Genomic DNA, 121896 nt, shown 5'->3' with positions numbered 1-121896 from the left:
TCTCCACTTATCTTTCACTTCCTGCTGATGCTAGATTACATAAGCAGAGGGAGAGAGCAGGGGGTTAGGTGAGTTCTGCTCATTGTAACAGCCTGTGAATCCGTAGCACTGCTGGCTGGGAGCCAGGTAATGTGAACTATATAATATATACTTTTATAAAGTGTTTAAATTATTCAGAATTCTTAGAGGAATTTTTAAAATCTGTATAGCATAGGATATTGGAACTTTTCACTAGCTAAGAATCACATTCCTGGTCTCTCAAGACACACTGCTGTTTATGGAAGCTTTAAATTACAGCTCTCCTGTCAATGAAATGAGGCAGATGAGGGTATAGAGAGAAAATGTGTTCTCTTGTCTGAGTCTGTTTTTTACATTCTCTGGGTTGTCACTGGATTCACCCCAATAATGGGTTTCATTATTTCTCTGTAATGTCTTCTTATGGTGATACTTCTGTGCCACTCGCTGGTAAATCTACAGCTGTACTGCAGTAACAGATTTATGATCTGCAGCATTGCACGTTACCAAATTCTTTCTTTACAATGCAAAGGTTCAAATCCACCCCAAAGAAGCAGAAACTGGCAGATCACGCCTGCAACTCGCCCATTTAAAGGAAATCTACCATTTGATTTAAAGCAATATGAACCAAATCTACCTTGGGAATGCTTTAGCTACACTGTTGCAGAAACATATGTTGTTTAATCCCTGAGTTGGACCTTGGGAAAGTTGGGTTGGATTCAGCATGCCCTTCATTAACACATTACACAGAGCTTCCTGAGCTGGATTACACAGCAGCTATTGATTACTTCTGCCTGTCAGGAAGAACACAGTGATTACATCATTCTTTGAGCAGTCAGACAATGTAAGAGCAGCGCTGAGCCAGGCAAAGGAGCAACAGAGCCTCATTATCATAGTTTTATAATTTATAACTCGGCTCAGTGATTAAACAAGATATGATCCTGCATTCTACAGCATTCTCAAGGTATGTTTGGTTCATAATGCATCAAATCAAATGGTAGGTTTCCTATAAGGCAGTGGTGGCGAACCTATGGCACGGGTGCCAGGTGTGGCACTCAGAGCCCTCTCTATGGGCACCCTAGCCATCACCTCAGTGCAGAGTTTGCCAGAATGGACTCAAGCCCTATTTCAGTCCCAGGCAGCCCAGGACCCTAGAAGGAAGATACAATGATAATCCAAAATTCTTCTCCTCCTTTCTACTGTATTGGTGTCCTTAGGTGCCAATACAATTTAACCCTGTGACTTAGCAGGTAGTGATAATCTACTGCTTAAATGATCACATTGGCACTTTGCAAAAAATATGCAGGTTTTGGTTGTAATTTGGGCACTCAGTGTCTAAAAAGTTTACTGCTATAAGGCAATAAATACGTGATGTCATCCTGGTGTGGTCAGTTTTTCATGCATGTATTGCTAGGAGATGTCTAAAAAAAGATATTGGGTCAGATGAAATCACTTTGATGACACTAGGATTACAACAAGTCCAATAGCATTGGGAACAAAATTCGATGACTTTCCTGATTAAAACATACAATGTGACACTGTTCATGGGCTTGGCATTTAATCTGCTTTTCCTTTTTTATGGCCATTTTATTGCAGGTTTTCTTTAGGTCCATGGGATAAAACAGGACACTATAAAAATAATGTTGAAATGAAAGGCTTTACCTTTCATGTCCAACTAACAGTAATGACAGTGTGTAATTACATTTATACTTTTAGGCTGACTGTAAAATAACTTTTTCTTAGAACAAAAATAAAACTAAATGAAGGCCTGCAGTATTTACATAAATATTTAATTTAAATTGCATGTCTACCAAGAGTGGCTGGAATAGATGATAAAACCTACCTGGACAGTATGTTCCTGTCTAAGGGACCAGGACGGCAATTCAATTCCTTATGGAGAGTGCCTTGGTTTGTCAAAGGATTTTGGGAAAGGAATATGCAATAAGGCTGCTAGCAAAGGAATGTACTGAATCTCACAGCTGATTTGCATCAGTCTGACGTCCACTTTATATGTGAAAAACTGGTTCTAAAACTTGCTCTACTTTTAGTGTATCAGTATTGTGGTTTCTTAAATTTACTTTTGTGTACTCTGAACCATTAAAAAGTATTGTTTTTATTCCAGACGTGTGCCATCATTTTGTTTTCGAACTGTCTCATCATTTTCCAGGATGGGAAAAAGAAAAGCACTGCCCCTAGTGCTACCTAAACCCTTCCTTTTTCAGTTTTTGGATTTCAGCTTTTTCACTCCCCTCCACTCCAAAAGCCATGTCTTTATTTTTGCAGAGCCATATGATGGCTTGTTATCTGTGGGATAAATTATACTTCCTAGCGGCAACATTTAATATTGTTTTGCAGTATACTGGGGAAAATTCCAAATGCATTGAAATTGACAAAAAAAAGGCTTTCGCTGGTTGAAAAGACCATTATGCTTTATGTGAGTAAGCTCACAGATTTAGCAAATGTATGTAGACATTACAGAGAAATAACGAAACCCATTTTTGTAGTAAAAAAATCTAATACCTGTACATTTTTTATTCTTACACCTTGTCCAGCTCCATATGGTGCATTTTTTTGAGTGACATTCATGAATACCATTTTACATTTAATCTTATCTTTACCTGGCAACAATGGTGGGTGTTAACCATTTTAATGCTGGTGGTGTATTGGCATCCATCGCCATTTTGGTTAGGCTTCATTAGACTCCAGGTCCTGTCGTTAGCCAGGTTCTATAACAGTGACACCCATATGTCAAAAACATATGCCATTTGCCAGCACATACAAATCTGAATAAAAAAATAATCAACAGGTTGAACGGTCCCCTAAATGGTTGCAATATAAGCTCAGCTTGTCAGGCATCAAATGACAACTTACACAGCTCTGAATGCCAGTGTATGAAAAACGAATTGGTTTCAGAATATGTCGAAACAAAGACATTTTTCAAAAGGCTTACATTTTTAAAAATGTATTAAAACGAAATAGAACCGATATAAATTTTGTATCCATGTCCTCATACCGAACCAAAGATAATGAAGACATGTCTTTTGGAGCGCACAGTAAAAGCAGCCCCACAGGAAAATAGTGCAAATACGTTTTTATTCCCAATTTCCCTGCAATTGGAATTATTTTCTGCTTCCTAGTACATGATATGATATCAATATTAAATACCGTCACTAGGAAGTACAATATGTTATGCAGAAAACAAGCCCTTCTACAGCTCTGTACATGGAAAAAATAAAGTAATGGTTGTTTGAAGGTGGGGAGTAAAAAATGTGAAAATCAAAAAGAAGTTATATAAATTTTTTTTCTGATATATGGTTGCTACCTTTGTACAGTAAAGATCCGTAGAAAGTTCCTAATTTTTCAATGTGGATCTTCTGTTCATATTCCTTTTTTCATGCCCACACAGGAGCACAAAACCGTCCCAGCTGAAACCCACAGGCTAAGTATAGAAGAGGACAATTAGATAGTACTGGTATATTCTACGGTGGCCCAAGGATATATTTACAATATTTCCAAAGAAACAACTTCTCAATGTGCAGCCAAAAAAACTTTAATTTTGGTAAAGCAGTAAAAAAAGGAAACCATACAGAACATTGCCTTAAATAGTTTATTTTGTATATCATTTACATAAATTTATATATTTGGCTTTCTCTTATACTCTGAGGTTTACAATTTCTAAAAAATAAAATAGTCAGTTTTCCCTGAAATAAATCAGAAAACTATTTTACTTTGGTTCTTGTATGACAAGAAAGCACCACCTGCATGTGGTTGTATAAGTGCTGGTAGAACTCTGACTACAGAAGGTCCAGCATCACCTTACAGTAGCAAAAGGGTTAGTAGCAAAACATGACAGCATTTCCAAAATATACAAAACCATCAATATATCAGACAAAACCTTCATTACTGTGTGGTAAACAAATGAGTAAGAGGCAAATGTAGATGGGAGGCAGCTGAGAGAGCAGAGATTATATTCAGTCTGCGTGTTACAAAATAATACACATTGATAAAAATACAGATATACCAAAATGTAACACAATGAACAATATATCAAAAATAGCTAATACACAGTGATTAAAACATTGATGGAAATTAATATAGGGATGGATGATAACATTCCACATTATCATTGAGATTAGTGCTGCACTGTGACCTTTGTTAAACTTATATCCAGTTGTCCCCCAGAAATATTCCCGTATTTCCCATCCCTCCATTTTAAGCCCGGTTCAGCTGCTATGAATAATAATGGGCTGACCTGGTGGACATGCTCCCCCTACAAGTATCAATGTACAATTCTGGGTTTATGGGGTGTTCATTATTAGCTCTGAATACATGCAGGATATGGAAATGAATATAAAATACTGGAAGATGAGCGGATTCTAAGCATGATTGTTCCTGCGGGAATGAGCCACTGGGAGTAGGTTCACTGGAAATTATCATAGATGTGAGTTTATTAGATATGAATTTCTACAGCATGTAGATAAAATAAATATAATAATCATGAAATTGGGTAGAGGGGTTTATTGTTCGGTTTATGATAAAAGATTGGCCCAGCAATGTAATGTTAGAATGAAAGAACAGCAGCCTTTGAAAACTGTACCACTTTGTGTATTATGTGCTATTTACGATGCAAAATTGCTAGATCTGCAGCACAATACCTACCACAATAGAATTGTATTGAATGCGATTTATGAAAATCCTATAAAACACCTTGCAGAACATCCACAACTTTCTGATTTCCGATCCGCAACAAATAATGTCACCTACAGCTGTACATCATGGTAGGAAATAAATGAAGACCAGTATAGCGAGATCAGGGGGGGACGAGGAAGGATAGGAATTGCTCATGTGAGTATTATTTCTAAATTCTACTATAACACGTAAAACATTTGAGGTGACTGAATTATTACTTTTATAAATCAGGTGCAAATTGGCTTTTGATAACTTAAGCAAGTTTCTATGGAAATGCAAGCGATCGGTAACCAGAAGCCATTGTCTTGCTTTGTTTAATGCACAACACCGGGTTCTGGTTACCCATTACATGCGTTTCCATAGAAACACATATGTTATCCGGTCAGGGCCTCCCATGTACGATAGTGCTGCGTGTGACCGCACCTTAGGCTACCTGCACAAGTTTTGATGATTTGCTCCAAAATGTGAGGCAAGGGCTGCCGGCTCACACACTCGACTGTGAAAACCATGGCTGCTGTCTTGGAACCCATAGAAATACATTTAGATGAATGCTCCCAAAACAATGTTTGTGAGCAAGTAGCCTTAGTCCCACTGCATTCAAATCAAGATTTTCTTTTTACAAACTGTGTCCACATATAAGAAATCCCCCATATGGCCATGCCTACTTTACCAGTCTGTCCTACCCTTTTACAACAAGGAAACAAATGTTTGTGTAAATTTAGTACAATTTTGCATGCAATATGTGCAATTTCTGGCCAAGCTAAAGATAAATAATAAATGTAGACTATTTAAAGAAAAAAACATTTGCTCAGTAGTTTATTACACTGACTTCAATTAGTTTTATAACACATAATGGGACATGTATGGATGGGTCATTCTTGTGAATTGTTTTGCCAGATAACTGGGACAGCTACCACATTGTATATTAAGGTCCCCTAAGAAATGAAATGCAATCTGATTGCATATCAATTTGCATATCCATTTTCCTCTTTTGAATTTAAGAAAGTGCCATTTTTTGGGGATTTGAAGAGAAACTTTTTGAATTCTATAACTATATTGGGCATGGCAGTACCTGTATATATACATGTCTAATTCATTGTATATTGGGTATACATTCCTAAGTACAGCAGGAATATATTTCATACATCTACCATACTGTATATCATAGTAATACATATTGCGGCTGTATATATGGTGGAATAGAGTTCATCACAACCCTACTAAGCCACTGGACAAATGAATGAATAAACAGCAGTCATACACTATTATCATTTCCTTCCAATGGCCTAAGTGATTTTCCAGGAAAGTCTTTACACGTAGACACACAGGCTATGGGCAGCGCCTTAGAGTCCCCAGCTTGACATGAAGTACTGTTTAATGTGTGATTTCATACAGCTCAGCAAGCTAAGGTATTTCCATGCCAGGTGCTGACTCTAAGAGACTGCAACATCAACAATTTCTGCAGCTCATGCACTGGCCAAAGCATAGAAGATGATAGTGGCTTCCTATCTGCATGAGCATAGCTCTGGCCTCATAACTGCAATATAGGCAGATCTTAAACTATTCTATTATCTTCCATAATGCACTCTTACGCTGAGACAAATGGAAATGTAACAGTCAGTGCATGATCATTCACTATGTTATGAAAAGCATGAGGGCATCAGGGTTTGATATTACTCAGGCTACATTCACACGAACGTATGGTGGACATATATACGTCCCCATACACTTCTATGGGCCGCCCTGTACGGGAGCGGTACGGTGCAGCACAGGTGCGGACATGTCCTATTTTTCTACATGATACGGCGCTGCGCGCTGTATATGCCTATGGAGAGGGGCGGGGTGAGCTGCGCTCATCCCCTGCTCCTCTCCGCAGCACCGATGTATGCCTGCCGTACTACGGTACGGCGGGCATACATCGTGTGAATGTAGCCTAAAAATGCTCTGCCCGTGTATAATGCTGGGTGACAGAACATGCATCAAAAATTATTAATTTGTCACATCCCTGCACTGGCCCAACAGAGTTCCCCAATTTTTTGAGGGTGATCAACAGACTTTGCATGTTAAGTCCGATGCACGGTCCCACTGAGCGCCGGAACGCCCCCTTATTTGTGTCGCATGGTGGCTAGCGCAGCTGCACCACAAAACAGTCATGTGCAAAACAATAGTGGCGCGGACACTTCATAAATACCTGTACAAGCAGTTTACACCTGAAAGAACATGCAAAGTATGTGAGAAAACAGGCGCAAAGCCATTAGTAACTGTGCCCCGCTTTGCAGCTCCATCTATTCCCCATTCAGCAACCTAGATTTATCAATTTATGTTCAATGTTACAAGGTTGAAATGTGTAGCATGTGATATTAAACACAGGAAACTGGGACAATTAGGGAGGGAGATTAGTAAAATAGAGAATATTCAATTTGGCAAAATGAAAGGCAGAAAATATATATTTATATTGTGCCATTTTACTTATACACTACAGCCTGTCCATCATCACCCCGAGGGGAAAGATTGCAAGTTATTGAGCTGAATGCTGGGGCTTATTCACTCAAACCTGCCCAGTCCATGAAACACGGACTGTTTGGTGACCACATTTCTTGGTCTGAAAACTGCTCCAGGGCCATGATGAAGTATTTATGCAGGACTACCACGCCATGTGGTAATCACATTCTCAGTAGATGTAAGAAATCTTTCCATCATGTGTAACTCTGATGCTTGGACTCCCATGCCACAAAGCAGTGCTCGATCCATGAAATGTAACCACCATACAAACCATGTTTCACATTAGTAAATAAGCCCTAAAATTGGGTTTCTGTCATCTACATATACAATATATAGATATCCTATACATAGAAACACTTTAAGTTTGCTAAATGGCTCATCTGAAAGCGTTAACTTTTTCATTAATTATAAAGCAGCTACAAAGTTCAGAAGTCAACGACAAGTCAGTGGACAACTGTTTACATGAATAGATTTAGTCCAGCATCTGTAAATGAAGGCAATGCCTCCTTCATTACATAGGAGGAGCAATCCATGGGGGTTAATCTATGAGCTGCAGTCTTGGTGATCACTTTCTGTCTTTGGGATCTGCAATTTGCAGATTTCCAGGGGTCAAGAACAACAACCTCCAGAATGCAGCGGCACCGAACAACCACCAATGGGAGTTGGATTTCTACAACTGATGGAGGCCACAAGTTGGAGACCACTAAATTAAACATGTTTGCAAGCCAACTTATCCATAAATGGCTGGATATGGGTGTTATGTATACAGTTATCCACACCGAGTGGTCCCAGAAATATGGGCTCAAGATCCACATGGATACAGAAAGGGAAAGAAAAATGGATATATCCAATATTCTCACCTGATAATACATACATTTCTCTTTCAATATTCATCAATATACTTTAACAATAAATAAGCAATACATTGCTTTACTGAGCAGCTTACTTAATAAGGTATTCCTTGTAGCACCAATATGTTGTAACACTGGACAAGTACAACTCTTTACAGTCAATGTTTTTAAAATTTGACTTCAAGACACAAGTCAGTATATGTTGGTTGCAGCAGATATTGTAAATGCTGTGTGCACACATTATTAAGTAAGCTCTTACAGATGCTTCATATAGATTGTAATACTGATATCCTTTTCAGGTAACATAACAAAGTGCAAACCACAAAATCCACTCAATTTCTTAATTCTAGACAGAAATGTCACTGCTAATTTATGTCTGCACCTTTAAAGAGGAGCTTCCATATTAAAGCTATGGAAAAAGAAAGCTTAAAGAATAAATATCCATTATCTGTAGAAAGCGGCTTTTATGGTGCCTGGAGTTTAAATAAAGAATATCTGTAAAATATATACATTTCATATATCTCTATATATTTATATACAATTTAGAAAATGTATGTACACTAATTTACACATAATAATTTGTGAAAAAAACATATCCTAAAAGTAACTTAACGTCTACCTTGCTTGTTTTATAAACTTTTCTTGGCCTATGTTTTCTGCCCCATAGAGGCAGTCACTTCACATACGCGGAGTCACAATCTCCTTCATAAATTAGAAAAATGTCCACATTCAGTGCATTCTCTTGTCCTTTGGAAAATGTTCTTGGTGATCATTGATAAAGTAAAGTGAATGTGATCCTCTGTGTTTGGTTGTTGGGATGAGACAAAATTATGCCCAGGAGCTGTTGTCTTCAATCCTTGGTACTGACCTGGCAAGAAGAAAAGAAATATTGGACTGAAAATACCAAATAAAGAATACTATCCATGGCCAGTAGTCACAGCAGCATTAACCAATGAACGACATAGCATCTGTGTCTAAAGCTGACCCCACACATTGCAAAGGGTCATTTAAACCTACATTAATTGTTAGCACAATGGTGCAGATTCTTTAATAATGTCCCATATAAAGCATGGAGGTGTCAGGTAGATGTGCCAAATTTGTCACAATATCTTGTTAAACAAGTGAGACCAATCTCTACTCTGTGTCATCTTTTGGATGGCTTAATTTACACCAGACAAAGAATGTCCAAGTGTAGAACTGTAGTAAAACAGGAGCGGCAGCGATGCCAGTTTGGGGAAGGGGTGGGATATTAAATTTGCCCAATGTTTATTTGGGCACTTAGACATCTGCCTCAGGGCTGTCCAACAAAAGAAGAATGCTACTAATTAACTTGTTTTAGATACTTTTTAGCCATTCTTTTTTCTACATATGGTAACTCTGGTAGACCAGATTATGTATGAAGGTATTGTGTATAGACAACCTTCCAATTGGAAAATATAATGAACAATTTAGAGGTAGCAATCATTACAACATACATTCACAAGGGTTCCAACAAGGTCTACATCCCATCCAAGCAAGGCATTTGCTAGCTATAGTTATTACAACATACATTCACAAAGGTTCCAACAAGGTCTATATCCCATCCAAGCAAGGCATTGGCTAGCTACAGTTATTACCACAAACACAACAGGCAATCAGGCAACAGATGGAGTTATATTATGTACATTATGTACATTCATCCTAATATATAGTATGTATTTTAGTCTCCCTCTAAGATTTAGTCTCCTTGCTTAGATTATATGTTCTTCCTTTGTGAGAAGCAGCAGTCATTTGTTTTTTTTTATTGTATTCATTACATGGGCACTAGCCATTTCTCTATTTATCAGGCATTATTCTGTGTATATAGGCTTTAACATAATTAGATGTATTTGAGCTTTTACGTTAATTTCCTATAAAACTTAAATAACATAACTCTACACAAAGGCAGAATAAAGTCCAGTTCATGCAGAAACACAATCCAGGGACCTAAAGTAGCCGAAATCTTTGTAAACCACAGCATGGGATCTGCTCAATTCGTATGCAATGAGTGGATCAAAGTGAATGCAAACACATCTTCACAATTACAGACTTTTAGGGTTCTTTGAGAAGTAATGAGGCAGACACAGTAGGGGGCACTATTGATTGCATTAGAGCATAGGCTATGAAAAGCGCCCAGGTGAGAGAAAATGTGCACCCTAGGGCATTAAATCCAGGATAACAACCGAGTGCCAGCAGCAGAGTTAAATAGGACATGACAAGCTGGTAGACGATCATCTCTGCACACATCAATGAAATATCCAGCTTTGCTCTGCTGCAGTATCATATATATATATATAAAATCATCTGAATCCATAGTAATATGCCATCCAAGACTGGACAAAATCTATGTCTGATAAAATGCCAACCACCAAATATCATCACTAACTAAACTAGTTAAAGCAAAACATGTTGAGTTTCTGTGGCTACGTCTTAGACTTTGAAGGCCTGGTTTCCCTCTGTTATAGTCACATCTTATAGATATATGTAATATAGCAGGCATAGGACAGACCAGATATATAACAGGACACTGCCCGGTTTATTTTCAGCTATCTCTATAATAATTTCCCATATGCCGGGAATGACTGTACCTTATCAGACTTTCACAGAGGCTGGTGGCATCATGGGCTGAATCACCCTAAATAAAGGACAAACAGCAAATGTCACTTTAAAGAATAGCCAAAGGACAAGACGTGAAATGTCAGGGATTTCAGTATCTACAAAGCGCTGTGCCACCTTGAGAGCAGAAACTGCCAACTAGGCTATACTTACTCAATGTGCAATTTTCTATGAATTAGTAGAAATACAATTATTCAAGTACAAGCAGTGTCCATATATTTACAAAATGAACAGTAAGATCATCTATATCACTTTGTTTTCCCAAAGAAACACACTGCTGTGAGTTAACAAGAATTATCAAAAGATTTGGAGATTTAAAGAAAACACCACAAAACATGAGTGTTTCATTTAGAATTATATAAAATGCTTACTGGTTTAGATATTGCTATTGTAGACATAGCGCCCCCAACTGTTCAGATTTGTATTAGCTGCGCAGTGGCATCCACTCCCTACTATTATTAGGTAGCTGGTATCAGCAGCTAGGCATCAATGTCCAGAACTATTGTACACATGAGGAGGACATTTGCAGAGGAACCATAGTATGTAACAGCAATGTCTAGTAGTGTACATTTGTACCGTGTTAGCCAAGGAGAGCAGAAGAAGAGGAAAGAGGAAAGTATCAACTGATTTTTTTACTCTTCAACAGCAATGTCTAAACAAGGAAGCATTTATTTAGTGATTACAGTTAAAAATAGAATATCTCAACAAAGAAGATCTATGAGAAAACACCCCGAAAGAATATGGAAAAGATATGCCAAAGAATAGATACTGTAATGCTCTCCTATTAATAAGTGGCTATTTAAGTGGCTATAAAATTTCCTCCCTGTAGGCTAATATTTAGTCATTACCTTCACTATGTGGCAATGGTATAACTTAAAATATTACACTGCTGTGACTGGAAGGCATCCGTCTGAATGTAGAAAGACTAAATTAATAATGCAGAGCTGTCAAATTACATTTTAATCACCGTAACCAAATGCAACATTAATGTCATGAACCTGAGATGATACAATTCACTTGTGAATCATGGTGTACTATTTGTTGTGGTGGGTTGCTATACAGTCACAAAGTTCTACTTCTATGTATCATTGCATCCCATGTTTTATGCAAAGTGTATAGACTATAAATACTATCATTATCATTGTCAAATTTCACATGAGATTTAGTACTATATAAAGCTATGACTAAAGCAGCAACTGTGATTGGTCAAGGCAACATGGATAAGCCAACCTTATAATATTTCACAGTCAATGAGTTTACAAGCATATAAGGCCTAATGTAGCAGCCTTTGATCTGTGTGTCTATTCTTGTCATGTCTGACCAGTCTAGGCTTATCAATCAGAGGAGGAAGCCAGAGGCTCCAGTAATTATTCACCACCAAACATTATCCACTAATAACCCATGTCACCATGTGTCCACGACCGGACAGTAGCCATGCCCTGCACACAGAGAGGGGTGTTACATGACATTACCGGAATCTCACATTTCTGTGGGAATAACACAAAATGCGAGAGGAAGGAACAGTGCACTACCCCCTTCATCCTGACAGAGGAAAACACTATTTCCAAACCTATGCTTGGCAAATAAATTGTAAGGAATTGTCTTATTCTATTTTAGGAATTCCTAATGTTCGCTGGGATTTTGTGACGGTGAGAGTAGTTTATTTTAACTTCTCATCCGCCTATTCAATGCTTTTTATTAAAAGGAAGAACTTATTTTTATGTGAAGGGTTCCCTTACAATAAAGTCATTACATCTGCCAGTCAGCGTTCTGAAAATTATAGGATATTAGTAGTAAAACCCTCTACTTAGCTATTTAATTCTATACCTTTATGATAGGCTTCCTGCCTGAATCGTGACAGTGTGGGCAAATGAAGGGCCTAAAGGACCAAACAGACCAGGAGTATGGAGTAGAAATAAAGAGGATATCTTATATTAAATATTTCACCTATTGGGAATTTTCTAGTCAATGTAAAGAGCATGTGTAAAGACACCTAGTTTGTCCTCCATAGACTGTATTACACTACACAGCTGGACATGTTGGATATATCTTGTTTCCTACTTTTATTCCTATTGAAAACTTTGTCTATGCCTCCTTCTCTTTTTTCTTGGTTCTGATATTCATATTGGATTTACATATGTAGTTTTTGTTGCAGTGATGTAGAAAGAAAAATATTCTCGTCTCTTTTCCATCAACTTGGTCCCAAAAAAAACTACATAAAATTGCATGTGCAAATCTAGGCTAAAGTTTACTTGCTCCAGAAATTATAATAGTCTATGATGGGTAAAACATATACATGTTAGAAGTAATGTATAATTTGTCTAAAGCAAAATACAATAACCTGCTGCACCAATGTCATTTTCTCAGGTCTCTTAGAAACGACCTTGCAAAAAAAAAAAAATTGTTTGAGCTGTATTTCTGTCTGATCCTGCCTTACAAAAAGATTGCCAATTGTGGCATGTGATGAATTACCGTAGATCATTCTAAATGATAAAATATAGTACTAAACGTGCCCACTAAAAGCATATGTTGGGGGAAAGAAGTTTGGATTTTAACATAGCCAATCATTTATCTGCTCTAGTAAACTGTTTGAGGAATTCAGAAGTTTTCCCCTGTTCTCATAGAGAACATATGCACACTTGGTCAGGTCAAGCATGCATGTGTGTAAAAGTGTTATGAGGAATAGCTGTTATTTTTCTTGCAGCTATCTTAGGTGTATTGAAAGCGTTAGTATGCTCCTAAGAATGGTATTTAAAGGGTATTTTCACCATATACACTTATCATCCATCCACAGGACCCCCATTTAACCATACACATGCTGAACTAGAACTCTTAAAGGAAACCTACCACACTATGACCCACACTAACCTGCACATAAGGCGAGATGAGCTGGTGCAGGCACATATCTTGGTTAATCAAATAACAAAATGGATAGATTATAACTATAGATTATGAACTTTTCTAATAACCCACCCGGCGATTGACTCTACGTCACAGCGCTTGGGCATGAGCATACTAGGGGAGGCATGCAGAGTGCCTTCCCTGCCTCCCCCCACCCTCCCTTCTTCGCTCCTGAGAGCCGGCCACCAAGCCCTCAGGATCATTAGAGCATGCGCATCGCCGGCTCACATGGCTGCGTGTGCTATAGCGAAACTTTGGCAAGGAGACCGCCGAAGTCTCACCGTCGTCGTCATGAGACCTCGGCGATAGTAGGCGCAGCCGCCATGTGAGCCGGCGATGCGCATCCTTTGATGCTCCTGAGGGCTCGGTGACCGGCTCTCAGGAGTGAATAAGGGAGGGTGGGGGGAGGCAGGGACGGCACTCTGCATGCCTCCCCTAGTATGCTCATGCGCAGAGTCAAGCGCCGAGTGGGTTATTAGCAAAGTTCATAATCTATAGTTATAATCCATCCATTTTGTTATTTGATTAACCAAAACATGTGCCTGCATCACCTCATCTCGCCTTATGTGCAGGTTAGTGTGGGTCATAATGACCATTTCAAAGTTGTAGGTTCCTTTAAGTTAGGGGGTTAGTGTAAAAACCCATGACAAATGACAATGTGGAACAATTAACAAGGTATGCAATTATAAATGATTCATAAATATATAAATTCTTCTCAATATTACTATTATTACCGTAATTAAAGAAAATATATGTTTTACATTTTAAATGGTCCATGCCTCTCTAGGCAGCTATTCAGACCTTGTCTTCTGTATGTAATGTATCCTGTTTTAAAGCACTAAAAAATAGATTTTGCACAATTTGATATAATTGATGCAAGTGGCTTGGATCAAAACAATTACTAGAAAAATAATGTAAGTATGTAAAAAAAAGTTATTTAGAAACTAAAGGAATAGTGTCAAATAAACCTCAAATTAGATCAAACAAAACAGAAAACAAGGAGGTCAAAACAATAAGAACAAAAACAAAATAAGACCAACCTAAAATCTACAAGATGGAAGCTTCTTCTGAATCACTACAGCTGCCAACAGTGAAAGGATCAGAACACGGCTCTCTATTGGGAAGAAAATGCACTCTTACTAATTGAGAAAACAAACTATTTTAAGCAGAGTCACCAGGCAAACGATCACCAAACAAAATAACATTGAATTCTTTGTCAGGGCTTTTGTTTGTAATGTCATCCAGGCAGAAGCCTCAGGATACAGCTGCCACTGCTCAAAGCAAAGTACACCTGGTCTTGTACAATACAGAGCCACCCAACCCAGCAACCAGCCCTTCACAAGCTTCACAGATAGAAAGCTAGCCTTATGGAAGAGGTCATTATACTGGTTATGCAGAGACAGACGTGTGCGCAGGTTACTGTACAGAGAAGACATATAATGAATAAAATGACTTAACATGTATTCAGGTTAATGGTATACTATCCGAACAGTACATGCAAATCTCTGTAGCTGCTCTTTATTACCTGGATTTACACTTTATAATCTTCACTAAGTAAGGATCTATGGAGGTAGATGTATAAAGTACAGAACATGCAACAAACTATCATTTGACCAAAGCATGGTGTTTTATTTTAACAAATGTAATATTTGAGTAAACTGATTATCTGTAATATGAAGACTGACAATGATTTAAGGAAGTGACCAGTTCTGTGTTTGCATCCCTGTGATATAAAGAAGTAAATCTACTATAAAGAACTTAGAACTATCTGCTGTCTAGGACCATACAGTAGTAGGCTAAACAATTATTATGGAAAATACTCATGCACACTCAGTTTGAGCTGAACTTACATGGAATCCACTTCCAGGCAGCCTTGGCATTGTCTTTTCTGCCCTTAATAAAAAGGATTGGGCAGCTAACAGTAAATATGCCTGATGTCCTTTCTCCAAGTGACATGTAACACTTGGTATTCTAGAAATTTGGCTGAATCGGACAAATTGTCATGTTGTGAATCTTTTATACATTCTGTATTCTCCTATACATATGACTCCAGTAATATTGACTGTAAGGTTAGTACAAGGTCTTCATACTATATGGGTGCATATACAGTAGGTTACTATGCAAAGAAACTTGTTACAATCGCACATCCATGCAGTCAGTGGACATCAGAGGAAAGCACTGTTCCAATAAAGGTATGCATCTACTATAATAAGAGCCAAGGTACTTTAAAGAGAGTTCTCTTCCAGACTTTTAGCTAACTTTATTTTATAAGTAATTCCTATCACTGTGCGTGATACTGGCTGAAAGTGGGCATGGAAAATCTACCTACACACCTACAGAGGATTTGCTGGTGACGTAATGGAACTGTACTAAGGCCGAATGACTATTTGCCACACCGTTTGATTGCCATCTGATCCTGGAGGTTCATGTAGCCTTCCCGACATTGTGTTTCCTTCTGATCCTGAATCAGGTTTGGTTCATTACATCTAACAGTGTGACCTTGGCAGTTTTTACTAGTAAATGCATCCCGTATATATACTTTTGTGAGGTAAATTCTGTTATGTGAAGATTAATTGTTAGGAAAGGAATTAATGGGGTTACCACAGAAAATACATTTGGCTTTCACTGGCCTTATCAGAAACATAATGAAGCCAACATATCTTCTTTGTGGACTCTATACACAACCCATACTGATTGTAAGTAAGCTATTACTTACTGTTGCTCCGCTTTGGCACGATCTTCCAAAAAGTAAAGTGCTGTTGCCAGGAAAAACATTCCACCCAAAACAACCACGAATGGGCAGAGCATTAGTGCATAACCTAGACTTAGGAATTCCCACAAGGGAGACTTGTTGGTGTTCTCCTGGATGAGGTCCGATATCTATGAAGTTAAAACAAAGGACATGTAAACAGCCGCCTCTAACATGGTAGAAAAGAACAATTTGCTTTTACAACAGAGGAAATCAACTTCAGCCTGGCGGCCTTATAACCTGGGCACTGGGGAATGGAGAGGAAGACTGGCTTTAGCTATAGTGCACTTATGTCTATAAATGAGGAGTGCCAGTTTTCAACACAGCAGGGTCATTTGTGAGGTGCGGACTTGTTTCCAGTAAGCTGCTAAACTATATTTCTACAGTAATATAAAAATAAATCAGATGACCTCTCAACACCAACATTGTGTAGCTAATTTCATAAAAGGGGTAGAAGAACGTTATCATCATTTCAGAATACAAGGTCAATCTAGGTAATTTGTTATGCTATTACTTTTGAAATATTTAAATTATTAACTATTGTATCTGGAACTTAATGACCCTTTTTCCTAAGCATCATTATAAAGAATTATCCAAATTTAATATTGCAGCAACAGTACAAGAATAACTCTACAGAAACTAGAAAAAATATTTGTAAAAGGGATTCAGAATCCGAGAAAGCTTGGGTTTAAAGAAGTTCCATGTGCATAATACAGTAGCAGTGAAGTGTATGGGATTTATCCACACACAGCAGGATCTGCAGCAGGAACAGAATTACACCACTGATTTATGATCCGCATCATGTAATTTATTTGCTGTGGTCCCAATGCGGAAAACAAGATAGATATTTGTAAAGAGTTTTATCAATTCAATTTTGTTTTAAGTTAGTTCAGAAATTGCTGCTACTTTAAGCCTCATATTGTCATAAAACCTCTACACACAGAGCTAGAAGTAGAGGAATTAGAATAATGTATGAAACTGCAACTGTGAAATGGCTCTGTAGTCCTGAAACGTGATGTATAAGCTGAGCCAGAGAGGCTCTTTGGGAATAGTTCAGCCTTGGCACAGAAGACTAAATCTGCTCAGTTAAGGCTCATCTGCTCTGTACATTTTATGAAGTATGTGCACAGCATTTGAAGTATTTAAACAAGAACACAGAACTGTATAGCTGTTCCCATAGCTGTTACCACACTTTTCCCATCAGTAAACACTACTGTCTACCTGCCACCTGAAAAACCCGACCGCACACACTGACTGTGGCTTTGTATAATTGCTGCCGATCTCTGCATTTACTGTCATGTAACTACATACATGACATGCTACGTGACATACAGTAGTTATTCATTTGATCATCAATTATTTTTGGGAGGTTATATTTTTTGGTATTGTGTAACAATGTGTCAGACTATTACAAAATGGAAATATCTCTCAGAATATGAACGTTTTTGTAATCATGATACATCTACAAAGTGTGTGGTTTTAATCTATGGAAAATTAAAATCTCTTCTTCAAAAATCAGACTTAAGCCTGTTGCCCAAAGGTTTAGTTTAACAAACTCGCACTATGCGCTTGTGGGATTTACCGGACCAAACCTAGAATCAGTGAACTGAACTCAGCATGAACTGAAATCCCGCTATGTTCAACCCCACTTGCTCCACAAAAGTAAGTACAAAACCTGACCAACCTCACTGTTGCTCAGTAGAGATATACCACTGTAAATATGGGAGCTCTTTAAACTACTAGAGCACTGCTACATTACAATGATGACTTATGTACTTACAAATCCAATAAGGTATGGGCTCCCAGCATCACCAAGAAGATGTGATGTGAAGCTCTGCAAGGCCACGGCTGTTGCTCGGCGAGTTGGAATAACCACATACTGTACAAAAAAAGGAGAAACAAGAGTAGAAACCAGTATGAATGATAAGAACACATGTAAAGAATAGACATAGCAGGAAGAGGTTTTAAGTAATGAGAATGTAATTTGCAGAATATAACTAGGTTATACTCTTCACAACTAAATTAAACTTTATATTAGGCATTTATATTTAGCATACATGGTACCCTATTTTCTCTACCTGCGGTAGCCCTATAGTTCAATTTGGTCAATTGATTGGGTGGGAACATTAACTAGCAATGTGTAGGAGTGAGGAAAAGTCTAAAACCATTATTAACCTTTGTTGATCCTTTATAAAATAAAATTTTAACATTTCTCGAAAAGGGATGTTTTTTGCTCCTACAACAATGACTGAACTAGAACAACTCATCTTCAAAATTTTTTTGTTGACAGAGGTCCGCGTTCCTTTCCTTCATGTTGTTGAAGGAAACAATAGTGTTTTGCTGGAAAATCAAAAGTATACTGACGCATAAATAAGAACACGGTATTCAAGAAATTTCCTGTTTAAAATAAACCAACTATTGCCATAGAAATCTGTTTACTCAAATAGGTTCAATAGGAAACTCCTACAGTAGATGATGGTCAAGATTGTTTAATTCCTTTTTCAAGGACATAAACATGGTAAAGGACATTCCAGTCGGAGAGCTGGTAATTGGAACAATAGCCCAGAATTCATGGAGATGATGAGAGATATGTCTGAACTACTTGAGAACGAGGAAAACAGATTATTCATCGACAAATTAGAGAGCTTTTATAAGTAAGGGATTTATGTGTATGACCGCACATTACAAGATGATGATGCCTTTATCTGCCAGGAAATGATGTGGTGTGGAGTATGGGTGCCACCATATGAGCTACAATGAGGTTTCATTCAGTAAATGTCAAATTACAAGCACCCACACTGTGTGATTACAGATATGTGGGAGTGTATGGCTTGTGTACAATGTCAATGGCAGCTGCCTAATAGTACTTATAGCATTAACATAATGTGGATCATTACTTTATTAGATGATGTCAACATAATTTGCCAAACAAGAAGGGATTGATCTGCCATTACAGAGTATTACTCTGAATATCAGCACTTTTCTTCTTGCTTGTGACTTAAACTATCAAGAAACTGCCTACCCTCCCAAATCTGTAAAAATAGATAAGCTATCAACATGCACCAGAACCAGGGCTTGATGTCATCTTGCCATGTTCACATCCTGATCTTCCCTTTCCAATGCTAGAAATGCTTTTAGCATTGGTTAACTAGAGGTATGTTACCAACTCTATTAAACCCCTACATATTTCAGAATATTACATTTGAATAAAATGCATGTTGCAAATAAATAAGCATAGTTTTTGATTTAGTACTAAAGAAAAATATTATAATGGATAGATATTTAAAGTATGAACATACTGAAAGCTTTTAAGGTCAAAGAACTGTTCTTTCAAACTATTACATTATATTTGCTGCAGAGAGTATGTCAAGGAGCGTATAGCTAATGGGTCCAATAAACAGAACATTAGCAAAAAGCAACAAAATGAATAAGAAGTCATAAAAAGTTAGAACATATCCAGCAAACACTATTAAACAGTTTCCAACAATATGATGCAGTTTGAATCTTGAAGATTAACAAGATATACATTACTACAATCATATAAAATCCTTAGATTATAATCAAATTGACTGAATAATGTAACCCAAAAATTACTTCCATCAACTTGTAAATCTGTCTACCACACCTAGATCCACATGATAAAATCTAGAGTAAATGAAAAGTCAAATGAGTTGGCAAAAAGTAGCAAATATATTGCAAATAAACAGATGTGTCACTTTTGAGACATTTTGGAGAAAACTAATATAACTGCATTGATACATAACCCAATTAGGCTTGTGACTCCTTGTTTTCTACTTATGTTCCTGTTTTCTACTTAAGATTCTTGTGACAGGTTTCAAGTGGCATTTGTCACCCGTAGGTTCCTTTGATAAAAATATATATGAAGTGATAAGCTTTTATTGTGGTGTACAGCAAAGATTGCCTGCTGCTCTAACCTACATAATTGAAAAAAAAGGATATGCCAATGTGTAACAAACCAAAGTAGACTAAATGTACGTTGGTGAATGGGGCATATTTAGCATGTGCAAGGGGGGTTCTTCTCAGAGTATGCATTAGACCTAAAGAATGTTCTACATATCCTCCATAATAGTTGACAATGGTTAGAACAGTGGTTCTTAACCTTGTTTGAGCTACCGAACCCACCAGTTTCATATGCACATTCACCTAACCCTTCTTTAGTGATAAATCAAATATGTGTGTGTCTTGACCTCGATGGTGGAGGCTCAGCCGAACCCCTGAGACCGACTCAGCGAACCCCTAGGCTCGATAGAACCCCGGTTAAGAACCACTGGGTTAGAACATCCTCTGGTACAAATTTCTGTTCTGACAAGTCATATCATTCTGCTAGTGGCAAAATCTAAGGGTTTGAGGCTTACCTGGGAGGGTTTAAAGAAATTTTCAAATCTGTAATTAAAATATTACAAAAAATACCTCTGCCTCCAATAACATGCACTAATCTGGCGCCTTTCTATAGCTAGTCCCTATATAACTGTCAGAGACAAAGAGATAGTTATCACAAAGGCATTTTGGAATGCCAGTGGATCAAAGAGCAGTATATTTCTTTCACCTTAAATATTGGCCATCAATATATTAATAGCTGTCAAGTGGATAATCCTGTTATATAAAATATGCAGCAATTCTTACTCACCATTAACATATCAGCAGTGATGGCCCAGTTAGAGAACAGCAAAGTCTCCCCAGCGAATATACAAATCTGTGGAAATGACATATTTTTCATTAACTAAAGAAAAAGACACACAAGTCTGACAATTTATCATGATGACACTTAATAATGTTTCTTTTATTAAAATGACGAGAGAGTGTCCACAATGCCTTTCCTAGACCTGTAAATCTCCATGTAAATCTCCATGTCCAGGCACAATTATGTGTTAAAAGTAGGTACAACCTTGTCTATTTGACGAATAGATATTTTTTTCTGAAATATAGTACAGGAAGCTCCAGCGTGGTAGTTATGCCTTTGATATGGTGATAGGGGAGATCCAGATAAATATGACTAAATTCTCATCAAAGAGATGTCTCTAACTCATCTGTTAATGTTCATGTTTGGTGTATTTGGTATTAAAATTTCAAGAAGAGGTAATATTATAAAAAATAGAGCAAGCTAAGTGCAAAAGGATTGATATAAAAATTATGAAATTTCCTTTAAATGTGTGATCCAAGGATTTAGGCCAGGAGTGAGCAACATTTATTGGTCCAAGGGCCATATTGTTATACTGCTTAACCGGGGCCGTACCAGTATAAACAACCACAGTTTAACCCCCTCCCCAAAAAAAAAAATTCTGCAGTGCAGCAATAAATACCACCCAATCGACCAAATACTGCATTCAGAGCAGACAGTGATAGTGGAGACTTCAGAGGAGATAATAATAGTACTGGAGACCCCAGAGCAGACAAATAATTCTGTAGACCACATAGCAGATAAAAAATACTGGAGACCCCATTGCACACATAAAATACTGGAGCCCCCCAGAGCATAAAACTACAAATGCTGGAGACACCAAATAAATTCTCTCCTTTTCTGGCTCCTCTTCTCTTCCCTACACAACACTGCAGCTTCTGCTCTCCTCCAATGTGCCTCTCTGCTCAGTGTCCCATGCTGCTTGTATGCGACAGCATCAGGACCTGGAGCAGAACTGAGCCAGAAGCAGTAGAGAACCTGGGAGCAGTACATTACAACTGACAAGTATTTACCACTCCTGGGTCCTCTTCTGATCCTGGGCGGCACTCTGCTCTGGGTCCTCACCTCGACGCATTCAACCAGTGTCAGGACACAGAGCAATGTGGCAGGAGAGGACCCAAAAGCAGTGTGGACTTCTTAGTTGCACTCATTGATACCTAGATTCCTGAACCAATGAGTGCTTCCATCAGTTAAGTTACATCAGTTATGGAAATGCTCATTGCACTTATGAGAGTGTGAACTCATGGCTAGGCCGCATTTGGCCTGTCGGCATGGGTTAAGCACCCCTTTAGTTGAGATGAATGTGTGCTGCACTTTATCTACATGTTTAAGAGTGAAGCTCCTCAGCTATAGATTAGAGGAATAAGGCACTGGGAGGGAATGTCTACATTTATCTCAATCCCTGCTACAGTAACCAGGAAAACAGGACTGTGGAGTCTGAGTTGGGGCGTTGGACACAGCCCTGATTGCTACTATCAAGATGATAGAAAACACAATTAAAAGATGTAACTAATAGCTGTAGTGTATTAAATACAGAGAGCATATTTAGACTAAAAGCTATAAGACCACCATAGTAAATATATCAGCTAGAGTGATCTTCTCTCGTTAAAGTTTTACACCTTTACATTACAATCATCAATGAATATTGGATTTTGATATCTACAGCAAGAAACAGGTTTTATAAATGGAATGTAACTTACTTTTGTGGAATATATATACAATCGTATATATGTTATTCCAGTAATTGCTTTAATATACAATGTATATGAGAGTAGTTTTCTGAGAATGTAAGCTAGCAACCCAGACCTAATGTAAACTCAGGCCTTTAGATTTGCTATTGGTTCATTGTGACATGATTCTCTGTATATTATCTGGATACAAGGAAAGTGCCCTACTAATGCACTATTCCCCAGGGTTATGTGTCTAATACAAAGCCACCCATCCCTCCGCTTGTGTATTTAGAAAGACTATTTCCAGTTATTGTTTGTTCCACTTATTATTTGTTTTTATTCACTGCTGCTATTGTGCGTGTAGTCTTTCAAGAATAATATCCTCACATGCTGCATCACCCTTATCTGCACTGTCTGTCTAATAGTAATAATTATAGTCTACAGATACACTTTAAAGGGGGTCTGTCAATATATATATATATATATATATATATATACAGAGAGAGAGAAAGAGAGAGAGAGTGAGAGACAGGGCTAATTTTAATGAGGATAAAGCAAAGCACCTTACTGCCCAAAATGAAGCTTGACATTTTCTAACAACTATTTCACAGGATCCACTACGCAGTATGCCATTGTAATGGCACATGCATCTTTTTCAAATAGATTGTACAATTGTACATGTGTTCTAAATAAAAAATAGGAAAAGAAAATACCAAATCCTTCTAGGGGAAAATGATCTTGATTGTGATCAACAGATCAAGCATGTTAATAGGTAACATGCTCAATCGTTTTTCTTCTCAACATAGAACGTAGAAATGTTGGTTCTATATATATATATATATATATATATATATATATATATTTCACAGCAGGGGCGTAACTACAGCGATAGCAGCCATAGCATCTGCTATGGGGCCCACAGTGTCACGGGGCCCCGTCATCTGACCTGACACAGTAAAGAATGGAGGATGCGCACCATTATATCTATATTGTACTGCACATGTCCAGCATAATATGTATATAACATATACTGTGATGTATATATGCATTATCTGTGATGTGTATAAGGTGTCTGTCTACACTGTATGTGAGTATGTTGCATATGGCACTGTATGTATGTGTATATGGACTTGAGTGTATTTATATGTGTGAGTATGCTAATATGTATATTTTTTAAATGGGAAGGGAGGGCCCCATACAGTAGCCTGCTAGGGGGCCCTGTCACTCCTAGTTACGCCACTGTTTCACAGCAAGTCTATTCAAACTAATGCAATTCCTATTTCTATAAAAAGAAGTGAAGACTCACCAGAAAAGATAAAGGGGAAATGGATGCAGAAGTAAACTATGGGAATGATGTCAATGCTGTTTGCGATCAGAAGTAAATCCCCCCCATATTGATGAACCCTCTTTCTGAGCCTATAAACTGCTTAACTGATAAATAGGAAAGTGATTTTATGTACAGAGTTAATGATGGAAAGAATAAGCAGGTTTATATTTTACAACTGGCTGGATGCTTACACTTTTGTCTTAATATCTAATTTTTGTTTCACTGTGTAATTCCACAGTTATAGTGACTGGACGCGTTGTCGCAAATCAAAGCGAATGCAGTACAGTACCCCATACAAATCTTTTCTTTATAGACCTTTCAAAAGGGACCAGATATATTGCTGCCATAAAATCATTGCTGCCAAAATGTCCTCTTGTTTTCCTAGAATAACAGCAACATAAAAGCCTTGTGTACCTGTACAATGCATTTACTGTTCCAATTTTGAAGTATTACGTTTTCTGATGAAAATAAACCTGCATTGGCAAGTATGTGCTGGTGTTAAATTCCTTGTGAATTTGCGCTATATTTTTAGAATACACTAGGCTTTCAATGGGCTTGGAAGTCACTGATACAGGAAGTATTTGATTCATCTTAGATTAGACAATTCTTTCAGGAGAAGGGTGCAATAAGTTAACTATACTGACCCAAGAAATGTAGATTTCTATACAACCTATACCATAGATGCCTGTAAAGATGGGCATATGTACCGTAATATATTCTGCTGTAATAAATTGCTGCACTGAACAAATGTAATTTCCCTTTCACTAGTATAGCATGGTGTACACTGAAGTAAAACCACTTCCAATGCATTTACTGTATTCACTCAATATTCTGTACAGTTTACAGTCACATTTACAACCTATAAACCAACTTGCAAACTTAATACATAACAAATACTTTGTTATCACATAGCACCTGAAACAAGATGCCATGTACAGTACTACTACAGTTTTGCATCAGGAAAGAGGACTAAGGCAGAAGCAATGGTGACTGAGTGGGTGGCATTGATTCTCTAACAGGAGTATAACAATTGCAGATCATGTGCAATCTGGATACCAGCTGAGCTGCACAGAAGGTTTGTTTCAGCTTCACTGGGTAGGAATTATTTAGGCACAAGAGAAAAGATTTCCCTAGTAGAGTGACTTACATATGCAGCTTCGATACTGCTCTTGGCAGCAACAAAGACCAAGCAAATGAAGATTGCAGATCCCAGCATGCCTACGGCACAGACAAGTGGGTCAGCACGTTGAGTTTTCAAGCGACACCACTTAGTAGCTCCTGCCCCGGTTATCACTCCAAGAAAACCAGTGATGCAGGTGATGACTCCAAAAATCAAACTGTTGAGAGAAACAGAAAGTTGTCAGGGAAATGGATTAGTATAGAGCAGTCAAGATACTTTTACACTGTTACCACTATGTACGTGAGAAATTGTTTATAGAACATCTCTGATTTTAATATATGCCCCCTTCTCAGGAGAGATTCCAATGTAAACACATTTATGTTTAGCCTAAGTAATTGAATTGAATTACCTGTCTTTGGTGCTACAGGGTCCAGAGTTACATGGCTCCACTGCTTTCTGTACAACTTGCGCTCTATTCAAATAGAGAGGAATCCACATACCAAGGGCCCCAGTTGCAAATGACACTGTAGACGTTGCCAGTGAAGAGAACACATAACTGCGACTGGTAAAAAAAAATAGGAAAAATATTAATGAAGTTTGGGAATACTGGCTGCCATGCTGGCCTGGTACTAATCAATAACTCAATTTCCTTTTCACTCTCTACTTTCTAGGGATTCCTTATTATGATTCCTTATTGTATATTTACCACCTATTTAGTCAAACTGTGTGTCACATGACATCATCGCCTAAAATATACAATGTGGTTGTCATGTTAATGGTCTGTAAACAAGTGAAGCTTCCTGCTTGTTCTGTGCCAATGTTATAGAGAAACTGTCAACAGAAACTGAACTAATAAACCACCACCAGTGATGTCAAGCATTCCATATCATGTTTCATTCCTGGCCCAGTGTGGTGGCTTCATCCAGAAAAGCTAATTTAACCCCTTCTTGTTGCAGGGATTTTTTCGTACATTTTGTGCTCCCCACTTTCAAAACCTTTTTGAACTTTTTCGTTTTCCGTATACAGAGCTTTTGTGAGTACTTATTTTCTGTGTAACCAATATTACTTCTCTGTGACATTATTTATTAGTCTATACCTTGTACTGGGAAGCTGGAAAAAAATTCCAAATGTGGTGAAACACATTTGCGTCACTTTCTTGTGGGCTCACTTTTTACGACTTTCTCTGTGCACTCCAAATTATATGTCTACTTTAGTCTTTGGTTCGGTACGATCACGGTGATATTAAATTTATATAGGTTTTATTGTGTTTTAATAGATTTTCAAAAATAAAAAAGTGTACGAAAAAAAAATTGTGTTTTGCCACCTTCTGATGCTAATAACTTTTTCATACTGAGATGTACGGAGCTGTGCAAGAAGTAATTTTTTGGCGGGATGAGCTGACGGTTTCAGTGCTACTATCTTTTTTTGTGATGTGATGTAAAATTTTATGTGATGTAAAATGGCATAAAGTCGTGTTTCAGACATTTGGGTGCTATTTTCCGTTATGGGGTTCACCGGCGAGAATATTTTATATTTTGATACATCAGGAATTTTGGGATAAGGCAATACCTAACATGTTTGTGATTTTTACTGTTTATTTAGTTTTATATCAGTTCTAAGGAAAGTGGGTGATTTAAATTTTTTATTTTTTACATTTAATTTTTTTAAATTTTTTTTTACTATTTTATAGACCTGCCAGGATACTTTACCCCTAGACAGTCTGATCATTGCTACCATATACTGCAATACTACTGTATTGCAGTATATGGCGTTTTTACACATAATTCATTGCAATGTGCCACTAGCGCGAATGTGCAAAAACCATATTGCCTCAGGTCTTACAAAGACCAGAGGCTGTCATGGAAACTGATCACCGCTTCCTGATGACATCACAGAGAGAGATGATCGCAAACAAGATGTTGGTTCCCACAATCAAAAAGTTAACAACTGAGATTGGTGCTGGCCCTGATCGCAGATATTAGCAGTGGGTGTTTGCTGCAATATGCAGCAGACCCCATGTCTGCATAATAAAGTCTCTCTTCATATTCCATGAGCCCTCTTCATACAGCATTAGCAGCTCCAGACCATATTATTACAGCATAGAGAGCTAAGAGGTTAAAGTAAGATGTAAATTGGTTTTCTAAAGGATGAGTCAAATGAGTCAAGGTTTTTAATGGAAAGTATATACTGTAGTTGAGATATACAATATATATAAAGGAAGGTGACAATACACATTAATTTTTCTGTCTAGGTGACCATTTAATGTGTATGGTATGGTCAATCAATGTGTGTTTATAATATTCCACTGGAAACAATGATTAATACTCTCAATGCCAACAAGTTTTGTTCCTAAAGGGAACTTAACATATGTAAAATGCAGTCTGCTCTGGAGGCAGCATGTCTTTTGGTTCCTGTTTTTACACCTTTCACTGTGCACTCCAAATGACTCCTCCCCTTTATTCTTATGGTCCATATGATCACAGAGATAACACATTTATTATATATGTATTATTATGCTTCAGTAGATGAGATGGGGGATGAGATGACATTTACATTGCTACCAATATGAAAATGTACGACCTTTTGATCACGTTTTAATAAAATGTTTATCTATTGCAATATGGCTATATAGACATTTCTTACCCAGGAGGCTGTAGTTTACATTTGAAGAACGTGGTGAATAAATTTTAATACATGTATATTGGAAAAATACCTGATATTCTGCCCCCACATTACTGAAAACTGAGAACTAAAGTGGGCAACCCATTTAAGAAGCCTAAAACAGATATAGCATTAAGTATACATTTATACATATTCTGCCTAAGCCATGGTAGTGCTGTACAGACCAGGTATGTCACTTAAGATGATATTCATTAAGATCCCCTTCTTGTTATTAAGAATCTTGCTTTCCCCTCTATGTCAACCACTTACTTCCTGATCAGTGCCTTCATGTCTCGAAACCAAGAGCTCCGTGCCTTCAGTTGTTCTGCGTGCCCTCTCTTTGCAACTGGTACAAATATTAGTATTAGAGTTCCTGTTATCATACCCAGAACTGGGGAGACCTGAAAGACACATTTTTCAAACATGTCATTGTGTGCAACAGAATAAAGTCCATCATAACAGAGACCACAAGAGACTTCAAGAAAGCACAGCTCACACTGGAAATGTGTTTTCATAAAATTAAAAGATGTTATATTAACTTGGGCTAAGGATACACCTGGCAAATTTCTGTTATTAATAATAGAAAGATTGCACAGCAGCCTGCATCTTTTTTCAGCTATTAATAATGGATGAAAAATAGGAGGTAATGGAAGGTCCATTAAAATCTATGGGGAAAGTGAACCAAAAACATTGAATTCACCTTCTGTTTTTAGTTTCCGCAAGGCTCTCCTTAAAAGAAATCTACCACTAGCTGGTAGACATATTAAACTACAAATACTTACCCGCTTAGAGCAGTTCAGAGCGTGGAGATGAGATGTCCGGTGCTCCAGGCTGCTAATTATGCACGACACTTGCGTGGCATCACCTTCCTCTCCAAGCATGGGAGGGGGAGGTGCAGGGGCGTGCATAATTAGCAACCTGGAGCACCGGACATCTAATCCCTGTGCTCCGACCTGCTAATTATACGTTTCTTTTCTAGATGATCCCGGCGTGTTAATCTTACGACCAGTAGGATCAACATCAAGAGGAATGTGGGTAAGTATTTGTAGTTTAATATGTCTAACAGCTAGTGGTAGCTGCAGAGTGACTAAACTGACCTTCAGTTCTCCTCCCATTTTTACCTTCCATTTTGCTATCCTTAACTGTAAAAAGTGTAATGGAAAACCAAGATGCCAGTGTGGACTGGGCCTTATAATTGTATTGTGCAATTTCTAATCTGCCAACTGGATATTACTAGTAAAAGGCTTGTCCCGCTACAATCTAACCTGGACAGATCATTGCTAAAAGTATTTAATTGTGTAGGGACATAACTTTTTGAAAAAAGCTATGGTAAAACCCAGTTATCAACATATTAATATGTTTAAATAATTTGTGTAAACTGTAAATAGTTGATAAATAGGAGACCACTTACAATGGAGACCACTACATCCACACTCCTTCCTTAACGATATACAGTATAACTAGGAAAAGCTCAGCAGACAACTACAATATTAAACAATAAGAATGTGAAAATAAACATTCCCTATTATCAGCCAATGGGACAGAAATATAACTATACTATAACGAGAACTCCCTAGTCACTCACTGGATCTGCCAAATAAGTTTTACAGAAAGAAAGTCAAAGGTGAAGAAGCAATGCTTCCTGTTTGAAGCCTTAAAATCAGATTTATGATCAAGCAAGCTATGCTTGCCTTAGATGTAGAAAAAAAAGGAAATGTAAAGTATAAGGGGTCAGCACTAAAGCTTTGGAAACAAGCTTTGTTGTTTTTTGTTCCCCTAAAAACAGGAAAGTGTCTTTGTTATAATCTCAAACAGCTCTAAGTGGCGTAAAGTCAGAAATTAGAAGCATTCAATGGGCGCCACTGATCAGGGTCAGATAATTACTAATGAGATTGCTTGGCATTGTTGTTCTGTCCGTATTTCACATCAGCTGAAGGACCTGGCCTAATATTACGTGATTATAATCCTTTTAGGCAATTTTATTATGAATATTCAATTGCACGTATATATATATATATATATATATATATATATATATATATATATATATCTGTTTGGCCAAATATTTTATGGCAGAACAGTGAAAGCTATGATAGATCCATTATATTCCAATAAATACAGATGGGTCACTTTCAATGCTGTTCATCAGATTTCCAATGGGTTCTAGTGTTTTAACAGTATGAATACTATTGCTATCTTATTTGTAACAATACTGGGACTTCTGCCAGGGTGACCTGAGCCTTGTGTTAGAGAATGTGATATTTACTATTCATCATGCAATGCGATAATAAATCCTTTAAGCATCAAGTGGGCAGTATTGATCAGACTTGGGTTATGCTATCAGTCACAGAAAGCAACACCTTTCATGGAATATTGCAACTTAAAATCTAAATTTGATGTTCAAAATTTGAAATGATTTACATATTGTATATGTCATCAGTTATCCTTTCATAAGAAGAAGCATATTCTATTTGGTCTAAATCCACAAAGGCTTTATATGTTTTTTCCATAATAAATGTTGAAATTGCTTACTAATATGTATTACTACTGTCTGGGGAATCGCTGCATACCTACCATGTGGTATGTACATCTGTTCTACTACCGTACAGAAGCTTCCATAAAAAATAATAAATGGTGTGTACAGTATTTCATTCTACGCATTTGAAAACCTTAGAAACCATTGAAAGTCAACATATTGGAAATAAAGTCTCTCTAGTACTTTTCTCGACACATATGGTTGCATGGGTTATTTGTATTTGCAAAAAGGGATTCACATTTAAATGCCCATAAAATAGAGAGTTTTGAGAGTAACCAGAAATTTTATAGTAATTAACCGCAAATATTAAAGAAAAAGACAGAAGAATAAATAGTGAAATCAGCTTAAGTAATAGTATACTCCTATATTAGTCTTGTCACACTGCTTTAGGTGGGGGTTGCTGAATTGCTAAGCATATGTTCTTCAGGATTTGAAGCTTTCAACTGCAGCAAGAGCTGCTATGAAATGCCATGCTTGTTCTCCACTGTTTGAGATGGTAACTATATACCCATTCATCATTGATATAATATTTAATTTGAATAATTTGAAGCTAATACTTTACCCGTAATGCCCAGCGCCAGTCCCCTGCTACTTGCTTGACACTTGAACCAGTGATGTATCCTAAGCCACTGTGGGTAAAGAAAAAGGGGGAATCATGTAAAAAGCTGCGTCATTTCTATAAACAGAGTAGATGCAAGTGGAACAGTGAAAGCTCATCGCTGTATGATGTATGATATATCAGCTCTCCTAATATTGACAGAGATGCAGATCACAAATAACTACATAATAGAAGATGAACAGTTATTGACAATGAATTTGTAACAAACAAACTATATACAAACTATAAAACACGAGGCATCTACAGATTGTGATGAAATGTAGAATTTGGGACTGAAAACTTATTTGGCTGCTTTTTTGCTGATATAACTCATAGATTACTATTGCATTTCTTTTTCAGGAAATGATCTCATTGAGCCACTTTATTATAGGAAATGACCAACAGAAATGTAGCTGCCACCCAGTCTGGTGCCTTCTGGTGTAGTCAGTTTTGTAGGAGAACTCCATTTGTTTATAATGGTTGTTTGTTTAAATAGTATTCTTGTAACATATATATGTATTAAAATATAGTTTTTCTATGGGTTCCTATCAAGTGTTTTTCAGTAGGGATAGGAAAAGACTTCAGCCAAAATAAAGCTTTTCAAGCCAGATCACCATGCCAATAAAAATATGACCTAATGTCAACCAATTATAATGATACAAAGTGCTTTATTAAATGTGCAGGTTTATACCACAGTTTTATACATTCTATCGTAAAACACAGGACAGCTTTTACATAAATTTAATAGAATAAAACAGGAAATATTCTGTAAATCTGTGTGTTATACTCCTTCATATCTTTGTCATAAAATATACTGCTATGTCATTGCTTTTACTTAGCACACATACAGCTATTCATAGGAAACTAAAAAATGGTCTATGTCGCTGATAATGGCAATTATGGAATTCTGCAGTAATACACCTGATCTGTGTAGATAGGAAGAAGTAACAGCTTTGTGGAAGCCCTTATCATGCTGTGTTAATGGGGTCTCAGTTCAGCATTATATGTACACAATAATTATGTCCATAGCTTAATACTTTTATCTGTTGCTTTGAGGCAATAATAGTTGTTGCTTGTTTAGAAATGGGGGGGGGGGGGTATCAGATGTGTATGAGAGCAGAACTGTTTAGTTACCCATGGCCAATCAAGGCTCAGCTTTCATTTTCCCACAGCTGTTTAAAAAATTAAAGCTGTTCTCTGATGGGAAACTAGAACAGTTTTAAGTGTCTTCTATATTGGCTTCAGGCATTAAATGTTCATTCTTTGATCAGAATCTCATGCTTATTTAAGACTCTAGTTGGAAATAGCAAACCACTGAGTTTATATGTAAAGAACAAACCACTAGGCACTGACACATGAACACTGTATACTCCATATGGCTGTACTCTGAGTGTCATGACTATAAATAGACCCATTGCTTGTGCTGACTAAGTATGATCCCTGGTGAATACACTTACGCAGTACAGAATACTCCATGTTACAGCAATTACCTTCCAAGAGGGATAGCAAAGTAGAAGACTGACAGCATCAGTGTACGGGTGTTCTTGGTAAACAGATCTCCTATGATGGTGGGAGCAATGGTTGAATAACTAGCCTCCCCAATGCCCACAAGACCTCTGGAGAGCACAAGCAGCCAGAAATACTAAAAAAAATAAGACATTTAAAATGCATTATTATTAAACTTAAAATAACGTGTGTGCAAATGTTCAGTTTTATTCCTTCTAGACTTGAAAGAGTTAACATATAAGCAATTTTCTTTTGTTGCCACGGTAACTGGTAAGGGGCATGTAATGAGAGTAAGTATAAAAAAGAAGAAGTCGGGTGTATCACTCCTGGCAGGGGTCCTATTATCAGCCAGACATTTCCAATAAACATGGCAAAATCATTACACGGCTTTGTTTTGTCTCTGCTTTTCCACTGCTCTGCATGGTTAATCTTACAGTAAATTTGCCTTTGCTTGTAAACAAATACGTATCATTATCACTTGCTAATAAAGCACCAACATATCATGTATCATGTTAGGAAACGCAAAAGAAATGTTGACAAATGGATACTTTCAATAGAAAGTAATATAATAAAACTTTTTAAAATAATAAAAGTTTTAATCTTCAGTATCACTAAGTACTCTACATAAACATGGACGACTAATTAGTGTGGGGGTATTACACAAAAAGGGGAATAACAAAAAAAAAGGGTTAAGTAGGTAAAACAATTTCTATTGGATATATAGTTGCTATGAGTTGGCAATCTGATATGGCGCTGCTTGAGCTATCACCTGTACTAACCCATGTCTCTTCCTATGAAAGTATGCTATGCTGCATGAATCTGAGAGAAATACAGCTATGGTATGCTCCATCGCACTCCACACATGGAGGTATTTTCACCTAATATCATAAGACAGTGGTGGCGAACCTATGGCACTGGTGCCAGAGGCGGCACTCTGAGCCCTCTGTGTGGGCACTCGGGCCATTACCCCAGAATGAAGTTCACCAGACAGAACTCAAAGAATCTGCCTGCAGAATCTTCCTACAATGATGGCGAATTTGCCCTCCTCCTTTCACTTGTGTTGGTGTCCTTAGGAGGCTGAACGATTGAAAGTTGTCAAAGAACAAGGAGAAATAAATTACTGCTTAAATTGCTGCGCTGGCACTTTGCAATAAATAAGTGGCTTTTGGTTGAAGATTGGGCACTCAGGCTCTAAAAGGTTTGCCATCACTGTCATAAGAGCTTCTAATATCTAAAGGGATACCCCAGTTATTGCTATTTAAATATTATTTTGTGAAATGGAAAGTTTCATTGCAGTTTTCCAGAGTTTCTACAGAACAACAGATAGAAAATATATTCTGGTCATAAATGATCTTAGAAATGATATTGGAAATGTGAAAGACTGCTACAGAATTTATATAACACTGTATAACTTTCGTTATGCAAAAAATAACCATTCTTTGCTGACATTGTATCCAACATCCCTTTAAGCAGTAATATCAGTCTGTCTAGCAAGGAATTCTCTAAATCTAGTAAATTGGACGCATACAGCTTGTCAGCCTTTGTGGTGAACCCAGGTCATTACACAATGATAAAACATTTCCGCATTGCTTTGTAGCAGGTCTGTGTCCTTCAGGCTAGGCACTTTGTGTATATTATTTACGCAGTCTGCATGAGAATAGGAAACTCCTCCATGGGATTATGGCCAATATTTGTCTTTATGCCTAAAGAGCAAACTGAAGGTGTCTGTGAATATAAGATGAAGATGCTTTATAACCAGGGGAAGGTGAAAAGGAATGTCTTCTACTGCTGTACATTCTTATTCCAGTTATTGAGAGTCGAAGCAAAGTGGAGATCATGATAAACTAAGGGAGATGTAACAATGTGGAGCAGGCTTTGCCATTGCAAAGACAGACAACACAATTTTTCTGCTGTGCCATATTTACTTTATATCTATTACTGTAATGTTAAATTCTAGTACCATTTAAAACTATAGTGTTCTACTATCTGCCTTCATAGAGTTATTCAAAACTGGGTGCAAAGTCTAAAAGTGTTTGGCACACAGGCTATTTTTCGCGCGATCAGGCCCCTTTTCTGAAGATCACACCCCCACCCGACTTACAATGGAGGACTACAATGTAATGTGAGCTGTACCAGAATATACAGTGGGATACATCCTTGCCCTACTTTGGGAATCCACCTGACTTACGGAACCCTACAATGTGAATGTAGCCTTAACTGTCCAAACCAATTTCAGTAGTACCAGATACTATGTATAAGGATCACTGCAGCCCTTTAAAATAGCTTCTCCTATGTTTTATACATATTCAGCATGTGTAAATGATAAAGGTATATCTACTAAATTATAAAATTAGGAATTTCATGAAAACTAAAATCACAGGTTAATTAAATTGCTGCATACTTAGGCTATGTCAGGATTATAAAGTAAAACAATAATCAAAAATACATTTCAGAATTGGACTAATGAATCGTAGAGCTCATCTTATCACAGGCAATAAGCACGTTTGTTTTCATTCTGTTGCTACAGTCCCTGTATTTATGTCATCCTCACACAGTAAATTCTGTAAATTAACACAGTGAGAAAATGTGCTTATTTCAGATAATGTAATTCACAAAATTAAAAAATACCCCGGCTCATTGAGGATATTAAATTGGGACATTTAGACAAATAAAACCCGAGAACATTCACAATGAATGAAGAATGAGATGACGAGATGCCATCCATGCGTTCAGAGCTGCCTCTTAATGTAGGAGTGTTAAAAGATTTCCATCCAAAATAAAAACAGTACTGTGTACACTGGTGACTGGCGCTGCTGGGTTTATGGATGATTGAAGAACATTAAGTGATATCCTCTATCTTTCAGCATTGCATGAAGACCTATCCCTTGCATTGTATAAATAGTGGGATTCTGATGCTTCCACCCTATATGCTTTACTTATGTTATAACAATGTGTGCTTGTTTTTATTAACTAAGCATTTGCCGATTTTAAGCATACTGAGAAAGATGTATCAATTTGTTGACAAAAATTATCTGTCACCAGGAATGTCATTTTCAGCTAGTGACAGGTTCCAATAGCCTTTGCTCTAAATTATTTCAGTTCTTTATAAAACTTTATTTAACATTACCTTGCTCCATCCCAGCAGCGTGTAGTAAGTCCCAGAAGTCGAGGAGCATCTGCAGCAGCCTGTGTGCCTGTGTCTCAGCCTGCTGGATGAGGGGAGGGGGATGTTGTGGAGTAGAAGAATGTAAGAGGAAACAAAGGCACACACAAGCTGCAGCTCCCCCCTACCTAGACTCACCACATGCTGCTGGCAACGAGCCAGGTAATATGAAATAAAGTTTTATAAACTACTGAAATTAATCAGAATTCTTTTTTTTTAAGCAGCATAGTATAGGCTATTGTCATCAGCTAAAAGGACATGACATCCCTGGTGACAGATTTTCTATGAATGCTGTGAATCACATTTAGCAATATTTTAAGACAGAGCTCAGACTCTTTTATAACTAGCATGAAAAAAGGAACAGGGCCTCAAAAAAAGGGCATGCCTATGCAGGAAACAGTGAGAGTGCTAAAAATTAAACAAATTCAACAGAATTTTCTGCCTTAAACTAAGAGGAGGTGCAAAGTACAACTAGTTCATCTTAAACTACAACAGATTTATCATCCTACATCAGACACTGATAAATTTGGTTCAGCACAAGGCTGTCTAGTGTTTCTTTGAAACACTTGTTATAAATATGTCCCATTGAGTTAACAGAAGAGGTCTCATCATTTTTGATACACTAAAGAACTCATGGGATTAAAAATTCCTCTTCCCTCCTTACTAGCTTTACTCCAGGCAACCTACACCTTAAGCCTAAACATATATTTTTCAATAGGCTCCTAAACATAGCCATGGTTTCCAAGGCCCTGTGTATGAGCCAAGTACCCAGGGCAGTGCAGTCTTTTCTATCGGCAAGTGAGCGGACCTCCCACACATTTGTATGCAGGTATGCCAACAAGCAATAGAGTATAGATTGATAAGACATTGCATGTGTCCCATCAAATAGCCATTGTTGGGCAGGACAAACACAGGTTAATGCTCCTTTGCATTGGCCTTCTTGTCTGTTATTCTTATAAATGTTTATGTAACAGCAATATTACATTCAGCAATAATTTGACAAATAAGTGTTCAAAGCTTTTGCAACTGGACAGATGAGCATTAAAGAGGACATATCAGGGTGATCTGGGATACCCAACCACCCACAGGTCCCAGTCCCAGCAGTCAGACCACCATTGACCGGCAAATTATCATCTATGCTGTTGATAAGTGATAACGTGTTAACTTGATCCAGATAATAATGATACAAATAATAATGGATCTTTATTTTTATAGCACCAACACATTCTGCAGTCCTTCACCTATCATGGTGTACATATACAAATAAAATAAGACCTTATAAAGTAATAAAAGTGATAAGAAATAGGAGTGAGGGCCTTGCTCACAAGAGCTTACAATCTGGTTTCGTATGGGAATCTGTCTAATAGACTGATTCATCCTAACTATACTGAATAGATTACAGCACTTACAATTAACCATTTATATGCAATATTCTCTGCTCAGAGGAAAACTACTAGCACAGGTTCTTTATAACCAATGTGATCACCTACACTGCATAGAACAAAGGACTATGGATTTATTCATGAAGGAAACATCACAGAAGGGTGTGACAAAGCATGTGCAACTGGAATGCAAATATTAAAATGAAAAAGAAAGTTGCTTGCCCTTGATGAGGGAGTTAGCATTGTATATATTGAATTAATGCTATGTATACAATCCTGCATACTGTTCGCCGGCTGATTCTTCATTCTGACTGCCCGCGATATCTTATGTTTTATGCACAATTTGACAGATGAGTGTATGCCAATACTTGTATTTGATTGTTCTTTAATTTGTATGGTTGTTTTTATTGAATTTGCACATTTCAGTGCACTCTTGTACTACTACACCATTACACACCAACTCGGTGTCTCCAATGATGACGATATTGTACTGAGAAAATTGTCTATGTATGATGACTTGTTTTTATTATTCAATAAAAGAGTTTAAAAAAAAATGAAAAAGAAAGTTTGAGGATGGCCCTGACTCTCAAATAGTTTAATCCTTGTAGGAATGTGACACCTCTCACATTTCAACCTCATGTAGCCTTCTAATTCTCTAGAGCTGTTATGTCATAATTACTACAAAAGAAAAACTGGCAGGTTGAAACAAAGTCTGAGCCTCCTCCATATAAAAGAGGATTTGGTAGAAACAAAGAAGAGTAATTACCAGGAACGTGTGCTACCATGGTGGGTCGGTCTCACCTGATCCTGGTCTGGCAGTGTCAATACCTTTCAGCTGAGCAAATATAATTTTATTAGTGTCTAAGAATGCGACTTAACTGGATGATGTTCAAATATTCTTGAAATACCCAATATTAGACATGACATGTGGGTAATACAAGAGGGGAGGTCATTCCACTACATTTTACAATTCACAGTTACATTCCCTATGTTTATCACGCACACATAGGAACTCATTCATAGGTGTTACTGGATAACTATGCATCAATGGTAAATCTGTAACACTATCACCCTTTGGAGCTTTTGACTAGCTTAGGCACCTAGCCTACCACAAAAACCAAACTAGTGAGCTGCCATACATTTAGCACACAATGGCGTGTATATGTGGTCTTAATTCTGAATACATTGCTTTATCATAAACAATTGAATTTTCTTTTGGCAACATATCATATAATTTTTGCAGGGTGTTGCAGGGACAATGCTAATTTAGATAATTTAATCTGTTTTAAGAATTTTAATGAAATGACTCAAGTAATTTGGGGTTTTTACAGTTGGTATGGAAAGTATTCAGACCCCTTAAAATTTTTCACTCTCTGCAGCCAATTGTTAAAATCAAAAAAGTTCTTTTTTTGCTCATTTCCTGCACCCCATCTAGCTAGTTTTAGCTAGTTTATTATGCAAGAAAACTGAAATATCACATGGTATTCAGACCCTTTGCTCAGTATTAGTTAGTAGCACCGTTTGAGCTAGTGCAGCCATGAATTTTCTTGGAAATTAACACGTTTGCCACACTTGGATTTGGGGATCCTCGGTCATTGTTCCTTGCAGATCCTGTCCAGTTCCCTCAGGTTGGATGGTGAACGGTGAGCATCCAGAGATGCTCAATTGGGTTTAGGATTGTAATTGACAGGTGATGAGCAGTGCCTGATTTTCTCCACACAAACACCTAAAGTTCATTCTTCATTTCATCAGACCACAGAATCATATTCCTCATAGTCTGGGAGTCCTTCATGTGTTTTTTGCACATGCTTTCATATGTCTGGCTTTCATCAGCAGACTCTTCCATAAAGCCCCAACTGGTGGAGGGCTGCGGTGGTAGATGACTTTGTGGAGAATTCTCCTTCTCCCTACTGCATCTCTGGAGCTAAGCCACAGTTATTTATGGAGGCCACTGTCCCCTTAGAAACCTGCAGAAATTCATTTGTAACTTTGCCCACATCTGCGCCGTGCCACAATTCTTTCTCAGAGCTCCTTGGGCACTTCCTTAGACTTTATCATTCTCATGTGCTCTGACATGCACTGTGAGCTGTGAGGTCTTATATAGACAGGTGTGTGTCTTTCCTTATCAAGTCATATCAGTTTAATTAAACACAAGTGGACTCCAATGGAGTAGAACCATCTTGAGGAGGATGAGAAGGAAATGGACAGCATGTGAGTTTAATATGGAAGGATCTCCGCTATACTTATGAGCACGTGATATTTCAGTTTTCCTTGATTAATAAATCAGCAAAAATATCTACATTTCAGTTTTTTTCTGTCAAGATGGGGTGCAGAGTGTAAATTAAGGAGAAAAAAAAACTTTTTTCCACTTCCCAATTGGCTGCAATAAAACATAAAATAAAAATATTTAAGGGGTCTGAATACTTTCCATACCCACTGTAAATAATAGTGATCCCATGGATTGTAATGTGATTGTAACACATGGCCTTTCAGTACAGCTAAGAGCCAAAGACAAAATCTATATATTCCTGCAAGACACTATTTCAGTTATGTAATACAAACCACATGTTAGTACAACACATGGGACTGCCTGACCAATGACTTGTTATAAAGAAGGCTATACTATATTGACTGCATTCTTGCTCAATGTGATATGACTAATACGTTGCTATCATTGCACAGTTCAGTCCATTCATACACTACCTGTTTGGAGATGAAGGAACTTGAGAAGGTGATTGCTGACCAGAAGAATATCCCACAGCTCAGGATCACTTTTCTGTTGAAGCGGTCTCCTAAGTAACCAAATATGGGAGCTGCCACCATGAAACTACAGATGAAAACTGCCAAAGAAGAGTAGAGTTAGTGATTTATGATCACTGCTTTTACTGAATACATAACCATAGTTACAAAGGGTCAACAGTAAAAACACCAGAGCATGAAACATTCAGGCTCACTACAGTCACAGATGATTGTTTTTCATCTTTACTGTACATATGTTACATGAGTCTTAGGTTTTTGTAAAGGGAAAAATAATTTTGACACAAATAGAAATACTACCAGCACTAATGTCATAAAAATATCATATATAAAGTACATTAAAAAGAGTGAATGAACTGTAAGGTAGTAGCAATACAGCAATGAGGTAAATGCAATCTGCCAGAAATCTGCATAATGCATTCATAGAATATATTTATGGTAGCGTAGGACGAAAACTTGGGTATGTATCAGATGATAATGCCACTGACGTTATCAAGCCTGCATGACAAACATTTCATTCATAAAAAGGATTGCTATTCATATCTTACAAGATAAGATTGGTTAGGAGACACACCTGTCCTATTCATGTGTGTTTTAGATATAGTACCCGTTGTAGATCCAACATAGGCACAATTTTTTAATTATATGATCAAAATAAAAAACTAGTATCACTAGTACAAGTCAGAGTATATACTGTATTAGCAACTGGTTTCCAGACAATGACTGATCTACAGTAAACAACCTGATATACAGGAAGGCCACAGGCTTCTCAATGTGTCACGTAAAAAATACTAATCTACTAGGGAACTACCAGCTTAATACAGAGAAATGTACCACATAAATGCAGTTTATATCAAGAACTATACTTGATAAAATAATTGTTAGACCTGCAATGGTTAAAAAGTGGAAAGTAGATTCCACCTCAATGTCGGCAAATTAGATGCTATAACATGCAAGACATTTAACGCACTATATCATCTCCAACAATATGTTGCTTGCCATTGTTATCACTGTGTGGCATACTTTAAGCAGTAACAAGGGAAAGAAGCCGAATTGTGAATGCCCAGCAAAAGGTAATAAGTATGGCCTGTAGTGCATAATAACCACTTTGTTACTGTCTAGACAACATGTACAGGTTCCCACAGAATAGCCAAAGCAGGTAGTTAAACATAAAATTACATATGAGGTGTTAAGACATGGAAGATAAAAGTAAACATTGAGATTTTTCATAAAATTTCATAAGATTCATATGGTTGCATCAAGGGGCCTTGCATCTTGATGAATGTGAAAAAAATTGTAATAGGGAACAACTTCTCAGGGCCAGAAGGGGTTGCCCAAATACAGGTAATTTTTAATAAATGGCTGGGGGGGTCTATAAAAATAAAAATGAATGTATACTTACCTCTAACCTCCCTTCCATTCCTGGCACTTCCAGCTTCTGATTGTATAAATGTATAGTTGATTTTGTAGAACAAGCTTGGAATATCTCAATATATACTTTGAATGGTATTTTAATCAAATGTCCATTTCACACTCCAAAACATACTGGTAGGATGATTAGATTGTGAGCCCCATTGGGGACAGGGACCAATTTGGCAAGCTCTGTGCAGCGCTGCATAATCTGTGTGCGCTATATAAATAATAATAATAATGATAATAATATTTACTTAATAATAGGTGACCCCCAACCCAAAGTATGTCTGCACCTTGATCATCACTTTTGCAGATGATTATCTAAACTTTGCATAAATAACAGGAAAAGTTAACTAAAAGCTCAAAAAGCAAGTAAAACCGCTAATAATGAGTATGTTTTACATGATCGCATGTAGCTCACAAAGGCCGTGTTATTCTATAAACAATACCCTTCTGACTTCTGACAAAGACACAACATCATGTAAAGAGAAACACTTGGCTCATAGAACGGCTTTGGTGACTAAGTATTTCAGAGCTAGTGAGATAGAAATCCACTCCAGAAGGGTGAAAAGTACAATTTTCTTTGTTTTGACAGCCCACACTGAAACCGTGATAACATTTTTACTGTCTACTGTTTACAGAAATGAATTTCCACAGCACTCCAAGTGTTTACATTGCATAAGAGCATATATAATTATGTACTTGAGTTGTGAATGCAAAGAAAATTTGTAAAGTATAATAAAAACTGAGATTGTATTTTTTGTGTACAAAGAGCAGGTCAGTCCTGGAGCTAGTGTTTGGGTAGGTAACAATGGTAATAGAAGGCATGAAACTTTATTTGTGATCAAGAGTATGTGATATATTCTCTTGAATAAATCATATTGGGGCAGATTTATCAAGCAGTCTGAAAGTCAGAATATTTCCAGTTGTCCAAGGCAACCAATCACAGCTCCCCTTTAAAATATTCATGAGCACTGGTGAAATGAAAGCTGAGCTGTGATTGGTTGCCATGGGCAACTGGAAATATTCTGACTTTCAGACTGCTTGATAAATCTGCCCCATTTTCTTGAGCACAATTGAGTCACAGTATACAGCCCTTTGGACATTTGGATCACTTTTTGGATCACTTTTATGTGGTTACTACAACAACCTGCAAAAACCATACACCAAATGCTATCTTATGACTAAATTTTTACAATGAAGTTATTACAAATAGTAAATTTAATATATATGTCCACTGAGCATGCAAAATATATAAATCTTATGATTCTAATACTTTCATTCACCTATCTTGTGCATTAGGTGACAAACACATGTCACCAAAACTTTACCATTTATAATTGTGCCCAAACATGAGAGGATTTTATTTTTAGACCAACAACAGCAATTCAATTCAAACAAGTTGACCACAAACTGTTTAAATACTGATATAGGAACCTGTCATTTTGTCTTAAGTTGTAAAGTTGATGATAGATTCCCTTTACAGCATACACTATAATGTTATAGGACTAATTACAGAAGACCTGCTTGCTTTATAGATATAGAATGCACAATATCTTGTAGATGTGTCAAAAAAGAAGATGGCCATGAACTTTAGGCCTCATGCTCATGGCCATATTCAGGATTTGTATTACAAGAAATCTTCTATTTCAGGGTTCTTACTCCAAAGCGTATTGCAAGTCAACATTCACCTTCGAAGAAGATGAATCCCACATGAAAACATTTAGATGATTGTTTCCTGAACAGGGACATTGATAACCAATAAAAGTTTAGAGTTAGGATTAGATGAAGCCTTGTCTAAACATTCGGTCAGGATGACATTATTTCAGGCTTTACAATTTCTCAAGTTCTCTCCATAAATATGTTGGGGTTTGGCCAGCTTGATTCTATCTCACTGTAACAAGTACATTTCAATGATAGACTTGTGGGATGTTCTTTAAATAAGATCAATTACAGCACCTCTCCAAGGTAATCTTGAGACGGCTATCTAATCTTGTAACCAAAGTCTGGAACACTTTTCACAAATACTTTTTACAACTGCTCGGAAAAAAGAATCATAAAGCCAAAGGCAAAATTGAGACTTCTTCCAAGGCAAACAGTCTGTGGCATACAAGCTATTGAAATATACATTAATCTATCAAATATGTTCTACGCTCATGAGCAAGAGATAGATGTGTTATCTATTCTCATTAATTCTCAATGCAATGTGTCAAAGATTAACAGAAGAGCTCATGTCTGGAATAGAAACAGACAAAAACTATTTTGTGGTCTTGTTAAACTGAGAGTAGTTAAAGGTACATAATTCATCTAAATACTTTTGCTGTGCCACTGTTATGCTATTACATTATCAAAGTTTGCAAATATGTGAATAGATTAGCATTATTAATAGAATGTCAATTATTCCTTTAGTACATTGGTCTAATATGAGGAGACAATTATTTTTATGCTGGTTCTGGACGCAGAATTGAATACAGAATTTTAACCTAAATCAGGGCTTGGATTATACAATTAGATTAGGTTGTTCTGCTCTTTTTAACAATCCACCCCTGGCTGTGGCTTCAGATACTTCTTTGAAAAACCTGAATATGTATTCCCTTCTCTCATCCTGAATTCCCACTTTGCATTCATACTGCGTTAACATTTTTATTTACAATGCTTAGAGTAAGGGTGAAACACTGGCCAAAAAGTATCAGCCCCCTGGGTCTGCACATGAACACATAATTTTAATGGATTTTTCAATAAAGAAATTGGATTTTAAGGATGCAATGGGTTGAGATTTCTTTTGATCAATTTAAAGTTATAACCATATTTTTTATACCATATTTTTATACTATACTATTTTAGCAGGAAAAACACCAGAGAAGATACAGAGGAAGCTGGGACTGGGTATGAAAAAGAGGTGTGTGTGAGACTGAATGGATGTAGCAGTTCCGAGTATGTTCATGTGAGTGAATATATGTAGCAGACCAGAGAGAGTGAATTTAGCCAAAGGTATGTGAGAGAATGGATGCAGCAGTGCTGTGTGTGAGTGCATAGATGTAGCAGAGCTGGGAATTTTTAATTGGTGTCATATATGTACTTCCTTTTTTTTTGATGATTAAACCTGGGGTGCGACTTATAGTAAAGTGTGTCTTATAGTCAAATAAATAGAGTAACTCTTGTCAATTATTGTTACATGAAGTCAAAAGGAATAAAATTGCAAGCAAAATCCCTGCAAAGAGACCAGCCCATACATATACCATTGTTTTGGGCTGTGTTTAAAAGCCCTTCCAGCCCTTTTTTAACAGAAGAGAACTGTCCCCATCCTGATGAAAATCTGTTTTGAATGAATGTACTTTTTGTGTCATACATAGTGACATAAGCTATTTTTAAGGCGCAGCTGAACAATAGGTGGTCAGTGAATGTCAGCTATAGCAAGTAGACAATATTAAAGAAGAATTCCAGCATAAACCTATTCCCATAGCTATTATGAATATTACACACTGTAACGATCCACATTTTCACCAGAAAATATAATTCATTCGTTTGGTTTCCTATCAATAACAAATACCGGTAATAATAAAAACTGATTATGTTTAATAAGATTTTAATAAGATTTATAAGACTTGACATATACATTAGATCTATCCTATGATGTGTCGAATGAGCATCCCACAGTTTATAATGTATCTGCTTTTGTTCTGGTGAATTATGACTTAATTTGCTGCATTAATGTTATACCTCCGGTAAATAGGAAAGTAACAATAATGTATGAATTGCACAGTTTTCCAGAGTTTTTAAAAACAAAGTTCCAGCACATAGTTAGAAATGACCATCTCATAGTTTCAATAGTGGTGGCTTCTGGGTGCCCTTCTGAAAAATAAATAAATAAACCCAGAAAGGGTAATAAAAATCTCTTTGCTGATCCCTACTATTTGACAGTTAAAATACCCTAACCCTCTTATAATACAGAGAGAAACCCACACATTTATTCAGTGGTATACTAAAGTATTGGAACATGGCTAACCCATAGTTGGACTGTTTTGGTCCTAGGAGCCCTGTCAGTAATCTGCTGACTGGCCTATGTCTTTAACCTATGCCCTCTTAGCTCTGTGTGCCAGGAATACATGCCCATAAAGTAGCAGCATTCAGGCATTAGAAACAAGCTGAATTGATATAGAGCTTTGAAACATAGTTGAAAAGGCCCAAGGAGGCTAGACATTAAATTATCTTAGTTATCCATTGCATCTACAGTGTTTAAAAACAAACAAGGGAGTTTGTTAGATAATCGACGCATATTATTATATTGGGGGTTGAAATGCTTTATCTGAACAACATCCTTATGACGTACTGTGAGGGATCTGCACAACCTGGGGTGCAACTGATGGATTAGTCTGTGGACCAGTCCGTGTCTGCAATTAATTGTGCTAACCCATTGAAACGGTATTCTCTTAGCCCAATTTCAGGCATTTTTCATTGCATACTATCAATGCATTGCATACTATGGAGGTGCAGGGCAATTATTCCTACGTTAGAATCCAGGTGAAACTGCTGATTCAGAGCTCGGGTGTGTCTGAGGATACATATCAGACAAAAAATACAGCCTGTGAACTTTGTGAACTTATCACTCCCTTATTCTTCCTAACACATATTCCCCAACCACACAGAGGATATCCTGAAAGGAGGCACTAGCCGAGTCAGCAGTGTATAATGGCTGCAACGGGTATTGCTGGGAGCACATATGACTCCCTGCATAAGAGAATGCAGGACACAAATATTCCTGATATAATTGGCGAAAAGGCTGGAAAAGCTGGGAAAGAAAATACCAGGGAAATGTGGTGAAATAAAACAATTCCTGGGCTATTCCTGGTGTGTTTTTCTTCTAGTTTCCAAAGTAACAACACAAAGGCCTCCAGATCAAGTAGAACTTTGTTAAAGCTGATGAGATAATGTCATGTAAAGTTAAGCAGGAAACTACTTGCTGTTACACCCTCATGTACTGCTGATGGTCACTAATCTAAACGCTGCAGATGAATGATAATCTCTCTGGGATATCACACCCATTGAACTGAATGATGGTAGCAGTGTGTATGGAAAGTATGTGCATCTGTGCAGACATGGAAGGGGTAAGACAGGGTGAGCATTGAAAATATGGTATCCAATGGAAGTTTTCATATAAATAGTTGCACAGTCAACAACATTAATGCACAAGAAGACCACTGCTATTATAAATAACTGGATTCTCCACAAAATAACAGTTCTGTAACATTGTTTTAGATAAGTAGACCAGACACTACAACAGGGCACAAGGCAAAAATCTATCTATATAAATGCCTCTTTCTAGCATTTTTAGAAATATTTTCTTATTTCATACTTATATAATTTCAGATTTGGTTTATTTTGCTGCATATCTGAACTAAAGAGTCACAAAAGGATCTAAACAAATGATCAATGTACTTCAAAGCATAAACATAAAGGTTAAGATTATAAAACAATCCATTGTGTCCAGAACTACATTGATACTGAAAACAGATCAATGTCTGATCTTTACAGAGTATTATTGATGATTTTCCAATACGCCATCAAAGGAGACCTTTTAAAGGGCTAAAAATAAAGCACAATTGTCATAACCTGTTACACTAAATAAGTATCTTTTATCCCATACAGTTCAAAGTCAGGACCACCCTACATTCAAAAGGACTTCAAGGATATGGAGACTTACAATAGAAGAGCAAAAGGGTGTTATTTTCTCTCCGATGGCAATTGTCCATAGTACATGAGAACCAGTTTCTTTCTGAACTCTTAGCTCTTTTTCTTAAATGACGGGTTTTACAAGCTCTGTCGCTTATCATTTCAGATCAGGGAATGCTTGTAGTGGTGCTGAAGCCATTCACATCTCTGCTGTCCCAGGTGCTGATTCTTTTCCCTGAACCTTGCATTCTCGCAAAAGTTTGTAAATAATAATTTCCCATTTTTGCTTTCCTGACTTAAAGAAAGTGACTAGAGAAGATTTCAATCACAGTGTCCTGGATATTCAGCTACATCATAAATTCACCATTAGACCATCACTTTCTCATTTTCCTACTATACTACCAATTAGCCATGCATCTGTGTGACAATACATAATCATGGACAGATTGCTATTCACTGGAAGCAAACCTCCATCATAAACCATCCTAATCCTCATAAAGCATCCTTCCTTCTAAAATCAACTAACTTTTAAAATTATGCTCAGGTGGATGTTTCCAGAGCTCCTCAATGATGTATTTTCACTGGTCCCCCTCCTGGGGGCTTGGAGACATGCTCACTATTACTGTGATGCCTGTGATGTGGTAGCACTGAGATACTCTGGAAACTCCCACCAGAGCCCTTCTGGCTCATTCGCATGATTTTTAAAGTTGATTTTTGAAGAAAGAAGGCCAAGGATGACACATATGAGAAGATTCCCAAAGTCACAGTGCCTGGATCTGTGAGTAAGTGCCTCTGGTGTACCATGCTTGATTTTGATGATAGATTTAATTTAAAGCTTGCTATAGAATGACATCAAGCAGAGATCTATATAGCCTACGTAACAGAACCATGGTTGTGCCTTTTCACTACTGTACCCTACACAAGGGGGTTGTGAATCCCTGTTCATATTTACAGCAGCTGGGGTCTTCAGTCATCAGATACGCATTCCCCATCCTGAAGCTTGGGTGGTTAGTGGAAGATTAGAAGATTGATTTAAACCTTTTATGCAAATACATTTTCCATTAAAACTATTCTTCACATAGCTGCCAGTGTGAACATCTCATCAGCATAGCTATAAGGTAATTCTAAGATAAAAAGTTATATTAATAATAGATACAACATTCCCACTAATAACATTCATATTACATGGAAATGTACAGCCTACAAGTCTATCATCCTGGGGGCTGCTTACTTGAAGCTACAGACCTGAACAAGTGCCGTGCTTTGATATTCACTGCAGGGAAGTGCACATAAATACAATTGTAAGGTATATTAAATGTGAAGAGGTTGACATCTTGCGTGCAAGCAAATGCTTTTAATGATGAATCATTTAGACAGCTTTTATTTAAAGCCGTAACCTTTCGCATTGCTTTTTCCATTGCTACTGATCATATTGCCAAGAACATCACAATTATTTGAAAGTGGAAGGCTCTCCACAGGGAGCTTAATGGAGGTGTCAAGAAAACATCTTAATGCAATAATCCCGCCAATTATTAGCAAAGGACTAAATCTCATCATACAATCCATGTCCTAGGCCTGGAAATATATATCTAAACACATGAGCCATAGTGGAAAACAGAGGCTGAATAATGCTGTACGTGGAAGAGTGGATGAGTGGCAGGAAAAAACACAAGAGATTTTAATAATCTTGTAAACCATATCACCTCTTGTCAGCTCCCATCATACATGAAATCCTATGGGCATTCTATGCATAGAGCTGAAACGATGCAGCCCAAATATAGTAACAAATGAAGTGGCAATAATGTAATGCACAGAAGCTAGTGAAGGCAGCAGAATATCGGGAGATGGGTAATTGTTTCTGACTGACTACAAACGTAATGCTGACCTACAATGACCCCAGCCCCTACACTAGGAGGGCGTTTACATCCTGTGAACAATGAATGGGAATATTACTGACAAGCTGTGGTGCGGCCTCACAAAGGATGTTCTATGTACAGCATACAATATTTATTCCCTGATATATTTGTATTGGAGATCAGAAGGTAAAGCTATGATTACTACTATGAAATGGAGCATTATTTAGGTTTACAGTAAGATGCATGTCATAACTGTTCTAGCATGTTGACTGACAGAAGGAAACATGTCAGAAAATGCGTTTTCTTGATAGGAACTCAAGCTGAATGGATCAAGCCAATTAGACCAGGATTCCCTAGAGTTTTTGGTATAGCAATTTGGGTAATTTTACTACATTTTAGACATGCATGTGACATACCATATAATTCTTATATATCATAACACGCATACACACAGCTTTCAGTACTGAGATCATTTCCTTTGGATACATTAGTGCTGACCGCATTCACTGCGCTTAAAAAGTACAAATTGGAGACACGATTTACAATATCTATGACAAGTCACTGCCAATCAAATGCTAAAATAAAATGTAAGCTATGTCCAGCACTAGATAACATATCACACATATCACACAATCCAATTAAAGTAATTTTACAGCCTGAAACATTTATTATATATCCACTGGAAGGGTGATATATACTAGACTGGGGGTCAGAGAGTAACTTTAATAGCCAGAAGTCCAGCCACGCCATGAAAAAGTCTCCCGACAATGATTTTAACAACTGTTTCCTTCTATTCATTCTGTAAAGTTAATTAACAAATATGTTTTCCAGGATGAGATAAGGAGAACCTTGCCTCAGTGCTACCTGGAAAGGAAGCTCCCTAAACATTAAGCATGACTTAGAAGTCAAAACTTGAGAGACTTGAGAGTTCCTTTTTGGAAATACATACATGTTTTACTAATATCCCACATCATGTTATTAGGCTTCTCGTTAGTCATGCATTGATGTAAAAGAGGGCTGCTTTTCAAGGTAGCATTGAGGCAAAGTTTTCCTTATCCCACCCTGCAAAAAGTACTTTCCCCATAGCAGACTTCTGAATGGGGCGCCCCTCCCCATTTAAAAAATGTACATTTTTGCAAAGTCACACATGCGAGTTACAATCACACATTTATAAACTCATGTGCACGTTTATGGTACATATTGGGGGTAATTTACTATGGGCACGAATCGCTATTTTTCATCTGGTTTCCCAAATATTACCGTTTTGCGACGGTTTTCCCTGAATTGCCCTGGGTTTTTGGCGCACGCAATCGGATTGTGGCGCATCGGCGCCGACATGCATGCGACGGAAATTGTGTGTGTGGGGGGGCATGTCTGTCGGAAAACCCGGCACATTCGGGAAAACCGCAGAATTTTTTAAAAAATGTGTTGCTTGACACACGCTTACCTGCACCAGGAATAGGATAGTGAACTCCGGTGAACTCCAGCGGACTTCAGCGCAGCAGCGACACCTGGTGGGCATCGGGCGCAATACCTTAGTGAATCCCGGCCGGACCCGAATCAGCGTCGGAGAACCCGACGCTGGCTCGCGACTGGACTGGGTAAGTAAATGTGCCCCATTATGCAGTATAATGTGCAGAATAATATCTATTTAAGGGGTCACATCCTCCACTCTCTAGTGTGTTAGTGTGTCGGGTCTTATGACAGGGCCCCTGACTCTGTGGGCCCCTACAAAGGCTGCTACCACTGTAGTTGCGCCCCTGACACATTCTCTATAAGCCTCTCCTGCTTTCTCTTTTGAACTATCAACAATGCCGACTCACTATTATTATAGTATCTCCAAGGACCCGAGTGTGCACTTTAAGGCTTCAGTTCAATATTCTGTAAACCATGGATTCCTTAATCATAGTTACACCTAAAATTATGTGATGGATTCAATGAAAAAATAATCACACAAGCTATGTACATGGGAACACATCTGTTTATATTCCATAGTTTTGGCCTACTAAAAGCTTTCTTACGCTTCACTTTTGTCTTACAGATATGATATATTATTCATAAAACAAACACATGGTTTATTGCTGGCCACAAGTGGCCTTCAAGGGTCTTTTTGTGGCCTTTAATAGAGCTATTATCAATATTTTCTTTACTAATGTAATATCATAAGCAGTGATTTCATAAAAAGACTCTGGTAGCAGGAAAGTGGGCGAAGATATTGATCATAGGATGAATCTAAACACATATGAGACAGTGTAATGTATTCTAGGAGAACACTGTAAACATAGACCTACATGTAATATTAAGAATGAATGTGGAATCAAATATTCAATGAATGAGCAACATTTTAGAATTTCATGATATAAACATGGAAAAATATGACCACTTAATGTTAATTTTATGTACAGTATATTATGTTTCCCGACAACACACTGGAATATAAAGTAGTTTTAATAGGTTTTTATATGGTTAAACCATCAAAAATTTTCTGAAAAGTAGTAGTATTCTTATGGGGTGGTCTTTTAAGAGATGGCCAATAGCCCACATATATGGTCAAAATTATGATAGGAAATCTGGTTTGGATAAGGGAGAGGGTCTTCTCAAAGAACTCCTTCTTTTATGGAATACAAAAGGTTTAATATCAAGTACATGCATCAGAACTGATAATAACTAGGGCTTCGATAATTAACCAAAATCATAGGGCTAACTCACTGTCCTCAATACTCTTCTTAATTTGTATATGTTATGGGCTATATCTATGTTAAGCCATATTGTATAGACTGCCAAACACTTCAGTCTATTATCTTCAAGCAAACAGAACTCAGAACCTTTTTGGGCTATCTTGGGACACTAAACCACCCACTGAGCTTTATGAACTGGTTATTTAAACTACACTGTAGTTTCTCCCTCTGTGCCTGCAATGAAAAACACCCAGTTCCCGACATTACTGTGCATGTGCTGTAGATATGGCAAATGTGCGATAAAGCCGTACTCTGGCTTCAGTGAATCACTGTGCAGGCGTGCAGGGCACCAAAGATGAGCCCGACTTGCCTTGTATATATATATATATATATATATATATATATATATATATATATACAGGCGGTCCCCTACTTAAGGACACCTGACTTACAGACGACCCATAGTTACAGACGGACCCCTCTGCCCACTGTGACCTCTGGTGAAGCTCTCTGGAAACTTAACTATAGTCCCAGGCTTCAATGATCAGCTGTAATGTGTCTGTAATGAAGCTTTATTGATAATTCTTGGTCCAATTACAGCAAAAATTTTGAAACTCCAATTGTCACTGGGGCAAAAGAAAAAATTTTGTCTAGAACTTCAATTATAAAATATACAGTTTCGACTTACATACAAATTCAACTTAAGAACAAACCTCCAGACCCTATCTTGTATGTAACCCGGGGACTGCCTGTATATATATATATATATATATATATATATATATATATATATATATTTATATTTATATATATAGGCAGTCCCTGGGTTACGTACAAGATAGGTTCTGCAGGTTTGTTCTTAAGTTGAATTTGTATGTAAGTCGGACTGTATACTTTATAATTGTAGCTCCAGGCAAAATTTTTTGGGTCTCTGTGACAATTGGATTTAAAAAATGTTGGGTTGTCATAAGAACCAGAATTAACAATCTTAAAAATCTTAATTGCAGACACCTTGTATAACTGTTACAGCTGTTTATTGTAGCCTGGGACTAAAGTACAGTAAATTACCAAAATCCAGAGGTCCGTTTGTAACTAGGAGTTGTCTGTATGTCGGGTGTTCTTAAGTAGGGGACCGCCTGTATATATCTGAGCTTGCAACAGGGTGATTTGGGACACTAAACCACAGGTCCCCAAGGACATTAGTTGACTTAGGTTCCAGCTATCTTTTATATGGGTTGTAAACACAGAAAATAATTCCTCACAATAATGTAATTAGCCACACTGAAGTCTGAGGTGATATTTTATTACTGTGTTATGTCTTCCATTACCATACTTTATAGACAGCATCTCCCAAGAGAGACAATTAAATTAGGGGTAGTAATGTTGGATATTTCAACACTGTCTAAATTGAAATTCACCAGCCTAGGAAGCCTCCTATAACACATGCTGTGAAATGGTTAAAGATATAGTCTTCATAGCAGTATATGTTTTCCCATATGTGTACAGTATAACACAATTCTCTAACAGTTGGAGACCACCAGATGTGTTCTTTCTGCAGTATGGGACTTCAGCGGCTCATTCAGATCCCTCGTGTCTACAGAAGGAGCAGCCTGTTTAGTCTTTACATTCTGTTTGGTCTAAAGTATTTCAAAATGTAGGAAATAAAGAATGATTAACCCTTCAACTTCCCCTGCAGAGGCGAACATTGGGTTACTTCTACGTAACTTCTCTGATCTTCAAGGTTCTGTAAGGTGTTTAGAACTGAGGATTATAGAACAATGGGACTTCAGTAGAAGAACTCTTTCTATGGGTTTGAATAGAATGTACATAGTGTAGGTATTGTTAAATAAACTATGTCATTATGATTATTAAAGGGAAATGACAGTTTGCATAGATGGAAGCGAAGTACTAAATAGTTTTGTGATATCACATCAAAGTGTTTACTCGGGGTCTTTTTTCACACAAGGTAAACTTGAAGCAGTCTAGGGTAAATTGTAGCGTGACATTTTATGTTCATGTTATATGTTACGTTTTAAACATATATTCTGTCACACTAATACTAAAAACACTTATGCCACCAGAGAGAATAGATGTGAGGTTGATGGAACTGAAGTTGTACTAAACGGTAGTGTACTCTGACTGCAATAAATTTTCATGCTTGGATTATGTTTTGTGGACTATGAGAGCCAGTTCAATGACTTAACATCTTCTAAACTCACTTTCTTAATATAGGCAAGAAATTTCACATTAGAAGCATGCATCACCACTCATTGATTGGCATGTACACATTACATGGGGTTTCCATAAATATAGTTATTGATGTGATTCCCCTGTCACATGTTTTTTCCCTTACATGTGACAGGGGAATAGGCAGGTGTCTGTTTACACTGATGGCAAATAATGAGCTTTATGTCTGCACAAAAGATTTTTTCATTCGACAATGAGCTAATCCTTTGACTTCTACTTTCTGCTAACCTTTACATACACAGATCAGTGTTGCTATACTTGTGAAATTATAACATCTATGTTAATGTACATACATTCCTATATTCTCTTCTTTAGCAATATGTTATTGTGCTGATGCTTACAAAAACAAAATGTACCCAATAGGAAAGTTGTTGCCAACTGTGGGTTTAGAAAGATGTAAATGTGAAATGCTGTGGTATCCTAGGTCATTTTGGGTGGACTAAAAACTGAATGAAGGTGCATTCATTTTTTCTATGGTACATCTAATAGGAAAACTATATTATACATTTAAACATCACATATATATATATATATATATATATATATATATATATATATATATATATATGGTATATATATGTATAGATATCTATTGTGGCTTCTAAAGAGTTTTAGCAGCCCCTATTCTGCATCCACCTTCCACCTTGATGTTATATGAAGGTAGGAGAAGTTTATTCATATTTAATACATAAGAAATAAGAATGTGGTCTGCATCAATACATAATGTACTCCCAAAGAGGCAACATTATGAGCTCCCGCATTGGCCACTATACAGAATAGTTACACCCAGTGTAGTTGTTGCATATATATGTATATGCCCCTAAAAGTACACACTGTGGCAGATTTAAAAGTCTGAAAAATCTTGAAACTATGCCTTTACTTGCAACAACATGTATTAAAGAGTAAGAATGTTCTTAGTTGCCCATAGCAACCAATTACAGCTCAGCTTTCATTTTACCAGTACTTGTGAATATTTTAAAGGGGAACTGTAATTGGTTGCCATGGGCAACTAAGAACATTCTTACTCTTAGACCGCTTGATAAATCTGCCCCATAGTGTTAAATATAGTACAGTATAAGACTGTCTTGTCTAACTAGTTACTGTTGACCTGTACATGAAACTCAAACCTTTAAAAGCTCTCTCTTCTTCATGGTTTTAGACTAAGAAAATGAACACTCACCAGTTTGTAGTAAACCAGCACCGCTATCCTTGACTCCAAAGTGTTGTTGAATGTCCAATAAAACCCCTGGAAAGAGACAACACACAATATGGGTGATCTGTGCTATTTTTATAGAATCATCTTTTCTTCCAATTAAATAAGTTTTTAGATTGAAGGAACAATAATAGGACAGTGGTGGCAAACCTGTGGCATGGGTGCGAGAGGTGGCCTCAGATCCCTCTGAGTGGGCACCCATGCTAGCACCCAGACAAATTTCAAGGACCCACCTGGATCTTCCATACTTAGTGCTATTTTAAAAAAACATGGCCTGGGCTTCCTAGCAATGCAGGAGGATCAAGTCATTGTGGACAGGGTTGGAGCATTATTGGAGCGCCTGCACCAGGCTCTTTGCTTATTCCTGTTTAGAGGACCCTGGTGGGAAGCTACAATGATACTCTGAATAAACCTACAATTGAAAGCTGTAGCAGAACAGTGAGCACTACGTTTCTGCTTAAATTGCAGTGCTGGCACTTTCCAATAAATAAGTTGGTTTTAGATGTAATTTGGGCAATCAGTCTTTAATAGGTTTGTCATCACTGGTTCCCTTCCTTCGCGGAGAACTAATTTAATTAATAACCAAAACTCTGACTAATATGTTATTATATTTGTGAAAGAAATGCCACTGACTTAATAGGGAAGACAATGTAAAAGTTATGAGGTAGAGGAAGCTTCTGACTACATGGTGTACATATCCGGCAGCATCCAGTGGTCCATCTCCCCAGGACATAACAACACTTGTTTTATAAATGGCTCCTAAATGGGGTCATATGAGGGCAACAAAAAGTGAGATTGAGGTTTCTCTAATTGGTTTAACTTTCCTACATTCTACTACATGTACATTACCATTACTTCTGTATTGTAGTCAGTACATTAGGCAGATGTTGTTCTATAACTACAGTGACTTTCAGAAAACTTCCATTTCTCCTGTTTTATTTATTTTGTTATCCAGAGGGGACACTTATTTCCTGATTGTCACAAAAATAAATACTAGGAAAATAACAAATAATCAAACATTATACAACAAAGATAGGTTTTCCTATGAGACTTTCTCACGAAACAGATACTTTATTGGGAACTGTGCACCTTCTTGCAATACAAGGTAGTGTTCTGTGTCTCATCACTGTGTAACTCTTTGGAGTGAGACCTTCGTGTGGCAGGTTCATCACATGCAACAGCTGAAGGGTTTGCTTATCAGTAAGTCAATTGGAAAATACGATAAGGAGATAGTAGTGCAGTTCATTGTCCATTGCGCTTTACATACATCATTTACAGTGAACTTGGGCAAGAACCCTTTAGCTTTGAGCACTGGTAACTGTTCATTAGGTAAATCTTGACTTTTATAGACAAATCTAAAACACCTATTTTAATAATAACATTGAAATTACTATTCATAAATAATTGCAAAAATAATCAAATAGAAGGAGCCTAGCAATCCTATCATGGGCCATCATTTCTAAACACTATGGAAATAATTGATTTACATATATCCACTATGCTTTCCTAGGATGCTAATCTTTAAAACTTGATAGCTACACAACACAATAAAAGTTGGTTAGTATATCAATGCATTTTGCCATTTAGACCATTTCTCTGGGAGGTATACCGTAATAGTGACCATAATGGTTGATTTCTGGGAGCAAACAAAATAGGCAAAATGATGGAAATGCCATGGAAATAAGAGTGAAACTTAGAGCCAACTAACATGACCTCTGAAGTGCTGCCATGCTACAGTATACTTTATACAGTGTACAGTATCATTTATACCAAAAATAGATACACGAGTGGTGCTGTCCATGAAACTTCTCATTGAAAATCTTCTGGGGATATATGACACACAGTCCACAGGTGTAACAGAGGGTAATAAATCAATTCGGTTGTGCTCTATTCTTAAAGGGTATCTACCACCAGGATGAAAGACTATGCAAATTAGCCTGAGGGGCTCCAGGTTTATTAACACCTAAGGAGTCTGGAGCTCCTCAGGATCATTTGCATATGGTTCTTCATCCTGGTTGTAGATGCCCTTTAAGTAGCATGCATGGTATGACATCATAGAAAAGAAAAAAAATGAATGCCTCACACGGCTTTTCCTTGTCTTCCAAACTGAGGTTTATTCAAAAATATATACCCACATAACAAAAAACACGATGCAAGGGAGTGTGGATTGTGAGGACACCTCACTGAATAGGTGTTTCACAGAGTAGAGAAGAGAATAAACCTCAGTTTTGAACATCAGGAAAAGCGTTGAGTGCCATTCATTTCTTTTCTTGGATATCATACATTAATTTATAGCATCATATGTGGTCTACACAAGGGTGGCAAAAGATTCATCAAGTTAGTTTTTGTTTTCCTCTTATAATTGTTCATAATGTACAACATTTTTAAATGTTATGCCTGCAGAACGATGCAGAGATCGCAGCACAGATATACAGATATGTCCCCATTTTGCTGTCTCTGAGCTTTTGTCTTTGGTGTTTTATTTCCTCCTTAATAGAAAAAGCAGGTTTGTCTCAGCACCATGCTCCACCTTAGCAACGCCAAACAAAATGCATTTTTCACACAAATTCCCATGAGGCTTCCAGGTGTTCATTAAATAGGTAGGGCATTTCCAAGATGAAAGCATGACGAAACCAATACAACATATATGTACACAGCTCCTCCTCACCTCTGTATGTGGAAAGGCTGTGTCGCTGTAGCAATAGTCATTGTCCTCCTCACATCCTTTTATATTGTCTTTATTGTTTGGATGATGATTTATACTTCAGATAAGGCCTGTTTTATTCTAGCAGTCTATTTTTCAGCTTGCGACTGAAGATATTAAACCTGTTTAGCCTCTAGGGAAAAATAAGATTTTAGCTTTGTGTGATGGGATCCATCCAATGTCTCCGTCTGAAGCTGTAAAATTAGATTTTATTTCGACAAATTCAATGATCGTGACTACAGAATGCTATTTTTGTGTCATATAAGGCATGAAGTTATGAAGACACTAAGAATTTATGTTCCTGCCATATTATTATGTCAAGATTTATGCCATAAATAATGTCAATATTTCAACACCATTACAGCCTCAGAATGACAGTCTGTGGTATCACTTAGTGATCTAAGGTCAAACTAAAGATTTACATCATCCCAGACACAAGTGCTGCTGGGGCAGGGCATGGACCATGGCTGCCCTCAACCTCGGGTCTCCAGGGACTATATTGTTTCTATTGAGTTAGCTGATATTATCAGTACGTAGACTACATTTTACCTCCATGTACCAACATATAAATAACTAAATAGAAATCAAATTATTGACTAATAAACATACTGTACACTTATGGATATTATGAATACTCATAAAAGCAGTAAGAGGTCATCACAACAAGGGTTCTCACCGACATCCCACTGTAGACTAGAAAATGTCATATTTGATCTAAAAACCAGCTTTATCAACCTACCCCTTAATGACCAACCTATACTGTGTGATAAATTCTAGAATTACAGGCACTTTGCAATGGCACATTAGGGTTGATATACATTTATTGGTTGCTATCAGTTTTTTTATCATCATGTTGGTTTTACCATCAGTGTAAGGTAAATAGAAAAAACTGATGGCAACTGCGGCTTTCTGCACAAGGGGCATGCAGTTTCATGGGACGCAAACAGTCTCGGATCTTCCCTATCTTATGTGTCTTGGTCAGTCTGCACATGCATGGGGCTGTGGATCCACAGCTTTCTGCAAGAGCTTATAGAAGCGAATGGGACCGTGTTCTGAAGCAACTGTTGCCGTATGTACCAAATTCACATTCATCTGCGTGAGCCTTTACTAAAATTCATCACTCCCATTTCAGGTCACTTTATTTTATTGATGTTCCTATATGTGGAAAGTCTGGATGCATTATATGCTGTATCCCTTCACTATAACAAAAGTTGTGGGAAGTTCCAAGGATATAATGATTAGTTTTATAGGTCACTTTAATCTAAACACATACCTACAGATAAAGAAAGCTCCATTAATAAAGTTTAATTGTTTCTTCCTGTCACTGTAAAACCACAAATCTCAGCCCAGTCAGAAATGATGCTTAGTGGGTGGACATTTTATAACACACCCTTCTAGGAAGTTACTCTTCTAAATCATACCAGCCCCATTTTCAATGTTAATCTACATATAAAATTCAGGCCACACCTCATAATATTATGATGCTAGTTACACAGTAAGTCATACAATATAATTCAGCTACTTTTATAGGGTATTACATAAGCGTTCACACATAGTTTACATGACACCTATAAATATAGATCCTGCGCTGCATAGCACATGCCTCATCCTTATGATCTAATTGAGAAACAGTCGGGATAGATTCCAATGTTTCATTCATCCCAGAACAACATTTACTGTCAAGGAGAGCAACTGCTGGAGTTTACTGTTCACTTCCAGCCTTGCATTTAGGAACCTCCACTCAACAACACCCAATATGGGTTGCATTGTGTATTATTCCTGAATATTCCTTAAAGAAAATAATAATAACGGTAACACTTCCTTTAGCCTATCATTGTCATTTCTGGGTAAAATCTAGCAGCATGTAAATCTGTGGCTGTGGCTGTAGCCCAGCCACTCAGGTAGAGCCTGGGCCGTTTTCCTCCATTTACTATCTAAGGGACTGCTAAAAATGTCCAAGTACACATGACTATCTCCAGCAGTGCCAGAAAGGGAGTGGGGCATGCTGAGCCTTTCCCCCCCTTTATTCAGTGGAACAACTTTGTTTTAATGATCAGTGGGGTCCTATCCAATACCAGGACTGCAATGAAAAAGAGGAGTGACATATATAAATTATGTTCTCCTCAATAATGATCTAAAAATATTTTGGCTTTAAAACGTGCTCCTCAGATATCAAAAGCTCAGTCCATTAGCTGTTCTCTGGCCTTCTGCTACAAGTGACATACGCCTCCTAATACTTAACAGCCTGACATTTGTAATGTTTCCTTTTTTAGTAGCTGGAGGGAGGTCCCAGATTTACTCAATTTATGAGCTGAATCTGGATGAAGCAATCAGTTACATGATGCATGTGTTACTTCTATCACATGGCATATAATAAATAGCTACCAGAATAACCCGATCATGGATTTTTCATTTGCTAGTTCTAGAAATGTAACATTAATTACACTTGGGAGTGGTTATAATTATACATGATGTAAATGATTAACATTTCACATGAAGGATTCATTACATACTAGAATATCTACTTTGATGTGTGGAAACTGACTAAAAACACTTTGTAGTGTTCTCCAGTGACATACAAGTTACTAACTTGCTGATCGGTGGCCCATGGATCGCAAGAACAGGGTCTGTTGGAGCCGGGTCGTAGCCCCGAATGAAGAGAGCATCCAGTTGTGAATGAGCTGGCTGCTCCATTCATCTCTATGGCATTGCTGAGCAATAATAATAATCTTTATTTTTACAGCACCATCAAACTGGATAGGCGCTAACTTGTATGTCGTTGGAGACCCCTTTAATAGAATTTGTGAGATATTTCACTTGTGTTACTCATCTTCTATCATTTCACTACAGAACCAATGTTCCATTTCCTCCGGACACTTGTAGCTCAACAGACAATGTTATTTCATCAAAGAACAGTGTTATCATCTGACCAGGGTGGACAACTTGAAACATCTGCTCCTGATACGAGCACTGAACTGGAATTCTGCATTTATGATTTTTTTTCCAAATCAGATATAGTGTATTATTAACAGTAATTTAGATGTGGCCAAAATGAGCCTAAAACTCTTGTCTAAGGGGAATGTAAGTACTTTAAAGAAGGTATACATAAAACCCAGGAGCCAGTACATTTGGAAATATGATCCTGTGTCTAAACTTTTGAAATGTTTCGTAAAGATGTATACACCAAAGTGACGACTAGAAAGATATTATTGATTACAAATGTTCTAAATACAATGTTACAATAACCATAAATGATAGGTGGAAAATTCTGTTTTTAGCACTGGTGGCTGTGACTACTGCAGGTGCTGTTTGGAGTCTTCTCATTGAACTACAATTATAGTAACCACAGCGGCAACTTCATCCTACAAACTTCCTAGAGTTGTGACCACACAATGCCAAAGGCTTTCCTCTGCTTATGCTCTCGGCTTATTTAATGTGGCTGAGAACTGATAAACAGAAATGAGTAAATACTGTTCCAAAATGAACCCAGTGAACGCAAAAACCGCAGACAAAAGCATTAGGTACACTAAGAAAAAGATAAATTGGGACTGTGGAACATAGTCATTATCCACTTAAGCCATCATCTATTCATACACGTATATTACACATTGAATGTAAAAATATGTTTAATAATATAGCAACATAGTTCAAAGTTTTAAACGCTAAGAATGTCAACATGGAAATTTTCTATAAACATAAGACATTAAAAGTGTAGGTGTAAATAATTTTCTTTTTATGAACGGGCCAGTTTTCTAAGCAAAGTATTGCTTTGAACTAGAGTTTACAATATGGCAAGTGATAATGATGCACCATCTATATTTAATTTAGAGCTTTTGCTGCTCATACACAGCAATGCCTATAGGAGTAACTACAAGGCTTCAGTATTACTTGGGTCCTGCCACCTTATGGGTCTGATGGTCTTTCAAGGGGAACCAGAATAATAGCTAGCAAATCACAGTTGTTTAGCCCTATAACAGATGCATCAGGGCCAAAGACAGATGTGGTGAACCTATGGCATGAGTGCCAGAGGTGGCACTCAGAGCCCTTTCTGTGTACACCCAGGCCTTCACCCCAGCAAAAAATTTGCTAGACATGACTCAAGGTTTCCTACTGCGGTCCAAAGCTATTTTAAAGCAACTCTTTCTTGGCAGCAAGGACTACACAAGAAGCAAGAAGGTATGGACAGAGATGGATTATGATTGGAGCTCCTGCTCTGGGTCCCCTGATCCTTCCTCTTCAGGGGACCCTGGAAGGAAGCTACAATCCAATTTTTTTTTATTGTGTTGGTGTCCTCAGAACGCCAATACGATTAAGGCTTATGATACAGTTGGGATCAATAGGTTACTGCTTAAATTGTCATCTTGACAATTTGCGACATAAAAGTGGGTTTTGGTTGTAGTTTGGGCACTCTTTGTCTAAAAGGCTCGCCATCACTGGCCTAAGGCAATGTAGTTGCAGTGCAAACAGCTAGAAAGGTGGTAAAAAAGCATCAATACTGAAGGCATGGATATCTTGTATTGTATTACCCAGAAGGCTATCTTTAATGTCTATATTGCATCATTATCACTAGGTCTATAGAGATGCAGTGCTTACAACCACTGCATTATTTCAGATTATATGGGCTCTTATAGCAGATCTAGACCTGAGCTTGTGCTGTTACACACAACACATCCCCTTAAGCACACATTCTTCCTTTTTCCAGGTCTATTGATTGAAAATGAAAACTCGTGGCACGCTGCCTTAATGAATTATTCATGCTGTGAATAAATCAGGGGATGCCACTTAAGGAGAGCTCCGTTTAGTCCATTGCAGAGTCTCTAGAGAGCGCAGCACTGCAGCTGAGCCTGGAGAATCTCCTTCAGTATTCATTATACACATAATATTCTAGGGCAGAGATATAATGTAGACTTTACATCTGCAGGGTACAGAAGCCACATCCTTATAGGTGCAAATGTGTTCCAGTATATGTTTACAGGGTGTTTAAGCTGCATTGCGGTGCTTCCTAACATGCAGTGCTGGGTGTACACTAATATATTCCCTTTTTTAATACAATACTATAAGAAAACAAGAGATTTTTTTAATACTTGGAATCCCAATTCGTGACATGTATGCATTTTCTTCTACTGCCTAAAAGTAACATTAGTCACGTTTCTCTGGTGATGAATGTGGCATAAGACAAAGCTTACAAAAGGACAATGAAAAGAATCAAGTATACCATGTTATTGTTCGGTTAGTAAAGCACAAAACATACCGTATTTCACACACCTATACTTTGCATCAGTGAAAGAAGAGGTGAAAATAATTTCATGATTTGCTTCTTTGTTTTTTTGTCCAACAAACCTGCTGTGGGCATTGCAAAAGATTAAAATCTGCTGTCAAAACCCAAGGCATTTCATCCTGTGGCTTTAAACTTCACACACAGTCAGTTTATCACTTTATTCTATTTGTGCAGCATGAAATGAACAAGAAAGTCTCAGCATATTGCCCATATAGCACTCTGATGACAACCATTGCACAGAAGGCTAATGTATGTTGACAATGCATAAGTAACTCGTACTGACCATCACTCTTACCCATTATTATTCATCACTGACTTAAAAAAGGGCTATATACATTACATAAAAGTAGGGTTAAAGGGCCCATAAAGGGGTTCTACCAATCTGATCGGTGTAGGTTCAAGAGAACAAGGTTTCTGTTCTCATCAACTGATACATTGACAGGTTGAGCATGTGTGCTTCTACTCCATTCATGGGAGCAGTCGCAAATTGCAGAGTACAGAGTTCATATATATCCTACACTCCCATAGACAGTGAAAGGGATTACTTCATACCCATGAAATATCACATAATGAGTATGGGCGGTTTAATATTAGGTTCATAACATGTAACATTAGGTCAGTACAATGATCTTAGCGGCTACACAGGATTGAAGTAATAGTGTAAAATGTGATATTTCTTGAAGCTTTTCTCTTTTGAGACATTAGCACATAATGGCCTAATTACTAACTAAAATTAGTCATCACAATGAGATCTTCAGGTCCTTGACCTAAAGAGTAAGATGAGGACACAGATTAAATAGAGAAGAATATGCATCACACCCATACAGAAAAAAGAGCTTACAATACATATTAGGATTAGAGGTTAGTCACCTCTACTAACCATAACTCCACCTGCATCCCTGTCCTCCTTGCCAAGTGTTAACTTGTAATGTAACAGCAGCTTCACTAAAGGTAACCCTAATTCTAAATATCATCCGTGTTGTCCTGCTGAGTGTTTCTTTGGGATTGCAATAACTGGGAACAGTCTGCTTCCTAAAAAAGAACTTCCTAAAAATGATATCGGAGGGCTGCGACCTGAACACTTGGCGGTCTTGTGGGCTTCCTGCTCTTTCTCTTTGTTATAATATGTGCCTTCTCAACAAACTTTATTGAACCATAAAAATTATATTCAAGCTAAACAAATGAAAGCTGACATTATGAAACAGACCTTCATAGCAAAATATCTTGTGATAAAAGTCTACAGAATTTTTCATGGGATTGCAGCTAGGACAGCCGACATGTGACTGGATAATCTCCTATACTATATCCACTACTGTTGAACTCATAGTAAGAAAAGCTTAGAAAGGGGCTGCTTAAGGAGTCACTTGTTTGAAGCAAAAGACGTCAACCGGCTGTCAGTAAATCTTACGCATGCGCGGTAGATCTACACCTTGTGCAGCTCGGTCAGACTCCCTTTAAAACATTTTGCATGGTATAATATAACATAGAGCTGAAACGATTAGCTATGACTAGCAAATACAAAAGCATTTTGCCAGCAGCATAATATGTCTCACAGCTTGACTGAGTGATATAAAACACTGACAATTTTTTTTTTCTTTTCCAGGACACAAGCTGTAAACTACATTGCCAGGATTTATGTAGTCATCTAACACATCTAACTAATCTTCACAGCTGCATGTCATACATCAAGTGACATTAAAGTATCACAGATATATTGCAGTCTGTCATTTACGGTGGCAATGCGTAGAAGCACATACAATAATACTGTCTCAGTGTCAGACTACCTCGATTTTATTACATGTTACAATGTTTCATGTTCCAGACATCTTAAGCTTTTCATGACATGCATATTTCCGCTAAATGTTATAATATAGGAGGTCATTGCTATAGATTATTTAGGTCAACCCTATAAAATTCATATTTGTGAGACCATTCCTATTAATATGTACAACATTAACTTCAATGGATATTGAATGGATATATCTAGAGAGAATTGCTCCAGTAAAATTAATATAATACAGATACCTGCTAGAGTTGCAATGAAAAGTGGTCTGATCCTTGGTGTAGACTTCTCATTGAGGATAGCTTTTATGCATAATATTTGCACAGGATACCTGGACAGGAAAGAAGAGTGGTCTTCTCCAGGAAGTAATTATTAGGGAGCTTTCATTTACTTAATTTTACTATGCTCCATTTACCTGAATATAGCTAAACTATTTTAATTTCCATTCCCTTTTTTAGATTTGGTTTTAACCCTTGAAAATTGAAAATGCTCCAGAAAGATGTGTTTTTTTCATCAGAACAATACCTAGGGCAGGTTTGTACATATCCCGCTGAAAACTTGAACTTCCCAACTAATTTGAGATGTTTATGGAAGCAAGACAAACGTCTGAGACCATTCCAAATGTATATGCTCCACCGCTTTGTATGAAATTGGTTCATAAATTTCAAAGGCTGCATGTGTATGAACAGGAGATATGGAGGGACACACTGGTAATAGTAATTCCTTTATTTATAAAGCACACACAGATTACGCAGAGCTGCACAGAGCTTGCCAAATCGGTCCCCAATGAAGCTCACAATGTAATCAACCTACCAGTATGTTTTGGATTGTGGGAGGAAACTGGAGGACCCGGAAGAAACCCATGAAAACACTGTTTAGATTTAGCTTGTGTGATGAGTGCCTAAGACTAATTTTTAACATAGAATATATTTCCAAATTATTGTAGTACATGTATTCAATAATACTCACAAAAGCTTGTGTTGTCTGCCCCTTAGGCTCAGGAAAGCCTATTCTAAAATGCAGACCATATTCTGCTGTCACACTTGTAGTGCAATAGCTGGGAAGAATATTCTTCTATACTCCTTTATATTTAGATCAGTGATTAACACTGAATAACAAGAAGATATTATACATAATTCCCTTATAAGCTTGAAGAAGACTGTAGAATAGGTCTGTCTATAACTAGGGGTCATCTCTAAGTTGGGTGTCTTAAAGTCGGGGAACATGTTATAAAAAAATTGTCATGATATAAATGACATATTAGGAAGGACATTTTCTTATAGAGGTTGTATAAGGAATAGAGAACTATGCGTATGACGAAGCATAGAATAAGCATTTGTCATCTGTCATTGAACTTGTTCATAACACAATAATGGTTTTTCAACCAGGTAACAGAGTTGTCATGGAGATATACAATTGGCAGTAGTGCAGGCAATGTTTTTCACATTTTAAATGGAAACTGTCAGGCACATCTGCCCCCCGCTCTCAAAACAAAAGTTCTACCTCATGTAGTCAGTGACTCCTTTGAATTATAAAATGAACCCCCCAGTCTGCATTGTAATGCTGTAAATTGAGTCAGCGGGGTGTTGATCCGTCTTATGCACACACCTCTTGCTAAGCTGCATCACAGAAAGCGGTATGAATGATATGTGCAGGGGCAAGTTTATAAGAGGACAGGGGAGGAAGGGGGTGTTACTTCCTGACTCGGGTCAGCTCAGAAACACCCAGCTGCCTCAATTCACAGGATTACAATGCAGCCTGGGGGGTTTTCACAGGAGCCGCTGACACATTTCAATATCCTCATGCAAAGCAAATCACTACAGAAAGGGGAGCTAGATGTGCTTTTAGGTGTGGGGTGGCAATTTTTTATCAGTTTCACCTGGGTTTTACTGTTTTACCCCATGGTGCTACACCATGTACACAAATTGTGACACATGTGTTAATAATAATAAATAATCGTTATTTATATAGCACCATCAAATTCCGTAGCACTTTACAAATCAATTTGAATTAAATTTTAAAGTAGCATTGTGTGGAATATAACATTCATTAAATATGTAGTAATATAGATAGGACAAAATATGTTATTACTCAAATATAATTACTAAGTTTGGAAATGACATGCCTGCACAAAAGTATGCCAATCTAGTATAGAGTACAGGTACCGAACACTGACTCACACTGACTCAATAAAATTGTTTATTAAATGTAAAAATCGGAACAATTCATTGCAATGTTTGGCTGTATATCTTTGGTCCCTACAATTGAACAATATTACAGATCTAAAGATGTAATAGAAACATATATATTGCAATGAATATGTATAAAATATAGAAAACATAAACTAAAAATGAATAAAATGTGAATAAGGTCTCAGGCTGGGCAGCTAGAAAGGTGGCACTGAAGGGCCCAAGTGCATACCCTTTCCAAAAAAAAGTAAAACATTTTTCTTATATAAAGGAGATCTAACATGGAATGTGTAGGAGCGACAAAAGATTATGTCCTTTATGGAAAATGTCTTTTGTAACCATAAAGGACATAATCTTTTGTCGCTCCTACACATTCCCCGTTAGATCTCCTTTATGTAAGAATTTCTTATTCACATTTTATTCATTTTTAGTTTATGTTTTATTTTTATTTTATATATTTTATGCATATCCATTGCAATATATATGTTTCTATTATATGTTTGGATCTGTAATATTGTTCAATTGTAGGGACCAAAGATATACAGCCAAACATTGCAACCGGAATTGTTCCGATTTTTAGATTTAATAAACAATTTCTTGCTAAGTGTGAGTCAGTGCTCAGTACTTGTACTCTATATTTGCATTTGTTGTTTAGTACATGACAGACACCTGTACACTACCGTTAGCACCTCTACTATTTATCCATTATAAGCTAAGTGGGCGAGGCAAGTGCTGAGATACTTTTATATAGGGTTTTTCAATCTTGTAGTATGGCTGGACATTGGATCAATGGCAGTACATGGTTCACACAGTCACTGCTCTCTTGGTGCTCATAGAACAGACATGGAATTCAATTTCTATCATGAGGTAAGAATGTAAAGGGTCTTTGGAACATGAGCCAGGAAGTGATTTACTTCACCAGACCCTGGGGCTTGGGAGGGGAAAAAAAATTACAAAAAAGAGAAAACATATATTCAGTTTCTCAAAGCACATAGCTTCGTGTATGTAATCCCCTTCTATTTGCTTTTAACCATGAGGGTAAGCTTTCATTACAACCTGTAGAAAATAAGCTTTGCCCCTGCAAAACTTCCGAATCATGTGTTTCTATTTTATATTCTCATATAGATGATGTCAGAGAATCTTATGGAAGGAGCATTATAGAAAGAGGGAAATGCAAGCATTGTGCCAGTAACTGGTGGGTAAAAAAGCAAAAGTATAAAACTGTTATTTTGTCAGATGATTTTGCAGTCAGATCTCAGATCATTACTTTGCAGAAAAGTTTTGTGACTTAACATCGCTTTGTAAACCCACAATTTAAGCCACCACTTGCAGAAGTTCTCCATTGTTTGTTTTGGGTTATCTTTTCATTCAGTGTAAATATGATACTGCACGAGACAAATACAACAAAGTGTATGTATTTGTGAGTGTATAGATAGACAGAGGTATTGCAATACATACCTATACTAAAACTGTCATAAAAAATTAGGAAACAAAGTAATTACTATTTTTAATAAAAAAAATATTTGTATTGTAACCTTTGCTTTGATTTATTGGAAAGGTGTCTGTCCCTAGTGGAGCTCTTCATGCCGGGCGCCTGCAGACAGAAATGATGTAACTTAAGGAGAAGCATTTGTGAAGCATTTAAGAGGCATCAATCTTCTAGAATAACCTTTTCTTCTGCTTGAATTGACACCGGCAAAATGCCTTTTTCACAGAATAGAGACATATGTCAATATGACAACATATATACTGTATAAATGATTTTTCCAAGTGTAACATAAACATGAAGGCTTGTGTAGGAAACCACATGCTGAATAGGATTCTCTCTGCAACCAAAAAAATGTGAGTCACACAAAAAAAGGAATCTTTGAGAAAAAAAAAAAAAGAAAGTAATGAATTCACATATGCACGATTAAAAGCACAAGTTTTCCTTCAGTAGGGAAGTGGTGGCTAACCTATGGCACAGGGGCCAAAGGTGGCACCCGGAGGCCTCCCTATTGCGAACCAGGCCATTCCCCAGCACATAGTTCACCAGACAGTACTTGAGGTATCTTCCAGCAGTCCCAGGTAGCATAGGATGTTACTTTTTGTTTTGTTATTTTAAAGTGACACATCATTGTCTGCCTGGTACTACAAGAAGATTGAGGAGGTGTGAACAGGGCTGGATTTCAGGTGAGCTCCTGCTTGGGGCCCTGCAATTCTTTCAGTTAAGGGAGACCATAGGGGACTGCTGCAATGATCATCCAAATTCCTCCTCCTTCAATGATTTGGTATTCTCAGGATTGGACCTGAAAACAACTAAACAGTCTTCCTTCAGTAATTGCGTCCATGCCATCCGAAAACTATCAAAAGGCGGCGGGTGCATCACCCCTAAGTATCAAAATCTTGCTGCCTGCTACAGCATAACTCTCAGGATGTTTTTAAAGCCCCCCCCCCCCCCAGCCATATATGAAATATTTTATAACCCCTATAATACTACTTCTACTTTTGGGCCATGCCATAACTAAACTATCTGTATAATTATTAACATGGCTTATATGTGTTTTTATGCTGAAGGGGTACACTGCCGTGTAAATACTGGAAAGCAATGTAATCATTACAATGCTATAACTGCTTATTGTGTCTCTGGATTTAAGATGTTGTAATACATGGGTGGTGCGTGGTAGGAGATATAAATAGGTTGTTTTAAACTCTGTTCCTCTTAGACTACACAGAAAGCTAGCATCTAAAACCACATGTAAGGTTACCAAAAAATTATGCATGGAATTACTGCTCAGAAGAATTCTTTGGTATATATATATATATAAGGGAGCACTGAAATGACACATCCTAGATCTGAAAGAATGAAATATTCTCATTTGCCCTGTACAAATAATGTGCTGACTACGAAATCACAAAAAAGTCATCAATGGAAATCAAATTTATTAACCAATAGAGGCCTGGATTTGGAGTCACCCACAAAGTTAAAGTGGAAAAACACACTACAGGCTGGTCCATCTTTGATGTAATGTCCGTAAAACAAAACAAAGCTAACTCCACTTTCTCCACGGAGAAACAGGAGGAGCACCGCCAGAGCCCAGCAAAAAATTACCTCCAGCAGGCTATAAATGTGCATGTGTCTGCACAAATGGTTAAAAACCAACTCCATGAGGATGAGGGACTAACATTCACAGATGGGGTTGTAATCACAGCCCAACACCATGAAGGGTATTTGCCAGAGAACACCAGGATTGGCTAATTTGCCACTCGCGCCCTGTTCTCTTCACAGATGAAAGCAGGTTAACACTGAACACATGTGACGGAGTCTGGAAACACTGTGGATCATTCAGCATCATTCAGTAAGACCGGTTTGGCAGTGGGTCAGTAATGGTATGGGGTGGCATTTCTTTGGAGGGCCGCACAGCCCTCCATGTGCTCGCCAGAGGTAGCCTGACTTCCATTAGGTATGGAGATGAGTTCCTTAGACTCCTTGTGACCATATGTTGGTGCCGTTGGTCCTGGCTTACTCCTAATGCAGCACAATGCTAGATCTCATGTGGCTGGAGCGTGTCAGCAGTTACTGCAAGATGAGGGCATTGAAGCAATGGACTGGCACTCTGGTTCCCCAGACCTGAATCTGATTGAGCACATCTGAGACATCATGTCTCGCTCCATCCACTAATGTCATGTAGCACTGCAAACTGTCCAGTAGTTGTCGGATGCTTTAATCCAGGTATGGGAGGAGACCCCTCAGGAGACCATGCATGCTGAGGCATTGTAGGGAGGTCATACAGGCACATGGAGGCCACAAACAATACTGAACCTCATTTTGTATTATGGACATTACATCAAGTTTGGATCAGCCTGTTATGTGTTTTTCCTGTAAAGTGTTTTGGTTGCTGATTTACAGGAGAGACAGAACTTATATAACACAAATTACAACTGTTATAAGAAAAAGTCAGTCTGAAGCCACAAACTCAAACCAAACTTTTGGCTCGCGATTGGACTTTCCTTCATGAGTCCCCCTCCCAGAGCCTCTTCTTGATGTACTTGCTAATATTAACCTGAAGGAATTTCTCATTAATCATTGTGTAATCCATTGTCAATTATTAATGTTCATATTTCTGCAATGTGTTATATGATTCATAGGAGCCATAAAACATAGAATTTGCACTTAAAGTTATTTGTTATAACTATATATCTTTGTATGTTGAGAAAACTATAGTTTATGTGCGTATGTATTCTTCCACGCTAAATTATGTAGTATTCTGGTATTCAATACCTCTATTAGTCACTGTAATGAATGCTAATGTGCAGACCTTTGGGTTTAAAGTCATAGGGAAAGGTTTCAGTACAGTAATGACTCTTGTTTGACCCCCATTAACAGACAAGGCTCTCAGCAGCGTATACAGCTGGATCATATGTGCATAGAGGAGATGTGGATATTCACAGCTGTAGATTGCATCTCCACATATATCAATAATGCCTCTTTGTCCAAATCAGTGTCATGCTGCTTTTCATCTTTATGGCATGGAAACTTCTACTGTATGGACAAACTATGAGTTACAGCAACCACGGATCACAAGATGAAGTGTCTACCCCAAGCAAAAATATTATGTCTAGCTAACTCCATTAAATAAATAGTTATTAAAGTGCAGGTGCATTCACACTATGGGAAGGAATGTAAAGCAGTGTATGCTTTTCCATAGCACTGTGTGAATGGGAGAGGCAGTGAAGGGTTTCCCTCAATATCAGGGCCCCATGCAATTGCATCTATTGGGTTATAGGCAACACTAACACTAGATAAATGTTCCAGGAAATACTGAAGAAACATTAAGAACCCATACATGGGAATATGAGGAAAAAATGTGCCATGTGGTCCTGCGGAAGATAACCCATTTCTTCTTACTGGACTTTGAAATGAGTTTTCCATTCTTGATAATTATCAGAAAAGGTTTAACAGGAAATGGATCTTGCACTTTCGTGTCGTGAATGATACATCATCCTCAGACTCAGACATTACCATAGCAGCAGATTAAAATTTTAAAGGAAGAAATGTGTCATCTGAATGCTACTTGCCAGAGCATCCTTCAAGGCAACTAGCATGTTGACGTGTTCCTGTCAAATGGATTTATAGCAAGAATGAATATAGATTTTGATAATTATCCTTATTGTCCATATGGCAGGCTTGTTATTTTAAAGACTTCCACAGTGTGAAATAGATGTATAATAGAATAGAATAGCATCACTACTCCATACATACAGAGGATGCAGAGGATACTGTAATGCATGCAGAGAATGCTGTAATACATACAGAGGATACTGTAATGCATATAGAGGATGCTGTTATGCATTCAGAGGATGCTAATTATATTGTAATACATACAGCAGTTGCTGTAATGCATACAGAGGATGCTGTAATATGTACAGAGGATGCTATAAGGCATACACAGGAGGCTGTAATGCATGCAGATGATGCAGAAGATAGTGTTATGCATACAGAGGTTGCTGTAATGCACACAGAGGATGCAGGGGATACTGTAATGCATACAGATGATGCAGGGGATGCTATAATACATGCAGAGGATGCTGTAATGCACACAGAGGATGCAGAGAATACTGAAATGCCTACAGAGGATACTATTATGCATGCAGAGGATGCAGAGGATACTTAAATGCATACAGAGGATGCAGAGGATGATGTAATGCATACAAAGGATGAAGAGAACACAGCAATGCATACAGAGGATGCTGTACTCTGTACAGTGAATTTAGGATGCTGTAATGCATACCGAGGATGCTGTAACATGTAGAGAGGATGCAGGGGATACTGCAATGTATATAGAGGATTCCGTTACGCATACACAGGATGCTGAAATGCATTCAGAGGATACTGTTATGCATACAGAGTATACTGTAATGCATACAGAGGATGTAGAGAATACTGAAATGCATACAGAGGATGCAGAGGATGATATAATGCATATAAAGGATGAAGAGAATACAGTATTGCATACAGAGGATGCTGTACTTTGTACAGTGAATGTAGGATGCTGCAATGCATACAGATGATGATGTAATATGTACAGAGGATGCAGAGGATGCTGTAATACATACAGAGGATGCTGTAATGCATATATAGGATGCTGTTATGCATTCGGAGGATGCAGAGGATACTGTAATGTATACAGAGGATGCTGTAATGCATAAAGAGGATGTTGTAATACATACATAGAATGCTGGGAAATACGCTTAGTGGAGCATCAATGGCTATATGGCTTACACACCTGCAAGGCGGCCTTAATTAGCAAACTCTCCCTAAGGAGAATTCTCACTCCCTGAAGAGGATGCTGTTGTGCATACAGAGGATGCCGTAATACATACATATTGCCACGGGTGGCCAAATTACTGAAAAATATGTCCTTCTTTAAGAGGGAGTAATGCTGTTTTTGAATCGAGAACATTGCAATTTTTGTCATGTTAATAAACAGTATTGATAGATACTGAAGAATTTAAGTTCTATTTAATTTTTTCCCCCTAAGTATTCTGCATCTGACATCAGATGGAATCAGGCATAACCAGTGGATTATTCTTTATCATACAGTGAAATATCTTGGTCACGTTTTTTTTAAGCAAGTTAAAGAAAGACAAGCACAGAGAGATCGTCCCACAACTAACATTTCCATGGGCAAATTACTATGTGTTAAAGATCTACAAACAAACCAGCAATCACTAAGGAATCTAAATTACCAGGAGAGAGAAAGGAAACCACAAAGTTATTCTTAAGCGAAAAAAGTCCATCTTCAATTACGGCATCTTTTTAAGTTGTCACTGTATATATTTTGGTGGCTTTTCTGTGTAAAGCACCAGTACATTTCTGTGTAATAGCCACTCAAGTGCCAATACTGCAAATGAAACATATTCCTAATCAATAGTTTAGCCGCATAAAGCCTTGCACAGTAATTATACTATAAACAGGAGAAACTGTTCATGTAGCACAATAATTCCTCCAGTACATTAGCAATGGGCCACATTTATTAAAGTTTGCGTCAGTTTTCTGTTTTCTGACTTTTCACTACAAAGAACATGCAAACTGTTTGCACATGTACTTATAAATGTGCACCAAAAGGAGCGTGTTAGTGCTTAGTCGGACTGTGCACCACATATATGCAGCATGAACAAAGTGTACCGAAAAAAAATGGTGCACACCTCCAGAGCAGTGCAGGGTGCACTAGATTCATGAAGAACATGCACCACAATTCCTGAATCAGATGCACCCTGCACACTTCCCAGGCTAACTGCACATAGTTTGAAATGTTTTTGATAAATGTGGGTCTATGAGGGGGATTTAACAGTAAGGCACATTTACTAAGGGCTGTGGGCCAGTTTCCTGTTGGAGTTTGCATATTCATTCTAGTGCAAACTGCTTGCACAGGTATTTAAGAAGTGTCTGTGACCCTTTTGTAGCGCAGCTGCACTAGTCATGATGTGATACAAATTTCTGCACTGAAGGTGGCGTTCCAGTGCTCAGTTGGACTGTGCACCAGATTTAACATGTAAACTCCGACAGAACTGTTTTGCACGCCCCATGTTAAAGGTGCACCAAGGTGCATTCTGTTGGAGTTGTGCAGAGGGCGCCAGATTCATGAAGAACGTGCACCAGAAATCCTGAATCTGCCGCACTCTGCACTATACACAGGCAAACTGCACATACAGACGGCACTGTTCTTAGTAAATGTGCTCCAATGCGTCTCAGGTTCCGTCAGTCTATAGCCTGAAAACCCTAGTCATCTGCTGTGCCAGATTTATCCCTGTGATGATGAGTTCTGGTGCGTGTAAGACTATCGGTTCCTACTTTAGACCTACTTCCCTTTCACACGAGGTCATGCTCCCTTTCCGAAGATCACGTCCCTTTAGTCGGAAAAGTGAGAAAAGGTCTAAAAGCCTTGATAAATGTGGTGAAAGGCATTTTAGTGAGTGTTTTTGGTGCAAAACCACCAGAATTGTGCCCCCCTCCCTATGCGTTACACCCATGTGGACTTCCTTGGAGATAGCTGAGGTTATAATCATGCAGAATTTCTTCTGAGCTTCCTTGTTCTTATTTTCTTCATATTTATGAAGATAAATAGTTTGATAGCTGTAAAGTAGAAAAGTTGTGTGTTCTAGATTAATATTAATGAAGAGTTACCCATAGAATATATAATCAATCTCAGATTAGTTGGGGTCCAACATCCAGCAACCCCACAGACCAGCTGTTTACATCAACTGATACAAAGAGAACAGGAAGTAAGCAGCTCCATTCTCAGCTTAGTGGTCAAAAATGGGTTTTGCAGATCAGCTCTCATTCATTCAAATTAGAACACAGTTGCCGATGCGCCTGCACCAGTTTTTTTGTTTGTCTTTGCACATTATTTTCAGTGTAAACTGTTTGCACATGTATTTCTACGATTTCTGTGACACATTTGTGTTGCAGCTGCACTATACCCGAATCGGCACAAAATTCTGAACTGAAAGGGTGCACAGTCGGACCGTGCGCCATATTTATCATGCAGCGCCTGACAGAAATGTTTTGCACACTCTATCTTAAAGGTGCACTCCCGGAGCAGTACAGGCTGTGTCAAAATTCATGAATCTGGTGCACACATCAAAGTTTGCACTGTTTATGATAAATCTGGGCCAGTGTCTAGAGCTGTCTCCTTTTCCATCCTGACTATCAGTTGTGGGGGTGCTGGGTGTGCCTTACTCTATATAAATGGATAGGAGTTGACAAATAAAAGATAGTAAGTTCCAAGGCGTTTTTCAGACAACAATTATCCATATTGCAACGACAGCAGGCAACTATTTATACATGTATTCATGTATAAAGAGAACCCTATGGTCTTCAAAATGGACTAAGGTAGTGTATATTCTGTGTTGGTGTGCACTACACCAGTATAGGTCCATATGCACGTTGTACAGCTCATTGGCTGTGCACACTCACACTGGCAGCAATTCAGATAATGCTGTATGAAAATTACAGATCCTATAGGATCTATTAGAATGCACTGATATTTACTGGACTCATAAAAGCTTTGTTATGTTCAATGATGCTGCTTACAGACAACTACAAGGATATATAGAAGCAAAGAATGTATAATGGGGACAGTAGGAAGCCATCCGAGCAAGCAACTAGAATGAATCAATACTGAACAGAGAGAAAGTTTACATTACAGACATAGATCTCCTGACCAGCAGTTTTCTTTTCTTTTTTTTTTTCTTTCTTCAAAGCTCGGTAGTTTAAATTTCCAGAAAGGAAATTGTTCATTTTTTTCATCTTTTATATGAACAGTAATCTGAAGCTGAAAGTTAACCAGACTACAATATTGTGATTGTACCAGATTTCCATTGACTAGCGCTCCAGGGATCTGCAAAGGATACGTTTGCACACTTCATCAAAAGCTTGGAAGCAGTGTTCATCTATATTATTACATTATTTCCTAATGCCTCAAGGCACATATAGTCTTATGTTAAACATGGGAAGGGTGGGAAAAAGATAAACAAAAGGACGTGCCTGAGGTCAAGGGAAGAATTTGAGTCTCCAGAGTTTGATGAAAAGACCAAGTCTGACACCATCTTAGATAAATCATCACGTCTATTTGTTACCAGACAAATTAAAGGAGATGTGTGAAGCTCAGGATATGGTAACATTGTTACTTTATCATCTGAATAGAAACAGTTCCTTAATAAACAAAAACATGTCTGGAGAAATAAATGATTAACTCTCTTGGAAGTATTAAATGCAGCCACACTTTAACATGTTGAGTAAACTGGTATGGGGAAGTATGGTACATTCGGAAACAACGCAAAGAGGAAAGTGAAAGTTACAAAGGAAACTGCATGGTTAATGCCGTCTTGTGCAAAGGGGAACACAGAGCCAAGGAGAACGAACAATATATAATGAGGGGCTTGAAGGATTTTAACATGGCCCATACTTTCTTCCCAAATTAGGAAACAGGTTAAATACCTCTGTACATTGTAGATGGTCAGCTGTTCAGCCATTGCTTGGCTGGCATTCATCTAATGTAGCAGGAAATCGGATTCATACCTTATAAAACAGTATCATTTACTGAATCTTCTTTGTACCCTTATGCAGGGTCTGGCCTTATAATAGATTTTTTTATGGTCCCATTTTCCTAAAAATTATGTCTTAAAGCATGCTAATGTGCTGCACTTGAACTTGCAGAACATTACCATATTTTTCAAACATCATTTTTAGTAATATTACACCATAAAATTATTACAAGGCCAGATCCTGCATCAGGGTGCAAATAGGATTCTGTCAGGGGCGCTACATTATAAGGTATGAACAGATGGTAGATTTACTTTAACACAGACCTGTAGACATTTCACGTTGTGTCATCTAGTGCCCTGGAAAGCTTTGGGGTACAAAACTGCTACAGATGACCACCCATACTGAAAGTGATAGCAAATTCAATGTGGCGGCTAAATGTCCACTGATGGAGCTGTAATTTATGAAATTATATTTTAATGTACAATACTGACCGGACATACATCTCATCCAAACTTTGTCTGCTGTGTAAAAATTTAACTTCACAGATTATCATACCAGTTTTATGGACCTCTATACACTTGGTACAACCAAGATGGCAGAGTGTAATTGGAATTTATAAAGTCAAAGATCCTGAATGTTTCTGGTACCATCTTTGGACTGCGCCATCTTATATGGCAATACAGCTCTGCATAAGAAGTATAGTGGATACTGTTATTTAGTTGCACTATTTAGTGGTTATCAAAAAGTGAACACAGGTTTCCTTATTGTACTTAATAACTACAGACAGAAAATAACAAGTCAACTGGTAGAAAGATTTGTGTAAATCTCATGATGCATAAACTGAAAGCGTTAAGTTAGAACATTTATACTTATAAAAACCTGGAAAGTGCAGGGTTAATTCTTTTTCCACCATGGCACTGAAGTTCAAAGAAATATAAGTGTAAAAAAACATTTCCGTTTCTATTTGTCATATGTCTGCAATTATCCATACAGCTCTAGAAAAGCAAAGGAGATGGACAAGTCAGGCTGCAGAGCCACTATAAAACATCCCACATCTCAGCGCCTTTTAAAGCTGTCTAAAAATATTTTCACTACTCCTCCCTCCAATTAAAAAGATGAATTAGGACAGCTACTTGTAGATTTTCCAGTTTCTCATGAATTTTAATACATTGCAAGCATTGGTTCACTGGCACACAGTTCTCTATGGTACAGGGCATACTTTAAAGTAGTAGATTTAAGTTGATCGGGTTAACAATTGACTCAATTCTGCTTCATGTAGATTGATATGTTTTTTTATAGGTTCCATTCTGTACAAAAGTTACACTTTATATTTGATATATAAAACACCATGTCCTCATTTAGAGACTTTGCAATCCCTCCTATAGCATGCTGGTGATGATAATGATGATAATTACGTCAAATCTAAGAATGATTTCCAAAGAAGGAAAGTTTTCCTGGTTCTTTCTGCCAGGATTTGTTCTATCGCCTTACTACAATGCTACTTTTCTGTGCTTACCAGCTGTATGAAATCCTATTACAGTAATCCCCAACGAATGGCTGTGATTTAATGGGATAGATGGCTACACTATGAAACCATTCATGTACCATCCAAGCAGCTATAGAGCTTAGATAAGGACACCATTGCACATATATTGGGTATATTGGCTGTAATTAACATGATAATGTCCTTATCAGCATTATAGAATGTGAAAAAGGATCTCCAGACAGTGGTATAAGCAGAACAGGGCCACATTTATTAGACGTAAAGTAGGCAGCGGAATGTATGCAGCAAAAATGTAAAGGTTGTGTATGTTGTAAATGCAATTGGTTCTGATAAACTAAACTGTTGTTAGACCAGACTGTGTAGTATAATGTTGAATGGTCAGTCTGGCTACGCTTCGGACTGTCTAATCTAATTTACACTTTCTTTTTTTACCCTAAGCTTATACCAGAACATTTTCCCTTTCCTTCATGCGGGTTGTACAAATATCTAAAGAATGCTTGAAACGCAAAACTTCACTAGACAGTTTTACTGGATTAGCCTTTTTCTATACTATAATATCACTACACAAGTGAATGCATTATGTGGCATATTTTTTTAAGTTTTCATGTGAATGAAAGGTGTGTAATGTTTAGTGTTTGTGGAGAAGCTACCTACAGCAGATCTGATTTGTTTTCATCTGAAAGAGACATGTGGTTACCACATTATGAGATTCTTCACACCACAAGTGCTCCATTGTAAAAGGAAGCAGAGATTGAAGGAAATTTCACAGTAAGGAACAGTTTTACATGTAAGGATTCCATGCATCTCAACCAATAAATATGCAAATGGATAACCAGATGAGATGATTGTGAATAAATAGCATATTTTTCTTTATTGTTCAGCTGTACACCGCATTTTTTCTTGGAAACCTGACGAAGACTTAGGTTGTAAGCTGAACAGTAAAAAAAAATGTTAATTCACAATCATCTCATTTAGTGATTCTTTGAGAGTAGGGCCTGTAGAGTCAGGTCCGAAACCCTTGGGTTAATTTCCAGATTTCCTTTGTTCACAGTTGCTGATAGTGAAAAATGCATCATGGCTGATCTCTAGGTAAGCAGCCTCTACCTGTCTCCATGGTTTTTTACACATATCGCAACTCAATAAGTTGATTCATTTGCTATGTCACTTACTATGCATTTAAATGTTCTTAAAACACTACACTAGGATTTTGTGCTCTTTTATGTTCCCTCTTGTCCCAGCGTTCTCTCCACACTCCTCACCCTCTAATTCTCAATAAATATGAAAGCTAATAAACCCTTTATCAATGCAATATAAAGACAGTCATCCTCAGCTTATAATGGCTCATGAAGCTCAAGCTCCACAGAGGCGTGAAATTCACAAGGGTTCAAAAATGTGGGACACTGAAGGTGTGCAATGGTCCATTCCGCCCTAGTTAGATTTGCTAGCATAACAATACCTGACTAAATTTACATTAATAACATTTTCCAGGAGAAGAAATAGGGATATACTGTACAAATATAACGTTACATAGAATTTAAGACATACCATTTAATGGTAACTACAAAAATGCGGTATTAAAATGACAAAATGAAGTCTGGTGTGGTCTAACTGGGTACATATTATGTGGTACATCCCTGCTGTCGAGTTTCAGTGGGGCACATGTATCTTAAAGGAAATCTACCATTTGCTTTTATGCGTTATGAACCAAACATACATTGAGAATGCTGTAGCTACACTGATGCAGAAACATATCTTGTTTCATCCCTGAACTGAGTGGTTTTGCTGAAAAAAAATATCATAAAATTGTGAAAATGAGGATCTGCTGCTCCTGTGGCCATCCTCACCAGATTTATGCATTGCTTCAGCCTAAGCTGAGAATACGTCATCACTGTGTTATACCTGACAGGCAGAAGTAATCAATCGCTGCCACATCCCCCAGCTGCTGTGTATGAGTCATCCAGCTCAGGTTAATTAGTCCTGTCTGGACAGTTCAGGAAGCTCTTGTGTATGTGGAAGTAATGTGTTTATTTACGACAGCCAGGGCACCCAGCTAATCCAAGGTCCTGAATTTTATAATTGTTTTTTGAGAAAAACCACTCTGATCAGGAATCAAACAAAATATGTTTCTGCATCAGTGTCACTACAGCATTCTCAAGGTATGTTTGGTTCACAATGCAAAAAACCTTCTATTTTTGTTTGGCTTTTCTGTATCTTGTTTAAGATTTGAAGTAAATTGTATTAATAATTTTGTTTAAAAAAGTTTCAGAAGTATTCGCGACTTTTTAAAAAAATCTCGAATTGGGTTATAAGAAGAAGAAGTCTACATTCGGCAAATAAAGTCACAAATAAAGAAGAAAAAGCCAAGCCAGAGAATAGGTACATATGTCCCCATGACTCTACTAGTATGGAGTCATTTTCTTTTTGCCATGCGTGGTAATGCCAGTGATATAGAAGAATGAGTGAGATATTTTCAGAGCTATATACAATATTACTGTGAAAAAGCGACAGAAACACCCCATTCATTCTAGACGACCGTCACCACTTGTTTTCGAGTGAAATGAAGAGCCACAATGAATGAAAACAGAGCTCTCACTATACGATGGTCTGATAGTAGTCACTGTATTCTTGTGATTGCATTATCATGGCGATCCTGGGATTTTGTTTAATCTTTTCCTCTAACAATAGCCATCTTATTAGCAGACTGGGAAGACTTTATGAAGTACAAGAACACTGGCAAAGTGCATTACAGCTGCAATTATAGGGGCAAAGCCTTTTGATCAGAGAAAACGTTGCCATTAGAGACCATAGTAGTTTATTCATTAGGCACGAACAGTGTCTATGGACAATATCTTCAGTTCCACAGATAATATTAAATACATGTCCATGATATAAATCCTATCTGTTCAATACAGACGGAGCAGGAATCTTTATTATCTAGTATCCAACTGTTGTCTATTCTTAAAGGGAATTTTTGTTTTGACACCTAATCTTGTTTTGCTCAACATAACTAAATGAACTACAGTTTTTTTTTTGTTTTCTGCATGTCTTATATAGATTTATTTCCTCTTTATCCTGGTCATCCTTCCTCAGCTCCAGTAACAACATTTTGTGATATATGCTTTACAGCAGCTTCATATATATCAGCAACAAGAATCTGAAGCTGACTCATTGAGGTCAATGGAGAGTTTTATATAGTCATTAGTAGAGGCAATGATGGTGTTATCTTCTACTGTAATGCTGTCTGTCTTGAGTGTTTACCACTACCCATACATTTCAAACAGAATTGTCAAGCCTAGTGGTCAAGGTGAGAATTGCAGGATATCGTCCTAATAAATATAGTTTACTAAATTCATAATTAATATGCAACACCTTCCTTTAAAGCATTTTGTAAAGGGCTAAATCAGATTGTGTGCTTCTCTTCTACAAACACAGAAATGAAAAATAAATTGTGGGTAATTTATGCAACTCTGACTTTCTTATACATTCATGTGAACCTGGTTATATTTGAAATTGCTATAGTTATATTTTAAGTTTTATCATTAGCGAGAGATTAAGCTCCAACATGTACACCTCCACTTTCTTTTACATTCAAACCAATTTCCATATTCTGTAGCACTGCACAGAGACTGCCTTCATAAAGCACCCATACTGTTCATATAACTATAAGTTTAATGAAAACTTTGTCACCTCTGAAAAAGACCATATACAATTTTTCTTATTAAATAGCTTCTTACTGATGCATAGATTCTTACTGATGCAAGGGCAGGACTCCTAAGATCATGCAACATAATAAAGATGAGTTTGGATAACATTTGCACCAGGAGTAGGAGATCCCATATAGGTAAAAAGATACATAAATACACATCTCATTCAAGAAGCAATGTGTCTTCCATTATGTTTCAACCACCATACATGGTGTATGATCAGAGCTACATTCCACTATACCCATACGCTGCATCCTGATTTCAAACTGAACCCCAAAGTAGTACTTGAAATGAGCTATTCTAATCAAAGACACATTTTCTGGTGCTGAACTCAGTCTGAACTAAATTAGAATGGGAGATCTCTAAGGAACATGTTGTGTGTTACTTGGCTCAGCAGTCAATACATACGACATATCAATGGCATTGATCACTATAAACACTGCCTGAAAATAATAGCTGCTTTCCTACATTAAGTATTCAGTTTTACTACCCTTTAGCTCAACCCAATTTATATCAATGACTCGCTCACACAATCCTCATACTGAGCCAACAATCCATATTGAAAAAGATTTCTGCTTTTAAAACAAGCCCCAGATGTGTACAAACTTGGCTTGTTCTACGGTGGAGAGAAATAGCCTAAAACAGATGAAAGAAAGTATGCTGCAATTTTTAGTGTCTTAGAATGTTCAGTATTCAACTACTTAACAATGCACGTTATCCTATTTTCTTTAAGAGTCATCATTTATGACTGCAATTTGGCAGCAGGCAAAACCAGACATATTACAGAGATAGTGTGGGAACCATAAGCGGATTCATATGGTCCATATTACAGGCCAAAAAAAATGGAATCCTATTGTGCTAACAGCAATACAGGTGATAATGGAGCTATAACATATTACTGCGTATTACTACATAATGTTTCCACCATCAACAGATATGTAAAGGAAATCTATCATCAAAATTAAGAATGATAAGCCAGAGCCTCTACGTGCTGTAGCTCCACAATCTGTTACACTGTGCTGGAGCACTTCCCCCTCCCACTGCATGAGATTACAACAGGCAGAGGGAGAAATTACACAGGAAACAAGGGGGAGGGGGAGACTGGCTTTTGAAGAATGCAGCATCAGGTGAAGCAGCAGCACGGAAGGGCTCTGGTAACGCCCCCCCCCCCCCCCCAAGAGCCCTTCTTACTCATTAGTTTATTTTGGAAGGAAGAAGGCCATGGATAACAAATCAAAAAGTACCACAGTCACAGTAAGTGGATTTATGAGTAAGGGCCTTACTTAATTGTGATGGCAAATTTCCATTAACTAAATTTGTCCACACTTTACAGTTGGTTATAGTGGTATTTATGAATGTACTGGTGCCTAATAAATATGACAACACGCAAGGTCCCCTTGATGATGATGAAAATCAACCACTTTCGGAAAACATAAGATGAAAATGACAAAATGTGACTAAGAATTTTTTGTCCTTCCTAGAAAACATCAGTGAAGGAACATTCCCAGGAAAATCACTGTCCTTTGCCCATTGTCAGTAAACTTGCATGGTCATATTGGATGTCTTTAAAGGTAAATATGTATTAAAATACCGGTACATCAGTAGAACAATTGTTCATCTGATAATTTGTTTAAAGGTTATCCAACCATCAACCTACGTCTATACTAAGTATACTTCTATACTAAGAGAGTGCACTGGACCATTTGACCATCCCGGTGGGTCCCCAAAATGCTCTTTTCTATATAAATGAGCAGATTTCGCCCAGAAGATATGCTTATGATGGAGGCCATATGTATAGTTTACAGGTGAAAGAAATGTTGGAAGGTCATAAAATCAAAGGCGTCAATTCATTCCTCACTAATATCTGAAAATCCCAAAACTTGTGATTATAAGTGATGATAATAACCTGATCTAACCTGAATACATAGCATGCCTCAGTAAATATACATGACTGTCGTTCCCTTAAGCTAATTGTGTCTCTGTTCTAAGTAGACAGAAATGAACCGTCTTAAATATGTCATATAGTCACATTTTTTCCAGTTTCATTTGCTCTTTGCAAACCTTGTATACAAGAAGCTAGCCAAGTTAATCACAACTTTCTAAACTTCTTTCTTTTTTTCAAATACAGAATATCTTAAAATTATGAAATCACAAAGACATGAAACTGCAATTTGACAATAATGTTAAATTAAAGAAAAGTAAAAAAACAAAAACAGAGGACGGCGCATTGGGTGATATCATCAGGCACAATAATTATAGCCTTTAGTGATACGGAGGAGCTCACCTAGTAGCCTCTTGGTTAAATGTGTATCACCATAACAGCGTAGTATGAAATGCCAATCCAAGCAAATGGATCCAAAGTAGAGGTACCTTGCAGCTCCCAGGTTCCAAAAACGCCAGTCACCTTAAAGGGACTGCTAATTTCAAGTAGCAAAAGACGACGAAAAAAGTAGGGCACAGACTGCCGGCATTTGAGGAAGGGTCCTAGAGAACCAAAATGCGGCATAAGGACTTTAAATATATGCCATTTGTGTCATTTATGTCTTTTGTGACTAAATTCACTATTAAACTTTGGAGTTGAATCAGAATTCCTGGTGTTGGTATTACATACTTGTGGTAATAGTGGCCCAATAGTACCATACTTTCTTCAGCCTTCTTTTGCTATTTGACAATTATATTGTCATGTTTATGATGACAAGTCAGACTAATTTAAAGTAAAATTAGTCTTAATTTATATACTAAAGAAATATTAGTCTACTGTAAGTAACATCTTCTGCCTTACTACAAGTGTCACTAACTTTTGGCACCCCATAATGATTGAAGACATTGTAATCAGATAACTTGGTGTTAATGAGATTATTGTGTACACCTCCTGGCTGGCTGACACTTTGTCACAGGCAAGCACACAAGGGTGGACATGCCACCGGCCTGCTGATATGGAATGCTGTCCTGCCTGTTACTGAATGTACACTTTCTAACCTAATCGCTGCTAGTCACTACAGACACGGGGTGTTTACACAAGTTTATGCCCATCAACGTTTAAGCAGAGGAGTGCAATATAATGTGCCAGAAGACTCCTGCAATTACTAAAAATGAAATAGAATTACTTCTCTACTCATTTGGGTCTTAGCACAAGCTCACAAGGGATCATAGAAAATATAGGCAGGAGTGTTACAGGTGATTATTACATTCCTAATGCATTCCAAGCACACTTGAAAGAAGACATTCCTTTCCTGTGAAGACATCCCATCCTACCTGCTTATGTACTAATGTATAGAGACGCTTCTACCTATTTTACATGACTATCATTCATTGGAAATGACATGCTTTGTTATAATATTAGAAAATGTGGCAATACTCTTCAACTGGGGCAGCAATTAGCAAATCAGCCAGTATGTTGGCATGAAATTCAGAATAACTTTCACATACCTGTGGTTAATGGAAAAGAAATAGATATGCTGCGATAAAATGTGACCAAAACAAATGCTGAATTATTGTTTTATGCCAAAAGTTTATTTCTTTGTCCCTTCACATTCAGTGTTAAGAATTTTAGGTGGCTTGAGAACAATGGCAGATTGTCTGCTATTTGGGTATTCGACAAATACGAGTTCTTATAGGATTACAGGCAGTCCCAGGTTATGTACGAGGTTCTAAAGGTTTGAACTTAAAGGGAACCTGTCTTCAGGAAGATGATTTTTACATGATGACAGGCTCCGATAGCCTCTGGCATGTTGATTTAAAAAATGCCTTTGTGGTGCATCTGAATAATTCCAGTGCATTTTTCTTTAACACTACCTGGTTCCCTGCCAGCAGTGTGTAGTGAGTCCAGGGGGTAAGGGGCAGTTTATATGGCATAAGTAGTCTTCTACTCAATTTCTCCTCCCCTCATCTTCACTCATCGCCCTCCCCTTCTCTCAGCCTCTACCCCGCTCCCTCTCCCCGATTACGTCAGCTCACTGCCACTAAGAAATTCTCATTTGAACTGCCCCACTTTCCCCCTAAACTCACTACACTGCTGACAGGGAGTCAGGTAATGTTAAAGAAACAATTAAAAAGCACTGGAATTATTCAGATGGACGACAAAAGCATTTCTGAAATCAACATGCCTTTGGAACGTGAGGTTATTGGAACTGGTCACCAGCTAAAATTGACCTTTTTGCTGACAGGTTTCCTTTAAGTTGAATTTGTATTTAAGTCAGAACAGTGTTAGGCCTCTTTCACACAGACATGCTCTGGAGAAGCAAAGGGATAAGCGCTGATCACCCCTCCTCTCTCCATAGAGCATGATCTTTTTCCTGTGCATGGTACGGTGACTGCAGAGCTATGCGAGATTGCCGTCTATGGGGACATTTTGTGATCGAATATATGCCCCCCTAATCAGTGTGAAAGGGAAGGGGGCCCAAGTCCAGGAAAAGTATTTTTTTCAACCCTGTGACAACAGGATTTTAGGTGTCATGGGAACAAAGATTCTCAATAATGCTTGACTGCAAGTACTGATGATATGTTGACGAATGCTGTCTGGGGCTAAAAATCTGTAAATTACCAGCATCCAGAGAACGTCAACAGAGGCCAAAGTGGGCAGAGAGGTCTGTATGTGGGGTTGTCTGTAAGTTGAGTGTTCTTAGATTGGGGACTGCCTGTAGTTCAGTAATTAGTTTAAGCAATCAATATCAGATTAGTGGGGCTACACAGCGCAGCACACAAGAGCCCCCAGCAGCATTTTTATGGATGGTTCCAGATACATATCTGATATGAAGGTTTTGATGACAGAGCCTAGTATAGGTTATCATACATACTGTACACTCAGACAGACGACATCTGTAAAGAGCAAAACATATGTATGGCAGTAGACGGATTACGCTAAATGCCTCTCAGCATGCACTAAACCTGCGGTGCTGGATACACACTCTTTAGTAGTATGCAAAGTACTCACATAAACACCTATCCCAATGCAATAGTAAATACACACATGACACTATTGAAGAGCAACACATAACTGAATTTAGACTACATTCATAGGTAAATGCCCTAAGGCAGTGATGGCTAACCTATGGCACTGGTGCCAAAGGTGGCACTCAGAGCCCTTTCTGTGGGCACCCAGGCCATCACCAGAGATGACTCCAGGTATCTTCCTGCAGTCCCAGACAGCCTAGGACTTGCTGTGCACAGAGCTATTTTAAAGTGACAGCTCTACCTGGGACTATTTTCTGCTATATTGGTGTCCTCGGAGCACTGGTATCAACGAAAACTGTGACAGAGAAGGGAGCATAAATCACAAATTAAATTTCTGTGTTGGCACTTTGCGATAAATAAGCGGGTCTTTGTTGTAGTTTGGGCACTCGGTCTCTAAAAGGTTTGCCATCACTGCCCTAAGGGAAAGGGGTCAAATGAATGACTTTACAAAAATAATACTTTGTTTCTATGGCAACAATAAACATGATTTTTAACGATACTGCTGAATATATGATTGCCTAGTGTCTTTTTTGGAAAGGCTTCTAAAGTACAATACAATACTAATCTATTACATTTATACAGCAATAAGCAAAAATGAGGTGTAAATTCTGGCTATGGACTACTGACCCAATTTGCCCACACAACAGATACATTCTACTATTAATGTAGATTTGGCTGTATTAGTATATAGCTGTATTAGTGTATGTCTTTTTTTGGGCAATGTTTAGCTTCACAATTTTAAGCTATATATGCGAACATTAAAGGTAATACTATACTATACTCCAGGACAACAATGATGCAGGTGCTGGATGCTGCATGTTACAGTGCACAGTGCTATCAGCCAATATTGGCAATCCTTCGCTAAAATCCATTATATATTCAAAGACATTTAGCAGTAGAATATTTTTCCTTTAATCAGCAGATTCTGGGCCATTAATATAATATGTTCTTTAAAGAATGATAGAATAGGAGGTGACTCTAATGGGATTTACACTAAGCACAAGTACTACAATATCCAACAAAGCAGATTGAAACTCCAGCAAAATCCTAGATGACCAGATGATTAGTTTTCTTTAAAAATACCTCAAGTATATGTGTGCTGTGGTCCTTATGAGCAAAAAAAAATGGATTAATGTAGAACCAGGTTTGATGGTGGACTACCAAGAGCAGAATATTCAGCAAAAATGTGTGTTATTCAGCTTAATAAAAAACTGATCACCTAACATGATATTAAATCAATGGGTGGCCGACTCCCAGCACACCAGTCATAGATCACCTGCTTGAAGGGTATTAGAATTGATTACCATCAATCTAATATTGATGACCTATTCTAAGGATAACTAATCGATTTTAAGGTTGAACGACCCTTAAGATTTGTTGCTTATTTAACTCACTCTTTTACACCTAGTTGGAGAGAACCATCAATGTGTAAGTTAATATGATTCAGACAAGACATTTGGTCATGTGAACTCTTGGACTTGTTGCCTATATTTCACTGTGCAGTGCAAACAGAAAATGTCCAGCTATAAGAAATGCTTACATACACTGTCACAGGGCTCAAAGAGGAAAAAACACGATATGAATCCCCATTATTTGCTGCATAGCTCGATAAACTACACTCACCGGCCACTTTATTAGGTACACCTGTCCAACTGCTCGTTAACACTTAATTTCTAATCAGCCAATCACATGGCGGCAACTCAGTGCATTTAGGCATGTAGACATGGTCAAGACAATCTCCTGCAGTTCAAACCGAGCATCAGTATGGGGAAGAAGTGATTTGAGTGCCTTTGAACGTGGCATGGTTGTTGGTGCCAGAAGGGCTGGTCTGAGTATTTCAGAAACTGCTGATCTACTGGGATTTTCACGCACAACCATCTCTAGGGTTTACAGAGAATGGCCCGAAAAAGAAAAAACATCCAGTGAGCGGCAGTTCTGTGGGCGGAAATGCCTTGTTGATGCCAGAGGTCAGAGGAGAATGGGCAGACTGGTTTGAGCTGATAGAAAGGCAACAGTGACTCAAATCGCCACCCGTTACAACCAAGGTAGGCAGAAGAGCATCTCTGAACGCACAGTACGTCGAACTTTGAGGCAGATGGGCTACAGCAGCAGAAGACCACACCGGGTGCCACTCCATTCAGCTAAGAACAGGAAACTGAGGCTACAATTTGCACAAGCTCATCGAAATTGGACAGTAGAAGATTGGAAAAACATTGCCTGGTCTAATGAGTCTCGATTTATGCTGCGACATTCGGATGGTAGGGTCAGAATTTGGCGTCAACAACATGAAAGCATGGATCCATCCTGCCTTGTATCAATGGTTCAGGCTGGTGGTGGTGGTGTCATGGTGTGGGGAATATTTTCTTGGCACTCTTTGGGCCCCTTGGTACCAATTGAGCAACCTAAGTATTGTTGCTGACCATGTCCATCCCTTTATGACCACAATGTACCCAACATCTGATGGCTACTTTCAGCAAGATAATGAGCCATGTCATAAAGCTGGAATCATCTCAGACTGGTTTCTTGAACATGACAATGAGTTCACTGTACTCAAATGGCCTCCACAGTCACCAGATCTCAATCCAATAGAGCATCTTTGGGATGTGGTGGAACGGGAGATTCGCATCATGGATGTGCAGCCGACAAATCTGCGGCAACTGTGTGATGCCATCATGTCAATATGGACCAAAATCTCTGAGGAATGCTTCCAGCACCTTGTTGAATCTATGCCACGAAGAATTGAGGCAGTTCTGAAGGCAAAAGGGGGTCCAACCCGTTACTAGCATGGTGTACCTAATAAAGTGGCCGGTGAGTGTATGTCTTGTTGGCAAATTTAGCAGTTAGATTACACCAACCAAGTCCACAAAGAGCTCCACCTAACTGGTTCTTGTGACAGGTATAGAAATAATAGCATAAGAAAATGAGTTAAAGTACTTCCACATGAAACTCTGAGTGCTATGTTCTTCAGGAGTGCTGCTTCTGTGGATTTATATAGACTTTGCAGTCAGGTCTGTTTTGCACCCAATCTTAAGACTAGATCCTTTCTTCACAGGGCTGCCCCATTTTTTGCTTTCTGCTCCGCAGTCACTTTTGATTTTGCGCCACTAAATTGTTGCCAATTAAAATCCACCAATCTTATCCATACACATACACTGCAAAAAAAAATCTGCAGCTGATTTTAAATCTTATGGATATCAATATATGCTTTTGATTTTCACCAGCAATTTTACCTTTTGCAGTAGTGTAATAAATTATGCTTGCAAAATTGGCAGCAATATCAATAAAAACTATAGTGGAGGCTATGTCAGCGTGAATTTCAGGAAGACGAACCATGGACTTTTCATAGCATATCATCTCAGAATATTTGTCCAATATGGATATAAACTTGGAGGCCAGGTACACATGGGGACAAAATGACTTCAACTTCAATGAGTGATGTGGGTTTTGCCTACGCACTGGGTTTGCAGCAGCAACTTGCAAGGAACATCTGCATGAAATTCTGCAGCCTTTAGTGTTTCTGGCCTAAGAAAGGTTTTTCCAATAAGCACAACTAGCTTGTTTCAAGAAACAAAGAGAAATTGAATTTGAGGTTAAAGGTTAATATATATATATATATATATATATATATATATATATATATATATATATTACAAGCAGGAGGAAGCTAAGAAACGCAATCTATTATGATATTATGATCCCCTTTCTAACATTACAGAAGCAAAGTAATCACCCTAGAAGCTGCAGTGATTGTGATGGAATGACTTGTCAATAAGAACAATACTAGCAGCTCTATACAAGCTATTACAACTGCAAAAATAATAGAGCTGACAGTAGCGGCAATACTGAGAGGAGAAAACAAACATCAACAGAGCAGTGGGGTTTTTTTAGTTTATGAGTCTAAATCTGAAGAATGAAATCAATGTCTATTCATTTAGAAATCTCACCTACAATAGGTTTTAAAAATAAATGTACACTCTATGCCTTAAAATACATGATCAATAAGATAACAATACACATTGGTGCCTATTGATTGAATTCCAATCCAATAATGACTAGGGACGGAGCACATGTTCCCACTTGAATATGAGAAAAAAGAAAAAAGCAAAGGATCACCCCTATAAGGAATATCATCTACAGTACATAATTTATATTGCAGAACAGCTAAATCAAGAACACATGGAACCTGGACAACAAAACCTGCTATTACTGTACATCTCTGTTCTCTTATCTCACACCCATATCCCATTGGGAAGGGGAAAGATTTTATTAAGTGTTTACATAAGGTTGGATTGTTATAGGCACTCCAGGTTCTGCATATGGTTACCCCTGAAGATTGTAGTCACCCTATGTAACGTATGCCCACACAGGGCTGATTTACTGTGGATTCAGCAGAATCACTGAAGTTTTGCTGTAGATTGAACCCTATGCATCCCAGTGTGTCGAATCTGTAATAATAATCCATGAAATACATTTTCACACTGTAGATGTAAAAAGCACACCTTAGGGCAACATACGCTGCAGACTGTTTCTGAAGCATGTGGATGATAGTGTAAAATCGTATACCGGTATTTTTCTGGGAAAATCCACAATGTATCCACTATATGGTAACATACTAGACTAATAATGTTTGTAAGATTCCTAACCTGCTGTGACTATTGTAAATTAATAGAGCGTAATAAGGACTTTTACACCTAAAATCTACAACTGGATAATATCTGCAATTGTCTGATCTATTATCACCCAGATATCATCTATGCACCTTATTCTGCTCTTCCTGAATCACAAATTAATCTGAAAGGACCAGAAAGCATCAACCAATCCAGTTTGGTCCTTAAGATGCTGATGAATACATTGTAGCCATATTGCCACATTTGGTGGCCTTTAGTCTAGAAACAAGCTTCAATGCCTAGTTCCACTGGAACTGCAATGCTGCAAAACTCTATCTTCATTATTAGATAACACTAATGATATGGTGTATCTAAGGTTTACAGGACAACACGAACCAAGATCATGAAGCATCCCCAATTCAGTGTCATAATCTGCAAAATGTATTTATCTGAGCTACAGTAAATGATTATTGTAACATATATCCACCACAGATCTGTAAAGTGGGAGCAGGTATTTGACCTTGAAGCTTCCCAATTGTTGAACGTGCTTCATCCAAACAATGCCAGTGACCTCAGATTATAGTGTCTTGTCATAGTGCAGGATATAAGCCCTATAGAGGAGTTTGGAGACATCAACTCTACCATCACTTTTTATACATCCAGTTCTAGCAGTTGTTATGTTTCATCAAACATTAAGTAGTAGAAATAATAGAAAGCAGTGTGAGTCCCAAAATACCATATATATATATATATATATATATATATATATATATATATATATATATATATTGCGCTTATAGAGGATAAGATGGGATGTATGGATTGTATGAGCTAAAGAAAGGAATGATGGCTCATAATGCATATATATAGGTGGCAGCACACCTCCATAGCGTCTCTTACCTGCTACAGTGTACCTGTCCAGGTAGTTGAGCACGTTGCCCACGCTGAGAATGCCCGCTGCTGCCACCCTGGCACGCCTCATGTTGAGGGGCTTCTCCGGGAGGCTGCCTTTACTGCTGGGGCTCTCCATCTCTGGGGACTTCATATCCAGAACAGTGGTGATGGGGTTCATCCTCCCAGAGAGGGTCTCCACACCCCCGTCCCCGGCTCCTGGTATACAGTCCTGGCTACTGCCACCCGTGCCCGCTCCATCACTCTCCAGGCACATCATGAGCTGCTGCCCGGAGCTCCGCCAGTGATTCCGGGCAGCTGGATGAAAGAGAGTCACGGTGCCGGCTCCTCGTCAATGAATGAGACAAAGCGTTAGTGAGTGTGAGTAGTCCTGCGGGCTTCAGCCTTGCATCCCCGGTGAGTGGCCGCCGTGTGTGACACTTGACAGCTCAGCCTGGAGCGTCCTCCCCTCTACTGCAGAGGTGTGTGGCAGTGTGTACGGGCGGGGGACGGCCACTCCTGGCTCCGCCCTCTCTACCAAGGTTCGGAATAAGCCGACACCTGATTCTTATAGTGCGTCGGTCTAGCGGTATATTCCTTGTGGTGGGCACAGCGCCACCTCCCGGTTACCCTACTGACTGTACAATACAATACATGAGGAGCTGACGTGACCTCTCTGTTATTGATGCTCTACATTAGCGCTTCATCTATTCAGAGAGCCAGCCCTAGAGAATGAATCGTCTCATCTCATGAAAGGTTAATATATTGTGCATCAATGGTACAGGCTGCATCTTAAGATACACAATAGTAACCTAATTGTGAATGTATAAACATAAATATTTCTATCTTAACACATGTCATGTCTATCTATCTAGCTATCTATCTATCCATCTCTCAATATAATCTAGCTTCTATTTCTTTCTTATCTGGCTCATCACTAATGTATCTACCCATGTTTCTCCTTATTTAATATCTACTTATCTATTGTATATCTAATCATACAATGTCTGTTATCTATCAAAGGAAAATCAAGAGCAGAACTGTGAAAATAGACATCCAAAATGTAAATGAAAAGCCAAGGGTCCTGGCCAAGATCCGATTATATGTATGCGAAACAAAGTGTTCCAAAATGGTAAATAAAGGTGACATTTTATTCAATCTGCAATGTGTTGCTACTCAACCTTTCTCAAGCAAAGTAAATGACAATCCTAGCAAATATATGGTATGTAGTTAAATTATATATATATATATATATATATATGTGGGCACTTTTTATATTAAATTAATATTACATGAATTTAGTACTTTTGTTGTATGACTATATGTATACTGTATCTGCTGGGATTGTCATATTCTTTGCTTGAAAAAAGATTGTATACCCAAACATTGAATACACATATCTTTCTGTCTTCTTGTTTACCTTCAATGTGGATTTTACATGGGGCCACAAGTAAAGTTACATCTTGGGAACCCCCCTCATGCACAACTCAGGTCCAAATTGCACTGCAGGGAGTTAATTGCTGTCTGATCTGTGGAAACTTTTACCTTGTTGTCCTCCTGGGCCTTATCTTATCTATCTTACCAATGTCATCGTAATTCTATCAATCTATCTATTTATCTTATATCCCTATCTTATCTATCTATTTTATCTATCTCGTATCTCTATCTATCTTTGAGTATAGTAATGAATGGTGTTAAACCTAGGAATTTCCCTTTCATCACTTTGCAAATCATTCTGCTAATGAAAGAAGATGCTGACCCTAAGGAATATCTTAAATATTTCTGAAGTCCAGCTAATATATATCATATGTAGTTCTGTTTCTGTTAACTTCTTGTGAATTGTTGTAACTGCTAAGCGAATTACAGTGAACTAATTGAAACACATTTACACTGGGAAAAAAGCTGTGTACTATTCATTAAGTGTATTCAGGGCTTCATTAATGCAGATGTGATTAGCTGTCCAAACTATTGTGCTCGTCTGTGCAAGCAGATGAGATTATCCCTGCAGAATGTTCTCAAACACCTCCGGTACCCAGCCGCTGACTGCTATGCCAAGCTTCAATATCCATGATACACATTCTGGTGGTGCAAACTGGATTGCAGGTAGTATAATGTTAATGATCTATATAGATGAGGAATAGAGAGCATAGTACACACATCATACACCTTTTATGTCCCATCTTGGAAAACTTGTTTGCATATTACACCTATTATGTTATATATGCTAGATCCCTATATACCCCCTGATTTCCACATAATCAATGCTTAGATTTTCCAGAAGATAAATGCCGCCATGCATCTCTTCCTATCAGTATTTATATGAACATACTCTCCTGGCAAATAAATGACTTGCATTTAGACCCACCAGGCCACAACAAGCAAATTATACTAAAAATGCTTCACAGTAGTTGATGGTCTGGGAGTTATAATTCTTGACTTACTTAGAATGCCTGTTCATGGGAAGTTTAGGGATATTCTGCCAATTACAACTTGTACTTGATCAGTTTAAGAATTTCCATTGTAATCCTTATTTTTTTCATATATCATTCTTTATTCATAAATTCTTATATTCCAGTTTAGCAAGAAGTTCTTCAGGAAACCCCAATGTTGTAGAATTACATAGAATGGTAAAGAATATACCATCGTGTTCAATTAGGGGATGGTACAGGACTTTTTGCCAAAGACAAGGGATTTGGCCGTAGTTAAGTAGTAAGATACAATTCCTTATACCAAGAGTACATTGGAGCACATTTATCTTACATTGGCGCTAAATGCCCCTACCCCTCGCCACTTGCACTGGGCTCCAGCCTCTTGATTCAATCCATGGAGCGGCAGCACAGATTGGCGCTGCACCGCAGGGGCACTTATACACCACGTCTACTCTGGTCTGGAATTGTGTCAGGCGTGGGCTATAGGCAGTGTACAGGCACTAGACGGGAAAACCCCACGTTGGCCCACTCCCCTACCTGCCTAACTGCCATTGAGGACAGAGAAATTGAGACAAAATCCTTGATTATACGCGTACAAACTGTGATAATTCCCCCCATTAAACTATGAGTAGGATGCAACAGATTACATTTATGATGCAACAGTCTACATTGTTCATTCATCTGCCTATTATGGACGCTATGTCTATTCTACATTTCCATTTAACTTGATACTTTGAAGTTTCTGTGTCCATATCTGATTTGGACACTGAAAAGACACAGATACCTTTATTTGGATGGCCCTAAAATAGGTTGGATGGGGTCCATTTGTGTATCTGTCACATGATGTGTATCTAAATATGTTGAGAAAAGAGTGTAATTACCGTATTAGCTCTGATGTTAAATAATGATATATATTTATGTATATAACAGTACAAATGTGCTTTAGCAGTGGAATAATACCTGAATATTGGTTATTCAGAAAAATTATTACCACCTTGGAAAGTGAACTGAAAGCTTTCAAATATAAGTTCACAAGTTTTCTGGTTAGCCAGTATTTAACATCAAAAAAACATGTGTATATGTCAAAACATGATAAAAAATGTTTATATTCATGAAATGGAAAGGAAATTGGAATCTGTAATTCAAATTAGAAATAATCATCGTTAAATGGGTATTCTCTTCTGGGCATTGACATTTCATTGAATTCATCTGCCCAATAAACACATTTTTTCAATTGGATGTTATTTAAAAAATGTATCAGTGTGAAGATAATAAATGTAGTTGTCCCTTAAAAAAACAGATTCTTGTTCTTGGATATGACCATTGCTGATAGAGTGACTACACAAAGAAACTAATAGTTTTTGAATATGAAACAGCCAAGAGCTACTGCATGACCTACAGCTGTCCTGTGGTATTTCACACTGAATCCAGGTGGGCAGGCACCTCAGTAGTGCAAGTGTGCTAATTGCTGCTAGAGTTGGGGGGGGGGGGGGGGTGGTATCCGTGGACAACTATCTTGTTTTTAAGGGACAGTATTTCTGGGAAATTATCTTCAAACTGCTACACTTTTATTAATAGTAGAAAAATGGACTAGAGGATGTAGGGAAACACAAAGCGCAATAGACTTAAGTGCAGGTGATAAATAATTAGTGGAAATGAGATAGTAACATGCTCACCTTCTGATGTAAGTTATATAAGCATGTAATAGATGGTGTCTTCTACTCAAGGAAGACCAGCTCACGGTGGCTGTGTAGTCACGGGGTAACCACGTCCAAAGGTGAGACCCATTTAATAGTAGAATCCAATGTGCAGCAAGCAAGGACAGTCCAATCTAGAGCGCATCTTTCTGAAGTCAAAACAGTCTTTATTTCTTTGTTACAAAAGGTATATAAAAGGTGTATAAATACCATAAACCTCTTATATACCTTTTGTAACAAAGAAATAAAGAACATTTTGACTTTGGGAAAATGTGCTTCTAGAGTGGACTGCTGCACACTGGATTCTACTTTTATTAATAACATTTAATTGAACAAATGTGTATGTCTATAATTAAACTTAATTAAATTTTATTGCCCAGATGAGAATACCCCTTTATACCTAAAGACCCTTTTGACATATAATGGGATCCATCGGCTTCTGTCATGATGTTTTGTTGTATATGGATTCCTACGCTGTAGTATAAAATTTGACATTGAGCTATAAAACATGTAATATTTTTTCTTTTAAAAACTTTAAAAGCATGTCTGTTGAGCATATTTTCAATGTCATCTACTTGTTAGGTAAATAATATATGAGGTTGATCATGAATAAGCTAACCAACATGTGTTAAATACTTATAATGAGACAAGCCTTGTGACACATCACAGTGTAATGCCACCACACCCCATCTCATTTACACTTGTGAATGTAGGTGATCACTCCAATAAATCAGAGTCTCATGTCATGGGATGTGTGCACCTATTTATACAGGTTTATCCCATTGTGTCTGGACTTCCTTGTTTCCTTCACATTACAGTAGAAATTAGCACCTTATAATGGCACCAAATGGATTTCAAGTAGTTGACGCACTGCTGGAGAGGACATTACTCACAAGCTTATAACACCCTATACGGCACTAAGCCCTTTGTACTGTGCCATAGTATACATAAGTTCCCATTTGTGTTTGGATACATTCTTCTTGTCCTAACTTGGGAAAAATGAAGTGTAAATTCCAGGATGTTTTTCTCTGTAATCATTAATGCCATGAAACAATAGGATCTGCATTATCTTGGAGAACAGTTCAAGATGCAGCACATCCTCAGCTTCCTATTCTATGGGCACAGGAGACAGAGTGTCCTCCTTCGCCAAAGGAGATGTGAGATTAGATTAAATTGGGAGAAAGTATTTGCCATAGTCACACTGTTTTATAAGGATGCTTTGCAGGAATACTACTTAGCAAGATTTTTTTTTCTCATTGTAAACTATTTAAAAGCGATTGTAATAGAATTCCAAAATGTATATAACCCAGAAATATGTTATTAGGGAAATGTATTTATGTACAAATAAGTAGATTAGAGATAAGTAGAAAATATATGGCCACTGAAGTTTTGTATAATGTTACAAATATCTGAATTAAACAAAAACTGCAAAAACTATAGGCAAAAGATAAAGGGGTTGAGACACGCTTCTGGATACAGTATGTATGTGTGCACATATGTGTAAAAATGTTAATCCTGTTTACAGCCTTCTTTCCATATGTTATTTGGGGACATACCTATGACAAAGAATTGAACTTCTATATTGGTAAACCAAGCAATTAACATCAGAGTAATTAGCAGCTAATTGTGAGAGGATGGGTTGGGGAGGAGGGTAAATGCCCCATATAATTGTAACAATGATAGCCACAAGTGTATGTTGCAAATTACTTGAATGGTCATTCTGATGATGATCTTGACTTTGATGGTTTATAATTCAAAATTTATTTTAATTATATAACATAACAGAATAACAACTAGAGAGCTGACTTTTTAGCGGCATGAGTTGGATACAACATATGGATAAAACATACGCACATTCATCTATAAAAATTTAAATTTCAATGGACAGTGGGCGTGGGGCATTTTCTTTTGGAGCATTTTCACCTTAGGAGTTTCCAGCATCAGGTAAATATTTGATATGACTGAATTATATGTTGGCTGATCTTAAGTGTTTCTCTTACAAACAATAAAATCTTATGATTTTACAGTAGATGTTGACTATTATTAGAGATGAGCCAACATACTCATCCGAGCTTGATGCTCACTCGAGCATTAGCATACTCGCAACTGCTCGGTGCTCGGACGAGTATTTCGCCTGCTCGAGAAAACGGCATCTCGCAGCGTTTAGATTTTTGGCGGCCAGAAACAGAGTCAATCACAAGCCAGTAGACTCTGCTGTACACCCAGCATCATGTGGTACACTTACATGTCGATAGCAGTGGTTGGCTGGCCTGATCAGGTGACCCTGGAATAGACTAGCTCCTGACCGCGCTGCTCGGATCATTCTCTGTCTGGATGCCGTTAGGGAGAGGGGTGCTGCTGGTCAGGGATAGTGTAAGGGTGCTAGTAGATTACTGTTAGGCAGAAGTGATTCTCCAAGAACCTTACTGTTAGGCAGGAGTGATTCTCCAAGAACCCAAAAGCCCTTGTTAGAACTACATTAGCGTTTTTCAAAAGTTAAAGTGACACACTCAGTGACAGCACAAAATCCTTTTGTGTGCTGTCAGTGTAGGTTACAAACTAGCCATAGCAATCATCTTCTGTGGTTGCTGTCTTATTTCTTCTGCACGTTTTGTTGCATAAAAAAAAAACACAAAAAAATAAATAAAAAAACACAAGAAAAACCAACAACAAAAAAATAAATAAAAAAAACACACAAAAACTACAGTTTATGGGTGAGACACCACCTGCTGATGAAGGAGCAGGGGAACGCCGCAGAGCTACACTCCCTAGCTCCATGTCTCAAGTTACTGGGACTCGTGGTAGAGCACTGTTGAGGCCAGAACAGTGCGAACAGGTGATGTTGTGGAATGCGGACAATGCTTCTAGCCATTTGTCCACCAGTCAGTATTCCATCCCATGTTACCCAAGTGAGCTCCTCAACCTCCTTCCCCCCAGTCTGCCCCTTACCAGGAAAATTTGCCATTTGAGGCGGCATACTCTGAGGAACTGTTTTCTGGACCCTACCCAGAGTCACAAACCACTTGTCAGGTTGCTGCTGAGCTCTTTCCTGATGCCCAGGTTTTCCACCGGTCGCAGTCTGTGGGTCATGATGACCTTCTTGACGTAGTGGAAGAAGTGTGTAAAGAGGTGTCGGACGATGAGGAGACACGGTTGTCAGACAGTGGGGAAGTTGTTGTCAGGGCAGGAAGTCTGAGGGGGGAGCAGACTGAGGGGTCGCAGGATGATGAAGTGACAGACCCAAGCTGGATTGATAGGTCAGGTGAACACAGTGCTTGTGAGACTGAGGCGAGTCCTATACAAGAACTGGTTGGAAGAGGCAGTGGTGGGGCTAGACGGAGAGGCAGGGCCAGAGCTGGTGCAGGTTTTCTGAAGTCTGGAGATTCTTTAAAGAAACACCGGATGACCGACGGACTGTGGTGTGCAACCTGTGCCACACCAGGATCAGCAGGGGTTCCACCACTACTAACTTAACCACCACCAGTATGCGCAGGCATATGAATGCTAAACACCGCACTCAATGGCACCAAGGCCGTTCACCTCCGGCCGGGTCCACCACTGCTCCTTCCCCTGTATCATTTGCTGCCTCTGCTAGTCAGCCCCCTGCCCAGGACCCCGGCACAAACACCTCCCGGGCGAAAACCACATCTTCGCCTCCACGATCCTCCACAGCGTCCACCAATGTCTCCATGCGCAGTCTCCAGCTCTCTATACCCCAGACGCTGGAGCGCAAGAGGAAATACAGTTGCACCCACCCACACGCCCAAGCCCTCAATGTCCACATCTCCAAATTACTCAACCTGGAGATGCTGCCCTATAGGCTGGTAGAGACCGAGGCCTTTCGCAACCTCATGGCGGCCTCCGCTCCTCGGTATTCGGTCCCCAGCTGCCACTACTTTTCCCGATGTGCAGTCCCAGCCCTGCACCAGCACCAGCACAACATCATACGTGCCCTGACCAACGCCGTTTCTGACAAGGTCCACCTGACCACGGACACGTGGACGAGTGCTGCCGGGCAGGACTACTATATATAGCTGACGGCACATTGGGTGACCTTGGTGGAGGCTGGGACTGGGGCCGCTCATATACTGCCGATGCCGAGGATTGTGGGGCCTACCTCGGTCCAGGTCTCTCAGGGCTACTATGCCTCCTCCTCCTCCCACCCCTCCTCCAACTCCTCCTCCAAATTACCATCCGTGAGCATGGCGCCATCAGTCGGTAGCTCTAGGCACAGCAGCAGTGCCGTTGCTAAGCGACAGCAGGCTGTGCTCAAACTCCTGAGACTAGGTGATAAAAGGCACACCGCCCAAGAGCTATTACAGGGCATCACGGCACAGACCGATCTGTGGCTGGTACCGCTGAACCTGAAGCCAGGCATGGTTGTGTGTGACAACGGCCGTAACCTGCTGGTGGCTCTGCAACCTGGCAGACTGACACATGTGCCCTGCCTGGCTCATGTGTTAAATCTCATAGTACAGCGGTTCCTCAAGACATACTCCAATCTGTCTGATTTGCTCACGAAGGTGCGCCGCATCTGTGCGCATTTCAGAAAGTCCAGCACAGTTGCTGCCACTCTCAGGGCAGCGCAGCGCCGCCTCTAACTGCCCGCTCACCGACTGTTGTGCGAAGTGCCCATGAGGTGGAATTCAACATTAACCATATTATCTAGAGTTTACCAGCAGTGCGAGCGAATGTAGACTTCCAGATGTCAATTTCCACCAGAACTGCTAGTCAGGTCAGTCAGCTTCCTCAAGTCTACAATGAGGAGTGGACGTGGATGTCTGATATCTGTCAGGTGCTGAGTAACTTTGAGGCGTCAACACAGATGGTCAGTGGCGATGCCGCCATCATCAGCCTCACCATCCCGCTGCTTGGCCTGTTGAAAAACTCTCTGGTCAGCATGAAGTCGGAAGCTTTGCGCTCGTCACAAGAGACGGGGGAAGAAGATTGCCAAAGCACCCTCCGGTCTGTTTCTCAGCGCATATCGGAGGAGGTGGAGGAGGATGAGGAGGAAAAGGAGGAGAATGTTGGTGAGACAGAAGAGGGGAGAATTGCTTAGTCCTTAACTGTTCAGCGTGTATGGGCAGAAGAATAGGAGTTGGAGGAGGAGGAGGAAATGGAGAGTCAGGCCAGTGAGGGGAGTGAATTCTTGCGCGTGGGGACTCTGGCGCATATGGCAGATTTCATGCTAGGCTGCCTATCCCGTGACCCCCTCGCGTTCATAGAATTTATTCCAGCACCGATTTCTGGGTATTCACCTGGACCCACGGTACAAGCAAAATCTTTCCACTCTCATCCCTGTAGAGGAAAGGAGTGTGAGAATGCATGAATACCCGAAGGTCCAACTGGCTCTAACTATAGTACTCTATGTATTTAATTTTTCTGGAGGGCCACCTACCCAGTCCTCTGTTTTAAACAATTTTTGGGAGTGCCACATACAGGTACTCTATGTATTAAATTTTTCTGGAGGGCCACCTACCCACTCCTCTGTTTTGAAAAGTTTTTTGGACTGCCACATACAGGCACTCAATCTATTTAATTTTTCTGGAGGGCCACCTACACGCTCCTCTGGTTTGAAAACTTTTTTGGACTGCCACATATGGGCACTCAATCTATTACATTTTTCAGGAGGGCCACCTACCCGCTCCTCTGGTTTGAAAACTTTTTTGGACTGCCACATACAGGCACTCTATCTATTTAATTTTTCAGGAGGGCCACCTACCCGCTCCTCTGTTTTGAAAACTTTTTTGGACTGCCACATACAGGCACTATCCAAATTTAATTGTCTCCGTAGCACCCTCCACACATCGTCTTTATAGCTGCTTCCACACGTTGTCTCCATTGCTACCTCCACACGTCATCTCCATAGCTGCCTCCATACATCGTCCCCTTAGCAAACGAGCTGTGTCAGGCAGAATTTTGGGTTGTTTTAACGGCTTCCACATCAAACTTGTCAACTTTGTCGCCAACCTGCTGTGTTATCCACAAAATATACCACCAAACTTTTGTCATAGACCGATATTATTTCAGCGCTACTTGCACATCTGTTTACGTTCCCCTCCCCCGCCATAACCAGGCCAATTACTTATTAGAACAGTACTATACTTGATCTTATACAAAAGGTTCTTAGAAGTGCTGTTTGTAGCCCCTGCCTGCTTTGAAAATTATATTTTTTTCAAAGTAAACACTTCTGGCCACCAGGCCCATTTTGGGCGGGGAGGAGCCGAGAGACAGGGGCTTGGAGAGGCGAAAGCTCGCCTGGCAGCGAACCACCAGCTCCATCCCAAGATCCAACTAACATAGTTTTAACTGCAGCACCTTTAATCTACTACTACCTTACTGCCTCCATATAGCGTCCCCTTATCAAACGAGCTGTGTCAGGCAGAATTTTGGGTTGTTTTAACGGCTTCCACATCAAACTTGTTAACTTTGTCGCCACCCTGCTGTGTTATCCACAAAATATACCGCCAAACTTTTATCATTGACTGATATTATTTCCACGCTTCTTGCGCATCTGTTTACGTTCCTCTCCCCCGCCTTAACCAGGCCAACTACTAATAAGAAAAGTACTACACTTGATCTTATACAAAAGGTTCTTAGAAGTGCTGTTTGTAGCCCCCGCCTGCTTTGAAAATTATAAACACTTCTGGCCCCCAGGCCCATTTTGGGTGGGAGGAGCCCAGAGGCAGGGGCTTGGCCAGGCGAAAGCTCGCCTGGCAGCGGACCGCCAGCTCCATCCCAAGATTAGGCAGCCTCAGAGGCATCCATGCATGCTGCCCCTGCTGTTTCCTGTCCATTTCGCCTCCACAATCCTCCACAGCGTCCACCAATGTCTCTATGCACAGCGTTCAACTGTCAATACCCCAGACGCTGGAGCGGAAGAGGAAATACAGCACATCGTCCCCTTAGCAATGAGCTGTGTCAGGCAGAATATTTGGGTGTTTCACCAGATACATAATGGAACTCGGCCTATCAGTCGCCGCCATGCCGGAGACCTGAAGTTTCAATCATAGCAGCGCTATGGAACCATTGAAGAAAAAAATAAAAAATAGAACCGCTATGCTATTCCATTATTCCTAGATGAAATATTCAAACGAACCCACCTGCTTTGAAAATTATAATTTTTTCAAAATAAACGCTTCTGGCCCCCAGCACCATTTTGGGTGGGGAGGAGCCGAGAGGCAGGGGCTTGGACAGGCGAATGCTTGTCTGGCAGCGGACCACCAGCTCCATCCCAAGATTCAACTAACATCGTTTGAACTGCAGCAACCTTCAACCCACAACCTATAACCTTTCACCTCTAAAATCTATCTTTTCACTCCTCTTTTCTCACCTCCTTACGTTCCCCTCGGGTGCCAGAACCGCCCCCATTGCCTCCACACGTCGTCTCCATAGCAGCCTCCAGATGCTGTCTCTACAGCTGCCTCCACACACCGTCTCCATAGCTGCCTCCACACGTTGTCTCCACAGCAACCTACAGAAGTCGTCTCAATAGCTGCCACCAAAAGTTGTTTCCATAGCTGCCTCCATGAGCTGTGTCAGGCTAATTTTTCGGGTGTTTCACCAGATACGTTATGGAACTTGGTCACTCTGTTGCTGCCATGCTGTGTTATCGACTAAATATACTGTCAACCTTTAGTTCACATAGGGAATCATTTCACCGATTCTTGCTCACCTCCTTTGGTTCTTCTCTGCCGCCATAACCAGGCCAAATACTGATACATACAGTGCTACACATTATCCTCGCCAAAAGGAATTTTTAAAATTGTTTTGAAGCCTGAGTCCATTTGGGGTATGTCACCATGCCACTCTGTAGCCTGCCGCTGCTGCCGCTGCCTCCGCATGCTGTCCCCTATAGTGTCAGGGTCAATTATTGGGTGTTTCAGCCATGCTGTTGCGCTATAATGGTGCAATTAGGCAGCCTCAGAGGCATCCATGCATGCTGCCCCTGCTGTTTCCTGTCCATTTCCATGGTGTTTCCATCATTTTCTGAGGTTTCCAGGTGTTTGGCCAAGCTTCCCTGTGCAGAGCCTTGGTCCCCTTAAAAAATGCTTGAGTCTCCCATTGACTTCAATGGGGTTCGTTATTTGAAACAAGCTCTCGAGCATCGGGAAAAGTTCGACTCGAGTAACGAGCACTCGAGCATTTTAGTGCTCGCTCATCTGCAAACCAACAAGAAGACAGGATGCACCAAAAAGTGCTCATCTATCACAGTTAAATTTTAATTTTTGTATTATTAGGTTGTGCTACTCCTTCTATTGTTTAGGGAATAGTGCTCGCTCATCTCTAACTATTTTGTATTTATTATATTTTAGACATGACTGCAAGTGCTTCTGTCCCATTTCCCATGAATACTGCTTGATGTAGTTCAAGGGAACCTGGCAGCAAAAAAGTCAAATCACATTCCTTTCATAGCCCAAGCTTGTGGCATTTTACATAAAATAATAATTTGAAGTGAGATATAAATTGGTTGTATAAAGTCTCTGGGGCAGTGACATTAGTACTGAAGTAATGCTCTCCTTGCATCAGAACGTCCCTTCACTGAAATTGATGCACCTTCATACATAAACAAAATTTGATTTACTGGGTGATGCGACCACACTGGGCCGTGAAGAAACATCATCTAAACAGTGTTTAGCTGCTTGACAACACACTACTAGTGGTTACTAGGTCAATTTCTGCTGACAGGTTCACATTCAGTTTATTTATTTTTTTGACAAACCGTTATTGTACTCTCTGAAATTTAACTGTATGATGAGTACTTTGATGACACTTTTCCTGGAGGCAATTCAGAAAATAGAACATAGACCAATGTCTTCAAAAGTGCACTATAGTTTCTAAAACGTTTGACCCAGTCATACAATTTAAATCCTCTTTCACATGAATGTATGAAAATGGCTGTATGCAACAAATACGGTAACGTTTTCATATGGGTAGTATACGGGCCACATTCATTTCATTAGGCAATGCAAACATATATTTAAAGGGCTGTATTTTCCACCATAATGTACCATGACAGAGACATAAAAATATAGTGCATGTCCTAATTTCTTCAGTAAGGAACATTTATAATATGTGTTGCATGCGTGCTGCATACGTTTGTGCACCCTATGCTGCCGTATGTACATGCAGAATCCAAGGAGACCATATGCATTCTGTCAGCCAGCCAATAGTCAGTGGTCTATCAGCCAACCATCACCAGCCCATGGTATTTTGTATGGATACAATGACATACGTTCAGATATGGATGAAAAACGTCACGATTATTCAGATTCATACAGCACATAAATACTGGACTGGAGAAATAATACATTTCTATGAAAGGGGCCTAAGGGCAAATTCTAATGAAATGTATGTAAACTTCTGACTTTGCAGAAATTAATAAAAATGCCTGTTATATAAATGCCTAATATATAAATATTCTATATCTCATTATTCTGGCATTTGGCAAGTTTAAATAATTTTGGTAATCCTATTTCAGCTAAAACGGGAAAGGTTTATTCTCAGGGGTGGGATTTAAATTTTTACTACAGGTTCTCCACATAGAGAGCAAGAAGTTCATCCTGCCATGCAGCGTAAAAAAAATGCTACCTATTCTAATCAACAATTACAATATTTAAAATTCACAGTTTCAACCTTTTGTATCTAAAATTATTTAACTAATGTATTAACTCATATACAGAGACACAAAAAAAAGTTTTGTACCAGTTGAAGAAATTCCTCTTGCTTTTGATAGATCAAATAAAGTATCCTTCTTGAGGGTTTCCCATGAAACATGTTAGGACCTATCCATAGCATGGAGCTCTTCGTGGGGAGTTAGAGCAAATAATAAGTTTTAGTATAGGACCCTTTGTTCACTGTCCACCACTGGATTCATCCTTCCGTGCATCATTCATAGATATGACTCAGAAACCCATTCTATAAATATGACTTAGAACACCATTCTCATTGCGGCAAGGGTCCCATCTGTCAGAAAAATCTGTGGTGAATCTCAATGTATTAAGAGAACAGTTTCACATGGAAAATTCTCAGCAAATTTCTGTGAAATTATAGCTCCATCAAACAGGTACATTTCTGTGCAGAAAATCCTGGGGCAATTCAGGGGAAATCGGTGCAAATCGGAAATATTTGGGTAACACGTCGGGAAAACGTGAATTGGGCCCTTAGTAAATGACCCCCAGTGAGTTACTCAAAAAGCAATACGGATCATTTAATCCCAATAAACTGAAGTATGAGAAAGGACCAGCAATATGACAATTACATACCTATAAATACCTCCTCAAAAAACACCAATATATTTAATACACAACAAACACTGTATATAAGCAATAAAAATCTTTATTGACATAAAATAATCCATTTTAAAACCAAAGCAGTAAAAGAAAATACATTTAAAATACACAAAGACAGTATGACTTGTACAAAGATGAGGGGGGTTCAGAAAATAACCCCTAGACCATGATGTAACCAGCCCTATTCAGGATCAACCAGTGTTAAAAGAGCTCCCATTTTAGCGGCAGCAAGAGTGTGGAGAAGTAAACTAGCACATGGCCCCCTAATATTATTAGGAAGGAGATTAAAGGGAATCTGTCATCAGAAATTGGCCTAAAAACCACTAGCAGTATGTTGTCAAGTAGCTGAGTGTCACGGGCACCCCCACGCTTCATGTTGCGGATCGCGGGTGCACTCGTGCCCCTCTCCACGGCGTTGGCCCTGCTCCCCCGGACTTTCCTCTCCCAGTTCCTGCTCCTGTGTGGACTGTGTTACTCTGAGATTTAAAGGGCCAGCGCACAGGTGATTGGCGCTAGCCACTTCCAGGTCTTCATTTAATCCGGAGGCTACCATCATCGCCTGCTGGATCTCCAAGCCATTCCTGTGAAGAGAAAGCCCACATGTGTCTCCAGCGTTCCTGTGTCTCCAGTTTTCCTGTGTCTCCTGCGTTCCTGTGTCTCCAGCATTCCTGTGTGTTCCCGTGTATCCTGCGTTCCCGTGATCCTGCTCCTGCCTTCCTTCCAGTGTGCCAGTCCATTCCTGCATTCCTGACCCATGTGCCAGCTCCCGTGTTCCTGACGTGAGTCCTAGTGTTCCTTACTGCGCTGTTCTCCCACTGTCACCCAGGGTTCGGACTGTCTCCTGCATTGCTACCTTGGCTGCCACCACAGACGAGTCGCACCTGTGGAAAGACTTTGTGGTACCCTGCCGCAGCAAGACCATACCGCTTTGCAACGGGCTCTGGTGAAGACCAGGTGCCACTTAGACTCCAGTCCCAGGTGTCAGCTAGTAACATCTTCCGAGGTGGTCCAGAGGGTCCACAGACTCTGAAGCCTGACAATGAACAGATTCTAGATGATGTTTCTTTCATAGCCTGGTGTGGTGGCATCATCTAGAAAGTCAACTTTGAATTGAGATGCAAATTGGTTTTATGAATTCAAGGAGGCGGAGAATACACTGAAGTCAAGCGTTCACTGTCTTAGAATGCTGTAATTGATGGTCCAGTGTCCAGATATACTGAAGTCCGGTGAATAATCTCAATCACATGGGAGGAGGTGTTCAGAGGCAGGAAGAGCTTGGCTTAAACTCTTTGCCTCCCGACTTCATAAAACCAATTTACATCTCACCTCATTTTCTGGATGATAGTCTAAATGGTCTTCCACTCACTAAACTCTCTCCTCTTTAATCTATTCTTAATGTGGCAGCCAGGCTCATCTTTCAGACCAAACACTACACGGATGCCTCCAGTTTGTGCCAATAACTGCACTGGCTGCCTGTCTCCTTCTGTTATCAATCCCTTCAAATCCCTTCAAACCTCTGGAGCAGGTGAACTCAGAAAGCGTGGGAGTGGGGTCTCGATCAGAACTCAGAAGTGAAAATGCTTAATTTGGCAATAAATATAATGACTTTCAACAAGACCGGAATGTTTGTCCACTCGGTTCAGGAGAAGGAAAAAATTCCTTGAGCAGGGATCTTTAACTTGAAACACACGTGCTTGGAGTTGGTGCTATCGGGGGGAGATTATCTGGCTTTTGACATAGTACTAACACACTAACACATAGAAAGAGAGAGCTGACAGATCAGAGATGCATGAGATGATTACACAGAGGCTGATAGACCATTCCATTGTTACACTGTGAGCTCTGCTACATCTCACAGACATGTGCCTGCCTCCCTCTTCCCTCGGATCACTTATCTCCTTGTAGTTTGTAGTTTGCATCCTCTCTCTCTGCTCATCATGTGCTGACAGGATGTGAATCAGTGAGTGTCTCTGCACAGCATAGATAGACATAAATCTCATCTGCAAGATGTATTACACTGTGTTCTGTAACACACTGAGCATGCTGCTAGGAGGCAGGACCTGCTTCGGAAGAGGATCGCGCAGCCCCGGGGCACTGGCAGACCGGTCCGGTTCACAAGAAATACCCCATACACACTGCGGCATGTAAGGGGTTAACACCTGCGATTGGAGGAAAGAGGTGTTAGAGGGTGTTAGAGGTGTGAGAGGTGGGTGTCGGCTATAATATATAGCCGACACGCGCAGTTTCTGGCGCCCGCTCCGTTCAGGATCCAGCAACAGGAGCTTGACGTAATAGTACTGAAAAATGCGGGAACGCACCTCCCGCCATGCAGTACTATTACATCAAATATACATATCTCCCCCTGTAAACACAGCCTCCGCTATATACACAGCCTCTCCTGTATACATAGCTTCCCCTGTATATACAGCCTCCCTCTGTATACACAGCCTCCTCTATATACACAGCCTCCCCCTGTATACACAGCCCGCCTGTATACACAGCCTCCCACTGTATACACAGCCTCCCCTATGTACACAGCCTCCCCTATATACACGACCTCCCCTATGTACACAGCCTCCCCTATATACACGACCTCCCCTGTATACACAGCCTCCCCCCTGTATAAACAGCCTTCTCCCTTTATGCACAGCCTCCCTTACATACACAGCCCCCTGTATACACAAACTTCCCTGTATACACAAACTTCCCTATATACACAACCTCCCCTTATATACACAGCCCCCTATAAACACAGATTCCCCCTGTATACACAGCCTCCCCCTTTTATGCACAGCCTCCTCTATATACAAAGCCCCCTGTACACACAGCCCCCTGTATACACAGCTTCCCATGTTTTCAGATTTTTTCAGGTAGAATGGACTTGCCAGCGATTGGCAAGTTAAAAGGCTCTAAAAGGGTCCGCAATCTGCCGTCTGAGGCTGGAACTTCACCCTGCCCCATGGCAATGCGTCCCTGCAGTTGTGATTTTTCTGTCAATTACATTGAAGGAGGTGTTCTGAGGAAGGGAAAACTTGACTTGAGGATTAAACTTGACTTTATATCACCAATTAGATTTTCAGAAACATGCCACCACTTAAGGTTTCTAAAGAAACATGGTCTGGAAGGTGTTAACCAGTTACACAACATACTGGTTTAGTAGATTAGTTTCTGATAGGTTACCATTAATGTTTTCTCCCCTAATTGGTTGTAAGGTTTTTTCAATCCTCATCCATGCAAATCCAATGGCAGGCATTACTAACATTTAAGCAATGGTGCCTGATCTGTCTTTCAACAGGCCAACATACTGCTTATTGCACAACGTACAGGATGCTGCATAAATGGCATTAGCCGTGTTACAATTTAAAGAGAACCTACCACCACGAATCTACCTATAAAGGTAGATCGGATGGTAGGTGGATGTAAGGGACGTGAGGAGAGCTCTTTTTAGAGCTAATCCTCACGTCCCCGCTAACTTTAGGTACACTTTATTCCCCTGATATGTAAATTTCGTTATGTGGCTACTGGGGCGTGGAGTAGCCGGCACGAGGCTACACAGCGCGGCTACTCCACGCCCCAGTAGCCACATTACTCCTCCTACCCGGTTGTGTGCGGTGCGCAGCTCCTCGTAGCTGCGCGCCCTCGTCCGTCACGATGGCGTTCTGCGCATGCGCAGAACGCCGGCCGACGGCTGAGCAGTCCCAGCTCCGAGGCCGGAGCTACTGCGCATGCGCAGTAGCCGGCTTGTCGGACGAGGGCGCGCAGCTACGAGGAGCTGCGCGCCGCACGCAACCGGGTAGGAGGAGTAATGTGGCTACTGGGGCGTGGAGTAGCCGCGCTGTGAGCTAATCCTCACGTCCCTTACATCCACCTACCATCCGATCTACCTTTATAGGTAGATTCGTGGTGGTAGGTTCCCTTTAAGTATGATACAGTAAATAACTCTTTCCCGTTGTTTTGGAATTAAAGGTGTTTCCTATCACTATATGAAAACATACCTTACACTGCCGATGCCGACATTTGTGCTTACCCGTGCTTCTCTGTACTCTGTAGATTGTTTGTCTTGACTAGATAATAAACTTGGTGACAAGCTTGAACCCAAAGTTAAGGGCCCACTTGGCAACACATTTAAAGCCCGCTGAAACAATAGAATTCAAGGAAGGATCCTGTAACATTATAGATATGTACTGATTCACTATTGTCTTCACCAGTGTGAACTGTCCAGCTAAATACAGTAGAAAATACTATTTTGATATTTCCATCCCCTTCCTGCTTCTCTTTCTTGATAAGCAACATGGATTGTTTTACCACTCTAATCTTGTTTTCTGCTCTATCAATGTCACATTTCATATATTGTCTGGATTTTAGCCTGTTTTTGGTTTTAACTCAAGTGTCTGCCATTTTCCTAGCTTTCTAAAACACTTTTTATTACTGTCTGGAGTGTCCTTAATGTAGAAATATAAAGTTATATTGTTTATGCTAATGACCAGAGGCGCTCATCTGACATGGCTCATAAGCCAAGACTTTCATTGGGCAGCCGCACTTCTATCAGGCCGGCTGTGCAAAACTTACAAACTGCCAGGTGACCTCACCGGCAGTCTGAAGGATACTCGGGTGGGACCCTGCAGGATAGGGGTGTGAATAAATTATGAGCCCACGGAGCTAGGAGGCGCCCATGTGAGGCTGAGCGCCTCTGGCTCATTAGCACAAATAATATAACTTTTTATTTCTTCATTAAGGACACTCAGGACAGTAATAAAAAGTGTTTTAGAAAGCTAGGAAACTAACAGGCCAGTGAGTTATAGGCGTCTACCATCAGTAGATCTGATGCTAGATGTCCTTTAAGTTACTTTTTTTAAATTCCACGTCATCCTTACAGTTGCAACAAAAAATGACATCTCTTCATATGGTACAGTACATTGTTCACAACATGTACAGGATGGCATGATGTGGCCAGGAGCATTGAATCAACCGAGATTTCTTTCTTAAATGGATTTGACCTTTCCATCACATCCTGTCAATTGTACATCCAAGAATGTCATGTTTAAATCCTTTAAAGCAAATGTGTGTAAGTGTAAGATTAATTTAATTTTCATTGAGATATGACACAAAAGTAACAAAACTTTATTGTGTATGTTTAAAGAAATTTGCCCAAATCTAAAAATGATGCTTTACCCACAGGATATGAGAAAACTGTCTTACTACTGGAACCACTGCACCTCTATTCAATTTTGGGACTACGGTAGTCACATAAAAGTGGCTCTGAGGCTCACAGGCCTGTTGATCAGAGCCAACCTCCCTTCCCCCAACATAGAAAAATAGTAAAAAAAAATAAATATTTTTTTTAATTTAAAAAAGTGACATTTCAAATGCTCCTTTTTTCCATAAAATGTATGTTAAAATAAGCTGAATCATGAACATGTCTGGGATCCTTTGATAAACTAATGCTCAATGTATTACAATTTCAAAATATTCATCAAATAAAATGAACGCCCATAACTTTTTGAACAAAGTAGTCAACAAAACGTCATATAGGTCCCAAAATGTTATTTTTGAAAACATCACCTAGTCCTGCAAAAAAAATAAAAAAAAATAAAATTATATATATACACTGCTCTGTACAAGAAGTATAAAACAGATTTACTTGTCAGATGGTGATAACAAAAATAAGCACCACAAAGTGAAACACTTAAAATATAGGCTGTAAGAACTAGGTGCAACTGTGTGTTTTGTCAATTCCACAATCTTTTCTTTCTGGGTTCCCAATACATTGCATATTTGCAGCTTTCACTGGAGTACTACTAGGGAAGATAGGTTAAGATTTTCAGTGAATCCTGTAAAACTTTGCAGAGGAAGGGGAAGAGGTAAGGAAAATAAAAGATGATGGCCTTGGACTCAAGAATTGGAAGTTGAGGGAAGGGAAGTAGACTTCATTTTTACATTATTTTGTGGTTAACCCTGATGTGATCTATTACTTTTTTTTAAATTATGTGGTCCATCTATTTACATATCTGTCAGAACCCTCTGAATTGAATCAGGGTTCAGGCTTCTGTGCTTGAAAACCCCTCCCAGGGCTGCTTTGATTGACAGTTGCTTTCAGAATAAGACTCTCATCCATCTTCTGTTTTATCCATTTTATCTCCTTAAGAATCTGTCCCTCCTTTTGCTGTCTTTGAATGAGCCTATGAAACTGGGGACCATGGACACTAAAGCTAGCAGGGAATGCAAGCGAGAATTTTCTCTTCCCACTCCTCCTTAGTCTCCTCTGTCATCTTCTTCTGTACCTTCTACTCCAGTTATGACAAAGGTAGATTCATATGAACCTATGGAAATGGGAGAGATATCACCTTGCTTCCACTGAGGTAACTCCAGTTATTTAATCCAGTCCTGTCCTACCAGACTTAGGTTCCAAGGTATTTCCTGAGTATAAGGTGTCTGACAACACAAGGTTCAAGGACATCATTGGGCATATTAACTGGAACAAATCGGCATGTTTGCCTCTGGATCCAGTGTGCACTTCAGAACTAGTTATGGATCAGCTTCCGGTAGTGGAAAAATGAGGCATTTGGGGATAATTGTAAAAATTTAAATGACTATATCACACTGAACATTAAACAGTGGAATTTATAACATAGGACAGAAACTGTAAGTTTGGAAAAAATGAATCTATCAATGGCAGCCAGATTTGTAATGTTTAAAATGATAATATTGCCCCAGATTCTCTTCAAGTTTCAATATAGCCCTGTAGTCATATCAAATAAATATAGAAATGTATTGAACACATTATTAAGGGAGTTTTTTTGGAATGGGAAAAGGGCACATATAAGTTTAGTTAAATAATATCCACAATTAAATAAAGGAGGGTTTGCCCTCCCTGACTTTCTATCTTATTTTATGGCAGCACAATGGCAAAATATGGTAGATCATGATATTTTCATGGTAATGTACAAAGAAAAAGATAAAGAAAAATTATACATTTTTGAATGTTTATAATGTTTGGTCACTATTAGAAACAGGAGTCTTCTCTAAAAAGGAATTTAAAGCACCGTATTGTAATGGTGCACAGACACGGGACTAGGGTCTCTTTGGGAAGAGTATGGAAGGAGGAGTCTATGGACCAGTGGACCCTCTGGACCACCACAGGAGATGATGGTGGTCTTGACCAGAGCACGCCGCAAAGCCGCAAAGCGGCATGGTCTTGCTGCGGCGTGCCACCAGGTCATTCCCCCGCTGTGACTAGGCCCGCAGTGGCAGCCAGGGAAGCAGGGGGTGTTGGAAGGATGAGCAGGAACTCACGGCAGGCAAGCAGGCAGCTGGCACACAACCCAGGCAGACAGGAACGGACAGGTCCACTGAGGAGAGCTGGTGGCTTGAAGACGTCTGGGAACGCTGGAAACACACTGGAAACACAGAGGCGTCTGGAAAAGCTGGAAACAGGAATGCGCCTGGGAACGTTAATGGTCATTCTCTTCCTTAGGAGCAGCTTTAGGAAGCTTGGTCTGGAAACCCTGCAAGATCCTAGGAGAAGATCCGGCGAGGCAGGAAGGGAGGTGCTGGATTATAAGGACGAGTTGGTTTAGCCAGCGCTAATCAGGAGGATGCTGGCCCTCTAAGGCCAGGAGAGCCGGCGCGGGGACCCTAGTAAGCGGGGACGCGCAAGGCCTAGTCGGGCAGCAGGAGCATTGGAGAGGTTGCCGCACCGCAGGGAAGGGCACGGGTGTATCCGCGATCCGTACCGAGGATCACAGGTGCGGCCGTGACACCTATCCTTTGCTTGGATAAATGCACTGGGTTTGGGAAAAAACTAAGGATAAGCTATGTTATAGAAGTTACTTAGAAAGATCACCACTGTGGGGATTTACACAAAGAAATTTAGCACTTCTAGATTACCCAAAGTTCTGGCTAGGGAAAGGTGTTTGGTTATTTGACAAAATACTAAATAATGGGGACTTGAAAACTGTGTCCCACACAGGGGTGTGGAAGAGTCTCTTGGGGCTAGAGTCTATGGACTACCATGTGGGATGATGGTGCTAGCCGCAACCCAGGACCGGAGTCTAAGTGGCCCCTGGCCTTCACCAGAGCCCACCGCAAAGCGGGATGGTCTTGCTGCAGCGGGGTGCCACCAGGTCATTCCACAGGTGCAACTAGGCCCGCAGTGGCAGCCAAGGTAGGGAAGCAGGAAACTGGACACAGGGAAGGCAGTACCTTGGGATGGCAGGACCTCGGGATGGAAGTACTTTGGGATGGCAGGACCTCAGGAGGACCACCAGATACAGGACCACCACAGGAATACAGGACCTCCACTGGAATACAGGACCACCACAGGAATACAGGACCGCCACAGGAACACAGGACCACGGGAACGCCACAGGACCATCGGAACGCCACAGGACACGGGAACACCACAGGATCACGGGAGAACATTGGAGTATAGATACATGGAGGTAACCTGGGAATGCTGGAACACTAAGAAACACAGGAGGGTTTTCACGTGAGGGAATGACTTGAAGATCTGGCAGTGAGTGAAGGGAGAGCCGGATTAGCAAGCGGCAATTAGGAGGATGCTGGCCCTTTAAATCAGGACAAGTCGGAGTGCACGCCCTAGCAGCAGGAGCGTGAGGTCTAGTCAGAGGAGGCATGCCGGCTGGATATGACCACAGCCTGGAGCCTGGAGAGGTAAGTAAGGGCTGGGGGGGTAACACCACAGCGCGGAGTGTAAGAGATTGGTACTCTAATGGGCAACTCAAGTGTTCCTATAAAGAATATGCAAAAAGAGTAACATTTCTGGAAGAAAAGCACCCACTAAGGCCCTTTTTTGATTGTAAAATAGGAAAAAATGGTAGTGTATAGAAAAGTGTAAAAGTGTATAGAATATATTTGAATGATTTGGAAAGTCCCCCAGCTAAAGAGGGATTTGGAAAGTGGAAAAGGGAGATACCTGATTTATCGCAACAAATACTTCGCACACCATCTTTCAGATACAGGCAGTCCCCGGGTTACATACAAGATAGGGTCCAGAGGTTTGTTCTTAAGTTGAATTTGTATGTAAGTCATAACTGTATATTTTATAATTGAAGTTCTAGAAAAATTTTTTCTTTTTCCCCAGTGACAATTGGAGTTTAAACATTTTTGCTGTAATTGGACCAAGGATTATCAATAAAGCTTCATTACAGACACCTTACAGCTGATCATTGCAGTCTGCGACTATATTAACCCCTTAACGACTTGGCCTTTTTTAGTTTTTTCACTTCCATTTTTCACTCACCAACTTCAAAAATCTATAACTTTTTATTTTTCCACATAAAGGGCTGTGTTATGGCTTATTTTCTGCGTAACAAATTGCACTTCATAGTGATGGTATTTAATATTCCATGGCGTGTACTGGGAAGCGGGAAAAAAATTCCAAATGCAGTGAAAATGGTGAAAAACCACATTTGTGACGTTTTCTTGTGGGCTTTGATTTTACAGCTTTCACTCTGCGTCCCAAATGACATGTCTACTTTATTCTTTGGGTCGGTACAATCACGTGGATACCAAATTTGTATAGGTTTTATAATGTTTTCATACATTTAAAAAAATTAAAACCTCCTGTACAAAATATATTTTTTTAATTTTGCCATCTTCTGGTGCCAATAACTTTTTCATACTTTGGTGTACGGAGCTGTGGGTAGTGTCATTTTTTGTGAATTTTGATGGCGTTTTCATTGCTTTAATTTTTGGGACTGTGTGACCTTTTGACCACTTTTTATTATTTTTTTTTATATTTTTCAAAATGGCAAAAAAATGCCATTTTCGACTTTGGGCGCTATTTTGCGTTACGGGGTTAAACGCAGTGAAAAAACGTTATTATATTTTGATAAATCGGACATTTTCAGACGCAATGATACCTAATGTGTTTATGATTTTTGCTGTTTATTTATATTTAGATCAGTTCTAGGGAAAGGGGGTGATTTGAATTTTTAGGTTTATTTATTATAATTTTTTTAAAACTTTTTTTTATTTTTACTTTTATTATTTTTCAGACTCCCTAGGGTACTCTAACCCTAGGTAGTCTGATTCATCCTATCATATACTGCCATACTACTGTATGGCAGTATATGTGGATTTTACTCCCCATTCATTACAAAGTGCAATTAGCACATTGTAATGCATGGGTTAAAACGAAGTAGCCTCGGGTATTCGGAACACCCGAGGCTACCATGGCAATGGATCGCCGCTCCCCGTGACGTCATCGGGGAGCGACGATCCACGACAAGATAGCGGCACCCATGCAGCTCCATCTTTTTGAGGCCGCCGACAGCAATGCCGGTGGCGATCGAGGCGATAACACCCGGGTGTTACAGGTAAGCCTTTGCAGCAATATGCAGCAAAGGCTTATCGGCTATGGAGAGGACTCGGCCCGCGAGCCCTCTCCATGCAGCAGGACCCGGCGCATGCCGTACTAGTATGGCGCACGTTGGGAGTGGCATTCCTTATCCATGTCTCAGTTACACACACATCAACCATGAGTAAGTGCTGTTCTGGTAGGCATTGCCATGAAATTAATCTATGTCATGAATTTTAATTGGATTTTTCAAATAAAGACGACAATTTTTAACCTACGCCTGGTGCGGAACGCAACTTCTTCTTACTTCTGTAACTATGGGTTGTCTGTAAGTCGGGTGTCCTTAAGTAGGGGGCCGCCTGTATTTATCATACATAGAACCCACTACACGCGGAAGCGATTGAACAATTTTAGAAATATAAGAAACAAAAAATGCCCTAGACTTTAATAAGTGGATGTAAATCTTATACATATGCTTTGGCAATGTCCAAAACTCTATATTTATTGGAATAAGGTTATAGGTAGACTGATGTCAATTTGGAACTGTATAATTCCAGCAAGTGAAAAAGTTTGCATTTTGGGCTCAATGATAGGAGTGTTCGGTGATCGGTAGTGTGCTCTATGTGATGAAAGGTTTGCTTTTGACAAATTAATCTTATTCTACTGGAAAAATAAAAGCTCACCAAAAATGCAAAAGTTGGAAGGTAGGTTGGATCTTTTACTTTACGTGGAGCAGTGGGAAGGGTTAGGGAAGGAAGCAGAAAAGAATAAGAAAGTATGGTTTGAAAGATCGTGCCCGGATGGAGATCTTCAAGAGGTGGAAGGGGAGTTATAAAATAAAACAACATTGTACTTTGTACAATATAAAGCATTGTAGCACAGGATTGATAAGTAAAGCCAATCGTCAACCACCAGGGGTGGGATGGGAACGGAATATAAGAAAAAAAATTACATTGTTACAAGAGGTAATAGGATTAATAATTTCTACATATAACTTTGTTTTGTGACTAACTTTATATAAAGTATATTTTGTAATAATTCTAGTAAATTAAATCATTTTGTAATCCTTTTTCTATATATATCAATAAAAAAAAGGCTTTGTTGATTGAGCATAAGTCAGAGTTACATACATTTGCACAGACATATAGCATATACTGTGTCACAGCACAGACCACAACACATTATATACAATAAATTAAGATTCATTGGGATTTGAACCCAGAACCTGCAGTGTCCATGTACAATAGTAACAAAGCGCCTCAACCCACTGAGCTATAGTCTCAATGATAAATTAAGATTCATTTGTAATGTTAACAGCACACAGAAGTATAATCCTCAACTATACCATGAAAACACTATACTAGCACACTGCTCGCTCAATTGACCTAACTAAACACGCATTGCATCTGACTTACGGCGACGACAGAGTGTAAAAACTGAAAAAGGTGCGGGGTGGAAGGGGAAGGGGTGGGGGTAACACTTGCCCGAAGCTTTATTGAAAGACAGACACAGAAGGGGGAAAAACAAGGAAGGGAACCTAGCAAAAGTCCACTTCCTGGTTTGGGCCATTTGCATAATGTATGCATGACCCAGAAACCCCTGTAAAAGTCCAAATCCAGTGGAAAGTGAGTGTTTTCTGGCATTTGCCAGATAAACACAGCCTGTAATTCCTAACACACCTAATCTAAGCAAAGTCCAGCATTTTATACAAAAGTCCTGAACTTGTGCAAAGCGTAGATGTCTTGCAAAGTCCAAAAAAGCGGCTTTCGCCTGGATTCTCCCTGAGGGAGGTGGTGGGCGCCAGGGGAGGCGATCCTAGCTCACAGCAGGGGGTCCAAATCCTGCTAGGTGTTAGCCTGTCTTGCTTTTACTGTGTCCTCACAGATAAGACATTGACTTTTGCTGAGGCACTGCAGTGTTGTTGCTTGGTATATCTTAGCAGAGGGGGAAGGAGTTTCCTGTGAAGGAGGGCTTCTCCTTCTTGTCATTGTCTCCCTGCTAGGGAGTAATCCAGCAGGTTGTTGAGGACAAATCTGTAGCAATCAGGTGTTGTCAAGGCTGTTTTGTGCCAAGTGAGGAGTCTCCTGGCGTACCAGATGGTGTCCTTATAGCAATTTATAAGGAGCCAGGCGGCCTGGATATCCTCGATGGCATGAGTGCCCTGGAACAGCCCATAAAGCACTGCATGGTGCGTCATGGAGCTCCTTGGCACAGAGTCTTGAAAATGGGGCTCCAGGGCGTCCAACAGGCTCTGAGCAAAGGGGCCCCCCCAAAACAGGTGCAGGGGAGTCTCCTCTGACCAGGGGCACCTGGGGCAATAGGGGGTGTTGCTCAGTCTTTGGGCATACGTGAAGGCCCGCAGGAGCAGCCCCCCTTGGATGGCCATCCACGAGATGTCCTTGTGCCTGTTGAGCAGTCAGGCCCAGGACACCTTGGCCCAGACCGCCTGGGGTGACTCCTGGGACAAATTCCAACAAATCTTTGGCTCGGATGAGCTTGTGCATGGTCTTTGGTTTCCACAGGTCGGGCTTGAGTCCCTCCAGTTGGTGCTCCCTCACGAAGCGGATGGCCTGGCCGTAGTACCAGGGCGCGTCCCAGTTGTAAGGGATGGAGTTGTCCCACTTGTCCCAGCCCAGCCCCCTCCAGAGGGGCAGGAGGAAAAAACGGGACATGGACTTTCCCGCGGATCTTGCAGAGTTCCTCAGGGTCCTGCGCACGCAGTCGCAAACAAAGAAGATCCAGAGCAAAGTGGAGATGTCGGGGACAACTTTGCCCCCCTTGCTTGGCTCCTTGAACATGACCGCTCGCTTGACCCGGTCCATCTTTGAGCCCCAAACAAAATGAAAAACGGTCCTGGTAACGGCCTTGCGGACGGGGGCCGGGGGCGGCCACGCCTGAGCCGCGTACTGGAGTATGGGCAGCACCTCGTTACGCAGGACGAGCGTCTTCCCCTCCAAGGAGAGCTGTCTGAGGCTCCACAGGATGACTCTGGTGTTGACTTTGGCCAAGCGTTCTTGCCAGGTCTTCAGGGCAGCGCCTTCCTTCCCGAACCAGACTCCCAGGACCTTCATGAAGTCCCGCTGAATGGTGAAGGGGAAGGGGGCAGAAGAAGCAAGCTGCCAGTCTCCGAAAAGCATGGCCTCCGACTTCCCGCAGTTGACTTTTGCCCCTCAAGCCTGTCCGAGCTCCTCGCAGGTCTGGACGAGCGCCGTCACCGAGCTCCGGTCGGTACAGTCCATGTCACGTCGTCCATGTACAGCGAGCACTTGACCTCGTCGCGTCCGGGTCCCGGTGCGGTGATCCCTCTGAACCCTTGGTTCTGCCGGATAGACTCTGCGAACAGCTCTATAACGCAAACAAAAAGAAGGGGTGAAAGAGGGCAGCCTTGCCTGACCCCCGAAAGCACAGGGAAGGGGTCAGTCTTCCAGTCGTTCACCAGCACCGAGCTGTGGATATCAAGGTACATTAGGTCAACATAAGAGCAGAACGTCTTACCCAACCCGAACCTACGCAGGGCCTGGCTCATGAAGCGGTGAGAGACACGGTCGAAGGCCTTCTCCTGGTCCAGGCTGACCAGGGCCGCACGGAAGCGGCGGCTTCTGACGTAGTGCAGGGTGTCCCTCACCAGGGCCAGGTTGTCCGCGATCCGGCGGCCCGGAACGCCGCAGGTCTGGTCCGGGTGGACAATCTCTCCGATGACTCCCTTCAGCCTGTTGGCGAGCACCTTGGCCAGGATCTTGTAGTCCACGTTGAGTAGAGAGGTGGGACGCCAGTTCCTCAAGTCGCATCTCTCTCCCTTGTGCTTGTACAAGACCGTGATCAGTCCCTGCCTCAGGGACGGCGGCATCCTACCCTCCACCACCATCTCCTCGTAGAGCTCCAGCAGGTCCGGGCAGATGAGGTCCCCCAGCGCTACGTAGAGCTCGGCCGGGAGACCGTCACCGCCCAGAGTCCTGCCGGGTCCAAGAAAAGTCCAAGGACATCAATTCTCTCAAAGTTGGTGTCTGTGGTTTGCAAAATTCCTGATACTCTATTGCCTCGTGTCAGGCAGCAGGTGTTCCTCATTATGGAGAGATTGCCAATTAAGGCCACCTTAAAGGCATGTGGAGACTTTGAGCTATAGATGCTCCACTAGGGAATTCTGGGAAGTTTGAAAATACTTTTTCCAAGGTGTTAAATGGAAAACAATGCCTTCTTTTGCTACCTTGAAAGGCAGCCCCCTTAACATCGAGGATGACCTATAAGAAGTCTAAAAACATGATGTGGGATTAAGCCAAACCCATATATCTATTCCAGAAGGAACACATTCTCAACTGTAGACAGCACTGTTTCGACCTGGTTGGGTCTTCTCAGTACAGCGTAGGAAACTGCGTTTGCTGTGTGAGAGGCTATTGACTAGGGTCAAACAGTAGGTGTTGTTCTCATGGAGATATTGCCAACTAAGGCATGTGGAGACCATAAGCCATAGATGCTCCACTAGGGAATTCTAGGAAGAATGCAAATATGTTTGGCAAGGTGTTAAATTGAAAAAAATGCCTCCTTTTGCTACCTTGAAAGGCAGCCCCCTTAACATCAAGTATGACCTACAAGAAGTCTAAAAACATGATGTGGGATTCAGCCAAACCAGTATATCTATTCCAGAAGGAACAGACTCCCAACTGTAGTCAGCAGTCCCAG

General features: G+C 39.3%; 1 protein-coding gene across 4 annotated transcripts; it reads right to left on the bottom strand.

Moving 5' to 3' along the window:
• Positions 1 to 3590: 3590 nt before the first annotated feature.
• Positions 3591 to 93007, bottom strand: SPNS2 (SPNS lysolipid transporter 2, sphingosine-1-phosphate). 4 transcript variants are annotated; one of them, XR_011853176.1, is made up of 14 exons: positions 92490 to 93007; positions 54805 to 54870; positions 39707 to 39843; positions 32443 to 32594; positions 30917 to 30983; positions 28089 to 28219; positions 25567 to 25719; positions 25185 to 25374; positions 20990 to 21055; positions 18122 to 18220; positions 16309 to 16472; positions 14633 to 14706; positions 10664 to 10710; positions 3591 to 8925 (listed from the first exon to the last, which is right to left on the bottom strand). XR_011853176.1 is itself a non-coding variant. In XM_072136148.1 (13 exons), the coding sequence occupies exons 1-12, from the start codon at positions 92758 to 92760 to the stop codon at positions 14640 to 14642; spliced, it is 1563 nt and encodes a 520-aa protein (XP_071992249.1). In that variant the 5' UTR covers positions 92761 to 93007; the 3' UTR covers positions 3591 to 8925; positions 14633 to 14639. The 4 variants fall into 4 exon arrangements, 3 of the variants coding, with proteins under 3 accessions (XP_071992249.1, XP_071992250.1, XP_071992251.1); XM_072136148.1 differs by lacking the exon at positions 10664 to 10710; XM_072136149.1 differs by lacking the exon at positions 14633 to 14706.
• Positions 93008 to 121896: the final 28889 nt, after the last annotated feature.

Source organism: Engystomops pustulosus, chromosome 2 (genome assembly GCF_040894005.1).
Source record: "Engystomops pustulosus chromosome 2, aEngPut4.maternal, whole genome shotgun sequence".
Classification (NCBI taxonomy): Eukaryota; Metazoa; Chordata; class Amphibia; order Anura; family Leptodactylidae; genus Engystomops; species Engystomops pustulosus.
This window is presented reverse-complemented; position numbering and strand designations above follow the sequence as displayed.

What these genes read in the sequence shown, in the direction of transcription:
- SPNS2 (XM_072136148.1), bottom strand. Translation starts at nt 92,760, where the DNA reads ATGATGTGCCTGGAGAGTGATGGAGCGGGCACGGGTGGCAGTAGCCAG. An exon ending in ATGAAGGCACTGATCAGGAA is followed by an intron (nt 25,720 to 28,088) that starts GTAAGTGGTTGA and finishes TTTTTTTACCAG; the next exon opens with TCGCAGTTATGTGTTCTCTT. An exon ending in CCCTGTAGCACCAAAGACAG is followed by an intron (nt 25,375 to 25,566) that starts GTAATTCAATTC and finishes TTCTCTCAACAG; the next exon opens with TTTGATTTTTGGAGTCATCA.